Source organism: Cyanistes caeruleus, chromosome 1, assembly GCF_971803275.1.
Source record: "Cyanistes caeruleus chromosome 1, bCyaCae1.hap1.1, whole genome shotgun sequence".
NCBI classification, from domain to species: Eukaryota; Metazoa; Chordata; class Aves; order Passeriformes; family Paridae; genus Cyanistes; species Cyanistes caeruleus.
The window spans coordinates 117331555-117475733 of record NC_141701.1 but is presented as its reverse complement, the minus strand read 5'-3'; the positions used below and the strand labels follow the sequence as shown (position 1 = coordinate 117475733).

At 39.4% G+C, this 144179-nt stretch overlaps 3 protein-coding genes across 19 annotated transcripts; 1 reads left to right on the top strand and 2 right to left on the bottom strand.

Moving 5' to 3' along the window:
• Nucleotides 1-2855: 2855 nt before the first annotated feature.
• On the bottom strand, nucleotides 2856-5164 carry DPH3 (diphthamide biosynthesis 3). The gene is made up of 3 exons (XM_023919192.2): nucleotides 5002-5164; nucleotides 4827-4901; nucleotides 2856-4392 (listed from the first exon to the last, which is right to left on the bottom strand). Exons 1-3 carry the CDS (start codon nucleotides 5107-5109, stop codon nucleotides 4327-4329), a joined length of 249 nt encoding a protein of 82 aa, XP_023774960.1. The 5' UTR covers nucleotides 5110-5164; the 3' UTR covers nucleotides 2856-4326.
• Nucleotides 5116-24086, top strand: OXNAD1 (oxidoreductase NAD binding domain containing 1). 6 transcript variants are annotated; one of them, XM_086852741.1, is made up of 9 exons: nucleotides 5116-5208; nucleotides 10318-10483; nucleotides 10742-10805; nucleotides 14080-14186; nucleotides 17655-17796; nucleotides 20640-20676; nucleotides 20785-20882; nucleotides 22967-23075; nucleotides 23715-24086. In XM_086852741.1, the coding sequence occupies exons 2-9, from the start codon at nucleotides 10350-10352 to the stop codon at nucleotides 23867-23869; spliced, it is 846 nt and encodes a 281-aa protein (XP_086708867.1). In that variant the 5' UTR covers nucleotides 5116-5208; nucleotides 10318-10349; the 3' UTR covers nucleotides 23870-24086. The 6 variants fall into 6 exon arrangements, with proteins under 6 accessions (XP_086708867.1, XP_086708860.1, XP_086708844.1 ...); XM_086852734.1 differs by having other exon boundaries at nucleotides 20782-20882; XM_086852746.1 differs by having other exon boundaries at nucleotides 5153-5217.
• A 4617-nt stretch (nucleotides 24087-28703) lies between these two features.
• Nucleotides 28704-140726, bottom strand: RFTN1 (raftlin, lipid raft linker 1). 12 transcript variants are annotated; one of them, XM_086852609.1, is made up of 13 exons: nucleotides 140550-140726; nucleotides 139704-139797; nucleotides 137364-137537; nucleotides 117069-117123; nucleotides 115004-115159; nucleotides 84271-84457; nucleotides 73726-73834; nucleotides 59883-60306; nucleotides 55472-55675; nucleotides 46958-47073; nucleotides 36299-36402; nucleotides 34851-34932; nucleotides 28704-31117 (listed from the first exon to the last, which is right to left on the bottom strand). In XM_086852609.1, the coding sequence occupies exons 5-13, from the start codon at nucleotides 115146-115148 to the stop codon at nucleotides 30680-30682; spliced, it is 1809 nt and encodes a 602-aa protein (XP_086708735.1). In that variant the 5' UTR covers nucleotides 115149-115159; nucleotides 117069-117123; nucleotides 137364-137537; nucleotides 139704-139797; nucleotides 140550-140726; the 3' UTR covers nucleotides 28704-30679. The 12 variants fall into 12 exon arrangements, with proteins under 12 accessions (XP_086708735.1, XP_086708741.1, XP_086708763.1 ...); XM_086852615.1 differs by lacking the exon at nucleotides 137364-137537; XM_086852637.1 differs by lacking the exons at nucleotides 137364-137537; nucleotides 139704-139797.
• Nucleotides 140727-144179: the final 3453 nt, after the last annotated feature.

Here is a 144179-nt window from a genome sequence, read left to right as displayed (position 1 = left end):
GGATGGGGCAGCTCTGCTCTGACCTTCACACACTACCGTGCCTTCAGAGCGAGCTTCTCTCGGCTGGCTGCGCTCACTGACAGGTCAATGGCATGGCAGTGACCTTCCACATGACAGGAAGCCTGGGCTGGACTGATGAGCTGCCAAGAATTTTGGAGAGGGGTGCAAACTGCTCAAAATGGTGACAGCAAGGGGTGGGAAGGAGTGATGATGGGTCACTTAAGGTTCCACCCTTTCGGTTGTCCCTTTTGACCCACTTCCTCCCTGACCACAGGTGACACTGTGATGGATGTTTTCCCTCTTGGCACAGCTTCCGTCAGTTGCTGCCTCTGTCACTCAACGGGTTTGATCAGTTTCAGGGCTGATGAGCCCAGCATTTTCAGAGGATCCTCCCTGTCTCCTCCATACCATGGCTACTATAAAAAGACATTAAGAAATTATAATTATAAATTATCATGAAGTAGAATCAAAGCAATCCACATGGAATTGCTAGAGGAAAACTCACGGCAAACTTGAATTACTGCACTAAATATCTTGAGAGATCCTATTTGTAAAAACATCTCAAGAAATTTTCAGTGTAACAAATACCCATCCCTACAGTTAGCACGATCTGAGTGTTAAATGGGAAGAGCTGGAGATGGAACATGCAGAAACTGCTTGTCTTTGTGACAATACACAGTAGTCAGTTCACTATCTTAAATGAAATTTTGCCAGTTTATTTGAAATGAATCAGTATCTGCTTCTTGACAGACAGACTTGGTAATCCATGTAATGATCTTTAATTCTGACATTCTACAAGGAATGCCTGTTGGGTTTTTTTTTATGGGTGCTGAGAATCAAAATTACTGTGAGAATCAAAAAAACTGTTACGGAGAGAAGATATGTCAAGGTACTTATAAAGGGTCCTCTAGGACACTAGGACTTCTCTGATGTATGGACAATGAAACAAGTGCAACAACAAAATTAGTGGCCTAATGACCTCAGCTCTTGGAGGCTCTGTGTCACAGACTTCTAGAGCAGCTATTCAAAACCAATCGGGTACACCACTGATACACAGGCACAATGAGCCAAAAGTACATGACCTTCTCAGTGAGCTTCTTTGAAATGCAAACAAGAATCTGATGGATCAGGGAGGCTAAGCCTCTTTAGTTCAATGAAGATCAAATTATCTTCTATTTCTTCCCATAAAATTGTGGCAACAGAGTGTATTGTCTGTTCTCAGTGTTACACAGGAATTCAGAGGTGTTCAACAGTATGACAAATTTCACAGCTTGAGTATCCAAAACTGTCCATAAATTGTTTCACCCTCTCTAGTCTCTACCAAGTATGAATTGCTCCATTAACGTTCACGTGATGCTGTTCTCACCACACTGGACTCCTCTGTGCAGACCCACAGACCTAATCAAACACATAATCAATCAATCTGCTTGTCAGATACAAGCAGCAAACAAGACTTCTTTGTGTCCTACACAATAGCCTTTTGAGAAAAAAAGTGAGCTACTGGTTTGTAAGAGCACGTAATACACAAGTAATGCATGAGGGGATTGAGCCTGTGGTGCTGTGAGGAAACCTTGTGACTGAATTCCTGACAAGGGACATTTCTGATGGGTTACTCACACTGCCCTGACTGGTGTTCTGGAATTACACAGTATGAAAGAATAGTTTAAAAGATGACTTGCAATCAGTGGAGTCAAAAGCTTCTTACAAGTTAACAAAAGACAAAAGTGGGTAACCTTTTGGCTTTAGCATTGCTGAGCTTTCATGAAGGATGAACTCTTGCTGCAGAATTCCTCTCTGGAGAGCAGAAGGGAAAACAACAGAACAGCTCAACAGATTTTAAATGTCTCTCTGAGATCCTCAAAGGACAATAAAAAGTCAGAAACATGACACCCATCCTTGTTTTGCCTCCTTTTTGGAGGTGTCATCAACTAGAGTCTTGAGACCCTTGAGACCCTGCAATGAGAGAAGAGTTCAAAGTAATTTAAGTGGGCAAATGCAGTCACATCCTTTTCTAACAGCCAGCAACATCTTTCTATTGTTATGCTGTAAAAAAACTTCCAGAAAAGCAAACGTGATTTGGACAGGTACCCAATAAAAAAACTCTAGGTCTGCAAACACACTTGGTTAAAGCTTTGCTACATACACTATGTGATCAAGTAATTTTAATGTGTGTGTAAATTGCATTCCATAACTTGGACCCTATTCACACCAGGTAGGAAACTTCAAGCCATGACAGTCCCAACTGATGAAATCAACTAATTAAATCTGCTAAAATTACTTTAAAAAAACATTACCTGTATTTCAGATAAGTGGGAAACACTACTAAGAATCAATTAAACGCTTGTTACCTGCCAAGTAAAATTCAATTAACACTTTTAAAACCATGTAGGAACTTAACCAGATAGAGTACAAATAATCCTCTACACAAATGTCCTAAATCAAGAAAGGGCCTGACCTTCATCCTTCATTATATAACAAAATCTAGTCAATGATTTCTGCAAAATCTATACACTTCTACAGATGTAAAGATTTTTAGATACACATGGCAACTTACTTTGATGCATTACATCAGAGCATACATTCCCTGCTCTTGCATTTGAAAATTGCTACAATTTCTTTTATGTAGAATACTTGTGGAAAAATCATGAAGGCATTTATGCAGTAGTAATTTGAACAGGGGCTTAGGTAGCATTCCTGTAAGTTTGCTTTACAGTGTCTATTGACAGACTGAAACAATTTTCATTAACCAGCCTAAAGAACATCCACTATCATCACCCCAGCAGCAGCAACTCAAGACCTCTGGAAATCATCGTGGCTGGTGCAGAAACAAAGTAATGGCCCATTATAACCACTGATGGAATCTTAAGCATCTTTATTTAAATAGTCAAAATAAGTATTTGCTAAGGCATAGCTAACCAAAGTACCACAACATTTATTTTAAGCACGTATGTCAAAGGAACACGAGTGCCACCTCCTGGTTTAGGCATGGAAACCACACTGGGTTGTGCTTACTGCATTACAAATTTTCAACTAGATGTAGGGCTTTTTTCTCTCCTTTTCTTAAAATAACTAGAACGTTCATCTTCAACATTCACGGAATGCTGTAGGAACAAAAATCACTACATGTAAGAATCCAGTAAAACTTGCTTATCTTTAGTGCCTGTAGCAAAACAGCTATGTAAACTCTTCACAGGTAATTTTCCCCAAATTTAACTTCACAGATGTCAAATCCTATTAAAATACAGGAATGACCACAATTTTAAGTAAATATTCAAGTGCAGTGACTTGTAATTTAAGAAGCAGTCTTGGAATCAATGTGGAGTATGTTCTCATGACTCTTTTCTACCCTAAAAAATGCCTTTATTAATTAAGTGAAGTGCGTCCATCTCCTATCCAGGAAGTGACAGAATCTAATAAAGAAAGGCTGAGAAATTTACTACAAATGGCACAAAGAACTGCAGCCCATTTCATATCTACTGAAACAGTCAAATCACAAAGTTGTTGATAATATAGGGGTAAAATACAACCCACTTTGAGTTCCAGTCCATCTGCACGTTAGTAGCAAGGGTAAAAACAGGTTGACTCCATTTCACACAACACCCTCAAAAGTGTATCATTATTATGGCAGAATCGTTTGATAACAACTACCAAAGTTCTTTCAAAGCAACTTTAGAAGCAATTTAAGAAAAAAATCTGCCCCAACTCAAGTGCTGTCCCCACTGCAGATACACAGACAACTGCACACCTTCCCTGTGCTTACAGGAGTAAAGACAATTTACCAACACTGGGTAAATGTTGGCTCTGGGTCTCTTGTTTTCTCCCCATATTCAGTATGGGCTGGAAGTACACAATGCCACATCCTGGGAGAAGCTGCACTGTATCAATTCTGTATGGCACTGTGTCCTATGGACTCTTAAATCTTGCCTCCCAATATTTCAGCTCTCTGAGCCATTTCACACTCATGTATACCCTCATAAAGCCTGTTTTTCTCCACAGGCTAAGAAGCCACTGCTAGACTAAATGTTCTAATTTCTCAGCTCCACACTCTTCTTTGTATTGACTTGTGGTAAATCAGGATCATAATCCTCAAGCCTTCTGAAATACATACAGCAACTTTTTTTTTTTTTTCAAGTATATCCCTTTGGAACAAAACACATTCATGTGTTTGATGTCCCAGCAAACTCTCATTCATGTTAAGAACACAGACAATTATTGCACTTGTATCCAACAGCAGCAAGCACTTCCAGAAGGAAAACCACAACTCTTTCTGCAGTCACCATCCCCATGTTTTCTCATCCCAAAGCAGCACAGTCCACGATGCATTCATCAGCACTTGACCAATTCCTTGTTTGCCAAAGGTTCTGCCACGACTTCATCCCGCATGAACTGCTCCTAAAGAGAGCAAGCAGGGATTTAGGAGATTTACATTGTTTTTGGATCTCCTATACTCACAAACACCACGACATGCACCCAGGCTGGAGGACAGAGTGGTTATAAGTGGTACGGATCTGCTCCCAAAACATGAAAGCCGTAACTTGCCTACGAGGTGAGAAAAGCTGCCAGGGCTGCTGGAGTCAGCCACAGGAGCTCTTCATTCACATCCCTGATTTCGTCCCGCCTGTCCTACCCCACGCCCACCCAGGTAGGCATCTTTCTAAGCCCAAACACGGCAGCAGGAGACAAGAACAACGAGAGATCAGGCAGCAAATGTAGTCCCAAAGCAGAGACTTTTAAACGTCGCCCCACGCTTCCCGCACGGGGCGGCGAGCCGGGACTCGGAGGGACCCAGCTGGGACCGCGTCCGACTGCCCTTCCTCCGAACCCACCTGGTCGTAAATGACACGCAGGATCAGGGAGCAGCTGGGGCAGGTGGCCACGTCCTCCCCGTTCTCCAGGTCCTCCTGTAAAAGCCCCGGAAGAGCGGTCAGGGCCCCGCCGCCAGCCGGCCCACGGGCCTCACCACGCCGTTCTCCCCCCCAGCCCTGCCCGGCCGCCCCTCACCCGCGTGATGAGGAACCGGTCCCCGCAGGGGCACGGGTAGCTGTAGGTCTCGGTCTCCTCGTCGTACTCGAAGTCCTCGATCTCCACCTCGTCGTGGAACACCGCCATGCCGCCGGGAAGCGGCGGGAGCCGGGACGGGCGGACGGGAAGAGGCGGCGCCTGAGGGGGCACGCGGGCGGGGCTCCCCGTGACGTGATGCGGCGGCGGGTAGGGGAGGTGGGGAGCGGGCCGGGGGAGCCCGGCACCGTGGAACCCCGGGGAGGGTTCGGGTGGGGAGGAGGGAGCGGGGGGGACAGGAGGGTGAGGGGCGGCGGGCTGAGGGTCAGCGCGTTTGAATCGTCCTGGCTCGCCCTTTCCTCACGGCGGGAGCCCCGCACGCCGGTCGGAAGCGGTGGCCGGGCCGCCCTCTGCGGCTGGTGGCGCTGCCGGTTCCAGCCCTGATCTCCTGCCCGGAGATCCCAGGGGCTGCGGGGGAACGGCCGGGCACTGCCGCGACCTTGTTCTTGTCCCTTGCCCCTTCCCTGCCCTTCGGCCTTGTCCCTGCCCCTTGGTCATGTGCTTCCCCTGCCCCTTGGCCGCCTCAGTGCCGCCTCGTCCCAGCTGGGCATAGGCTGCCGGCCCCTCTTCCCCAGCCCACCGCCCTCCTCCCAGCGCTCACCGTGTTCCCCTCAGTCCTGCGAAAAACTTCGTTTTCTGTGACTCGTTTTTCAGGAAGGACCGTTTGTCTAAAGGACTGTTTTACCGAGAGATAGCTTTCGGAAAAAGACTTCCTGTGCTGCTTAAGTACCCTTGCTGCCCCCCTCTGCACTCTCTTGCATTAACCTACCTAGTAATTTGCACTTAAATGTGACGCGGGTGAACTAAAAGTAGTTCTCCCTTCAGCTAGTGATGTGGGATTAGTGCTGTGGGACTGGGGGAAAGAAGAGATGCAGACATATATCTCAAGGGATACTAACCCAGGGCCAGTGGATCAGAGGGGATGGAGAATGGATGGCTCGTTGGCTTTAAGTGAAGAGAGGAAGAAGTCATGAAAAAGTAGTGCTTGTTTCACTCCGTGGGGCAAAGGTTTAAAAAAAATATGCAAATATGTAAAGGGTGGGTGTCAGGAGGGTGGAGCCAGGCTCTTCTTGGGGTGCCAGCCACTAGGACAAAAGGCAGTGGACAGAAATTGATGCACAGGAAGCTCCACCTGAATATGAGGAAGACCTGACTTCTGTGTGAGTGACCAGGCACTGGAACAGATTGCCCAGAGGTACTGGAGTCTGTCTCAATGGAGATACTCCAGGCCCATCTGGATGCAATCTTATGCCATGTGCTCTCAAATGGCTCTGCTTGAGCAGGCAGGCTGGACCATATGACCTACTGTGGTCCCTTCCAACCTCTGTTAAAAAAAAAGGGTACTTGGAGTGGCTATTCCTGCACCAGCTTGGTAAGATGAGAATAAAGGGAGAACATCCCACCTGACAGGAGCCTGGGAAGCTGAAGCACAGCACTTCATGAAGGGCAGGGAATTGCCAAAGAGCTGGATGAGTGAAAAAATCGCAGAGGTGACAGATGGGGGAAAAGCTGTTCACGTTTTGTAAAGGCGTGAGTCACACTTGTATGTGGTAGAGGAGAACAGGGCTCATTAAAAGACATTTTGGAATTCATTGGTTGCAGAGTAAAAATGGCAAATGATTTTTATTGCATTTTTCATGTTTGGAAAGTGATAATAATATAAATGGAGCAAGCTTCTTGAACTACGGTTCAAGAGTTATTTCTAATTTAGGAGACTCAGCCTTATAGTAGTTGTATCAATAGGGTCTTTCAGCCGTGACTATAAAATTAGGCTGACATTTCTTTTGTTTCCAATATTATGTATCGATAGTGAACTTCAGATTGGTTGGAGATTTAGATGTCTATAACCATGATGTGCATGTAGATGTCTTTAACCATGGGAAATATTTCAGATCATAAAGTGATCTCATGAATTTGAGAAACTGATCTTTGAGCACTCTGGGTTTACAGGTAATATGCCACGGTAGAGGAATGAGACTTCATTAGATGTGTATTTTGTTGTCCTAAAATATTTTGAGATTGTTAATACTTCTGTTATCAATAGCATCTACATATTTGAGGTAGGAAGTACTAAAATATTTTGTTTAAACACTTAAGTACGCTTTAAGTACTCTGTGATGCTGTGGAAAAAAATTTGAAGTAATTTTGCTCACTGGGGGTAAAAGACTTATAAATAATTCCATTTTTAAAAGTTGCAAGCTGCTGCTGTGGAATTAAATGCTGAAAAATTATTAAAAATTATGGACTGTTAAAAGCTGCAGGAAGTATTTCTTATGCTTGAAGACGGGCATTTTGAGTAGTGACTGTAAATGTATTCCATTTCTGAGCAGCCTAATATGTGGAAGCTCTGCCTTCATTCACACAAGACTACAAACAGGACAGATTACTAAGTGACCAGCCAATGCAGGTGTTAGTGAAATCCTAGAGAGTATAGGCCTGATTAGTTATCAGCAAGCTGGATCAGTGCCACTTCAAGGGATTCAAAATGAAAAACATTTTGAAAATAAATTACATGCCTTAAAGAATGCACAGAAAAATATTTAAATCAAAGTAAAATATTAATGCTTTAAAGAAGCAATGGACGGTATTATGGAAATAAATATAATTTGATCGGTGATGATATATGATAGAGAGTAATGCTAATCCATTTTAGAAAAAAAATAAAGGCAGATTTACAAGGAATGAGAAGTATCTCTTGGCTCTCTATGAACCTGTTCCTACACTTGAAGAGTAGTTCTGACTAACCTTGAATGTTGTGCATGTCAGTTTATCTTTCTCTGTCATAAGCTGTTTGAGTGTGCAGCTTTGAAGCTTCACACCATATTTCCACTGCAGCGCATATGAGTGTCCTCCACTTTCTTTACTCTTTAGAGATGTATTATGTAGGGTGCTTGGAAGTGTGAGGGATTAATGTACTCTTAAATAAACCTGTGAACAAACAGGCTTAATTAAAGTTTACAAAATTCTCCACCCAGAACCTTTTCTTTACCCCTAGAAAGGGAATGCACAGTGTTTGATTTTTCATATATGAATATTGTTTGAACATTTAAAATGGCAGATAAGTTGGCTGGAATGCACTTCTGAGCATCATCCAGTCAGAATTATTGCTTGGAGCAGGACAGTTGTTCACACTGGATTAAGCCAGTCCCAGGTGTATACCTTTGTAATGAGATTTTTGCTTTCCAGCCCTGCAGTTTCTCAGTTCCCCTTTGAAGGGGACCTCTACTATTCTAACATAGCATCATCCACAAGTTTGCTGATGATAGAATGGCCCAGAGGGGACCTCAAAGATCCCAGTTCAGCCACCATGCTATGAACTGGGACATCTTCTGTCTCATCATCCAAGTTAGTGATAAATATGTTGACCTGTATCAGCCCTAGGGTACTCTTTACTATTCTAGCCAACAAGTGAAGCAACTTAAAGCCATCAAGTCTTCAGTTCTGTCTACCCAGACAAGTTTTCAGCCACTCCAAACATCCATCTGGCCTTGGCTTACTAATGTATGTGTGCTTCAGGGGCTGGTGCCAGGAGACACAGGACACTCAAGGTGTGTTGCATCCTGTCTCCTTAGCTGTGTGACCTTTTATTCTGATAGCTGTTCAGATTTATCAAATGTAATCTGCCCTTGGTAAATCTGAGTCACATCTTCCTGATTACATTCTTAGCTTTCATCCAGCTAAGGGGACAAGCTCTGAGCTTTTTTCCAGATACTGAGATGGTGCTGGCTGGATGTAAGCAGTGCTTTTTGCCTCCCTTAAAAATGAGCACATGTCTTTTCCCAGTCAGGTGGAGACTATTGCCTGAGAAGCATGTCAGCTGTGTCTCTTAGCAACCTTGAGTGTAACCCATCTGGCTCTGTGTGTTTGAGTACATCCAACATCTCTCAGCAGGTGCTGGCCCTGCTCCTACTTATCCCTCTCCTTCCCAGCCACCACTGGTACAAGCAGAGGTCTGGGTGCAGGCTTTGCCTGTAAAGACTGAAGCAAGAGGAATGTTGACTACTTCAGCCTTTTCCATATCATCTCTGACAAGGTCTTCCCCTTGTGAGAGACTGAAACATTGATGGTTAATGGCTCAAGCAGTTGCCCATTTGGAAAAGCTACAGGGGCTTTGCTGAGGCCAGGTTTGCACCCCTGGACTGAAGGGCAGGAGGAGAGGTTTGGGAATCCTCTGATCTGCATAAGAGCAGCCCAGGAACAGGGAAGGTGGGCACCCACCACCAGAGGATGACCACAACACACTGACCTTTGTTTAACAACAAGCTAGGTTTGAGCCAGATAAGGGAAAAGGCCAGTGAGGAGCAGGTGCTGCTGAGGTGGGATAATGCTTTTTATCATGCCAGTGTCCTTCCCTGCACAGCTGGGCCAGCTGTAGATCTCCCCTCCCAGGGGAGCTATCAGGACACTCGTGTTCACACCTGGGCCTGAAGGTGTTCATCCCTTCCTGTGGGGCAGAAGTGGCTCAATTACACTGGCATGAGAGGCAGCTGTCATGGCTTAGGGGATGTCACAACCCATCAAAGACCCCAAAGTGCCCCAGACTTGCTCCCAGACTCATTTCTGGGGCCTTCCACCAGACCACAGCACATGATCAACAGTGTAAAACTCCCCCAGGGGAGGCACCTGGGCGCTCCCTCCTGAATGTATTGAACCCATTGAAATCTGTGTTTCATGGTCTTCCCGAACCCCTGATGGATCAAATCTCCAACCATCACTGACTAAGTGAAATTGCAACAATCCGTTCCTGTCACTGCATCCACTGGTGGTGATACGTTTCCTCTCTACAATCTTCTCATCCTTTCTCTTCTTTTCCTTATATATTTTCTTAAGTGATTATTTTATACTTTGATATTGTTTCATTTCTATAGATAATAACCAAAAGGGCTCCCTCCTTTCCTTTCCTTTGCAACCAAATTGTTCTAAAACAAAGTTGCATTATACATATATGTGTGTGTATATATATAAACATTGGCCATTCAGTGTCATTTCATTTGCCCCAAGGAATCTATTAACAAGAATCTCAGTTACCGTCACCTTTCAGAGTGGCCATTACATCACTTCACTTGATGGATGCAGATTTTCTCATGTTTATGAAACTTTCATGCTTTCAAAATTCCCTCTCATTATACTTTTTATCTGTTGCTAGTTTTAGCTCCAGCTGAGCTTTGGGTTTTCTGATTTAAGGGAAATAAAGGCTGAAAACAAGCCATGTCAAACACTAAATGCTTAATTTAACAAATATTTACAATTTTTTTTCAGGAACCACTGATTCTGAAGACTGCCTGGTCATCATGGCTAATGCTTCCATTTATGTGGGTTGCACTGTTCCTCAGTTACTGAGAGGTGCTCAGAGCAGAATTTTTCCCTCTTGTTCTGCATTGAGGATGTTGAGACACTCTGCTTTTTGTTACTGCACAGGGAACGGGTAGGTTGTCCACTTCCTTGTTTTTTTAAGAGACTGCCATGGTAACACAGTCAAAATCAGACTGACAAATTATTACAGACCTGTAAATGCTTACTTTAACTCCCAATTATGTATTTATATTTAATTCTTATTTAGATTTATGTCATCTGTAGTCTGGATTACACTGGTAAATTGTTATGTTAATAGAAATTCATATCAGTAAGGGACAGTAGCACAGCTGTCAAAATGACAATTATCTTTGTTTGCTATTTCTTGCAGCACAATAAAATCAAAAAGGAAAATGGATCATCTAGAGAGGACAGCAAATAATTTTCGACAGGAGGTTAGTGTTCTGTTCTTTAGGATGCAAGTAATTTTTATTTTTTTTGCTGCAAAGGTAATTATATTGGATAATAGTATTTGATTCTTAGGCTCCATTTTGCCTTCTGGTGGAGTCTGGTTGGCTTCTTTTTCTCCTTATTTTTTATATTTGTTACTGGTATAAAATTAGCATATTTAGTGCTCAGTGGGTGAAATGTAATGAGTTTTAAAATTTTGCAGTGATATAATGCTGTTTACTTTATATTGGGAAAGAAACTTAATAGATTTTTTGGCCAAATATGAATTATAATAAGTAATGAAAGCATGTGGATACCCCTCATCTCTAAACAGACTTCTCATATTTTTATGGATTTCTACAATTCTGGTTCAGATTTGAGATTCAAAAATGTAAAAATGTCCTTTTATAACATAGGAGTAAGGCAAATGTGTAGACATTTTGAAGAGAGAGAGATGATAGCTGTAAAGAAGATCTTCAGTTGTATCTATTTTAATTCACAAATACAAATAAGATAGAGCATTGTTCTCCATTAAATTCAGAAATGCTTATTCTGGATCTCAGTTCTGAGCAGCAAACATTCTTTCTCATAATGTTCAGAGGGGAACACAAGAAGGAATACAAGAGTATTCTTTTATTTCATACAGATATTTCCTTTCTGTAACAAGCTGAAGTAGATGCACACAGATGCAAACACACCACACAACTGTCAGTGTGTGTACATGAAGTCCTTCTCTGCTAAGTTTTTAGTGAACTATAGTGGAGAATAAGTCACATCCTACCAAAAGGAAGCTGTGTGCAGGGAATATGTAGGTAGCCCCCGAAAGAGAAGGTTCAGCACTGTGTGACATGGGCTGTAGCTGGATGAGACAAATGCAGCAGACAGGTTCTGCCTGTCACCAGAGCTGTGAGCCAGCTTTGGGAACCTTGGAGCTGTGCCTCAGGTATCCACATTTAATGCCAGCTCTTCTCTGAGTACACATCAGTGTTGTTTGTTGACATCCAGCTGCTGTGGTGGATCCTGTTTACCCAACAAAATGGATGTAGAGACAGGCACAGACCAATGCATGTTCTCATTTGCTTCTGACATGAAAAAAATGATGTCACTTTTCAGTGTTGCAGTCATGGGGATATTTTTTATAGTTATTGCTTGGTTTGCTTCCTTTCTCTGCTCAATGGCAGTACCTGAAAAATACATGGAAAATGATCCTTATGGGGTGTTAGAAACTCAGGGTGGATGCAGGGAACTGTGAGGCACAAGGAAGAGAAGGAAGCTGCATGAGATAGGTGAAAGAGCAGCGCTCAGTTCTTGATACTGCACATTCTCTGCATATCAGAGGATTATGCTGTTTCTTTTTTTTAATGCTTGATTTATTCTTTGTTGTTTTATTTCCGACCACTTTAAAATCAGTTTATTTTAAATCCTCTGCTTGGTTTTAAATTCCATATAATCAGCAGTTTGCTTCCCTCAGCCAATATTGCCTTATTTGGCCACTTCAGTCCTGTAAAAGATGAAAGAATCATAAATCTGTACTGCATTAGTGTGAATGCTGCATAACATTGCCTGTTGAAGAGTGATAATGTGAAGGGCCAGGGCAAGGAAAAGTGACTAATGCTTTCTTGAAATACAGCTGCAAAATCCAGAGTCCTGTGTCCTCCTCCCTCTCACTGCAGCCTTGCTCTGGCCAGTTGGATACCCTTATGATGGTCCAGAATACTGGCTGTCTTTGATCATCCTGACTCAAATTTAATTTTTGAAATAACTTTGTAACAATTAAGAACTAAATTTCCAGTACTCTTGCAGGTCTCCCAGCCAAATAACAAATTAAGGAGTGTACTGAAGAGTAAAGAAGATCCAAATTTAATGTCCCTTTCCTGCTCCCTCCATTGGAACAACCACTGAAGTCATGTATCTGACATTCCTCTTGTTAATTTTGACTGACTGCATTCCTCATTTAATACTGTCTGCTAAAGTGGAACAGGAATCCATGCTACTTCATTTTAAATTAGCAAATGTCCTGCTGTTTAATGGGGCAAAGGACGTGTTCAGATGTTGCTTCATGAATAAATTAATTTCCTGACATATGTTTTAAATTACAGCATAGTTGCTTAAAGTTTTGGGGTTTTTTTATCTGTTTGATCTTAGACAAATGAGAAATGGTAGAGTTTTGGTGGTATTTTGAGTATTTCCTTGTGTGGTGACATCAGTATTTTTAACAGCAAAATGTGTGTATTGCTCTGTGTAGAAAAATACGCATTTCATTTTGGGCATTGATTTCTTTGTAGAGGAAAAAGGTTAATAATTATAGGTCAGAAAAACCTGAAAAGGAAGGGCAGGGAGGGGATGAAAATCCATGTTGCACTGACGGGCATCAAAGAACCTAAGTTGGCTGCTCATCCCCAATGGATCTTCTTGTAAAGTCTGTGGGGGTTTTTTTGGGTTTTTTTGTTTGTTTTTTAAAACTCCTTAAAAGTAGTATCATCTATGCCTCTGACATCCCCTCCCATGTGGCTGCCAAACAAAATCTGCTCTGTTAACCAGCCATGAGACCTTGTGTCTTGGTTTCCCTGTGGTCATATGGGGGTGTAGGGGGGTAAATGCAGTAACACAAGGCTTGTTAGTTTTCTTTCCTTGATGCATTAACATTAATGCATAATCTTTCAGTAATGCATTTAATTACTTAAATAAATCTAGATCCAGAATTCTCCCTGGGACTTCATCTGCAACTGATTTTTTACAAGTGTCCTTTGTCCTTATATCAGAGATCTTTTTACTTTGTTTTGCTGGAAGATGCAGGAGTTTGTGTCTTGTATAGATACCTAAAGAATCTGATAAGTGATAACTAGCAATCACCTCTTTTTATAGCTATGTTCTCTTCAACTGAAATAAAGTAAGTTTGTTTACAATCTTAGACAAAGTGCCAGATCTAGTAGACTGCAAGTACAAACACTGTTCTCCATTCAATGACTATTTAAGTGCATCACAGAATGGTTTGGGCTTGAAGGGACCTTAAAGATCATGCAGTTCCAAGGCCCTGCCATGGGCAGGGACACCTTTCACTAAACCTGGTTGCTTAGGGCCCCATCCAACCTAGCCTTGAACACTTCCAGGGATAGAATCCATTTCTGTTTCATCACCTCAGTGAAACATATTGGTGCTGTAGGTAATGAAATGCCATGGGTACCGTGGGAAGTGATGGATGTTTCATGCATGGCTTCTTGAGTGCTTTTGCTGCAAATTATACCTACATATCACAATGGCTTCTTTTTCTTTTGTTAGGTAATTACACAAGCAAAAGTGTGTGGAATCACCAATGAATCAGAGACAGTCAAAAGGCTTCGTTTGGCAATTGCAAATAAGGATTTTACTTTCAAAGCAGGACAATGGTAAGATCTTCTGGTATATTTGATGGGGTAATGACTAGGAGAAGTCCACTACAACAAAGTGCTGAAAGGTCTCTGAACCCTGGGCGTTGGAAGAAGTTGTTAATTTATATAATACACTGTTTTCTTATTGGATGCTCTGTCAAAGAGCTGATACTTGGCATCAGTTTTAAATAGTCATTATAAAAAATGCTAATATTACTGTTAAAAGGGCAGAAGTGCATATTCTTTAAATGTTCAGTTTTACTGTTCTGATGTTTTCCTGTGTTTTATTATATTACATTGTTTCTTCAGGAGTACTTTGAAATTCACTACAGTTTATTCTGCAGGCTGTCTTTATTTACTAGTTGTTTTTACAGAGGAGCTGAGACTGCTGGTTTGCAAGTTACTTAGTTGTGGTTTATTTCTTCATCTTAAAGTTTCCACTCTGAAAATTAAACCTCTTAGGTCAGATTAATAGTAATATATTAATATAAATAGCCAAATTTGAAAATAAAAACCTTGAATTATTAAGCTTTTGAAACAATTAGCAGTTTGTTTAAACAATTTTACAGAGTTTTTTTTCCCCAAGGAAGCAGTGGATTTTCATGTTTGTTATCCTTGTTAAAAATACTCTCACTCAGTAACTTTTTTTTTTCTCTTAGAAATTAATTTAAAACTAGGAATAGTTGCTTTTGGCAATGGACGTTTTAATGCTATTAAACTTTTTATTTGCTTTGGTCATCTGAGAGTGGGTTTGCTGAAATCAAAGTATAGCTGCTAGGGTATTAACAACATATGTTACTCATGGAGTGGTAATAAGCTGGCTTTTAAATTTAGAACCAGAACACAAGATGCTGATTAGCAATAATTTGTTCGTGAAGTAATTTGCTGCAGTTTTTGCACATGTGCAGTGACTCATATTAAATTCCTGCTTGCCAGTACTTGCAAAGTACATTTACCCTCCAAAAATGTTTTTGAAATTATCATGCTGAAAACTGAAAGCTTTAATTATAATTACTCTTCTTCATTTTCTTCTTCCTTGAGAGTGTTCTAATGCTATTGTAAGGTACACACCAACTTCTCTGTACTTGTATCTATAAACTGGGGTTGCATTTTTTTGATGAGCAGTACAAAACAACACATTTTCCTGAGCAGAAAAGGCTAACTTGTTGGGATTTGCTATAGTAAGATGTTACAGCCAAAGATTGTCACTAAAATGTTTACATTTCCTGAAAGCATTCTAATTATTGAGTTTTTCAGAAGCAAAAGTGAATTTGTTTTGCAAGCACTTTGGCAGATACTGGTCTTTATCTGACTTCAAATAATAATGAAGAGACTTGTTGCTGTTACACCTTTTAATTTACAAAAACATGCATTGAGGTATATGCATGTTACAAATACTTTGAGGAAGCAGCTTTATGATTTTAGTGTTTCTCATCTCTTACTCCAGCAATGGGTAATTATTACTCATTTCCTAAAGACATGGTTTAGGTGGATTTTAAAAGGAGGGAAGTGAAAAACCACCCTGACATCTCTAGTTCACTTTTTTTTTTTGCTTTTCCTTGTGTTTTTTTTTTTTTGTTTTTTTTTTTTTAATTTTTTTCCCTTCTGCTGCTCTTTTCCCTTAGGCTGTCACATTTCTTCAGGAGCCCACTCACCCTTCCCAACATGGCTGAGACAAGCCATCAGAGCTAGTCCCCTGTAAGATAGTAAACTGTGCCTTGAAATCAATTCTCATAGTTATGTACTTGGGAAAGAAAAATACATCTGCATTAGTATGTAGGAAAGGTAAAAACTATGTTTGATGTAGGTTTTGCAATAATGTTTGTGTGTTGCCCCACCAGGCATGAATAAGGTTTCCCTTACATGCCAAGGAGAACATTTTGACTTGAAGGTAAATTGTGACTTCACAGCATAAATTCTCATTATTTTTCGTTAAGTTCATCTTTAGTAGTAAGGCTGTTCTCCACCAGAGGGAGGTAAAGAGCTTCAGCAGCATGGTGAGATGTTCTTTGGCATGATAAACGCTGCAATTCAAGAGTCGACCTTTCTCAGCTCCCAGAGCCTGACTCAGTAAAGCTGGGCCCCACGGGCAGTGGGGCTGCACAAGCTGAGGACACTGAAAAAAGCCTCCTCAACTTTTTTGGTTGTAAACTGTTCATTTGCAGTCAGGTATCTTCATGCACCATCAAGATATTATAAGCATAAAGTTAAACATTGTGTCACTATTGTATATATCACACTGTATGCATTCTTTGAGAGTAAGATATTTTTTCTTCAAAGGGTGAATTTTGCATAGAGTAAGCAGACAAGATTTTTTTTCTTCAAAAAGTGGTGATCTACTCAAAGTCCTTCTCTCTTTCCTCAAGTATTTGTGGTCTCTGTGAAGAATACAGCCTTACTGTTTAAAGAAAATACCTTTGCAGTAGAAGCCAGTCTGTATTTCTTGTTGCATCCTCACTTAACTAATACTGAGCCAGCCTAACCCAGGCTTGAATTGAATAATGGTTCTTTAGTACGTGACATTGTTTATCAGTGTGGTTGTTTCCTAAGGGGACCAGCACAACTAGTTATAAACATTTGGTTTATTTTGAAATATGTGGAATTTGTTACATGCTGTAGAAAGCAGAAGAATTTAAATATTTATGGAACACAGAGGAGTTCAGGTGATAGATCACAAACCAACTCATAATTTTCTGATAGTTTTCTTGAAACCTCATCAAGGCTTATCAAAACCTTACTTTTATGAGACTGGATTATAGTTCATACATAGTAATGGCTTGCCTTCCATACTCTCTAATGGCTGGTATTGCAGAAGTTTAGCCACATGTTACCTTCTTATTTGTATAAACTCTTGCATGGTTTACTTTAAAGCTGGAAGAAAAAAAGTAGGAATTTATTCCAGTTCAATTTTTGATAACCTAAGAAGTGATATGTGCCACCAGAGGGAGCTGCAGTCCTGCTGCCAGTTGTGGACTTCTTACACGGGAAATTTTACTCGTACTGCTGGTTTCACTTCAGATACTTCATCTACCCAGGAAAAGAAAGTGTTTAATATAAATTAATTTCCCTAAAATTAGAATGCCAATCTTCTTATGTTTGAAAACTGAAGATTTTCCCATCAAAGAGTGGGAATTAAGCTGCTCTATCAGACCATAATTATGTTTTTGTTCTAATATGCAAATAATTTATTTAAAACACTTAGAATTCTAGTCCGCTGTGAGATGTGACATCTAATGCTAAAAGCAGAATGGTTTGAAAAGCTTCTAGTTTAGCAAACATGATGACATGGTTCTAGAAGAAAATAATTCTGAGGAAATGGTGTTACTCAAGGTTAACTCCCTTTTCAGAAAAGTTATGTTACAGAAATGAAGATGTTGTAAATGAAAGATAATTGAAACAAAGTCAGCCACATTACTTTGGCTATTGTTGCTCATGTTTGGGGTTGTTGGCTTCTTTTTTAAACGTTTGTGTCTGATCTATTTTTAGGGTCGATTTCTTTATTCCTGGAGTATCTGTAGTTGGGGGATTCTCAATATGTTCAAGCCCTGGCCTGTTAGAACGAGAAGGAATACTAGAGCTGGCAGTAAAGCACACTGTTCATCCTCCTGCTCACTGGATTCACACTGAGGTAAATTAATTTAACTGTGAAATTTGGCTTGCTGCCATTTCTTAATATTTTTTTTTTTGGAGGTAGAGGGGGTGGTGTGTGTTTTTAGACCACTTTGTGCTATTAACTGCAAAACTCATGTTCCACTTCAAGCATTTTGGATACAATATAAATCTTAAAACCTTTTATTCAGTAAGGGACTGAAACTGAATGTTTAAATGGAAATATGGTTATTGTGATCTTTTGACACCACTTATGCTTACAGTGAACTTAAAGTGATATTGTAGTTAGTATATAAAAGGGTTCTCACTCCTTTGGAATTAATGAATTTAAAAATTTTTAAAAACCTCTTTTCTAATTTTACATCCCTGAGAACAGGGAGTGTTACACATTACAAAGTTACCTCTGATAACCTTCCGTAATTCCTGACTATTTCTGTAAATATAAACTGGGAATCATTGATAAATCACAGATAGATGTAGATTATTAAAGGGAAGTTAAGGAAGATACTTTGATCAGTTTTTTCTGAAATGATAAAACATTTCAGAATATCTATACTATTCTTTCAAATACACAATATTTTTGTAATAAAGACAACACAAGGCTTGGGGTTTTGCTATATTAAAAGTAAAATCTGAAACTTGACCTTGTGGTGTTTTGTTCATCATTTACCCCATTGAGTTTGTCAAATGAGTCACATGTTTCATCAATGATCTGTCCTATAAACTTCTGTTCTTTTCAAAGGCTCTGGAAACTCCTTCAGAACTTTTGATGTTGTAGATCAGTTTTTCTTGCCGAGTTTTCTGGTGGAATTTATAGGATAAATCTTTAGTTAAGGGGTAAGCTACATCAAACCTGATGCCATGGAGAAACCTCCAGGGATACATGGACTCTTCTAGCTAAACTAAAGTGTATGCTTTTTTTAGGAAACAAGCAAAATACCAGCAACCTAGAATTCGAAAATGTTGTATATATGGTGACAAAACTGGTGCTTATGTTTAAAAGTTGCTCCTAAAGGAAGTTGATATCTCAGGTTAAAAATGTTACAGGAATAGTTATCCCTAATTTACTTTATCTGTGGTTTTTAGAGTTATCTTTTGTTAATATTACTGTACATAAAATAGTATTTTTCACCACCATGTACTTTATATAACTTCAGGAAAATATAGCCTTTTCTTTAAAAAATATCCATGTAATGTATTGATTGCTTCACTTCTCTGCCTGAGCTGTGTTTATAAACTAGTCTAAAGGACACTTTCTTGTGGTATTACTGCAGAATTTTACTGTTTTTTCTTGTATACTGACTTACTGTTATCATTGTCATTGCCAAAGCATGGTGTCCTGGTTTAGGGCAAATCTGGGAGAAAACTTCCAAAGGGGTCTGTCTAGAAGGGGGAAGTCACCCTAGGACACATGGAAATATCTGGAAGACTGCTGGTTAAGAGACATTCTTCCCAAATCCCAGGTTAAATCTTGAGGAACTATGGCTGGTTAAGGGGGCCAATGTGAGATTGTTTCTCTCTAAAAATGCTTCTTTCCTCCTTTCCTCAAAGGGTACCATATTCTGTGTCCTCCTTAGGCCACATGAATCTGGAGCACATGTGGATTTGTGCTTCTCTAGACCAGAGTAAAACATGGTGGGAAAGCCTGGCAGAGTACATCACAAGGGAGAGAGAAATCAGTTTCAGATAATGAATGCTCATTGTCCCGCAGCAGACTTGAGAGACAATAGTTCTGCCATAATCAAGAAAAGCAAGAAAGTTGTCATGTTGTGTTTTTAATGATCATGCTTACTATCTTTGGAATCTGTGTGTTCTATGCAGTACCTGCATCCAAGGGTGTCCTTCTTGCTCCTGGTGGAATTGTTACACGTTTAGACCTTAGCTGTCTGTGCAGCCTTCATTAATGGAACTCCCTTTGTTTCAGTTTACTGTTTCCTGCTATGAAAAGAATTCTTTGGAGGAAGTGTTTTCATTCTCCAAGCTAATTTTTCAGCAGTTGTTACAGCTTTTTCTTCACCATTCCCACCTTCCTTGGTTTCCCTATCCTCTTAATTTTATCTTCTAAAACCTATATATGGCCTAAGTGCTCTTATTTGTTCTGTCAGCTTGCAATGATGTGGAAGAACTCACCTGACTTCTCTGTACTGTAGCTTCACCCTTCAGAGCAGGATGCAGTGCTGGTTTACCAAGGAGATATTGACTCAAGTGGATTTTCTTGTCGTAGCTGTTGTTTTCCATGTATCAAAAAAACATGCTTGGGCACATTTCTTTAGGAAATAATTTCTTACATACAAGTGGAGAGTAAGAGAGAAGATTTCCCCCTGATTTTTCTTCTGTATCTCTGAAGTTGCAAATGCAGAAGTGATTCTGCAAGAAATATTCTTGTGGATACTTGCTTCACTTCTGGGTGGTTTTTAATTTTAAGGAATGGGGATGGAAAAACCTGTGTGTGCAACTTGACTCTGACCTTCTGTGACTTCATAGGAAGGCCTTTTTTGGCATGAAGCTGGTTTTGGGTAAAAGTGTGATTTCACATGTTGAGCTTGGGTTTTCACAACCACATATTGCTGTTGGAAAACTGTGAATTGTTCCTGTTTCAATTCTTATGTGGGTAAGAAGGGGGAGTCACCATCCTGCCTTACCATAAAACTGAAACTTTTTGAAGTAGAACTGGATCACTAGAGACACTGGGTTACTTCAGGTATCTGGGAAATGTGTGTATATTTTAAAGTCCGTCTGTTTTTAGTTCAGTGGTCAATTAAAAATCACAGCCCAGCAAACCTTGTGACTGGGATGCAAAAATAATAAGATTTCAACTTTTGCATTTAGTTCTGAAATTAAATATCTTCTTTTCCATCCTAGTGTACTCTTGACTCAGAAGTGGCTCTGCGAGTGGGAGGTGATTTCTTCTTTGATCCTCAGCCTGGTGACTCCCCAGTAAACCTAGTGCTGATAGCAGGGGGTGTTGGAATTAACCCATTGTTTTCTATACTGCTGCATATAGCAGATCTTCATGGATACCAAGAGGGTAAAGGAAATAGACACAAATTGGGAACAGCGAAGCTGTACTACAGTGCAAAAAATACGAGCGAACTCTTATTTAAGGTAAATCAAAAAGTATTTTAAAAATACATGCCTCAGCTATTCAGCTACTAGTGTGCACATCAATGTTACCAAATTCCAAGAGAGTCACTGTACAGAGACAAAAATCTGCCTCAAATCCCATGTTTATTTTGTTAACTACTTATGCCAGTGTACAAATTAAGGCTGTTACTGGACATACCTGCTCCCACTGATTTTGATAAGTCAATTACCCCTAAATTTTACTACATCCCTGAATTTTACTACGATCTTCTAAGAGCATCATAGTATACTAAAGATTATATATATATGTATATACACACACTAATACTTTCTGAAATAAAGAGCTTTGTTGATAATGCATTAGTTACTAACAAGTACTAGTGTATGAATGATTTATAGCTGCTTTTAAAACTGCTTGTGCAGTACTTCATCAACATTTACTCAGCAGTTAAAGATCATTTGTCACACTCAGCCATTAAGGGTTATTAATAATATTTTAGGGTCAAATTAGTGGAGGTTCTGTAAAGAAGCATCCAGAATGATTTATGGGTTTTTTAAGTATTGAAAGCTTTTGATTGTAAGATAAAGATGAAGATGATTCCAGAAACAGTGTATAGGATCCATCACTAGTTTTATTTCTGTACTTCTACCATGTTTCTAGACATAGAGATATTTGCTTTCTTTGAAAAGTCATTTGTTTGTTGCTAGAAGCAGAATAATCTGCTCTTCCTTTTGGCCACCTACTCATCTCCCAGTCTGTTCTAAGCAGGCACAGGTTTTTCCAGTGCCAGTACTGACATTCCCGGCATTCACTTAAGCAGTTTTATGACAGCGGATCTTTTGCACTAAAGCTTCTGGGACAGAAGAGAACACAGTGTCATGCACAGTGCTTAAAATAAATCCCTCCCTTCATTCTTCACATGTCCCTCAGATCCAGAACATGTCTGTCAAAATTCTTCAGTTCTGTGCAGAGGATTGAGGAGATGGAATCTCTAGCAGCCTTTATGCTGTCGCAACAAACATCTGTGCAGGATGTGGACCATCTCCAGGAGGACCAGCTGGGACCTGCTGGGTTATTACTGATGGTTTGGAGGTCACAGGCTGAGGCACTGGAAATACCCTTAGTGGAAATGATAGAAGCAACAGCATATTAGGGGTACAAAGACAGCAAGTCAATAGTAGAGGTGCTGGTGGAACGCTGTACAGCAGCGGCAATATGTGCTGCTCTTCATCCCGTATCTTTTTAAGGATTCAGGAACAGATTTTCTACAAAGTAGAATCCTTCCAGTTTTTTTTTGTTAAGCAAACCAGGACAGACTCAGTGTAGTAACTAGATAACAAGCAAACACTTAACAAAATAAGCGAATTTGCCTAGAAATTATTTGTATTTCAGAATATTTTAAAGAATTTGAGTGTCTATTCCAGCAGTGAAAATCCTCTATAATGCAGAATCTAGACAGTAGCTAAATCTTAATTTCAGAACTAACTACAGCATCTGACTAACACATTCTTTTTTTGCTATGATTTGAACTGAAGCCGCTGGGGGTTTGGTGGTAACTTATCACAGCTGTGACTTAGGGAACTGAAAATGAGTTTATACTATCTACTCTGGTAAAAATAACATTAGCATTACATGGTAGTTGGTTTTACTTGAGAACATGAGACATTAAAAGGTCTAGTGACCTTATCAGATAAATCAAATGAGACTCAAAAAGTTCCTAACTAATGGTAAATACATACTGCAAGTTGTTTTTTTTTAAATGGAAAACCCCTATGGAAATAGAAGGAGGAAATACTGAGAATTCATACAGGGAAGAAATTGGGAAATGACTTAACTGGATCTTCGGTCCAAATCTTACCAGATGGTCATCTGTGTCAGAAAAGGAGAAAAGCACTAACATAGCTGGCAGGGTATTTGCATTCCAAGTGTGGGAATTCTGTGTGTGCGTGCAGGTCAGGCCTGTGGAATCACACTCATCAGGTTCTCGGTGCTGAAATGCAAAGTCTTGATTCCCAGTAATAGTCACAGGCATTCTGGGACTGTGTGCATACATCTGCTTTGATTTAATGGACTGTGGTGTAAGCAAGTGTGTTTAACATTACAGAAAAATATTCTTGGTTTGATGAAGGCGTTTCCTGGAAAGATCACATGTTGTTTCCACGTCACCCAGCAGCGCTCGCAGATCTGTCAAGAACTGCAGCCACACATTACAGGTAAATGTCATGGCACTGTACAGAGATGCTATCTGAAGCCCAAGTTTGATTATATCAAACTTGGATGAAGTTGTGCATAATAACCCAGCATTTTCACATTTAAAGGCACAAAATGAGATGTGAGTTAAATATTTTCTCTGTACTTACTCCACTCTGTGGTAAAGTTTTCTCTTTGCAGTTTTTGTTTTCCTCTGTTAATCCTAAACTTTACATGGATATTTCCCACTGCAGACTTTATTCCAGAAACTATTAAGCAAATGTTGTTTACTTTCCTTGAGGTGGGATTGATGAAGGATAAGCTGATGGCTTGTAAGAGATACTTCAGCATGTTTCCATGTCTGCTGTCTTTGCGTAGAGATACTTATTTTTTTCATGTGAATTTGGGATTTTACTTATCTGTAAGCCGTATTTCTCTTCAGTGACTAATACCCTCTGCATTCCAAGTAAGAGCACTGATCTAAATCCCCAGAAGAACAAATGGTTTTGGAAGCCCTAAATCTCAATACCTATTATCCTGAAACAGGCCAGGTATTTTTAAGAAATGACTGTTTGAAATACCTCTAACCAGACATTATTTTTGAAGCGACTTCATGATTAATATTTTTGTTCTCATTTCCTACTTTTTTTTTTCTTTGTCAGAGGGAAGAATATCTGAAAAGGATCTAGAGAAACACGTATCTAATGATACTTCATGGTACATCTGTGGTCCCCCTCCAATGATAGAATCTATGTCCAAGCTGCTCACTAACATTGGTGTTCCTAGAAACTGTGTTTTCTTTGAGAAATGGTGGTAGTGACACCTGCTGAAGAGAAAAAATATTATTTTTTCCAGTGCATTTTGATAAGCTGAAATGTACAGAAATGGACTATGAATTATTTCGAAGATTTTAATGAAGATGTCCTCAGTACAGAAGGAAAGTGGTCCTATAATTTATCTGTAATACACCTACAATACAGTGCTGCTGCTTTGGGGGAAAGAAAAGTGATTTTATATTAAAGACATTAACTCTTCTGGTTTTTTGGTGGTTTATCTTTTCTTACGGGTAGCAGCATATTTTCACATTCTGAACTTGCTTTGTTAAGTCAGCTTTTAAAAAACCTTCAGTGTCGGATTCAGCACTTTTAAAGAATTAGTTGTGCAGCAATGCCAGGTCTGTTTATAAGGATAATTCAGGCCCAACCTCTCAATCGGCTCCAAATGAGTACACACTTCCCTCCCCAGTTCTATATAATACATTTACTATTTTTATAGAAGAGGAGCTGCTGTGTTGTGACTTCCTTCTCTTGCCATTTCCTCTCAGAAAAGAAAAAAACCCTCACCTTTTATGTGGTTTATATAAGTAAGTCATTTGTGTTGACGAAGATATTTTCTCATAATCCTGTTTAGCCCTGAGTTGAAAGTGTTGAGTGCAGCAGTCTTAGGAATTCCTACTCTGAATCTGTGCTGGTGCTGAGGTTGTTCGCCAAGATTGTGCTTGCATGGGCTGTGTCCTCAAAAGCAGCACTGGCCAGGAACAGCCAAGATGGGGAATCTCCCCAGTCCTGCTTCATAAAGTACAGAGCTTTAGGGGATTCCAGGATGCTTGGAGAAAAGTCTTGGTAAGGTTGGTTTTGCAAGGCGGGAGTGTACCTCTGGGTGTAATGGCCAACACCTGAGTCCTTCCTGAATGAACCTTTTTTGTCCAACTTTTAGAAAAACTCATCATAGACATTTGGAGACCAACAAAATCTATAATGAGTTTGTTCATTATCTGCATAGACAGTTCAAGTCCTTAAGTGGCAGAGATTTCTGTTGTACATTTGAAGACCTCAATCAGAAACAATTATCAAAAATACTGATTAATATTGAATTAGTAAAAATTATAAATAAGGCCTTCCCTTTGTTAGTGGCTCCTTCCCTCGAGTTACATGTTTCAAACATAGTTAACTAGGTAATGCAGCACGTTCCTTGCCATCAGTGTCTCCCTGCTCTGCCTTAACTAGGGGTTGCAGAGACACTGAACCCATCAGCCAATTCCCAGCCTGCTGCAATCACATTGGTGTGAAGCACTTTGTTTTTCAAGCATAACAGCCCTGTGGTTGGCTAAGAAGGCCTCCAGCCCAGCTGTAGCTCTGTCCCAAGAAACCATTTCAACTCCAGAATGCTTCAGTTGTACCCTCTTTATATCAGTCTGGTATGTTGTACAGCTTGGGGGCTACTTACTGCCACATCTATGTGCACCTCATCCTCAAACTGCAGAGGCAGCCCTGCTGGGAAAGGCCAGGCCCTTGCTTTGAGTGAAGCACAAAGCTACTCCTGGGACTGTGTCAGAAACTGATAAATGAAATAATGCCAGCACTTCCTGGGCATCAAAGAGAACATGCTGTACCTGCTGCCATATGAAGCACAAGCAACTGAAGGACAGGCTGTATTTTCCAGCAGGAGGGATGACTCTCATTGACGGACCTTTAAGAGTTGCCTCTTGGGGACAGTACTGATATACTGATGAGGCTTTGCCCCTAAATTTGTACCTTCTGCTGCCTGCAGCCTCACGCACTTAGGTCTGTTCCATGTGTGTGTAGGTCTGTTCTGTGCTTCTGTTCCATGCAGTGCCACTGCCAGCTGCCATGGCTGGCACCCACTGCAGGCCCAGAGGGGATGTCTCATCCAATCCCTCCTCCTCAAATGAGAGGAAGATTCCTTCTGAGTACCCCTATTTCAATGAATGCTTCCTTGTTAGTTCACTCTAGAATGTAAATAGGACAGCGTGCTTGTCACAAAAAATAACACCAAGGGGGTTTTGTGTTTTTAGAGATCGCAGCTGACATGTCAGAGCTTGATGCTCGAAAGAACCAGGGTTTTCCTAGGAATGTGCAATACACTGCTATCAGGAAGTACTGGTGCCCTAAAATAGCCACACACTAGGCTCATCTGTATTTTAAGTGTCATGATAAAAAGATTCTAAAAATCCTTTAAATGTTGTTTTTCTTACAACTTCTAAATAATTTCATGAATTATAAACCGGTACACCCTTTTCTTCCCTTAATGCAGAGGGCTTTCTGCAGCCCAAATTACATGTCTTTCACAAACACTCCTCAGACCTGTACCAAAATGTCCATTTAACAAAAGGCATTTTGAAACCTTTGCTTCTGTTATCATCCTCTTTTCCCTCTAACCTCCTTCTGTCATCCCCTGTTACACTCAACCTGAGTGCTGTGGGGCAAGGACACATCTCTCTAATTGTGTGGGCTCACCCGCTTGAAGAGCAGGACGAAACACATGTACACTGCCCTGACACATGGACAAGAATAATTATTTCATGCCCTCCGCCCCCCAAACAGTGGTAACCTCTGGTACTGTGAGCAAGAAGTCCTTTCTTACCTGGTAATAAATGCCATTTCTTAGCCAAGAAATCCGTAAAGCTGTTGACATACCCTTCCTCCACAGCCTTTTCCTGTTGACACTTAAGAATCTTTTGGAAGTCTCTTTCTAAAGAGTTTTGCGGTCTTTTAGTGAGATGTCAGTTTCACCTTAAAGTCAGCTATTGGATCTGACTCTGCCATAATTGAAGATAAAAATAACATCCCAGAAACATTAACCCATATAAACACATGGTCTACAAATAATTCAATAAACATGATATTGGCCTGCTCTGGCAGGAACAGAGAGCAGCCCCTGCTGTTCAGCTGCTATTGAGTTGGAGAAATATTCTCATCACTTTGGTGCAACTTGTCATCTTAGAAAATGTTTATTCTTCTTACACTTGTGCCATCAGCTAAGGAGCTACTGAAGGAGAAAAAGTAGACTGATGCTTTTTTTTTTTTTTTTTCAATAAAGGATGAGGAGTGCAAGATGTGTCCATCTATACATTTTCATTTAAACTTAAGGAGGTGGTTTATGAGTTACCTGGTGTTGCAGCCTTATTAAACTTTCTCCCTGTGACACATATTATACCAGCTTGCAGTGTGCTCATCTGGTACAATAAGTATCAAATATTCCTATAGTATTTGCATCAATTTGCTGGAAAAAGAGTGGCTGTTCAGTTACCATTACATCATTTTATTTAGTAGGGTGCTTTTGTAAGTGTGTAACAGAAAGCACTTAAAACTGAAAAGCCTTTTTTCCCCTTTCAATGTATAGGCAAGGTACTGATTAGAGCCAGCTGCCACATCCAGCACCACAGGCACCTTCCTGAGGATGGAGGCTTTGGCAAGGATCACTTTTTAAAGCCAAAAGCACATCTCCACTAACAGCCTCAGAGACATATGAACTGTGTCTACAACTACAATTCATAGGTGTGTTCTTTGCTGGCATTCCTCATACTTAGAGAAACATACTTGAGAAATATTTATCAGCAAGAAATTAGTATCTGCTTTTCTTATACTCTTCAGTTCTGGGAAGATGAAATTCCTGCATGAAAGGCTGATCATGCTTCATTTCTGCCCTATAATTGGCTCCCTGAGGCAAATGTAGAGTCACAGCAACTACAAAGAAAAAGCAGGATATCCAAATGCAGAGCTCTTCCTCTGCTCACCTCAGAAATCAAGGCTGACAGAAGAGCCAAATTAAGGAGAAATGGGTATATTGTTTTGTACTTAGCCTCATTTCCATACATATATTAAAGCTACTTTGGGCTATTTCATTTATACTGTTTTCAAGTGCACAGATCCAATAATCAAAGACATAATGCAAACTGAAGGACCAGTCCCATCATTTGTGCACTTAACCCCTCTTAACATAGTTATTTTCATTATGATGCTTCAAAAATTTGGACACGGTACCCATCATAGTTGTATCCCTCTGCCCCTGCTCCCCACTGTTTGTTACAATTTAAAAAACCCTTTTCCATCTTTCATTTAATTCAGCCACTACTCTTTGACATTCCTCATTTGCTTCACCCAGTCTTTTCTTAAACACCTCCAGGGACAGTGACTCCACCTCCACCATTTGCCTCACCACCACCACCCTGGGCAGCCCATTCCAATGCCTCAGCTGGATTTTCTCCTTTGAACTTCTCCTGTGTAAACAGCTGGTGGCTTGTTCAGATGACCACTTGCTGACTGCTGTCTTTCACTTCCCTGGCCACTCTGGTGGTCCTGCTTTTTCAGGCCCAAAATGGCAAAAGCATCCGAGATAAAAGCCAGGTAATAACTGTGGAGCCTTGCTGGTGCACCACAGACCTGCCTTCCCCAGCCCTGATCACATCTGGATCATCTGTCTGGGCGATGATTTAGGCTCTCTGACTCTCCTTGGGACAGGGCACAGCACAAGCACGCACACAACTTCAGATAGCTGAACCAGCTCAGAGTAATTCAACATCACAAGTTGGAACTGATTATGAGATTATAAACCCCAAACCAGCTGTCCTTTTGAAACTGAAAAAAACATTCAAGTTCTCTTCTACTATTCCCAACTGTAACCCAGCTTTTACAGGAACAAAGTTTTAAATCAAGCCTTCATTTACACAAGTGTAACTTCCCCACAGGCCCTTCCATGCCCTGCTGGGAAAGGAAAACCAAGTAGCCAGTTCTGTAGCAGCAGTAGCTACCGCTAATTCAGTAGTAAGGAGCTTCCCCTCATCACCACTTAAGAGAACCGAGTTCCTCCTTTTGGGGATGAATAACTGGCATTTGTGCACACACCACAAATAAGGAATCTCCTCATGACCTTTATTTCTCTTTAGTTTTGTAAGCAGTTGGGATTCAGTTAAACAAGGTCAAATTGCAATCCAATAAACCTTTTCTATTAAAAAGTATTTGGAGACGTCTTACTGCTGCAACACTTTCTACTAGCAAAACGTTCATTAAATATAGTGAATTTTTAAACAAGATTAATACAAAGCTGGTCCTTGAGAAAGAAACCATCAGTAAAAGGATCTTATGCTAATAAAATCTGTGAACAGGAACTTAAAATTGTACAAAGGAGAGACCTTGTATTTAAGCAGAACAACTTCAGCAATGTATTTCTGAGGCTATTGGAACCCCAGTGTAATCTCAAAATACCAAATAAACAGTTGAAAAATAGCATCAGAAACTGAAGTTACTTACAGTCCTGTGGTTAAAGCACTGAATTCAAAATAAACCACTCTTTAATCAATGACAAAACTACCACTGTGCTTCGTGTGTGTGAAATCAAATGGTTTAAACTTGAGTGCCTTCATCCCAACTAAATGAATATTTAAGTGATGTAATTTTTCCCTTCTCTGCAATGTTCTGCCAACTGAGTAATTTTTAGGCATGAAAGATGCTTTCGAACCACTCTAGGTGCACATCTGATACGGAACATAGTCCTTTGTACAGCATTTTGATTTGAAGACTAAGGAAAATTATCAAGCACATTAGTCAAGGGAAAAAAACAGCTAATCACTTACAGAGCTCTACCTCTTGCTTTAAAACAAGAAAAGCAGGGGAATTTACAATGTTTTTCTCACCTTGTTACCAGATTACTTGACCACTTCTAAATAAGAATGAAGGTGGTTAAGAAGAGAGAAACCACTCCTTCCTACATTTGTAAAAATACTGAAGTACTTGGAGAACATTGGCACAGAAACTATATTTACATGTACATTCACTTGTAAATATTTTTATGTAGCTTCAAACATAAAAAATGTTGGTAATTTTACAGAATTCCATTAGGTATCAGTCCCAAAATATCGTTACTTGTATGAAAAAAAACTGTCTGTTAGGGTATTTTCATTTGGGAAGGTCATTTAGTGACATTTGTTGGCCACAGACCCCTGTGTACAATTTCAGTTCTTTACTACAAGGTATTTCATAACAGCGAGGAAGTGGTGCAAAACCACCTGGAAAAGGTCAGGAGATAACATCTAATTCCAATTTTAGTGAGGATAACCAATGACAGAAGTACTTTTTACCTGCCTTTTCGTTTCCTGTTTTTCTGTCTTCTGAAGCCCCCACAGCCACTGATGAACTGTTGATTGGAAAAGACCAAATTGTATTGGAATCATCCACCTCACAAATTCACCACGGGGTTTGTTTACCCACTGTGCCTGAACAGGTACACAATTTTCTTACTGCTTAAAGATCTGTAAGGGTTAATAAAATTCAGAAGAGAGTATCATCAGTGAGTGTGCTCCTGGAGAAAGGTATAGATAACAGCCATCTTATCTAAGCTTTCCAACTTCAGTTTCAACCTCTTGAAGTCCAAATATCATGTTTATGACACTACAAGCCTAGTGACAAAATAACATCTGGCATAATAACTTCCCCAGAAAAGCTACGTGAACAAGAAAGTACTACATAGTAAAATCTGATCGAACGAACGCTTGCCCTGACCCAGGCTCAAAGCTGGCTTGCTAAGGTTGGTCATGGAAAAAAGTATGATTTCTGTTCCTCCCTACTTTTTAAATTAAAGTGTAGCTCTAGGAGAGCATTTCCCACTATGTATAGTGAAAGGAATTTTGCGGTTTCTGTGGGCTGAAAAGCCTGGGCCCTGTAGATATTTAAAACATTAAAGATACCAGAGTGCTAAGGAGCAAAGTAAGTCAAAGAAATGCAAAATAAATGCTGAGTTGAGCAATGGAGTTAGTGGTGGGGATTATCAAAATCTGTTCTTTTGTCTTGGTGAAGTATCAGCCACTCACAGGGTTCCCAAAAAGTAGGTCTTATTCACAGGAGCAGTCCATGTCCAGTGCTGCCCCGTCGCTGCCGCTGCAGCTGTCCAGCCCTGGCGCGCAGCCCCCACCCTCAGCAGCCTCCCCCACGGGGCAGTCGGGCACGCTCTGGCTGAGGCAGACCTGCCCAGCATTGTCACCAGTGTCACAGCTGGCAGGACACGTCTCCACTGCCGCTCCGTCGTGGTGGGCACCTCTGTCGTTGGTGCCGGCTACCTCGTCTCTCAAGTCTATGACATCATCTGGCTGCTGTTCTGGATCAGGCTTGGCTGCTCTTGAGATTTGTGCTTCTAAGTTTCTCGTGTTCTCTGTGACTTCAAATTCTTGCTTTTCCTGTGCCCTTTGCTTCTCCCTAGTACTTAATTTAGCCTTTGTGGAATTCTTCATTTTTCTGCTGTGCATGTCTTCTTTGGAGAACCTCCAGTGAAACTACAAAGAAGGGATCCAAATGTTAAAGACCATTAGAGGCAATCTCACATGGACATTTACTATCCTGAGTAGACATGTTTTGATTAGTTAATTTTAATTCAAAGACTAAAGGGCTTGACCAGAAAGACCCAAGATTAAAAGAAGTTGCCTGAACAAATCAGATGGCCAAGATGATTTCTGTCCACACAGATATCTTTGTTTCACAGAGGAAGGAGAGCTCGATGCTTTCTGCTTCTGCTGTTGCAAGTGCCTGGTGGGTTCCTCTCTACGCTGTGTGGAAGGGAAGGATATGCAAAGCTGCATAAGTGCAGACAGAAGCAATCCTCTGGCATTATTCCAGTGCTTTTCACCAGGTTAACAGCAGAGCTAACACCACGCCCACGACCATACCCAAACAGTAAAACATTCTGAACCATCTGTATGAATGTCTTTTGATGAAAAAGCGAGGCTGCTATTTGCAGATCTCCCACAGGACCTGGCATTTCAGAACTGTTTTAACTACTATTAAAAAAAAAAAAGGGAACTAGCAGTACCTTGAAATACTAACTTGACAGGTATAATGTATATAAAGACTGACAAATATATCACTATTATATCTGCTTCCTTTGTCCAAAAAAAATAAAGTTTCCCAAGGAAAGCCAGACCACAGTCACAGAATGGTTTGAACTGGAAGGACCTTAAAGGTAAACTAGTTCCAAATACCCTGCAGATACAGGCAGAGACTCCTCCTAGAAGACCATGTTGCTCCAAGTTCCATCCAACCTGCCCTTCAACACTGCCAGGGGGTGGGGCACCCACGGCTTCTCTGGGCAACCTCTGCCAGTGTCTCACCACCCTCACAGTAAAGAATTTCTTTCTACCATCTAATCTAAACATGCCCCCCTTCAGTCTGAAGCCATTACTCCTTGCCCTATCACTACATTTCCTGGTGAAAAGTCCCTGTGAGACGTCCCTGCAGGCCGCCTTCAGATACTGGAAGGCTGCTGTGAAGTCTCCTCTATGCAACCTTTTCTTCTCCAAGCTGAACAGCCCCAACTTTCTCAGCTTGTCTTCAGAGGAGAGGTGCTCCAGTCCCCTTACCAACTCCAAGGCCTCTTCTGGACTGCTAAGCCATTCTACACAAGTTTGCTAAGTACCTCTGAATGTGCACAACCATTTTTGCAGCAGTGTCATTCACTGATGGAAGCTCAGGAATGGGTTAGGAGGCAGTATTTGAATGGCATAAATAGGACATTCAGCAAACCCAGCCATGGTCAGAAAAGCCATTTTCTCCAGTGAAATTGGGTCTGTGCTGAGGCTGGCCAAAAGATTTTGTATTCATAAATTTCTTGATCTAGCTATTTATTCCTTAATCAAAAAGCCATTCAAAACTTATTATTAGATTACAAAGCTGGAACTGTGTTCTTTCCTCCTGGTAGCCAGAACTTAATGTAAAAGGAGAAGAGGGGAAAAAAAGAAAGAAATTGGCTTTCACATAACTGTTCTCGGTTTTACTTACAGGAAGCTATCTTTCACTTCAATAACACTGCAATTTAGAGAAAGAGGAATGATAACATCTCAGTCGTTGAGCTCAGCTGTTTAAAATTCAGACACCTGAGCTTTTTCTTTTTTGATTTGCAGAAGTTCTGGGCACCCACTACTCCATTTAATTCAAAGCTCTCTTTGACAGAAGGTTAAGATGGGGGCCCTAAAAGTGATAAGCTGTAGGAGGTTTCATGTGTGTGTGTGTATAAGTGTATTTAGTCAGGTACTTACACCGTTATTTCACCAAAATGCATTCACCCAGTTTCTGCTAAAATAAGCATCAGTTCTGTATAAAGTGAATGAACACAATTACCTCATCCTTGATTGAATATTACACTAATAGAAGTACTTTGCACTGAAGAGAGAAGCTGTACCACTCCTTGCATATTTCCTTTTCTGTTCCTCTGACTACCTTAAACAACAGTTTGTTGATGTGCAAAGATATGACAGAACATTTTCCATGAATGCAATATCCTTTTAATGTTATCATCCAATTTCCCTCCTCTGATGGTTATCTATAAACATTTCAGACATGCCATAGTTTAAGTTAAAAAAACCCCTGAGTGCCTGGGAGGTTATATGTGCAACATATTCAGCAACTTTTAATCAAATGCTTGGGTTGGCATCTTTGATGTGACACAACAACCACTTACAGACCAGTCTTACATCCCTTTACAGAACTGTAATCAAGGATGTATGTCATCCTTCCTTGACCTTTGGTATGAAAATGTGCTGTAGTGATTCTTGCCCTCAAATATGCCTGTATATTTAACACTGCCAATGAGTGAGTCCTTTGTTTTGTCAACCAGACATTGTTAAGTAAGTTTTTATAACCCGGAATGAAAAAAACTTAAACAAAGTTTTCAGTCATCTGGATGGTATGTATGTGTTATTGTAATACAAGAAATCAGCATCATACTTCTTTCTCTATTTGGGGATGAACAGCCACATATGGGTTCTCATCCCTTCCACTAAAACCACACACAGTGGTAGGAAAAGAATGACCAAATACAGGCAATCTTAACACTCATCCCAAGATCCCTTTAATCACCTGAAAGCAAAGAGAGAAAACAAGGAAAAAATGGGCTTTGTAACAAGTTCACACAATATTCTGGACTCCAGCTTTGCTAATGAGAGAGGGTAAATCCTAAATCAGTCACACTCCCAGTAGTTCTCTCCTGCTTCAGTCAGTTCAAACACTCCCCTGGTCTGCACTGTATCAAAAGGACAGCTTTCAAAGAACCAGGCTCCAAAACAGTGAGGGCTTCACAGATGTAAACTATCTGCAATTATCTAAACTGTTGGGTAAAATGCTCCTAGTGCTCAGCTCCGCTCAGCATTTCTGATCTCCTGCTGCAGCTCAGCTCTGCATGGCCTCAAGTGCCCACTCCTGCAGGTGACTTTGGGCTGGCAGCACCCACCAAAGCCCACAGAGCCAGAACAAAAACGAGGCTGCATTAGTCAGCAACCTCATTGTCGTGTGGTTCCAGAGATCTTTTCATCCGGCTTTCCTGATCCCTTGCATATGGAAAGGGCAAGGCAAATTTCACCACTGTAGGAAGGCCATCACTTTCTCAGTTTCCAGTCCCTGTATTTCTCTCTCCAGCTCTATGACATGCCAGGTTTGGGCAGGGGTTCCCGCAGCTATGTGTTTAAAAATGGAAGTGGGAATACATACAGGCATCCACATCCATACACTATTAGCTGTCACTATGTCTTTGGATAATTTAGCTGGATTCTAGAGGCTTTTCTTGGTTAAATTGCAGCAAAATTCATTAATATTCATACAACAGAAACACCAGCCAAAATCAGGCCTACATTGTGCCAGGTTCTACCAAAACAGAGAGACAGAGACAGAGAGAGACAGAGAGCAGTTTAAACAGAAAATACAGGAAATGGGTGAGAGAAAATAGTGTTGGTTCCACATTACAGGTACTGAGAGAATTTTAGGTCTAAATGAAGGTTAGTTTAAATTAAGAAAAATCTGCATTTCTTATGCTGCTGTGAGTTCAACAGAGAATGAAATCTAAGAGCTTTGACATCATTTGAGCATTTTTTGTTTCTTTCATTTGAACAGTTCCATTCCTTGTGTCTCTTTACTGTATCACAGAAACATTGAAGAAGCCATTTTACTTCTATGGGAAATCAATTTCAATATAAAAATACCACCAGCAAAACCCAAAGAAACCAGAAAGTCAAGGTTATTTACCTTAGATTCTTTCTTCTTTGCTTTCTGGGGCAAAGACGGTCTCTGAAGAAATACAATTTGCTTTGTAGATAAATTCCCCTCCCTGAAAAGAAACAAATGCACACTCCTGAGAATGAATTAAATTCACATCCAGCATCATTCAAAGTGAAAATCCATCTCAGTCATTTATTTCTGCAGGTCAAAGAAGAACAAAATGAAGAATGATCCTCACATTGCTTGTCCCTGGTGTCTCTGAGTAGTCTGGTATTTTGGGGGGCAGGGAGAGTGGAATGTTCAGACTGATAGAGCCTGTCATCCTGTGACACAATTTTGCTGAATGTTTTAGCATTAGTGTGTAAATACAGAATAAATTGTTTGGAACAAAAAGGAAGAACCCCAAGAGCACCTGTGTCTCAGCAACACTAGAGCGTTCCTTTCCTCTTGCCCTCCCTCCTGGGGCACTGATCTGGAATGGGGCTGGGTGCTCCTTGTAGGTCAGCATGGCAGGAGGAACAACCACTGGATGGGTGCCCTTCTGCACTGACCTCTGTTACTCAAGGTATTAGTGGGATACAGAAAGCTGGAGAGAAAGAAAATTATATATATATATCTTTAAGAGTCAGGGATTACGAATCATAACTGTGATTTTCGATTCATTCTTATATTTAAACATTTATGCAAAACTTAAATACAGTTTTTCCCTCAACACAGATGGCCTTTTACTTTTTAGGTTTTTACGTGTAGGAGTAGTCTTCATCCAAATCTCATAAAGAACTGGGCATATTTTTACTCTTTTAAGATAGAAAATCGTGACTGATTATATTGGTCTATATATATATACAAACAAATATATTCCTGACCAGTGAAAATTCAGAAAACACCATCTTCATGATTAATAAGGGGTATGATTGTTTTTCACCAGTTATGAAGATTATTTCTAAGTGATTTGCATTTATATTTAAAAACACATAATATAAATAATAACAAGTAGACCAGAGTATTATTATATCTGCACACAAAGCTACTAGAGCAGTGACACACTAATCTCACAGGGTTCTGCTCAGCTAGACTGTATCAGCAGCATTAGACTGACATCTATTTAGATTAAAATTACTTTTCTTCAGCTAGACAACATCTCCCTCCAAACATTATCACACATTTTGTCTTTCCTCTAAAGGATGTTACTGGAAGATCCAGAGCAGGAATTTAACAGTCATGGAGTTCACAGAGAGGCAGAAACAACACCCAGAAAATTCACGCAGAAACCACATTGCCACCTTGCAGTCTTTCTGCCCACCAGACATGTGCTTCCTGCCACATGTGGCTTGTGATGCTCGGAAAACCCCGAGAACAGCTGCAGCAGGCTTTGCAAGGAAATCCACACTGCCTGCACAGGGAATTGCTTGTGCAGACTGCGGTGCTTGTACAGCAATGGCCCTGGCCAAATGGCAGCACCCACCCCTCCCTACCTGTTTGTCTTCACAATGGGAGTAGGAAGCACGCACGTCAGCTGCCAGCCGTACATGGCAAGGGAATTCAGCAGTGGAACGTAATCTGTCTGCACTTCAACTCCCTGGGGAAGGAAAAGCAACAGTTGGCATCATCACTTGGAGTGCGACATTTAGCTTGACACCAAAAAAAAGCCCAAGAAAAAATACATGTGTGGGTTTTCTCAGAGGCAGAAAGGGGTTTTGCACTGAAGTGGGTCGTGTTTTATGTTCAGCTAGGCAGGAAGGAAAACGTTCAAAAACATGAGACAAATGACCGACCGCCCATACATCCCAAACTGTTAAAGCAGTTTGTTTAAAATGGTAAACATCTGTGATCTTGTTCTTACACTGCCTGACTCATCCATCTAGCTTTAGATCATTCCGGATTAATTCATTGTATGTTATCAATTATCTCCTCCGGAGAAAAATTATGTTCAAGTAGTTAATAAATGACAGCATTGCTTTGCTCAGATTCTGCACTTGTCTAAGCTTCAGCACATCCTGAATATCTGCACTGAAATCAGTCGTGCTACTCTGCCATGATGGATCAAAAGGAAAATAGCCAACAACAGCAACAAAAAATACGAGTCTGTTCCTTTTATCGCCCGCAAATACGCATCGCTGCCTTCTTATTTTGAATCAGGAAATCTGTGGGCGAGACGAAAAGCTTTGCCTTTCATTGCAGGAGTCTGGCTCCTGCTGCACATGTACCCAGCAGAGCCTTGCTCATTCCCTTTCAACTAAATGGCAGACCCTGCAATCCACACAGAAAGAACCACTGGTGGTTTCAACAAAGATTATTCCAGTGAGGTGTCTGACTGCCAAGACTGCCAGTAATTTAATGAATAGATGCTACAGCATATTTACTAGTTTTTAATTTTAATAAACACAAAGCAGAAAAATGGTAACTACTAGTCTCTACAAATTTAACTAAATTTGATCGGAATAGCAATTACATTTGCCAAAAATCCCAGGCTCCTACACTGGTTTCATGTGCACGTAAGGAGTTTTAACTGCCAATTCGCAACACTGGGGAAGGCACAATAGTTTTGAAGCTCCAAAAAATCCATTTATTCCACAGTAATGAAATAGTCATTTGATCAGAACTAATCCAAATCCTGCTGTAGTTATTTCAAGGTATTTTAGTGAATTCCAATCTCAGCTGTTCCTTTCTTCTAACAAATGTAATTTAGGTCACTTATATCTTTATAACTGAATGGCTGCCTGACTATACCTATTAAAAACCCAATCATGACTACAAGTGCAAATAGCTGAAGAAGCTGTATCAGTCCTGCTTAAAAGGAAAATGTGTAAAATCTCTACCCCAGAAAGAGCCTGCAAGAGAACACTACTAATGTTACTTCTGTACAGAACCTTGTGGGGGCTTAGAGAGGTAGTGCTACTTTAAAACATCATTCTGTACAAACTGGAATTTCTAAATGGGAGAAGAATGAGACACCCTGTGAGAGGGAGGCAATACCACATAGCCCTTAACTTGTGTCCACTGGAGCTATCAGGACTTATTCTGCAGCTGTGACCATGGTAGATTCAGAGTCTCTTTTGACTCCCATTTCCCTCTTGAAGAAATTTGCACACTCCTCCCAGTTTTTAAAACAGTGTCCAAGGGTAATAAAAAATTCATGATGTATCTAGATGCCTTTAAGATATAATGTCTCAAAAAGACATATGAATAACACACTGAGATTTATGAAATTGGTCAGCAGTGCCTTCAAAAAATAAAGATGAAAATATGTAACATGATGATTAAGAATAAGGTCAGAGCATCCACCATCACAAGCTCTTCATGAGGTGCCACATAAAAGGATCTGTCTAAAACATTCCCTCCATCAAACTGTCTGCAGAGGAAAAACCAGAAGGGGCTCACTCATTTAGAGGAGGGAAGCAGATCAGGAAAGACTGGCACAGCAGAGCTTGTCTGTGCCCTGAGGAACATCTTGCGTTGTAAAGAGGATTTCTATTTTGAATTCATTGCCTTAGGTGGGTGATTAGCAGGGAGAACCTTCTTCTTGCATCAGGATATTCAACAAATGTCAGAAATCAGAGGGAGATTACGGCAATGAGGAAGGACATCAATACCACGCAGAGCTCATTTGGCTGCTGTAGAAGCCAAACTGTTTCAGGGACATGCCATCACTCCTGCCACAACCCCTGTCCCTAAAGGCTCTGAGAAGCAAGACGGGACTGGCTTTGGACCTGTCTGACTTGTCAGGATTAAGCATCATCTGCAGCAGATAATGGTGTATTTCACAACCCAGTGGTGCAGAAAGAAAACAAGCAGGTAAGCACATTCAAAAGGGTGAAGTTACCAGAAAATAAATTTAAGTCAATTAGACCTTAAAAAACGGGTTTTCTTTTTAAATCTGGCAACGTAAAAAAATCAAAAACAACCTGTCTATTTAAAGAGTTCTACACAGTTGATACAAAAAGGTGAGCTCCTGTTTTTCCCATGTGTTGGTACCCAACACCCCAGTGTGCCTGCTGGGCTGTGTGGAGGCAGGAAGTGTGTACATGATGCAGAGGTGTTCCCCCCTCTGAGCTCCTCGGGCCCTTTAACAAACCCCCTCCAACTCCACAACGCTTCACTGGAGTCAGACACTGCACCTCATCTCCAGGTCCTTGGGGAATAGACTATTCCCAACAACTGGCTGAGTTTGAAGATGACAGACAAGAGGAAGGAGTCACTCCAAAATAAACAGGTTAATCCACATGGGCTTCAAACTCCTGACTTGCAAATACAGATAATTGAAGCTTTTTCTAAGACCACATGAAATTATTTCTCCCTCCCCCTCCTGAATCATTGGCTGTAATTCTACCCGATGAGTGGAATTTGTGTGCCAGCAGGAGTCACAGTTATACAGACCTTTAATTGGTGTCATATTAAATGCTTTCCAGAGCAAAAATGCTTCTAAACAAACAATACACTGGGGGATGGGTGCAGAGAAAAAGAGTCATCTTGTACTCATTTTATATTTAATAGAGTAATTATTTTATCTACTATTATTAGAGACAATAGAAATGAAATTTCAAACACACTATTCCCTCAAAAAAAAAGCGCAATGCTCTTTCTAACTAACAAATACTGGATTTGAACACCAGTAGAAGTAGAATAAAACCGTGCCAGAGCTCTCCTGAAAAAGAAATGTTCAAACAATGTGTCTCAAACTGGGAGACATTTTATTCACTGAAAGGGTGGAAAATTTTAATTAACTTGCTTCCCACTCTCCTGTGGATGATAAGTAATCTCTGATCACACCTTGAGTGTCAAGAAGCCAGAGCATATTGAGCTAGGCTTTTCCCTTGACTTGCATCACATGAAAAGGATTTTTTTATTTGTAGTTGTATTGTTTGTTTCCAGCATTTTTTCCTTTCACAGTTACTTCTGCTCATTACAGAAAAAAAAAAAAAAAAGATAAAAAAAATGATAAGAATAATATCTAGGGCAAGCCACACAAACAACTGCATTAACAATTTTTCTTTTCTTTCCCCCCCTACTGCGGCAATTTTAACCACAGCAAGAAAATAAACAAGACAACTACTAAGCTCTTGTGAGACAGAAGTTCTACAGAAATCATTCTTTCCTGGGCTAAGTGAATGTGATTTAGTTACAAGGCAGCTATGGATTGTCACTGTTTAATATTTTTTTCCAACATGGATTAAAGAGTGGTAGATTGAAAATCACATTAAATAAATCTTAATAAAAACCTTTATCAGCAAATCCTAACAGACTGCATACCAAAATCTACTGACAGATGGCAAAGAGGATGGGAAGTAAAAAAAAACAAGTTGCTTTGAAAGTGTAACCTACTGTTTGTTGCAGAAAATGGGCACTGCATTCAGACCCAGCTCCTTAAAAAAAATAGAGGGGAGAGCCCACCAGGGCTGCACTGCGCACCCCCAGCCAAGGCTGGCTGCCAGTCCCCAGCTCTGCCAAAGCCAAAGCTTGTCTGTCCCTGGGCATTGAAGGGAAGAAATGGTAGTGGCAAAGGCAGGACCTGCACCATAGTGGAAAAGAAAGAACATGTAACGAGAGAAATTGAATATCTGGACTGTGCAAGAATGACCCAGTAAAAGCGTGCTGCAAACATTTTATGTTTGCAGTAGCACAACTGACAGGGGGACTAAATTCTAGCTCTAAACTTGTGAATTATTTGCCTTTTTCCTTTTCAGACTTCTTCCAAGATGCAATTTCTGCTGACAGTGTAACAGTATTGAACCATTAAAAACATGTATTGGAAGCAAAAGACAGGTTTCACAAATGCTCCAGCAATAAAGTTGGTCTTTGTTCTTCTAGTATTGAGCTGCTCCTGAATTTCCATGTGTAACACACCACAGCACCTTGCTGGCAGACACCTGCTACACATCTATTAGCTGTGGTGCAGAGGGCTGTGGATGCTCCTTGGCATTCTTGGAAACCACCAGTAGCTCTGGGAAGCAGGTGGGTCACTGACCAATGAGTAGCTGCCAAATGGGGACCTTAGTGGAAAGGTAACAGGAAAGAAAAAAAGATAAATAAATCCACAGGCAGGCTTTTCACTCAATATTCTGGGCATATGTAATTTAGAGTCATTTACAATTACTAATATCTATGTGAATTCCTGCAATGCGAAATGTTTTGGAGAATATAATAAGGCTGTAACACTATATGAGGCAGCATCATGTCAAAAGAGTGTTTCTGCAATTCAGATGTGTCCAGTCACAATTTCAGTACACACACAGGCTGCTGAGTAGCATTCACAGCTGGCTCCACATCTAGGGTAAAATTAAAACAACAGCCAAAAAAACTACCAAAAAAAACCCCTGTGCCCACAATGCCTGCTTCTCTCAGTGACTTCTGTGGATGCAAATCCTATTTTCTAGCTGAAAGATCCTGATACTGCCTGAATCTGGAACACAGAAGTACATTTGCACAGCAACACAATTCTGCATTTATAAAAGTACAGGTCCAGCAAAAGCTGGATAACGTGAAAGTGTTGATACAGAGAGTTGTCCACACAGGAAACATCCTATGAAATGTGTTGAACTCACCACTGCACAGACAATGTACATATGATGGGACAGCTCCACTTAACTGTGCAGAAACACAAGAACAAAATGTGATAGCAATCCATCAGTACACCTTCTTCAGTAACTATGCCATTTTTACCTTCACAATTCCTGCAACGCTTAAAGTGTACCTTAAGGTGAGCACTGATTTCACTATTTGTCCATCAATTCTTTGGAGGGAAGAAAAAACATTAAAAAACACTACCTGAGAAATTAGATACCCCAGTGTGCCCTACACACGCAGCCTAATCATCCCCATGGAGCTTCCCTGACACAATTCCCTCTGGTTATAATTTATTCCCAAACAACATGTGGCTTTTACCAGAAGGCTTTGTGCACCACTCCCCAGTTATACAAGTAGTGATCTATTTCCATGCAAGCACTGCAGCTGAAGCCTAGATCATCCATTGCCAGTGGCTCACACAGCAGGAAGGCGAGTGCTGCCCTGCCCCTCGCCACAGGCAGGCTGTGTGTGCAGCCTGTGGGGTCCCAGCACCCACTCCTACAGCCCTCAACATCCTCACACAGATGCATTATCCAGCGCACTACCCAGCTGGAGTCAGTTACTGGGCAAAAGAAACATGTGCCCAGGGTGGTTTCATAGAAAGCATAAAAGAGGACTGAAATACTTTTTCTCAGCTTGTTTTAAAGCAGGAACTTTAGATCTGGGATGTTCACCTTTCCCTTGAAGATTTTATGAGTGAGCAGAGAACTAATTCTTAGAAAATTGTGACAGCTAGGAAGGATTTTTTAAATCCATACTGTGCTCAGTCTCTTTACTTCAAGTGCCCTTTAGCCATACAGAAGAAGTGTTCACCTTGTTAGATGTTCAATGCCACCAGAGCCACAAGAAATTATCAGGAAGGTTCCAAGTCCATATTGCTAGATTTTTGTTACTACATCAAAACCAATGAAAAGATTACCCTATGGATTTTAACTGATTTTAATCCTATGTCTACTGAGTTCAGCAGACAAATATATATATATGCTGCTTTCATATCTTATATAAAGGAATGAAACAAGACTTATAAAAACTTTTGGAAGATAAGAGGCTCCTGAAGGTTTTGTTCAGCTCTTCTTAAAAAGCAACAAGAATTCAGCAATAGATATTGCTGAAATATTATGCCCAGGCAGCGTATCTGTCCTTTGAGTAGTAAAGAGGGTCACACACATGGCTCCCCTGGGCTTTTCATGCCCATCACCATCAGCTCCTCTGCTGACCCGGTCACGCCTTTCTCCTGTGGCCGGAGACAGCAGAACATGGCTTAACTGACATATGACCTAAATCAGATTTACAGACAAATCAAATCCTCATTTCCAGAGAATTTGTTTCAAGGCTTACATTAAGGCAACTTGCAACCTAGGCTCAGCAGAGATAAATTTTTAAATCTTTTGTTATGTCGCACTTTAAAAGGTTTACCATGTCTACAGTGGAGACTAACCCCATTCAAGTCTGCCAGGGAAATGGCAACACCACAATGCATTTGAGATTTTAATTCCTGTCATAACACCAAAGGTATTGTACAGCAGCAAATACAAAGTGATGAATCAGCAGCTCAAGATTTTCAATGAGAAAATACATGTAAATTAAGGACAGTATTTTCAAAATGAACACAGCTTCAGAGACAGAACAATGCAGCAATATAAGATAAATGTTATAGCACTCTATTTTAAAGACAGTATTAGCTATTTTGTCTTGGGTAATGGGGAAGGGAAGGTGACAGATTTAGAGATGGGGAGAGGGAAATCATGCAGGCTCTGATTAATCAGAACTGTCTACCCACATTTGCCTACACAAGCAGAATTAAAACCATCAAACAAGTTTTAGGGCCAGATCTCAGAGACTTCAGTGGAAATAATATGTCCTGACATTTTTAGAGTTAAAGTGATAAGGATGAGTGCAGTATTTTGTCATAACAAGTCCTGTGGTCATTTGTAGAAGATGCCACAACTCTACTTTGAGAAGAAAGAGTTAAAATTACTCAGAGCTATTACATCCTGTCTGCTGCTTGGCGGGACCACATACTGTGACAGCTGCGAGCTTTACATCCTCTACAAACTGACATTTTACACACATACTGAGTGCATCACACTGTTCAGCTTGTTTTCTCTATTAGCCTTAGCAATTAAAAAGGCAGCACTTTCCCTGCTAAGAGGTGTGCCAACCCCTCTCTTTTGTGTTAATGGTTAAACAGCAACCCTTTACCTTTTCATTTAGAAAGGTTTTCTTTCTAAAGGGCATCGATACATGCTGCATGTCTCCCTTTCTAAGAAAGCTTTCTTTTGTTGTGGCTAGGATTCTTTTGTTTTTCTTCTTCTTAATTAGGATACAGCACAATAAATTTACATTATAAATTTACATTCAGTTCAGACCACATCTGAAAAACACCGAAGCACATCCAGATAACCAAATCTGATACAAATTTTAAATAAGAACCTACTATATACATTCATGTCATACTGCTTATCAGGGCTTCTTCCACTGCCTTAGTAAAAATGGAAATAACAAATAGAAAATGTTAATGTAGATCAGAGCTGAATGTACACCAAAAAAACCCTAATCTTCTACATAATGAGTCATTCCACTGCTCCATAGCTATCTCTGTAACACTCATAACAGCAAGAAGCCTCTACTGGCTCGTGGACATCTTCTGTCACCACTGAACTCTGTCTCCTTCCCCATTTTACAGTCCCTTCCTCTGCCGCTGCATTATCCCATCTTGACGGTAAAAAAGCTGAATTCCCAACGGGTTTAACACTTGATCTTCTGGGTATGACACTGTGCAAGTGCCTACAGATCCCCCAGCTTCTAGTCCTCTCACTGAGTCCATGACTTTACCTACCTACACCTATTATGTCTCAGAAAGCATGAGGCAAGATATATCCTGACAGTTACTCAAACTGCAGGAGGAGAAAACCAAGGTGACCAGCTCTGCTCTTTCTCTAGGCAAGACCTTTGCAAGACTTCCGTAATGCCTCAACATTCTTCCTCCACAAAGTTTTTTCTTCCCCATACTCTTTCACTTTCAGCTTGGTGTGGAACGTTTTTGTAATGCCCACAGAACAGCCATGCTTGATCTCAAAAGAGCAAAACTGCCAGGGAACACTCAGCGTTCAGATTTTTAATTACAGCAAAGAATAATCTGATCACACTGACAAGCTCTGTTTGTGCTATCAGTCAGTTTCTGAAATTGCACATCCCAAATCTTATGTCTGGAAAAGGAGATTCTCCACATTAGCCCTCACAAAGACATGGTGTGTAGCAGTACAGCATCTCCTGACACACCAGATGGCACTGGGAAGTTCATTCCTTAATCTATTGACCAGCTGTGCTCTTCAGCATGGAATTGCTAGAATTGAAAGCAAATGATACTCCACCTACAAAGCCTCTAACACTTCAAAGGGCCCTGATAGAAAATATTATTCTGCTGTGTGCTCGTGTTTTGGTCAGCACTCTGCCAACACAGGATCCCCATTATCCTTGTCATGTAGCTTGACAGAAGCTGTCTTGTGCCCACACAGATTATGCCTAACTTTCTTCCAATATCCTATTGAGATGGAGAACCTTGGATTGGTTGTTTGAGAGCAAATCTGGCTCTGGCCAAAAATCTGTTTATAACTTGGAAAACTGTTTCCAACATGGCTGTTAAGGAAAAGTAATGGTTAAGGAAAAGTAATATATATTAGATCAAGCATGCCCCAAATGTTTTGCATACTTAGCATATCTGGTTTAGTTCCTACTGAAAGGAATCCAGTTTGTGCACTGTGGGACAATTCTGTGAGGTGAAGTAAGGCATATATTAAGGATGGGTCAGAGGGGTCACTTCAAATAGGCACTCCTGATCTGAATTAAAATGTTTGTACTAACACAAGAACCTCTAAACTTCCTGAACCCACAGCCTTGTCCAGAAAGGAGTTACACAGATCTGCTGCATATATAATTACATTAAATACGTCTCTTTTGTTTGCTTTGCACCTGACCTTGACTAGTGCCATTTGGCACTTGGTTCTTATACTGGAAGAGATATCGAATAATTCCTATTTACCACTTTCCCATGTTTTAGGAGCTCTCTACCTATTCCATTCCCTGTAACTCTTCTCTTTTCCAGGCTGAAAGGACACACATGTAAAAGTCTTCCTAATATGGAAGCTGTCTGTGTCACTGACCATGCCCACTATCTTCTCTGAACAATTACTGTGCTAACACAGCCTTCTGAAATAAGGTAAGCTCTACTGTGTACAGCTTACACAGTAGTATGAAGCAGTATATACTTGCTGTTTCACTCTATTCATTTCCTAACAGTTTTAAGCATATGGTTAACATTACTGCTTCTTAACATTTGCCTTCTTCATCAGCCCTGACCTAATGCACTCATGAAACCATCAGTCATTACCCCAAAACCTTGTTCCTGAGTGGCAACACTGCAATTTGACCCTAAAAATGAACAAGAATTTACAGTCAAGTCTGTCATAACTGGAAAAACATTTCATTCAACAAAGGAATAATTTTTCAGACACACATCAGCAACAAGATAATTAACGCAACAACTGCTATTACTGCACTAAACTGTTCTGCAAGTTGTTCGTAGCCATTACTATTTGGCCATTTCTTGCTGCACTACAAAATAATCATCTAATAACAAAACTCTCATTCTTAGTCTCCTGGAATTTTACACACTTACTCTAGCATCTGTCTCATTTTCCTTTAATCTGTTCTTCTGCCATGTGTGTGCCAAAAGGAGGGATTATCTTTCTAAGGATTTTACACCCTTTACAATACATTCCAAGTGAAATGATCAGGTATTGCCTCTGTAGATACACAGCATCTATTTCTAGCAGACATCAGACAGAACAAAAATAAACCTTCTAAGAGTTATACTTCTTTTCCTCCCTCATGTTCTTTTTGCTTCTAGCGACAAGAACTTTTGCTTCAAGTCACAAAGAATTTAAGCCCAGCTTTTCAAATTCAGAAGTATTGTGTGTATCAAATTTGCTGTGGAAGATTGGTACTGACCAATCTGGCCTAAGCACTGTTTCTACTCATCTGCATGGGCACCTGGATCTGCAGAAGACCAAGTTGTGACACATGTGGTTTATCTATAGGGGTTTATCCAGAATATGCAGTTTTTTCAGCATATGAAGGAGCACAGACAGAGCCAAAGCAGTTCTCCATGCTTTCCTGCTGCAGCTAAGCCTGCCTACCTAAAGGGCTGCCTTCTTTAGAACTGCAATGCTAAAATGACTTGTGTGATCATGTTGCCCTGACAACCAATGGAGATCCTCTGTACAGTTCATCTAGCAGACATCTGCAATTTTGAGACAGATAGCCCAGAGTTTCACTGTTTATTGTCACTCACATTTCCTACCCTCCAAAAAAAGCATGAGGTCAAGATCAGAAGTGTGTCGTACAAACCCAGTGTGGTGAACTGGCATTACTGTTAACATTGCATCCCTTCACTTTGGCTGCCTGACTTGTTCTGCTGGAGCACTAATCAGTACATGAGAGTCTGTCTCACAGTCTTGGAGTGTTTTGATTTACAAAGAAAAGCCGAAGAAGAAACACTGTACACATACCTTCAAGACAGTCCACTGCTCTACCACAATTGCATCATACCCCTGTGTGGTTTTACTGTCTTCCACGGCAACATCTTCGAAGAGAAATACTCCATCCATTGTCCCATGTAAAGAATCTGTGAAAACACAGGGCTGCCTGTAAGCTTTATAGAAGACACTCCATGTGTTGTAAGACATCTGAATTTATTAATAACATATTCTTCCAAGGATGTTACTAAAAAGTTCACAGACATTCTCTGATAGTCTAGCTCTATTAAATGAATGAGACTTTTACCTCTAGCACTTTTAAGATCAGTCCTACTCCCTAATAGCAAACCTTGCTGTCCAGTCTGTTAGTCCACCCTTTGCCATCAGAAATCACAGCTTTCCCATTCTGAGCAGTAATTCAGTCCTCAGTTCAGCAGTACTGCTCAACTACTTGAAGCTATAAACACACTAAAGACCATACATTATGTCAATGTGTTATTTTCAAGGTGTTTTGAAGGTATACTGATTTATTTTTATGGTATGTATGATATTGATACTTGTGACTATATCTATTCACTCACACAAGTCAGAGCCCTGCATATGGATCAGCCACTACAGTTACAGTGATCTACATGGACTAAGGATGATCTGGCATATCTGAACAGTGTGAAAGAAAAGATACATTCATAACTATTTAATCAATTTATGAAGGCATTCTGACCATCTGGTTTAGTGCCTCTTTGTTCTCATTTGCATTCCCTACATGTGCAGCCTTTTTTCAGACAACACATACTCTGGAAGTTACTTGAGCAACACTTTCTCCTTTAACTCAGCCACACAGTCCATAAGCAGCAATCACTCCCATATTCCAGAGCTTAGGTTTTGTCAGCTCCATGACAGAACAGAAACAGAATAACTGAAAAAAACCCAAACAAACAAACTTATATTTCTTTGTTAAAATAAGATGATTGATGGAACAATAGAATTATGTTTAGGGAAACTGTAAATAAGCAGGACTGTGCTCTTTGCAAACAGAGAAAACTCTTCTCACATTGTCAAAAAGCGTCTTTTTCAGCCTTTCGAATATGAACAATATATTTACCCTGTATGACTGATTATAAAAGACCTTGCTTATCCCCTCCCCAAATGTTGTATTTTGCATGATAGTTTCCTTACATTTCTAGCAACACTATATTCCTTGAACTGGTATGATACATGTTTTTGAAATGCAGTCACACATGCCAAACTGACAGTTTCTTGAACTGACAGGGGAGTCTTCTGGATAAGCCTGCTTAGGTGCTTCATCAGGGTCATCCTGCTTTCCTGGTGAATGTTACAAGGTCAAGAAATGCCAGCAGGAAGGAATCGCTGCCTCCAAGGGAAAACATACATCAAACTCAGAAACAATTTTCACAAAGGAAGCAGTGAGGAGGATTAAGTGGCTTCTTACCTCTTGCAGACACAATCTCAGTCAACATCTTCCAATGTCATTATATGATCTAAATCAAATTTATTATCTGGAAATAACAAATTTGTTGCAGGCAAAGCCTGCAACAGACCAGACTCCTACATCTGGAGGCTTATGTCTACACAAACACTGCAGCAAGACTGCTGCTGCAGGTGTCAGTGCACAACCCCTCTGCTTCTATTTGCACAGTCCCTTATCCTCTTTTGCTGCTGTTGCAGTAGACTCATTAAGTTGCAAGTCAGGAGATTAAAATACTTCTCTCTAAACTAACACAGCTTTTTTTTTTTTTGGTTCACTTGTGAAGGAAAAAAGTTGTAAACCACTTACTAGGGATTGTCTTTGAGATTCTGTTGGAAGACTAAATGAAGATGAAAAATACTCCATCTACTTTCACACTGTTTTGACAAGCAGGTTTCCTGCAACTCTATTTAAAATAAAGAGAGCCGAAGACTCCTCACAGCTACGCAAGCCAGGATTACACATTGCTCCAAGGTGGATGAGCTGGACTACAAAGCAGTAACTCCTGTCATCCAGACAGATTTCTCATCCAAGTGAGAGAAGAACAGACATTTTTGCTGTGAAATAACAGGCCAGGTCACTAAGAAGCTGGGTTACAGGTTTGAAAACAAAGGGAGAGCAAGCTTGCCATATACCAAAGGGTACAAGATTTAATTACTGGATTTCATTCAAAAACAGCACTTTGTTAGACCTGACACTACAAAGGGGGAACCAACTCAATTTCTGTGAAATATCGCATTCCAACACTCAAACCCATATCCAAATCTATTTCAGGATAATAATGTACAAACAGCCCTTTAATTTTCCAAAGAAGGGATGACAGGACAGCACCTAAGACTGAAAGTAGATCCCTACTAGACACAGACATCCAGATCTCGCCAGGACAGCTTTATACAGCACCCTGCTCTTGTATTGTGAATTCCCTTAATGAAATTCTGTGTCACACTGTTGGCAAAACTGCAGCTTGAGCTCTCCCCCGCCCCGTGTTTGCCAGCTAATTAATAAGTGATCAAAACACAATCAGCAGGCGTGTGTTTACACTCACTCGTAAATCATCCTTTATGTTTCATTCTGCTGCACATTCCACTCATGCAATTCACAGCTTCCACATATGTGAATATGATGGCACATATGAAATGTTTTAGAAACCAATAGCTGAGCTCAGGAGACCCTACAGGCAAAAGAAACTTCACTTGGCAGTGCTGAGTTTATGGTTGGACTTATGATCCTAAAGGTCTTTTCAAATCTAAATGATTCTAAGATTTTGCTTCCTTGTTGGAAGTACAATGATTACTGTTGAAGGCTACATCCATCAATCACACAATCCACTGATTTTTTAATGGGTTTTTTTTTTTTTTTGCTAGTAAAGAAACCCATGGAAAATGAGAAAACTGGAAGGGGAAAATGATGACAGAAAGACAGCTGCAAATGTAAATAACAGTGTCTGTCCAACAGAGTGATGCTAGTGAAAAACTACAGAAACTGGTTGATGGCAATCACTGAGATTTCCCTCTCAACCAGAACCAACCTCATCTCTCTACCTGTCGTGCCACAGTGTTTTACATATTCATGCCATGAATGCACACCTGCCAGTTCTCACATCTCACACCCTGGCTGCACATTTTATCTTTTACATGTCATGTACTACACTTCCAGAGAAAAAGGGAGGCACAGGAAAGAATAATTAGATTTTTAATTCCTTTGCATGTGAAGCATTTGGGATGCTGAGAATAATGGGGGAAAGGAGAATGCAGCAGAGAAAAAGCTAGCAGGGTCATGTGTTGAAGAAAAGGCACTTATAACCCATGCTATGATGTCAGGATCAGCAGGAATTCCAGGGAAACTTACACAGAGGTGAGGAAGGGCAAGGAAATGGCCAGATGCACTGCGTCTGCCTGCAGTACTTTTATCACACAGAGCTCTAGATGTAAGGGGCAATTTAAGTCAACAGTCACATGTTCTAGAGCTGGCCCGCTAGGTGAGATGCACCTGATCCAACAGTTTCATAGAATCATACGGTAATTGAGCTGGATGGGGACCTCAGGAGGTCTCCAGTCCAAACACATGCTCAAAGCAGATTCAATACAACTGCAGAGACAACCACTCATGGCTTTATCCAGCTGCATCCTCAAAATCTCCAAGAATGGAGATAGCATAACTTCCTGGGCAGCCTCTTCCAGAGAGTGATTGTTTTCATGATGAGAAAGTGGTTGTTTTTTTTTATATCCAAAAAGGACCTCTCTTTTTTCAATTTATATATATTTTTTTCCAATCCTCCTACCAAACACCAATCAAGGGCCTGGATCCACCTTTTTGATTGTCTTCTCAAAGGCACTGCAAGGCACTGCTAGGTCCCCCAAAGCTATCCTGTCTCAAGTGATGGTTCATCTTCAGCTTGCTGCCTACTAAAATTCCCCTGGCCCTCTCAACAGAGCTGCTACCCAGCCAGGCTGCACCCAGCATGGATTAGTGAAAAGGCCTCTCCCATCTCAGAGGCAGGACACTTATCCTCATGAAATTTCATGAAACAGCTCCTGCTGGTTTGTTTTTTCAGCCTGCCCAGGTTCCTCTGGACAGTAGCCCAGTTCTGAGGCACATCAGCTGTCTCCTGAGTATGGGATCATCCACAAATTTGACAAAGGCAAGCCTTGTTGCCTCCTGTGCATCACTGATAAAATTATTAAACACAACAATGTTGTTGTGCTAACAAAAAGGCCCCGGGACAGATCTCTGTGGTACTCCACTTTTTACTCCAGGTAAACTGTGACCTGTTAACTACGGCTCTCTGAGTCTAGCCACATAACCAGATTTTTAGCCATCAAGGCTGCATGGTCCTAGCTTGGATACAAAAATATTGTGGGAGTCACTGCCAAACTCCCTCGATGAATTCACCCAAAATGACATCTACTGCTTTCTCTTCACCCACAAATCGTTACCTTATCACAGAGGACAATCAGTTTCAACTACGTTTTACTCTTGTTAAACTCATGCTGAATGTCCCCAATTACTGTCCTCTCCTTCATGTGTCCACGAGTTCCCAGCGGACCTACAGAAATGAAATGAGGCTGACCACACTGTAGGTCCCTGGTTTGTACTTCTGGCCTTTTCTTTTAAAGATAGGTGCAACCTTTGCCTGTGTCTGTGAAGACTAAGGCAAAGGAAGCATGAAGTATCTCAGTCTTGTCTAGATGCATCTGATCTCTTTTGCATATCCTCATGTAGGATGAGGTGGATCACAACACAAATCCTACTGACACTATCGGTCCAGGCCTAGATTTCCATTGATTATACTGCCACTTTAAGGTGACAACTCATACACAGATTCCTGCAGGGCAGATTTTACAGATACATTTATACAGCTAGATGTTACCTAACCTGTCTACAAAGATCAGTCATCTAAAGCTTTAGATGGTAAGTTGGTCTTTCCAGTTTTCACTGTTTCCTATGTAAAGTATTTCCTGATTCTGATGCAGTTGTATTCTCTTCTGGTAATCTCTTGTTTAACAAGATTCAGCTCCTGGAACATAGCCTGAGCTTGAAAGTTCCTTAGAAATGCTAAATATTCATCCATTTACAATAGGGCAGTAAGAAGTGCTAATAAAACAAAACATTTTGACATTACTGTTTTCAGTATCATTTCCCAATCTCTATTCATGAACTTCACTCTTACTTAAAGAACAGGCTCCAAAAGTAGAGGTTACAATCAATGTCCTTCCTCTGAAAATGTTCCATTACCACTGCATCTTTTATTAAGGTTTCCTACTGTGCACAAAAAGCTATTTTCACTGGGTTGTATAAATATTTGATGTAGTTCGATTGACAAAAACGTATTTTGATGTTCTTGCTTCTGATTTACAGGAGGTATGTGGGAAAAGATTACTTATTTTACCATGACAGCTGTCTTAGCAGGCGACAATTTTCCCCCTGTTGTCTTTGAACAACAAATTCTCCTTATCTAGGAAAACTAACCTTCAGGCTGCTGTTGCTCTCAACAAGGAAAACTAGCTCTCGATGGCTTTATGGGGCACGTGACCTGAATGTCTGCCTTTGCTTCGTATTATCATTCCTGCCCCCTTCTGCATCTTTTCACCTTCAGTACACACAGAGAAAATAATTCCATACGGATGATAAAAATCCCAGTACTTCAGAGGCTAAGGTGACAATAATCAGCCAAAGGCATCGCTGGCTCGTCTCTCTCAGAGGCAGATGACAGAGACTATCAATTGGACTCTCTTAAAATCCTGACTTTCTTCTTCCAAGCAACTCACATTTTGTTTCATTTGCGTTGTGTTTAAGTACTGTCAATGTTTTCTCACTGGCTGGCTGGCTTTTTCTAGGTTTGAAAGGCAGAAAATTCACAGACAGAATGGTACAACAAACACAAAAATGCTAGGCACTTAAAGAGCTGCAGTTCAACTGAAGATGAACAGGCTTGTGATTATTCTGTTAAGGCATCAAAATATAACCTTGAAGAGGTTTGACTCTTCTGCCTCCTCACAGTGCTGATTGGAGACTTGCTGTTACAGGGAAGAAAGAGACCCCACCTGTTACTTCCTTTCCATTTGGTATTAATCTGTAGCTTGCTGTTACTGTCTCCATTCTCACTAGAAGAGGTCAAGGGTGGATTCCTATAATCACTTTAGATCACGAGGCAGGATCAGTTTACACCTGGGACTACAGGAAGAATTATCAATTCCATGAGCTGGATGAGAAACACCAGCAGGTAACTGAAGAGCAAATTTAAATAAATAACTGCTACCTGCCAACATGAGAACATTCAAGGACCAAGCAGACTGCTGTTTCTAACTTACCAGCAAAATCTGAATACATTTAATATATGGTATTACTCTACATGGTTTATAAACTGAGATCAGCAATTGTGTTGTATTTCTGTTTATAATTATCTGGTACAATAAGCAAAAAGAAACAATTGTTACCAGTGAACTTTAAAACTCTTTTAAAGACTAATTATTAAGCTGTTAGCAGAAGGAAGAAACAGATTTATGACTACTGACAATCTGGAAATCTTCACTTCATTGGGTATTCCAAGGACAAGGGGGAAAAGAAGATAATAACCCTGCTTTTATGTCTAATAAGCAAAATAATGAATTCATACTTTAAGCCAAAAAGAAAACCAGCCCTCAGAACAAAGAAATGTGATATAGCCAATTAAAGAAAATATGCTGATACTACCTTAATTTGGAAGAGGATTAATCAGTGAGTAAGCCCAGATATGAAGAGCTGGACAGGCTGCCATAGAAGTCCAGAAAAAATTAAAAGGCTGAGAAGCCCTCAGACCCCTACTTCTTCTCTCATCCCTACCCTGTGTTGTTTGATACTGACTGGTATGAGTAAAAAAGCTGTTCCATTTCTCTGCAGCACAGAAAAAATTTAGGATTTAAATGATAAAACATTTAACTGCAAGTAATAGCAACTCACATATATTCTTAGTAAATGTTCTTCTAATAGCATAATACACTTTTAGAAACCTTGTTTCAGCTTTTTGATTTCTAAAATTTGTTCCTTACAATGTTTGTAGCCATAAAACGTCAATAACAATGTTTATTAATTGTTCTTCTTCCATCACTCATCTAACTTACTCCTGAATCTCTCCACTTTTACATAATTTGTTGTCTTGTTTGAGTTGAAACTTTATTGCCAGCATTCAAGCCTGCTTTATCTACATCCACAGGCAGTTATCCAGCACTCCTCACTCTGGTATCCAAGTACATGAACCTCCCACAGGGCTCTGCTATGTAAATGAACTCGAAAAGTTTGAATAATGGAAAAACGCTGTGTTTAAAACATTTTAGAGTGAACTGACAAGCAGATTTTATTTCAAAACAGAGTCTGATAACTGAGCCTGATAGAGCCAATTAGCTTTGCCTCTGTGCAATTTATATACATAAAGTAAATGACCATTTATTTTTAAGCAACTTAACTAGCAATTACAAGGCTTTCCAGGAAGCTGTGTGAAAGCATTCCATCAGCTGAACTTTAGACCTTCCTTTTTTTTTTTTTTTGGTACTTGTTTGTAAAATGAAAAATTAGGATTGCCTGTTAATTTCCTGATTGACTTTTACCAGAACTGAGTCATATTCCTTTGTTTTAGCCTGGGTTCTAGAATTTAGACCAACAGTAAGAAGATGCTCTGGAAGCAGCTCCCCTATAGTTTTGAGGCATAAACCAACTAATTTTAGTAGGAATGTGCAATCACGTTCCTTACCACATTCCTTTAGAAAAAAGCAAATCAAACCAAAGTTAGGTGAAAGATTCAGCCATAAGCACTTTAACCATGAAGTATGCAAAATTTTCCAATTAAATTAATCTGGCTGCAACTTCAACATTTTTATGTTCAAGTACTTCTCTTCAACTGTTCTCATGGCTCCTAGGTTATGTCTCTTGGATCTGTGCACCCAAGTCCTTCTCTGTACACCAGGCTTGCCATGATGGCCATGAGTGTGGTACTGACTGGCTACAATACTATGCTGGACCCAGTACCACTTTTCCACAACATGCAAATCTAGGATTTTTAATCTTATTAAATTAAAACCAACATTTATCCATAACTCATAGCTAAGATGAAACAAACATAAAGACAATTTTGTATAACTGTGCCATCCAGGTGAAAAGGGTCTCTGCAAGAACTGGAATTAACTTCTTGTTGGCCAGATAAATCTCAAGTCCTTGCACTGACCTGCAATTAAAGCCACATGCAGGATGACAGCAAAGTCAACCTTCTATTTATGTCATCTGTTTCGCAATCTTATTAGTTTAATTCATTTTACTTGGTACTGCTTATTAACTCCATATATTTCTGCAATTACAAAATAATCTCTAGTATGTTTATGAAATATAATACATGATCTGTTTTCCTTATTCAAATGCCAAAATATTTTCTGTACTTCCACTCCATTTCACTGGAAGAGGCTGATCTATTACAAATCTGCCTCAAGTCTATATTAAAGTACCTCCCAAATATCTTCTCTTCAAAGATAATGACCTCTATTAAAGGGGAGAGGAAAATAATCACAGCATAATGCTTTCTCTAATTTCCATACCATTTACCATTCCAAGGCTGAAGATGGCGTTTACCAATGAGCCTCCTTTCCTGAAGTGATCTGTCATGTGCTCCAGCCAATTTGCTTCTAAGCTGTTGACAGTCTGCCCATTCCTGGAGATCCTCATAGGGATAGTCACTGTATAATACTGGCTGCATTTCTGTGGGGTTTTGGGCTTGTTGAAGAGAGCGAAGATCTCTGCTTCTACCAAAGAGTAAAAAAATGGAATAATTCAACAACCTTATAATAAAATTTCAGTTAAAACAATGCATAACCCACTGTTTGCCCTTGCCTAATTACACTGTGCAACTGCAAAAAATTCTTTGGGATGTGGTTATCTCCTTAATATGTTTCTGCAGTCCAACACAGACTCTCTCAAGACCCAATACAGTATTTTGTTTGCTTTTACAGTATTTCTTACACACACTGTTGATAATAAAACATTTAAAGACAGTAATACCTGAGTACTAATGCAACATTCTTTTATGGGAATCACCAGTTCAAACACTAAATCTTACTGCAAATTTAGAAGGAATTGCATTCTGCAGATCATGTCTATTAAAGTATTAAATAACTTGGTTTTGATGACACAAAAGTGTGGAACAAGCCAATGGCAGTCTCATCTCAAGAATGAATGCACTGAATCACTCATGTAGAGACTCTGATAGCTGCTTTGTTGATTTACTCTGGATCTGAGCAAAGGTGAGACATTAACACAACAGCAAATGAATTTTAAAAATGGCATTGTGAAGGGTCTTAAAAATTAGAACATCTTCTAGACTCTTTCCCATGTCTCCTCCAGTATATTTTAGGAGTAGTTACTACAGGCAAAAAAGTCATTGCAGACAGCAAAGCTGAGCTTTCACAGCCCTAAACTGGAATTAACTTTAAAAACAGATATCCTTATCAGAAGAGTATAGCCATAATTAAAATAACCAATTAAAATATTTTGGACACTATCATTTTACTTATTAATGGACACGTAAATCAACAGTAGAATTTCTATTGACTTCCAAATGCCAAAAATTCTCCCCAAATATATTAATATGAAAGGTAAAGACATGACATTAAATTTCTTCACTCAATAAGCTATTCTTGTTTCCAAGCTATTAGGTTCTAACCTCAAGCAAAAGTAAAGAAAGAGATGGCAAGAGAAATGTTAAGATTGCTCTCTAACAAACATCACTGAGTAAGAAGCAGTGTGTAAACTGAAAAAGATACCAGAAGGGAGATGCTCAGAAACAGGCTGGCAGCACTTGAAGAGAAGAGCTGGAAGCTCATAACCAACATGAGAAGAGACCCAATGATCTCAGTCAGACATGAACTATATTTTAAGTAGAGTAGAAAGGAATAAACATTAATGTGAATCCTCTTGCTGTTTACCATTTGTTTAGAAAGAATGAAATTATGATAATCCTAGCTCAGAAGAGCACAGGTAGAATGCCTCTCTCATAATTTTGATTCTGACCCCCAGAAGAGTCTTTTGCTGGAAAAGGAGATCTTTCTGGTATGTACTAAGTCACTGATATGAGAAGCTGGACATGACCCAGCAATGTGTGTTCACAGCCCTGAGATCCAATCCTATCCTGGGCTGCATCCAAAGCAGCGTGGGCAGCAGGGCAAGGGAGGGATTCTGCCCCTCTGCTCTGCTCTGCTCTGGTGAGATCCCACTTGCAGTACTGCATCCTGCTCTCGGCTCCCAGCACAGGAAAGACCAGAGGAGGCCACAAAGATGGTTAGAGGAATGAACCACCTTTCATATGAGGACAGGCTGAGAAAATTTGGGCTGTTCAGCCTCGAAAGACCTCAGAGCAACCTTCCAAGGGAGCCTATAAGAGAGCTGAAGAGAGACTTTTTACCGGGCATATAATGATAGGGCATAGGGTGAAGGCTTCAGACTGAAAGAGGGTAGGGTTAGCTTAGATATTAGGGAGCAATTCTTCACGGTAAGGGTGATGAGGCCCCAGGACAGATTGCTCAGGAGAGTTGTGACTGCTCCCTCCCTGGACAACCTGGTCTAGTGGAAGGTGTTGTCTAACCCAAGTCACTACTGGCAAGTTTTCACCAGTGACCCCAAATCCTCAAGCATGGCCAAAGACACCCTTCAATTTGGTTCTAAGTTAACACAGAACTTTTGGACATACTATTGGAATATCTGTGCCTTGTTCACAGGCAAATATTTTTCAACATTGCGCTGAAAAGCCTTTTAAAAACGGGGGAAGTGAATGAGCACTACAAAACATTCAGGAATCAAGTGAAGAAGCATAAAAATAATACTTGAATAGTATAAAACCTAAAATAAAGAGCGTATTTAAGACCCCACAAATAGTAAGGAATATGATTTTTTTTCCCTGAAGTTTTACACAGAGGAGAAGCAGTTCAAGAGTGGTAACTTCCTATGGAATATGTAGAAAAAAAAAACAACCACCTGATGCTTTCAATCTTCACACTCCCAAGGAAGGATGGAGAACTGGTGCCAAAAATTGAAATACATTTTCCATGGGAGGAAAAGGGAGTGCTGTAATAACAAAAATTCATTCAAGAGTAATAAAGAAATCAGCAGTGTTGTACAGGATTTGGAAAAATTCTACTTTAGATGAGCTACCACATAAAACTGCCTTCTCAGACCTTCAGTCTTGGAAAGTATTTGCATAGCTCAGCAATTTAAAAAATGCATGAAAAATAAAGCAAAAAAGCACTCAAAGAAAGATAACTGAGGAAACTAAATACATTTTTAAAACAAAGCCTCTTTTCTGGCAAATAAGCAGCAATCCTGAGGTGTTACAGACAAAAATGGGGAAGACGGGAGGTGATCAGCTTCACATTATGCAGAAATATTAAGGACATGGTTACTTGCAGCAAAAGAATTTCAATGTTCAGTAAGGAGAGGAATAGCATCAAGGAGATGATTAAACATGCTAAGTTAACTCTTTCAAAGATAGCGTATAAAAAAGAGAACTGATCTGGTTAGACTTGCAGATAACTGATTTTTAACAAAAAAACTAAGATACGTTTAATGTGTAAAATTATAGTTTTGGGACAACCCACCTCTAAGGCTGTAGACAAGAGACTGTTCAAACAACAGCTATGCTTTGACCCAATCTGGGTGCCCCCTTGCCCAACAAAAGCTGAAGAAAGTATGTTGGAAGGTTACTCTGCGGTCCAAATTGGATCCGAAAGCTAATTACACCAAACTGCAATGGAAACCAAGACAATAATCCAAGGAGTACAATGCAAAGTCATTCTGGGTCCTACATAAGAAATTCCCAAAGGGGTAGGATTGTTTGGCTGAATCTATGTAAAGTCTTAGAGAATAGTGACAAATTAAAGTCAAAGACAGTACCAGCTTTAGAAATTCCACCCACATTCCCCCTCCATAGATTTGTAACCTGTAAGGAAATTAAGGAAAGCAGTAAGAGAAATAAGTGTAAACATGGATTTCTTGGATTTAAACAAATATAGAAATGTATTTTGAGGCTTAAACTGGAAATGGAGCAAGAATATTTTTCCTTTCAGTTTTCTAAATTGCTCTGGTCTACGTCCTACTTTGAACTACAGTTCTTACTTACAGAAGTAACCTTTGAGTAACAAACACCTTAAGGAGGGTATTTTAGACCTCAGCTGAGACTTGTGGTCTTTGATGGCATAAAATGACATTTAAAAAGTGCAAAGCCCACCCGAGGAAGAATATGTCAAAGAAATGAAACTAGTATATGAGTAGAAATCTTAAAAAAAAAAAGGGTAACTGGAAGGCAAATTATTATGAGCCCCATTACCAAATTTTTATTATGAATTAGCAAACATGAGTCATTAACAAAAATAACTGCTGTTTTCCAGTAATTACAGTTCTGACTGGTGCACTGACTCCCACACTGACTGTAGGATACTAGGAGACTTCAGAGTCCAGATCACATATATTCATGCTGTTCCTGAGGTGGTTTAATTCCAGCTATCTGTTCACCTGCTACAAAGGGGCTGTGATATGTCTTTGTGAATTATTCCTTTTATGGCTGCAAAAGCTTGTCAGGCAGATTAACAGGGCTTTTTATTCAAACAGACAAAAAGGACACAAAGATCAAGAGCTCTGAGGGTATGGCAACAAATACAGAAATGAACCAATTCAGCTGAACAGCAGACAAAAATAAGTCTTCACAATCAGGCATACATATGGGCCATAACAAAGCTGCACCTGCTTATATCATCTCTTCCTTTGCCACCTGACTCCTGCTCAGTTGCAGTGAACTGTGTAACCATGCTGGAAATCAGGTTAAGTGGCTCATTTGGGGCATCTTTTCTTCACTATCTCAGTGGTAATGTCCCCCCTGCATCCCCACCCCCCAAAGGAGCTGGGAATGTAATTGAGGCCATTTTAACTTAGCTTTTATGTACAAAAGGTCACTACAGTACTTACTGCCAGTAAGTGGTTTTAAGCATCGTGCTGGCGTTTCATTCTCTGGAAGTCCATTCGTCTTGTCTGCTGCTTCTCTCACACTTGAGTTCTCATGTTGAGGCTGTTCTTCACTTCCCTTCACAGACTTGGAATTCAGCTCCTCAGTAGCCTGTCCTTCACCTCTACAGCTCTCTCTGGATGTGGCACATTGGTCAGCACTTTGCTCACTCTGTGTTGGAGTACTGCATCCATCAGTGCTGTCTATTTTCTCACCATCCGGTGAAGCATGATCCTCGGGGTAATTTGATACATTTTTATTATCTCTTGATTGAACAGAGTTGTTACTGGCAGGTGTCAGGGAGGCGCTGACAAGGCAGCTCTTTCTGGAATGGTACTGAGGTATAATTCCAACAAATTTCAAGCCTTGACTTGCAGCATCTTGAATCTACAAGTTGAAGAAGATTAGATTTTTAACTGTCAAGCTGTCTTAGCTAAATAGAAACACAGAAAATAACACCCTTCAAGGCAGCAAGCATGTAATTTTGCTACTTTTGTCCACTACCACTAGAAATTGTCATGTTGCATTTATATAAAAAGGTACATTCTAAAGAGGCAGAATGAAAAGTTACCCAAACCATCTGATATAATGTGAAAATGGGGGAGGGAAGGAAAAAGGAGAAAATGTCTACATATTTCTTCACAAAAGATAAAGCTTATCTATAATAAAATACCAGAAGTGTTATTTCTTACAAAAATATTTTTGTATTGATCTTGAGAAATCAGAGACTTATAATGTCTTCTGCTGAATTAGGTGTGTGATTATGACATTTATGCAAAGAAAAGCTTATTAATTTAATAACAACAGTTGTTGTTTGTCCTATTTTACATTGAGACACAAATGGCAAACTTTCACTTAATGAGCATGAAAGCGAAGCTATTTTAATACACCACTTTGGGGAAGATACAGAGCTCAGAATAGAAAAAGATACTGAGACATGAGCTAAGAAGAAGAAAAGGGAAATTAAAAGGGTCCATCATTAATCCTTTACACTTCAGGTAAAGGAGGAAAATTAAGGAATCAGATCACAAAAGATCCTAAGAAAAAATGCAATGGGCTAGTAGTAATGACAATTAGATGAAGCCAGCATTAGTTAACGAAGGTTTGAGATGAAGCAGAAAGAGAAATCTCTTTCAGGCAGACTCGGCACTGTGGAGTCATCAGCCTCACACTCCTCAAAACCAGGGGAAGTGCAAGTGTGAGACAGACTTCTGTGAAAACATATGAGTGTCTACTGCTTCATTTATCAAAATCATTCACCAAAATGAAAAGGCTTCCATTTAATGTATACTCTTCACACAATGTAAAGTCAAAATACAAATAAATCTTTCAAAAATAAATGCCTTGAGAATGGAGAAATAATTTCACTTTGTCTGCATAACACAGAATTACACAGAGTTAGCGTCTAAATTCTTTGCCTATGCTCAAGATAGCATGAACTTAGGAAAAACAGTTCAGTGGGACTTTTTTCAGTAGCAAGTAAAAAGGAAGAATCTTGTACCTTTTCCAAGTTTAACAGGAAGCTCATTTCTGCATCTTCTCTACACACTGTTTTTTAATGAATCATTTACTTCCTGGTAACATATTACTGCTCTAAATGCACAAACCTACAGATGATGCCTGATCAACAAGAACTTCCTCTTTCAAACCGCTATTATATTTTCCAGGTTAAATTAACTCTTCATTTCATGATCACAGGAATTTAAACAGAGGCCTCCAGGAAACAAGGCAATGGTCTTCACAGGTGTTTAGCCTGGGAAACATGGGATGCTGACTTAAGTAAAGCTCATTGCTGAACAGACAATAAAAATACCATTAGCAGTATCCTGGCCAAAAGGGTATCTGTCTACAAAGAAAGTTAGCTTTTACTTTGCTCAGGAAGGCTTAAGTCAGTATCAATGACAGATGCATTGATAATGTGCTCAATGGCCCAGACTCTCCATTGTAACTTGATTAATACTTTTTTATATAGTTAGTGCTACAGTTACAAATTCATTTAATCTCTTCTCACTCATGTACAGACACAACACTACATTTGTTTAGTAGGTTGCAGGGCAGCTAATTATAGAAATCTAACTAGTACGCAACTGTTAGAGAGTTTGAGGACAGTACATATGTGGTAATATTACTGGTCCTGGTCAATAAAGACTGCTTGTCAATCTACATCAGACTCCCACGCTGTGATAAGGAGCAGAGAGAACAGCTTTCACAGATACTGTAGCAATGTTTTACAGTCTTGGCTTACTCAAAAAAATTGTGTTTGTTCTAAGGAGTACCTGAAGCTGAGGTGGTTTTTTTGAGGCTCTTGTTCTCAGAACAGAAATGTGAGGAATTGAAAACCAAACTACAGTCTTACCTGTATTGGCCAAACAGTTTAGCAGGAAGGCTGGAAAAAAGAATTTGTATTTTCTTTCCCAACAAAGTTAATACTGTACACTACAGAACGCAAAATCTTATTTAAACATATATTTCAAATTTTCCCAATTTCACCAAGCATCTCATTATTCTCAATGAAGCAAATGTAGCAGGAAATACCATATCAAAAGTGTGATGCAAACTGCAGAACAGGAAAGTGATGTATCAGGAGTCACAGACAAAGTCTCTCAACTTTTCAGAAAACCATGAAGAAGCTAGCTTTCATCAGAAAGTGTAAAGGCTGAACATAGTCAAACTACAATGGCAATTTGTTTTTCAGGATCCTGCTGAGAGCTTAAATGCTATAAAATTTTAGTTGCCTTCACATCCAGACTGAATCATGCCATCCAGCAGAATCATATTTTCTGTTTCCTGTATTTCAAAGATTGAATATACGATTTATATTTTTTTAAAAAGGCAAAACAAACAAACTCCCAAAAACCAAACTCACACCTCAGTAACTGGAGAGGTTGTGCCCAGGAGATACACAGGACAGAAGGCTTCTGCAAGCCACCTGCAGGTTTTGGACCCTCTTGCAGCATCCTGTGCTGGTACACACAGACAGTTATGTCTGTCACAGCCTTCTGGGAAAATATCTCAGCAGATGCAGTGCTGGGAATCAGTAAGAAGGCTAAGTATGGGAGAAAGAAGGGGTAAAGCTGAAGTGAATGGGAAGAACATGATGCTACTTGGACAGGGTCACCCAAGACATATTCCAGATCAGATAAATAACACAATTACTTGTCTTCATGTGCCAGTATAGAGTACTAACAAAGGTCTGTGTCACACTGCATTGTATGACTAAATGAAAGGAAAAAAACCATGAAAACAACTATATCTCTACCACTTTTCACATCAGAAAAAAATCTAGATTTAACATGCCCTTACTCTAGGTGATCAATACTAACTTCAACTGTTTTATGACCATTTTTATACTTCACATATACTATATACTTGCCCTTTACATCTTGGGAAATTTTGAAAAGGGAAATTCCAACAAAATTAAAAAAAAAATTCTTTGCTTCTTTCCCCAGATGGGAATAGAGACATTTTCATTGCCTCATAAAGTGTGGCTTGGATGATATTAACCACAAATACAAGACCAGATCTCCATCACAAAAGAAGTTATTGTTCAACCACAGAAGCAGAACTTAACTCATTTATTTCAATCTGGATTAACCCCCAAGTGGGTACATCCAAATTTATTTGCAACTGGCTTGCAACAAATTGGATTTATGGCAGTTTAAAAATAGAATCTGCTTAAAGAAGGGGTGAAATTTCATGTGTACAGAGGGCCAAGGCAGTTAAAGAATTTAATGTCATCCCTATAATTTGCTTGATTAGAAACCTGGCATTTTCCCTGAGGGGGAAAAAAAAAATGACAGATTTAGCCTTCACTGTCTGTGAAATAAATATCAAATCTCCCACAAACTTCAGAAGGAATACGAACAAGCACCGTGTCCAACCCTGATGTCACTACCTTAATTGAATTTTAGCTGGGGCACTTGTGTTAACATTCTTAACATTTGGGAAGTGTTATTGTTTATTTCAGAACTGCCTGACCGCTATTTTTATACTGCATTTGGAAGAAAAGGAGTCATCAGCAGCACAAAGCAGTGTCACTAAACATTACACTGACATAGCAAATTTATGTCCCATCTTTTTAAATATTTCTGTTTCTCTTGAAGGCTCCCTATCCTCATTAGAAAATGGCTCACAGTCTAAATTAAAGATGTGTAAAACCATGCCTGGCAACAGCATGGCTGAATGATGAAATCCTCTTTTCTGGAAAGTATTTGTTTTACTCTGTAAAACTCTAACTCTCACAGTCATGTGAGAATCCACGTTCAAAAGCTCATTTTCAACAGTCACACACAGGTTCTCTTTTCAAATCTATTTTGAATAGAGACATTTGGCAAGTCCATTGTACAACCCACATAATGTTTATGATTCTGTGTTTCTTGTTCCATTGTCAGCTCCATTATAATCTCCCATTGACTGCAAGCATGATGGTACTCTTATAAATATGGAAACTCAAGGATATAGATCCCATGCTGAACAGAATCCTACACTTTTGTCAGCTTCAGCAATTGCTTATAAGGAGATCCTGATCACATCCCCATGGGATGGCAGACAGAAAATCAAACACTTCCAGCAGGCTCAGGGTAATATTCCACCAAAATAAATAAAAATGTGAAACAACACACACCAATTTAATAATGAGGATTTCTCCCAGATAAGAATTTAAAACAAATTATTTAGTAAGTGTTAGGAATTTCTCTTAACCCTTTAATGCTAAGAGCTGGACATTTCTGAGATGTGTCCAGAGAAAAAGCAGTTTTACTGTCATCAAGGCACTTGAGTTTATAGCAGTCCTAAATGGTCTCAAGGCTTACACTTTCTGTTGACCTGGAAAAAGAAACACCCTCAAAACTTAAGCACTAGGACTGAACATTTAATTAACAGGTTTGCTAGATGGTTCATTATATAACAAGGTACTGAAAGAATTTCCTAGAAACCCAGAAACAATGTATAAAGAGCACACATATCAAAACTGCTCTTAGAGAAAGGACATTTTCAAGGAACAAGCAACTGATTTTCTGATGGTCAGATGCATTTAGTTAGCTCTGCTGTGAACTTTGGGAAAGACTGCTACTTAATCCTACTGACGGCCAAACATATGGCCTTGGAAACAATAGCTGGTTAATTTTGCTCAGAGCTGTCTATTTAAACCAAGTATGAACTGTCTCAATCATTAAAAGAAAGGCTTGTTTGTCCATTTATTTAGTTGTTGTTTTTAAAAGAACTTTAAAAGAAACTTTTAAACTTTTAAAAGAACATTAGGTGTCAGAGTGCACACCAGAAAGCAGATCAGTGCATTTCTCTACCTTCCTCTTAGGATTCAAGCAAATCTCCTTTGAAAACAGACAGCACCAAGGATTTTCATGCAAAAACCACGATCTTGTGGTTTGAGGAGAATGCTATGTACTGCATGCCAGGAGCTGGAACTGGAAAAGTATGCTCAAGACTACAGTCTTCCAACTCTGTCCTCCTTCATTAATATTTAGTAGAACATGTTTCATCATAAATACTGCACATCCCCCTCCTAGTTTGCTCATTTATGGAAACAGATGTTTAAAATTAAGACATGCTTTCAGTATGCCTCTTATATTTTCCATAGGTCTCACATGCTCCTTCCTTAGAAGACAGGAATAGTCATCAAGAGTTTACTGCTTATTTTAAAACCAAATAAACTTAGCTAATGTTCATTCTAAAGGAGGATTTAGTTCTTTCTATATGAACTCAAAACTTTTGAAACTTTGGTATTTTTGCATTTCTAATGACACATTACAAAAAAAGAGATAATTCTGCTAATCAAATAGCAAAGCATCAACTGCTCATGGTTTTTCTATCCTATTACTCTGGACTGTTTCACTGCTTGCAGATTTTGAAACCTTTCTCACTAGAATGCTCCTTTGTTTAAGCCTGTACTTCCCATGCATTTTTAACCTTTCCAGTTTACATTAACCAAATTTTGAGTCTGAGATAGATAGTTCATGTTCATATACAAAGAAGCAAACATAAATATAGATTTTAGAAAGTGAAATCCCAGTCTGCATTCAAGTTTTCAAATTATCAAGTATTTTCTGTCAATTACATCAAAATAGGCCACAAAGGATAAAACACTGGAGGGATGCCTTGGAATATGCTGCCATAATCCCAAACCATTGCTTTGCCATTTTTAGATCTCCCTGCATTTGTGGTGGAGGCATAGGAACTAGAACAAGAACAAGGGAGAGAACAAGGCACCGAACAGGGCAAGAAAGCAGCTCTGCAGTTTTACAACATGTTCCTTGGTAGCAGCCTCTACAGAAGGGAACTGAAGGCTACAAACAGCACAGGCAGAAATGCAGTGAAGCAAGGAGCTACTGCAACTTCCTGCTGTGGTGAATGAAACAGAAGGTTGGATCCTAAAGCAGAGCTGCAGGAGATATTAAATTACAGTAAGCTATACGTCTCCTGCTACTTGAGCCAAGAAAGGGGTGAGATTAACAACTTGAAACTCCTCTCCAAGTCACATCGTATTCACTCCTGAGAACAACATAATCATGCTAAACATGCAGTGTAACATGGTGCAAGTATATGTGCTCCTTTTGGCATATTTCATTAGATGACAGGTCTGGAAACCAGTCTCATCCTCTGTGGTCCTGGGTGTGTTGATTCTTCTCAAATCATCTCCTTTTAGCACCTGTTCCTCCACTGAAGGCAAAAAGTGAACACTGCTGTCCACACACTACACAGATTCAGTGAGTGTGGTATTTGTCCAAAAGGCACATGTATATACCTGCATACTCCCAACTCTTCTCCTAACTCTGAAAAAAAGTCTTTAAATGATTCACATCATTTAAATGTGAATCAAATAAAATCAAATTTAAATTAAATCATTTAAGATTTAATCATTTAAATCAAATAAATCATTTAAGATTTATTCCCTACAATTTGTTTTAGACTTAGAAACAACTGCAAGAGAGCAGCCAGCTACGCTCACTCAACCCAAGTATCAGAAATTCACTTTAAAAATAAGTCTGTAAAAATTCTGTCCCAAGCTCTTGCTCTAGAGAACTGGCATTTTCAAAATGCCAACCATTTTATGTGCAGGAATACTCCTACACTAATTGGTGAACATAAGCAAGGGGAAAATAAAGATTTACAGAGGCGTTTAGTTGATTGTTGTATCTAAGAACTATTTTAGTAACTAGCAATAATGTGATTCTATGTGAATGATTTTAGTCCATCTCTGTTCTAGGCAGTGAAAGCAGACAAATAAAAAGGTTCAGGACAATAGGGGTATTTTAAAAAGTAGGAATTCAGACTCGAAGTTACAGGCTTTACATTTAATTTGCAGGGAATACTACATTTATTTTTGTATCATCTGAAGAGTGTTTCTTTAAAATCACATTGTTTCATCAAGCCATCTGTTACTCGTAGCCAAGATTACGATTTGAACAATTTGCTGGTAATTTATTTTAGCACAGTAGAAAACATTATCATATTTATTGTTATTTTAAAAAGTTTTTTTTTTCCCACCAGACAGAATTAGGATCATTAAGAATAACAACTACATACTTTATAATATCTATTTTTATCTTGGGCGAGGGGTTGGTGGGGGCAAAGGATTATAAAAGCACTACCAGGCTCCTGGGAGAGTCCTGAAAATAGTTTTGCAATGTCCATGGAAGATATGTATCAACACCACTCTTACAGGGATTAGTCAAAAGAACACAAGTTGAAAGAAGTTTAAGCAGGAACAGATGTTTCCCTTCACACCAGGCTGTTTAAAATAGAGTATATGCTATTTTTTACCATCTCTTGTTATATATACACTTAGAAAATGTTAACAAAATGCACTTTAATAAATATTATCACAGCAGATTACAAACAGCTGAACTATTGATGTTGAGTTTCAAGTTCTGCTTCATGACCGTATCTACTGCTAACATCCAAATACTTAAAAAATAAAATAGGGGCTCTGTTTGCACTGAAAACATGCAGAAAACAAAGCTGACAACTAAGTGCTCAGCAATGGTTTTCATTACAACGCACTAAAGAAATAATGTTATATTGTTCTCCTGCAAATACTCTGGAGAGTGAAGGTTTTGTGGTAGGATTTTTTGGGTTTGTTTTAAGGATGGAAATGATTTTAGAAGAGATCGAGATCACATCTAGGTAAATAATCCTAGGTAATAAACAAGACTCTAGAAGGGTCAGTTTTTAGCCACAAAGATAAATCTGAACTGCTTATTTATTTGAAGAACAAACCTCTGGGCAGTGTTACAGACTCATTTTTTTCCCCTTTTCTCTTTTACTGCCACCTGCTCTGACTGTACACCCTGTAGGAAACTTCTGAACAGACCAGCTAAAACATACATGAAATAAAGAGTAATGCTTAGGATTACAATAACCATCTAAGGACCTCTGGTACCAACAAAGCAAACACAGACTTCACAGAAGAGATCCCTGTAAGACATCAGCATCCAAGACAAGAAATCCACCAACACACCAGTGGTTCCTAAGAACACATAAGCTGCATCTCTTTGTTCCTTCTAAAAAAGAAATCTCAGTATAAAGATTAAACGATGAAGAATAAGTAACAAAAAAGACAAGAATATGACAAATGCTGCAACAGCTATATGAACCCCAGCATTTTTTTTATTCCTCTTATTATAAGTAAAATCATTATAATATCAGTAATTCTCACATTCATTATTTTCTAGGAATTTGCAGACTTTTGTTTTCTCATTTCCTTGTCAGGCTGTTAACAAAAAAAAAAAAAAATCAAACTACATATTATTATGGAGACATTGATATGTTTCTCATCTTCCACATCCTCTTGCCATTTCCTAATTAGATACTGAAGAGAATTTAAAAACTCAAAAGCTGAGAGTTCAAAATCTTTTCATACTGCTTTCACACAAAATATGGGTATGTGAAGCCCTTTGTTTTGATCACACAAAACAAATGTTCATTCAGACATGAGTAAATATGTAGAAAATAAGTGAATCACTCCCTTGACTACAAACATCTATGGAAAAGATTCTAAAAGCTCTTGAAAATTTCTATAAGTATTTAGTCATTATTTTAGAGGAGAAACAGAAATCGTCCTAAATACTTCAAGCCTGCTTCTATCTTGTAACTTAAAAGAAGCTGGAGAATTAACCAGTCTTTTAAGAGCAACACTAACACCAAAATTTTTCACCAATTGGAACCATAACACAGATAACTCTCCAGACAGCAATGCACGTGAACTAAGATAGCATTAATTCTGAAAACTCCAAAACAGCTACAGATCAATGGAAGGGAAAAAAAATCAAGAGAGCATGAAAAGAAAGATCTCAGTATTGTAATTCGGTCACCAAAGCAGAGACACATGCAGTGAGAGTGACCTGTAGTTTTTCAGGGGGGGTAGCAGTTCCTTATCCACCCACTAAGCCAGTCTCCTGCCTGAGGCTCCCTCCAGCGGAGAGGGCAGGTAATGGGGCTGAGGCATCAAACCGCTCTAACAAATGTCTTGCCTCTCAGAAGAATTCAGAATTCAGAATGCAACTACAATTTAGCAATGCATATTAATTTCCAGTGCATAAACCAACACTTGAAACATACTAATACCTAATGCCAATTTTATTCCTGGTAACATTTACTTTCCCATAAAACTGTCAAGAGGGACCAAATACAGTAGATCATTTCAGCAGTGCAGGATGAAAGTTCTTCACACAAGTGTTAGTACAGTACAGCCTTTCTTTCAAAACAGTGCAATTCTCTGCTCACCTTGTCTTTGTACCAGAGAGAACTGGGTGTCATTCTTTCAGAGGCCAACTCTACATCGACTACAGAGGTGGCAGCATCCCTGCAATGTATTCTGTTGGCAGATTCCTCCTTGGGGTCCCACTCACATCTGAGATACCATCACATCCATGGCCCAGCAATGCTATTACAGGCAATAAAGTGAATGTCAAGAAACTTACTGGCAAAGTCACTGCATCTGCAGGAGTCAAGATTATTTGTAGGGTGCTTTGGACTTGAAGTCCAAAGAAGTTGTTCCGAGGATCAATTAAGGGAGTGACATGCTACTGGCAGCTTTGGAGCCAGTGGTAATGATTTGTATTCACTGAACTTGACCAAGACACAAGAGAAGGAACAACAATGAGCAGATTTGACACATACTGTTTCATCCAGCAGATTTCATGGCACAATAAGTATTACAAAAGTGTTTTACAATGGCAGCCCTGCTATAAGTGGAATTGGTCCACTTCTAAAAACGCAGAACCAATTACCCATCTGTACTGCCTTAGGTTTGCTGGAAGAAATTAGACTCATTTCTAAAGCAAGTAAGGATAGACCAGAGAAATCCATGTCTAGGCAAAAACACGAAAGGAAGATGCCTGCATTTGGATTTCAGTTAAGCTGCACCATTTTTAAACCATGCTCTTCTGTGCCTATCATGCCTCCTACTTCCACAGGGACAAGAAACATGAATCCTACAATGAATGGTGTCACACTGAAAAAAAGATACAAGAATTCCCTCTGATGGTGCATTATTAAGGAGATATACACAGGATGTGCTTCCTAAATTTTAAGAAGTCAAAACGACAGAGACATAGTACAGAAAGAATCCTCCATTTCCTAATTTGTCACCAACAAAGCAAAGATGTGAACATAGGAGTAAAACCTTCTGCTGTTACAGTTCTAGACATGTACCTCAGACTGATACAGAAAACAGAGGTCATGAGAAATATATTTGGCATTCATATATGACTGTGTGTCCAAAATAAATCTTCACTTGGGATGTCAGCCTAGCTCCTCCTTCCCTTACATGTCTCCATAGACTCCAGAGAACACTCTCAGATGAAAAAATAACAGGATACGCAGAAACAAAAAGCAACTAAGGAAGTAATTAAACGCTACCCTATTTGACATGAGACACAAGTCTAAATATTACAAAATATGGTATCTTAGAAGTAACATCTCTACTTTCAACAATTTCAGAATGATCTGAGCCCCAGTGATCAAAAGTTCAAAAGTTAGCTTTGCTTATTAAAAAGCAGATGAGCAAATCTTTAATCTCTGTTTAGCCTGAGAGCTAAAGACAGAAGTGTTAATACCAGCAAGGCAGTACAATATATACACAACAGTTTTGTTACATCTTTTATTGCCTACAAATTATGTATCAAAGATAGCATGGGACTGTTTGAGCTCTTTAGGACAGGTTAAGTTGCTCTAGATCCACATGGATATCAAAGAACAAGCACAGTATGGTGATGTCAACATGCTTTTAAAGTACAGGAAGAGTGTATTTTATGCAACATCGTGTCCCCAATATTTAAATGTTCCCCGCCTTGCCATAGTCAGAACCTGTGGTAGAAAAGCAGCAGAATGGAGAACTGCGACAAAGTCCAGCAGCACAGAAAGATCTCAGCAACGGAACAGGGATTTGACCAGGGAGCCTTCTTTGGCATTTCCTGTATGTTTTATAGAGAACATTGCACTGAGGCACTTTGTTTCGGTGAGCAAGAAGCATTCCCCAGGTGAAAAAACCTCCTTGTTCCACATTTATATAGAGTTATAGCAGAAGAAGAAAAAAGCGTAAATACACATATTACCTATGCTGTATGCCATTGCAAAATTGTATTGTGTTTGCAGAAGGAAGCAGTTAATATTCAACATTATGTACAATTTCAATGCAACAAAAAGTCAGTCGAGAAAAGTTATTAAAATTGCATTCTTGTTCAAACTCAAGGTAAGTCACACTTGCTCAGCAGTTGCACAATAAAATTAATTTTCTCAGTGTATAGGAATGTTTTTTAGAAAGCTCAGGGGGAAGATTTAGACTTCTGTTTTGAAAATATGGCTATTCTATTTGGTTTGAGGTTGCAAATACAGTAATTTGCAATACAGTAAGATGGCAAACCTGAGCTAAAAGGCTCTGTCAATAAAAGCCTATGAAAAGATAAAGGAATTCCCTATTCAATTAAAACATTATATTAACTTCAATTGTATTCTACTGATTCAGAAGAATCATAAGGCTGCTCATTTTTTTAAAGAAAGGAACTACCTTCTCTAACAGCTTTTTGTTATTACACTGTTTGAAAAATATCTTTTATTTTTCCATCTATTTTGTTTGTAAACATCTGGTTTATATGTCTTTAAAAGCAATGGATATTTTTGTTGCTCAGACAAATTAGTTAATATGACAATTAATTCCCACTCCCAAACAAATCTTGTTTCTTGAGTTAGATTTACATAAAAGTGTTGAGACTTTCACAATGTGTATAATCAGATACTGTGACACAGCATGCACTTGACAGCAACAGCTTCAAAGAACTTCAAATTTCTCTACATCAAATAACATCTGAGGATGAGTGACATATTCAACCTACAGAGAAACAGTAAATATACATTCTAGCTATTAAAATTTAAATTATTATCTTTCAAAAAGAGATCTTCATAACCCCATAATCAAATGGCTTCTATCAACAGAAACATTTACATGTCTAGAAAAGCATTCTAAAGAGTCTCAGAATTGGATATTTATGGAAATAAGATGACTCCTGGATTGTCATTTTGTTTTCATGTTATCCATACTCTTTCTGAAGTTACAAATGCAAAGAAATTTTCTATTTGAATGATGCACAATTTTGGTACCAGTTGTGACAGTTATGCCTATATTTCTACTCTGACTCAAAGAACTGAAGAACAAAATCTAACATGTTGAAACTGGTACACAATAACTACACCAGTTTTTGCTAAGTGTGAATATATTGAAATAATCCAAGATAATATCTGAATAGTAGTGTAACAACACAATTCAACCTGAAACAAAATTTGGGCTCAAATTTTTGACTATTAATGTGTTAAGAAAACTTCAGTTTGTTCTGATACAAAATCTATATATCTTTAAGTATCAGCCAGTTACAGCTGGATTATTTTTAATCCAGTTCTTACAATTCACAGTAAAAATGAAAGATTTAAGAGGAGTTAGTCTGTCAAGCTGAGTACCCATCAAGCTCATAAAGCCTGTGCTGTAGATAATTTTAAAATTTTCTTAACTATTATCACTGCAAATGAACTAAAGCTAGGCAAGTATGCCTACTCACACCCTGTGGCTAAATAAATACACTAGTCAGTGCTAGTTTATATAACATGCATCAGGACACAACAGATGCTGCAGAATTTGAAACAAGCACAATCTGAATCTGTTTTCACTAAAATGGATATAACCTGCTAATTTCCGGTCTGGCAGAATATTATAGTGTCAAAAATAATTTTAAAAATATTTTTAAAAATAACAGATAAAGCATTGCAGTGTTCTTTTCAAATTCTCCAATATATATTGAATACTTAATTGAAAGCAACACTCTTCTGTCCACAAAAGTATTTAGATTGCCAGGACCAACTCTATCAAACACCATGTGATACTGAAATGAAATTTAAATAATCTGGGGGCTTCCCTGGAGGTAAAAGGCCTTTTAGGTAAAGTACTATCCAATAGGATATATCTGGACACTAAAATGGAAAATGTATATATTGTTTCAACATAAAATGTTGTACATTATAGGACCATCTTCTACATTGATATCATCTGTGGGAGGTCATTCCCCTGTGACACTACAAATAATTTCTAATAATATCAGGATCAAACTTGTTTCTCTCAAGAAGTGTAACTGCTGTTCAGATACTTAAAATTACAAAACACCATATTCTAGTGCAGTATTTCAGCTGGTCCAAGTGACACATATCCCTACTGCCAAGCTGACAGAACTAGAAACAGTAATTATAGTGCAAATAAAAGCATACTGTATTTTGGGGTTTGCCACACCTTTTCTTTTTACTCACTTTCTTAATAAAATCAGGGATCTCCTTTTTCTCTGAAAGCTGGTTTAAAGAGGAGCAGCATTCTACCTCCAAGACATATCCTTCACTATTGACGTCACCTTTTGAAGACCTAAAGAGGCAGACAGAAAAGAAGATCAATTTCTGTTGTAACAACTGATACCCAGAAATCCCTTTTATAGGTATTTATCCTGGAGAGCTGAACTTCAGACAAAACTTTGGTTCCATTACATTCCCCCCACTGAGCTCAATACAGTTCTGACAAGTGGCAGTTACCATATCTGACCCACATGCTAGGGGAGCAGATCACACCAATGACTGCAGATGGTGGGATGCTTTAGGGAATTCCAGATTTCTTTTTCTGTCCAAGAAACACTTTGACAGCCTGGCATCTAGGGCCAACATCAAGGAGATGCACAGGTCATGTAACTCAGGATATACAAAAAGAAGGTTCCAGTGCAACGGTCTGACAGATGCTCTGTGCCCCACAGGGCAGCCTTAACAAGATGCATTTCAGACAGCAATTAAAAGAAACACCTTCTCTTTATCTAGAACCATTCCATCTAAAATCAGGGGCTAATCAAAATAGTTTACCCTTCAGTCTTACCTTATTTTTTAAGAAATGTAAAGCTTTGCCTTAAGTCCCTTGTCTTTCAGAAGGGACTAACTCCTAAAATAATTCAAAGCAAACAGCATCTGCCATATGCATTTGCTGAACAAATGAGCACTGTGAAAATAAGGTATTGGTCAAAATATGCCAAGAGAATGTTTGGAAGTTATACTGAATAATCTTCAGAAACAATCTGCAAGCAGAGCTACTGAAGGCAGTTTTCAGCTCCTCCAGACTCCCATGAAAGGAAACTGATACACCTGATCAGTAGAGGATATTTAGACAATCACTCACACTTTCTCAGTTTTTCAAAAGAGCACATAGATGAACATTAAAAATAAAAACTAGACTGTCATTCTTAGGATTAGTAACAAAGCAATTATCTAACACTTCACAGAAAATCGAACAATCTAGTTCCAGGTGAAGAACTACTCCTGGCCAGCAATTGTTTGATGCCTGGGTACCTAGAGGACAGGAAGAAAAGTACAGCAGTTTGAACTGAGAGTGCTGAGGAAGTAGCAAAACAGCAAAACAGGGGCTCAACAGGCTTGCCATGCTTGCAAAAGCAAGCCTGTGCAAAAGGCCTGTTCTGGGGATGGGGAGTGTGTGACACACAGAACACGCTTCAGCTACAGATGGTCCCAGGGGCTTTCCCGAGACATTTACAGTTCCCTGGAGCCATGTGATGCGTGGGCTGCTGACTGCAAACTGGCAGTGTTTCCTAGGCAATACTGCAGACATTTGCTGTATTTGATCCTCCCACCTTCACACAGGCTACACTCCCACGTCACTTCTCTTATCTCACTTATACCTGAATAGGTGGTAGCAGACTGTGCGTTGTTTGGTAATGTTGAAGTCCTTCCCCTATTTGATTTTCCCCCCTTTTCTAGGTTCTTATAACCTGTGGTTCTGTACTCCATTCGGGACCAAAATTTTAACAAAGCATTGATGTTCACGAAAATTCTCCAAACATCTTTATAGAATTTACACAAGTCATTATTGGGGGACTAACAGTATTCCAGCACTTCTCCTCTGCAACGCGCACATATAAATTAATTTAAGCAGCAAGAACAACTTTGTCAAGAAAATAAAAAAATCTTTTTGAGAGGGACAACACATGTACTGCAGACAACTATTTTTGCCATTCTAAAGTCCTAGATAAAAAAATCTATTATGTGCAGATTTTCTGCCACAGATGAACTCAAGAACATAAAAATGAACCTCAGAAAACCTCCCTGCTAGTCTACTTACAATCAGACCTACTTTTTTTTTTTTTTCAAATCTGAATGTGACTAACAGGAAAAGTAGTCCTGATGTTATCTAGCTGTGTTGCAGACAGAAATAGTATGAGCTAGGGCTCTCTAAAGCTCAAGCAATCAATAAACTGTTAAAACTGCCACTCAGTATTGCAAAGTTAAGTTCATACAACATCAAGTGGAGCAAAATACAACTATCCAGTGCTTTGGCTGTTGTATAACTACAAACCAGAAGTGTGTTACCAGCAACAGGCAGCAAGGATCCAGGCCCTTTTTCAGACAACCAATCCCATTTTAAGGGGTCAAGTCCAAAACTCCACAAATGCAAGGAACAAACATCTCCATGATTTCCGTTCTTGGATAGAAGCTCCCTTTCAGCCCAGCTGAGGAAGCCGCACCCTCCCAGATACTGTAAAAGTTAAGATATCAAATCCTGGAAATTAAGTATGTGTCATGCCATTTCTGTGCCCACCCATTTGGCAAAGCCTGTTCATAACTCTAGCACTGCTATGACCCAAATGAAAACTCACTATTCTAATTACTTTGAAAGAATGAGAAAGACAGTATTTTAACATTTAGATCTCCTGGCTACATGAAAAAATAACCCTTTTCAACCTATATTGGTAAAGTTTATAGACAGGTATAAGGAAGAGAAAAGCAGGCCTTGAACCACTCTCTCCTAATTCGTCTCCTCCCTCTGAACAGCTCCCTGAGCTCTGATTTTGTGCTATTTTTTGAGGGCTTCCTTCCAACCTCTTTGAAAGGAGCAAGAATTATCTGAGATACAGATTATATCCATAAAAATACAGTGATTTTTACTACAGCTGCTTAAAATGTCCTGTTTAACTCCTTTAAGAGGGACTTACTTTAAAATACACTTGCTGCTTGGAAATATTTAATTGGAGACAATTAATTCCTTCTCCAACAGTTTGGGGGCTACCTCTGCACTAGGGCTCATGAAAGAAATGGCATCAAATACGACTCCACTCTGTTAAGAACATTATTTTAAAGAACACACGTAACAGATCCTACTAAAGGTCATAAAATCCTTAGTTAAAATCTTCCAATAGAAGGATTCTATATTTCCAATAAGTATTTTTCCATGCTCTCAAGCAAATCATGTCTATATAGGTTAAAAGCAAGTCTTTGTCTATACTGGTAGTTTCCACCTTTTTAGGCAGACTTTAGAAGCTTGTTATTCTGTCAAAAACAAAGAAACAGAACAGCAGCCATAGCTTTTCATGTCAAAATAATAAATACCTGTGGATGTCACAGACCATAAAAATCATTTTCTGGGCAAGGAATGGTTTCCAGTCTCTATGCAATAACCAGAGCATTTCATACATGTATCACAAAGTATTTAATAAGTATCACAAAAATCTCATTAAACTTTGAATATTATTAATATAGCCATAGAGAAGTAGATAATTTTAGGTACAGGTAAATTCTCTATTAACAGAAATTAATATAGTTTTAGTTTTATTAATTTAATGGGACTACTTTTAGGACCACTTTCATTAGAAACTATGAAATAAGATCCCCACAAAATGTACATTTATCAAGATCCCAGAAGCAAGAGAAAATCCAAAGAGCACAGTTCTGTGCACTTGAATTCCTCTCCTCTCTTCTGAAAAAGGCCTGATATAAATCGTGAGAAATAACCCAATAATCCATAGCCTGGAGTCTTTTACCAGTTTTATAGCACAGGATGCTACTGGGAGTCCAACATATAAAATATTTTAAAATCAAAGCAATGGTTTTGTGTAAAGTTGATTTTAATTTTCCCATCATAAAACATTTCTCAACAAAAAGCATAAGAGAAACAGAAGTGCTATGATCAGTTTAGTCAAAAAATGTGTAAGTTCCAGCAGTTCTAAAGATCTTTCTCTTCTTATGGATGCACAATCAGCAAGTTCTTCCTTTTTCTGCTCTAAGTTGGAAATTTGAATCTTCCTCCCTTCATTCCTACAAACATTTGGGGGTTTTGTATTACCTTTATTCCTCTAATTAAAAAAAAAATAAAATAAAAATCACTAGGTTAATTATAAAAGGTCCAGCTCTGAAAGAAGCACACTTAGATACAGTAATGCTGTACCCTTCTTGGAAGCCAGGACAAACTGGAGAAGCTGCTACATCCAGACTCACTATAACACCCTGTACTCACTGGAACGCATTTTGGGATACCAGAGAGGGAATACAAGGGACAGCATGAACAACACTAGCACTTTCCCTGCAGTGAGGACAGGCAGTCTCCTGCCTCCTGCCCCAGGAGAGGCCAACCACTGGTTGGCCATGGAGATTGACAGAAAACTTCATTGCAGCTTAAACATCCTGGGCTTTCATTTGTTTTTCTTTGTTATACATTGTTTGTTTATCATTAATGATTTTCCTGAAGAAGGATTCTTCTGCTACTGTAGGTACTCTGAGTGCTCACCATGGACAACCTTAATCATAGGATGACAAAGAGTTGAGGTGGAGTTTCAGTCTACCTGATGCTGAGCAGAGGGACAGCATTCCCAGGCCTGGTGGGGTGGGGGTAGAGAGTACCCTCAAATTTTACCAATATGGAAAGGGCTCAGGACCAGTGACTTCCTGAAAAGTGTCATCCTGAATCCTAAACAGGGCTTCTAGTGCCACTAACAAGAAAATTCTACATAGAATAAATAAGATTTTAACTTATTATTGGAAGTTCACTGGCCAAAAATATGTTACAATGGTTGTTTCACTAGGTTGCCATTTCCTGCACAGCTGTTTGGTGTTAAGCACTATTTCATGGCAGAAAAAACCATAACCAGCTGTGGAGAACCAGTAACTTTTACAGTTACTATTAAAGCTGACAACTTGGTGTCCATTACAAACTGGATTTCCAATCCTTTTCAGATACAAGAAGGAACTGAGAGAGCCAACATTTGGACCTAATCTGCCTGAAGTTCCCTATGCCATGAGCTCAGCAAGCCAAAACACACTTGTAAATTGCACAGACACTCTAAAATTACTATTTCATTAAGATGATGCTAAGAATGTAAGCAGTTTTGATATTTTCCACTACAGGGATAGCTCCACCATTCAAATACAACTGTACATTCAAAACAAACTGGTCTACATTACAAGAATAATAAAACCACACCAAAGTGATTAACATGAGCAGCTGGTATCTCTACAATTTCAGGTTAAAAATCCAGAAAACTAAACTAGAGTATCTGAAAACCAAGAACACAACAACCAAAACTTTATAGGTTTTACAATGCCCAGACAAAAACCACACCATTTTTTATAAAAATTAAAACAGATAAATTGCATCCTAAGAGCCTGAAGTCTAACCCATGTGACACTGTTTTAATGTTATTACCTAAATATTTTCTTTACTATAGGAAACCTTATCACTGGAATATCTATTATTAGTTACTAAAATTTATAAGCTTTTTAAAATGATAGTATATAGATTCTTGAGAAAAGTTTGAGCATGTATTGATACACAGGCATCTCTAATGTGCCGTGTTTATAATTTTCAGAATACAGATGAAAGAACATTTATTTCGGGTCACTGTTAAAAGCTACTGTGAGGAAATATGTATTTCTTTGAACTTGTAACAAATAGCAAGCCTTCAAAACTCAAACCATTGTCCTTTGAGCTAAAGGAAGATATCTGTTGACTCTTGGGCATGGAATAAATATTATCTTTTCATTAAGCTGAAATCAGCCTGCTGAGAGCAACAACACACACTGTATTTGCACACAAACCTGTTTGATCCTAATGCTCATGAAGATAAATTCAGACATTTCTCATCTTCAAGCTTAAATCCTACATGAAAACCAAATAGACACACACACACACATTTATATTCAAAATATAAAAAATATTGTATCAATGCAAAGTACCTACTTTCACCAAAGTGAAAACACCAAAGTTAAATATCAGCAAAATCAGGAAACTGTAAAAATCTTGATTTACTATGAAACTTTTGAACTCAGTCTGCCATATTCCTTTGCAGATGAACAGAGTTCTTGTTATCCAACTGATGATAGTTTGCATTTTGTCAAGACTAACAGATACAGGAATTACAGAATTAGGATCATCTCATCAAGTGAATCCCTACAACACCTGACAACTCATTATTTTGCAGAAAGGGAAAACAGCTGCAAAGCTGTTTGAGGTTTAGAACACTTAGCAAATCTAAAAAAAAGTATGGTTCAATTCTATTACTTAGTCTACTTCTGCAGAGCAACATTTCCCTGCTGGTTGCTTTACTGACTGAAGGCAAAAGCTATAGATGGTATGTCCTAAGACATAGATGGCACAATGGAGAGAAATTGTTTAAAATACCATTTTATCCCCTCCTTCTCTATCATGATGAAATGAAGCACCTGCAAACATGTCAAAACTATTATAAGCAGACAGTTTAGGAGCCCAGATCCTGTATCTTTCCCAGTAAAAGAAAATAGAGGTTGCTTTCCAGTGCTGAGTACTTATAAAGGGACACCAAAACTTTTTAACTGACACTGAATTTTGAAACTTTAAGGTACCAGAAAGGGGTATCACACTACAGGTTGCTGGAAACAAGTTAAAGCTGCTTTGTGCTATGGTTTTGTTATAATTTTGTTTAGAGGCTGACTTAGCAATTTCTCTGTAGGGAACAGATAACCTGCAACAGACACAAGCTGTCCAAAATAAGAACGCACCCAAGACACCTGCACAGAGATTGTTAAAGCAAAAAAATAGTGAGTGGGGAAATAAAAGGCCAAGGAGAAAAATGTTATTGCACACACAAAAGAGCTACTGAATTCTGTTCCTCGAGGGAATGTAAGCAACAGATGTGTTACTCTCCTTATCCTGGTTAGCCAGAACCTCCCAAATACATGGACCTTCCCCCATCCCTTCCATCAGCAGAGACCCACTGTCACACATTAATGCTTTTCAGGTACCAGCTTCTATTCCCTTTCCTGACATTCTAAGTGTAAATCAGTGTGAATCTACTCTTCTCGAGTGTGAATGAGAACAGCAGGCCACACCTATGCTTCACTCTTGGGGCCTTCCTTAAATTCAGAAGAAAAAAAAAAACTGTAAAAACCTGGGCTTGTAGAATTTTCTTCACACAACTGATACAAGATTCTTCAAGATTTCTTTTTCAAGAAACCCATGTATCTCAGAACTCAGCACAGACAATAGAACAGACAACTGCTTTTTAGTTAAGTCCACTCAAATTTAGAGGGGGAAAGAAAGTATTCATGAGCATTGAATTTATTACTCTTTTATCCGACTCTATTCTATGTGACTTTCAAAGCATTTTCCTATCAACTGCTTAGTGTACAGCATGCCATTAGATGCTACAGAAATATTAAATTTATTATATTAAATGTAATGAGAGCAATTGCTGTTTAGCACCTTGGTAGCCTACCTTCATGCCCAGTGCCTCTAAAGAATTAAACACTCCTATATTATTTCACTTACTTTAATTGAACGTGGTGATGCCTTTTGCACTGCACACAATTGCACTGTTGATTTTTTAGAAAATCTCTGTCTCTTTTCCCTAACACTTCCAGTGGATAATCCTTGGTTTTCAATATGCACAGTTTCCATATATGAGAGGGATGGGTTTTTTTCAAACATCCTACAGTAGGAATGACTCCTATTCTATATTTACCAGAATTATTACATAAGCAAGATAACAAAGCCAGATACACCAATTCAGATTAAACAGAAAGATGACTTTAAAAGTCACCTTAATGTACAATGCCATTACAAATTCACAGGAATATTTTGAAACTTCAGGACAATAACAAAATAGGATAAAAGTAACACTAGCAGGTACTGTTTCCACGAATTCTAATGCACAATATGCCTCAGCACTACCTCTTCCATTTTATTATTGAACAAATTCAGGCACTGCAAATCTCATTGACAGCAGCAGCATGGTGTTCCTGCTACCCATCATCTGCTGCAGCAGGTATAACCCCTTCCTACCTTTGGAGAAGCAGAGCTATAAAATTAAGTCCTCAGAGCACAAGTAGACAGTATTAATTTTAAACCATAAAACTGACACAGAAAAGTGCACCACTGATTAAAGACTAATTCAAGCATTCAGTTCTGTCTCTGTGTCGATGGAACCGGCATTACTGTAGGCACTAATGAAACAATTTCATTTCTGTTCCATTCAGGGAACAAAAAAAAGGAAGGTGGAAAACACACTCGGTTATCTGCCAAACAATGGACAGATGAAGTGCAGAACCACCTGTGGTGAAACACCTGCAGTGAGAAAAGAGCTGCAGCCTCAGGTGGTCTACAGGAAGTGTCCAGGAAACCCAAGCGTGGGCCCCACACCAAGGTACAGGATTTTTTATGACTCTTGTCTCCCCATGAACCAAAGGGATGGATGTGTACCCCACAGCACAAACACCATTACTAGTGATCCAACAACTGTGGTTGGACTACTTTTACTCCTAAAATCTTATGACAGAATAAACAATCATCTGATCTTAGCCTAAGCAGACCTAACTTCTACCCATGATTTAACTGTTATATACAGAGACTTCCTTGAGATGACAAGACACCTGACAGTCCTCAGGGGAAAAATATAATTTAATCATTTTCAGCAGTGTAATGAGAAAGGCTAATTTAAAAAAATTAACAGTATGTCTTTTTTTTTTTTTTTTTTAATACTGTTACATATTTTTAGTCCCCAGCTGTCTGGAATGATATAAACTTGCAGTTCAGATACAAGTGGTCTCTGTGCAGGCCATCATCATCTGAAATCTGTGCAACACCCATCTCTCTTCATTGCAATTGCACTGCAAATATTTGTTGCACCCACACACTATGGCAGAAGCTGCTTCCATACTCTCAGCCAAAATCAGGAACGTTTAGGCTACATGAAACATCAAACTGATGTCATTTCCCTTTCTGGTACTTGTTTTTTTCCTGCTTCACCACATCTCTTCCGCTTCCCTAGGCAATCAGAAATGACAGATAAGAGAATGTGGAGAAACGGACTGTGAATGTAAAAGGAAATATAATTGTTTCAAGACTCTCTACTGTCTTCAATTTTGTACAGTCATTTACAGCTGTCTAAAGTGTGTGACACTGGAACCCAAGTGAGTAAGCAGGCAATTAAGTTTTTGTACTCTTCCACAATCGCTCTGCACAGATGTAAACTACTTGATACAGTGTGAGAGCAGTGACACACTGAGCACTCTGGCTTGATGACCACATCACACCACTGAGAAGGAAGCTGCTCTTCCCTGACAGGCCTTCAGAGCTCAGACATGGAAGCTGTTGAACCCTCAGACCCCTAACCAACAGAAGTCCTCAAGTGCTTACTTACAAACTCATACATGTAAATACTTTCATTGCTTGCAGCAAGGTATTGTGTAGGCAGGGAAGACAAGGTGCCCAAAATCACGCAAGCTCAGCCCAATATCACTCAACAAGTCCACTGTTCAGCCAAATATTCCATGTTTTAACCATAAAACTGGAAGTCATTTAAACAATAATATCAGAGAAGCCAGCATGAAGTCTGTATTAATAAAACTAAAGTCAAGTCAAAGTAAATTAAGAGTTATTTTAGAAGCTCAAAATTGCCTGTGATACCTAATCCCTCCATATATTAACCAACAAAATGCAGAACTTTTTCCGTAGGTCAGAGGGTGAATTTCAACTCTGTCCATAACCTCTATGAACTGGCTATCAGGCTGCAGCAAATTGAATGGTGAATGGTTTGCTTTTTAAATAGAGGTATAAACCAGCTACATCCTTTCCTTCAAGCATCAGCACAAAGAGAAGGACGAGGATTGGCAGATGGAGGTTTAATTATCTGCTAGCCCTCAGAATTGGTCATTGTAAGAAGGGCTGGACTGAGGAATGCAGCGAACGTAGGAAACTGTAGAGAATGGCTGCAACAACAGAGGTAGCTGCAGAGATGGGGGTGCTCAGATAATATTAAATTAGGTTTTAAATTATTAACCAAAAATCATGTTTACAAATAGCCACATTTTAAATTTCTTCAGGGCTATTTAACAGCACATCCTACTGATTTTTTTTTTTAGAAATCACATTGAATCATGAAAGAACAGAATTCCTGTTTCTTTATTCATCTTCAGACTTTGATTATGTAAAATATTCTTAATAGATTTTAAGAAATGAGCAAAGCAGGAAAGTAATCTTTTTATTTATGGAGTTTGCAGTGAGTAAAAATTTGAAAGAACTTGTATTGTTTAGAGGAAAGAAGGGCCTAAAGTCTACACATAAATTTAAGAAGTATGCATTAGTACTACAGTTCTCAAATTAATTACATTAATTACATTAACTGTAACCGTCTAAACACAAAACACGCTTTTCTAAACAAACAATTCTTCTGTCATAATTTAATCTAATAAATTCTTAAAGGATACTAACAAGACCATCCTCACAAACTGTCATGCATAGGGCTTGTTTGTTTGCCTCTCATGACAACACATCCCAAAATACAGAGCATATTTCAACTTGTTATTCTCTAAGTCGCCTGCCAAACTGCAGACAAATTGTAAACATGAAGAACATGTTAAGCCTATTCAAGCCCACAAAAAAAAAAGGGAAAAAAAAAATCAAGTCTTGCACAGTAAACTCTGCTATAATTTCCTGATGTAGGTCAAAACCCAGCAGGAAATCACATTGTCTATTTTTATCCCAGTTCACTGGAAGTGCTTTACCTTTCTGTTTTCTTGATAAGCACAGCCCTGAAGATTTGTTCCTGGGGAGTTTTCTCTTTTTCATCAGTTGGTTGCACAAAAGGGTGGACAGCAGCCAAGACAAAGCCCTGCTGGTACAATTCTTGCAGCTGAGCTGGAAGATCACACAAGGAGGAGAGCTTGATTGCAGATGATCCTGGCAGCTCAGCTGGAAACAAAAAGGAATTGGTCAATAATCTGACACTGGACTATCATGTATTTTAAAATCCAGGCTCTTCAGAGTCAACTAAGCTTCACACTGATCTACAATATTAACATCAAAACTGACCTTTCCCGAGACCCATTTTATATTTCATATTTTAAGCAGGCTGCCTTGGCGAAGGACTTGGACTTGTATGACACAAGAGACTTGCACAATTAAACTAGAAGTCAGAAAAATTAAAATGCCAAATTCAAATACACAGTCTGGCAGAGATAAGGTGAAGAATTTAATAAAATCAAGGCACTTGGTCAAAAGATATTCTAGGCTTTAGTAGTTGTCATAGTAATGCAAGTAGAGAAGAGAGAGACTTCAGTCAAAAACACAAAACAAGAGAAAAGAGACAGTCAATGAAGGGAGAGCATGTCAAATTCAGAAGCTATAAAAAGAAGCATCCATCTACACAAAATCAGACTAAAAGATCACTGATGCAAAATGCTGATGAGACTGAGTATCTGCCAATATGTCTGAAGAGAATACTGTAGGTATATTGATAATAGGAACGCTGAGTGATGCATTCCTATAGCAATGAGAAACCTTTTAGCATAAACACTAAATCTTATACCTCAGGGTTTAAGCAAACCTATACATATTAGAGATGAGGATGAGACATAGTATATGAAAATAATCCTTCCCCAATCTGCTTACTGCAAGGTTTTATGCCATCCTGTCAAGTATGCTGACTCCTGTCAGACACTTGACATACACATGGATATTTCAGTCAGTATAGCAATTGCCCTTATTTCTTTGGAGCCTTGTGGGATTCAAAAGAAAATCACATAAATCACCTAAAACAAACTTTAATTCTCTTTTTCTGTACATCAGTAATTCCTCATACACTTTTCACATTTTATGGGAAATGACATGTCTCTTTCCTGACCTTTGCCTCCTCATTTCCATCTCGCCTGGAGGATATTTATTATTTCATCTAAATCACACCAGGGCATACAGGGTGGTGAGGTGCTGGATGTTATTCCCTCCCACTGAAACCAAAAAGAAGGGGATGCTGCAAGAAACACAACAGAGGTTCCCAACACCTTGAAAGCCTTTGCTAAAAAAAAAAAAAAAAAAAAAAAAAAAAGAAGGACTGGAGAATAGTTTGTATGAAAGAAGCCAGCAATGCAAAATAAGGTTTCATTGTACTGCTTTCTCCATCAAACCGTATGGCTACCCTTTATGAATAATTTAAGGAGTTATCAAAAAACTAATAAATATTCAAACCAGATAATTCTAAGGAATAATTTAAATAATAATAGAATGGATGTGCTTGGTATGTTTTTTCCCTCATATAAGACCACGTTCCAGAAGGGAATAATGGAACTTTTTGACCAGGAGTTTAAGACGTAGAATTTTTTATTATTTTTACAAATAAAATGAGATCCAAGCAACATGCACATTGACAGACAATAGGGCTCTACCTTCTACAACAGCATACAAATCACTTCAGCATCATAAAAAGACATTGCACAATGAATAATGCATAATAAATAATAACCCAAACAGTTACCTACTGGAGCCTACTGGGGATCAAAATAGGGAAACCCAGATTTTAGAACTCCATTTTCCCTCTTGTGGCTCAGAGACTCCAAATATTTTTGACTACACTGCAACTAATTAATTAATAATAAATTAAAAATTAATAAAATTAATAAAATTAATAATAAATGAGGGGTTTACTTGGATACAGTGGAATCACTAAACACTACTCAGTACTGTTAATTCTGGTCATGGCACTCCAATTTTTAACCATCACCTATGAAAACTGGTGCTCGCCTGCCAGCATGGTATGTAGAATCAGGATTCTTCTGAGGATAGCTTGACTAAGATTAGTAAAAAGTCTAGTCATTAACACGGGAGATTGACTGCTTCCTCCCAAAAGCTAAACATGAGGAGAAAGTGTGGAAATGCATGTAATTGGAGCCTTGGGATGTAACTTGATTAAAAAAGAAACGTAATAGAAAATAGAGATGGGTGGGATTATCCAGCTAGTTCATCCTACTACCTAGAGGCAGGATCAGTTCTAGTTTAGTTATTTCTCAGTTTTTCTCATTTATTTTTAAAAACCTTTAGTAATGGAAATTCCACAAGCCCCCTAAGTAATTTTTCAGCATTTCTCTATTCATCCTACTCAAAATCCTTTCCTAGCACATGGCCTAAATTTCCCTTTCTTAAATTCAAGATTGCTACTTCCCCACTAGAGTATTTCTTTTTTGCAACAGCATTTTATAACTCCTAACACCATTCATGCTTTAGTCTTACTTCCTTTACACTGTATAAACTCAGTCCTTTCAATGTTCCTATTCTCATGTCTTCGGTATTTCTAAGTAACTTTTGATGTTCTCTCCTGATTCTCTTCAACTGGTCCACATTTTTTTTCAAGTATAGTACCTAATTTTGACCACAGTGATCCAGCACAAGCCTCACCACTGCTCTGTAGAATGGAAAACTCTAACACTAACTATGTCAGTTTATATCATCCAGGGAGAAAAAAAAAACAAAGTAAATTCTTCTCCCCATAACTAACAGTGGCAAATTTCCCTGTTCTTCATGAATTTTGGCATTTTTCCTTTCAGTTTTCAAGGGAGCTTTTCTGGTTTCTGACTTTCAGAGTATGAACAGCACTTCTCAAACTGGGAAACTGTAATAAACATACTCAGCAGTCAATTGCTCTAATAGTTAATGAAAATGATGCATTTTAACAGACTCTGACCAGAACAATTTTAAGCCTTACAGCTAATACATATTTTTGGTTTGATGCTGAGCTATTGCTAATTTCTCCTCAGACTAGAGATCCTTCACAGGAGAAAGACAATTCCTGTTACAAAACCAATGCCAACAAAGTCTGCAAGTTTTCTGGATCTACAGACCTGTGACGTGCATTCTTGTTTCTTTCCAACTCATTTGAGTTGTGCAGATTCCTCCCCAGAAATCCCTGATAAACATCATCCTCTGGATATTTCATAACTCATTTTTTCCAGTATCTTTCTGAGCATTAAGTTGGGCTAACAACCTCACAGTTCTCTTTAAATGTGGGTTAAAAAAGGACATCACATCTAAAATATAGTAAAATGCTTGGTTTAGTTGTTGAAGAGAATTCTATCTATATAACTTTGAAAGCAAAAGGAAGACCAAAATTGTGCACAAGAGGGACTTGTGTAAAGTGAAAGAGTAAATGAAAAACCAAATAAAAACTTGTATAAGAAGTGCTTATAAGCCTTTATTTTGCCAAAAGATAATGATAAAGCCTTTTATGAGCCTCTTTTTTGCACTTGAACTGCAGTTGGCTCTATGCCTTAGATTGTGGTCCATATTTCCACATGTATTGTTTTATTTCTCAATGTGACCTCAAAAGATTCCTCTGTTTATCATCTAGATGAGTGTGTAAAAAACGTGTAAAAGAATGAAGCCACATTTTTTAATTTGGTGAAGGCTGAAGGTAGAAACAGTAGTGCTTGCTGATTTTGGACTGGATCACCAGAGAAATTAGTTTGTTGCCTGACTGATAACTTAAGCTGAAAACACTTCCAGCAGTGCTCAGATACATATAGAAAACTCCATCTTTACAAACTCATTAAAAATAAAGTTTATGTTATACTGATATCTCTAAGGTGACTTTCCTGGGTCTAGAGACTATGTGCATCCTTTGCTGCTAATGGAAAAACCTGACCATGTATTCCCACTTACCCTCATCTTACCACAAAGAAATCAGTAAGAGGAGTGAATTTCCATAAAAATCTACAGGTTGTCATGTATATTTGAAAGTGGTCATTTCTGTAGCTCCAAAAAGCAGTTTACGGGAAAAAGAGAAAGGAGGCACAGTCTACCACCAGAATCCCGAGGGACTGAGAGCAGGCTGAGAAACAAGACTGGGAAGACAGATATTGAAAAGGACTCGCTCTTCCTGTGTTAAGGAGCTAGTCTTTTCCTCCCAGTGGATTATCCAGGGCTTCTACCACAGAGAACAAACAGCCATTTACTGACTTCAAACTGAATCACCTCATGTGACCCCTGACAACTGTGCTATGGTCCACACTAATGAGAGAGATGCCTCCTGATCAAATATTAAGAAAGAAGAGTTACAGCAACCGTCTATGAAAAATAGTCTGATTTTTGTATATTAAAACAATACATTTGAGTACCTTTGAGATGCTGTAAACCAACACTCTAAAGTAAGAAAGGTATACTATGCCTTATAAAATAATCCCTAGTATCACCTATTAGCCCATGCTTAATGACACCTGTCATCAAGTAGAATACATCTTTATATAATATATATACTCAACAGAATTAGATGACTTCAACTCTCTTCTATTTGATAAACAGCAACTTCCTCTTCCTGACACATTTAAGACAAAGACAAAATGAACTTTATTATTTTTTAATTTCCTATTATGTGAATGATAGCTATGCCCCAGAAAAGCTGAAATGTTAAATGCCAAAATGGCATTTATTTAATTTCTCTTTACTGAAATGGTCAAATCAGAGGTCAAATTTGGGTCTTAGTTTCTCAGCACCTGTCCTTAATACTTGATTTAAAAGAGCAAGCGCACAGTTCTACTTTAAATTTCTATTATCCTGTGTATCTACTACCCTGTAAGATTAGCTTATTTTGCTTACTCCAACAAAATAAATTAAGTCTTGGGATTTTTTGGTCTTCATTTTTCAACATGTTTTTCTGATTAAGCTTTTATGCTCTTATTCCAGTCACAGCTGCGAAAGGCGGATGGAGCCCTTAATGACAATTCACATTACAGATAAAAATGTTCCACAAAAATAATGGGGACTCCTTTTAACTATTCCTTGTTACATTTTAAAGTTTTCATGTTCATCTGCATTTTAAATGTTCCTCAATTTATTATGGAACATTAAACAAGCCCTTTTCATAGAATCACAGAATAGTTTGGGTTGGAAGGGATTTGAAAGATCATCTAGTTCCAGCCCCTCTGCCTTTGTATTAAAATAACCAAAGATCAAATTTGTGTGCACATAGATTGTACACATTCTCTGTCCATACCAGGTAGAGAGGAAAACACTTTGCCCAAGGTGTGACAGGCACATCATGGGCTCTGAAACAAAGGCAGATTGGCAAACTCAACCGACTCACACTATTAAGTGATGTAGCAACTCAGTTACCTGGTAGCCACATCCATATTACTCCTATTTCATAAAATCACAAAATGGTTTGGGTTGAAGGCTCTTTAAAAATCATGTGGTCTAATTCCCACAGCAAGGCCCATGGACCTCTTCAACAAGCTGAGGTTGCTCAGAGTCCCATCCAACCTGACCTTGAATGCTTCCAGGGATGGGGCATCTAGGACCTCTCTGGGAATCCTATTCCAGTGTTTCACCATCCTAATTGTAACCAAATGCCTTCCTTAAGTACAATCTAAATTATCTTTTTAGCTAAAAACCATCACTCTCCTCCAACTGTAACACATCCTACTAAAAAGTTTGTCTCCATCTTTCTTTCAAGCCTCCTTTAAGTACTGAAAGACTGCAATAAACTCTCTCTGGGGCTTTCTCTTCTCCAGGCTGAAAAAGCTCAAATGTCTCAGTCTTTCCTCATACCAGAGGTACTCCAGCCTTGTGATCAGCTTTCTGGACCTCATCTGAACATGCTCCAACAGGTCCATGTCTTTCCTATGCTGGGGCCTCAGAGCTGGATACAGTATTGCAGCTCAGGTCTCACCAGAGTAGAGGAGAGGGGCAGAACCCCGTCCCTCGATCTGCTGGCCACTCTGCTTTGGCTGTCTTGAATGCACACTACTTGGTCATATCCACCAGCATCCCAGGTCTTTCTCAGCAAGCTGCTCTTGATGCCTTCAGTCCCAGCTTGCCCTGGTATTTGGGCTGACACTGACTCAGGTGTAGGACTTTGCACTTGGCCTCCTTTAACCTCATGAGGTTCACACAGGTGACTCACTGAGCATGTCCAAGGTCCCCCTGAATGGCACCCCGTCCCTCAGGTGTGTCACCTGCACCACTCACCTGTTGTCACCTGCAAACTTGCAATCCATGTCATATGATCAGGCCTAACACATATTAATAGGCTCAGACCCTTCAAGAAATACAGGTCCAACTGTTTTTATTTTCAAAGTGCAGGGTGAGACTGTTTCCCAACCCATGGCCATTGCTATGTACCATCCTGCTTGAGGCACCCACAGCCAGTGAACTATGGACCCGCTCTTGCTCCTCTTGTACCTCCTTCGTCCAGCATCACAAATCTTGCAGGCCCTTCCACAAAACTACAGATGCTTCAGGTCACTCACAGAAAGAGCGATATCCTCCATCTCCTGCCCAGGTGAGCGTAAGGTCTGTGGAGCACGGCTCAGAAGAGTGAGGTTAGAAGAGTGAGGTTTGTGACAGAAGGGCCACAGGGCCAACCTCAGTGCAGCTCTCCCTCCCCCACTGAGGCCTCAAAGCCACATAGTTACCCCTGAGCAGGGCTGATCCTGTCAGCAAACATAAAAAAGCAAACATTCAGGCAAACTACACACTGTCACTCCTACTCACTACCACCATGCACCTCCCTACTCTGCACGATTTTTTTGCTGCTGTCCTTCCAAAGCACCCAAATCTCCTTCCTGCACTACACAGAGCAACATGTAGGAGACCACTCAAGCACAGAAAATCTCCCATGTTTTCACAAAGGACACTTTGCAAGCACATTTATGACTGTTTGTAACAGCCCTGACCATTTTGTGATTTCCTGATGGAAGGCAGAACTGCATTGACAGAAGGTGCACATTCACAACAACCAGGATACACAAACCAACAACCAGTGCTACTAGTTTGGGTAAGCTGAACAGTGTCTGCTAAATGAAGGACCATCCTGTCAGGCCACCTTTTCATTTGCCAAAGCCCTTGGGTTTCTCTGTGCAGGCCCTGAGGACTGAATGGTACTGCCCCTCCCAGAGAGCTAGGGAATCAAAGTGAAGGAAGGTGCAGGGTAACAACCTACTGTGAAGTGTTGGCTTTTCTCTTATAATTTCCAGGACAGACTGGAAAAAATCCTCTCTCTGTACTATAAATTAGAAAGTTTTTACTTATTCAGCAGTTAGTCTGGAACAACTGAAGGAATCCTGATCATCATCCTTTCCAGCTATTCAGGCTTGCTTAGGCAAATTTGTTACTCTAGAGAGAAGGCAGCAAACTGTTACTTCAAAACACTTACAGAGTCATCCAGAGAGGTTATTTCCATTCAGTGTCAGTATCACACACACAAAAATATTAAGCCATCTATTGCAAAATTTTCATTCTTCATCAGAAACACAAAAGAGCTCTCTTTCATGCAGCACAAATTGTTTGTGGGCACTCTCACTTAACTATAATTATTCTTTCCTCATTCAACCCACGAATAGTTTCTTGTTACTGATGACAACACAAAGCTATCAGAGTACTTCTATTGAAAATAAAGACAAATCTACCAATAATGTAACCTAAATAATATAAAGCAGTAAAGACATTTGTAGCAAGTTTTGTGATGAGCTCCCAATAATTTTTTTCTGAACTAAAACCTATCAAACAGTAAAAGCGGTATAACTAACCTAGAAGAAAATATATGGTACTGGTGACACTACCACATGATTTGAATTACCTGAAACACACTAATGCTAGAATTCAATGAACTAATAGCTCAAGCTTTTGGAGTAACAACAACACAAGCTGTACTCCAGTCTATTTTCCTTTTGAACAGAGCTTGAGCTTCCATGAGGTTCATATACAGGTTTCTTAATTTCAAGGAGAAGATAGATGATCTTGGTGCACTACTCTTTAGACTGTCAACAGAGGTAAGATACTGGATGTTAATATAACAGTGGATTTTTCATTTATGCTAAATGACATTCTCAGTGTCTCTTTCAGTCTTCAAGACAAATACAATAAATGTCCCCATAAAAGAAAGGAAGGATGAAAATGCAAGAGCAATCAGTACTTCATAAATGAAGGTGTCTGTTCAATAAGCTCCTAGTGTTTACTTTTAGTGAAAATGTAATAATGGAAGTTAAAGATATTCAAAAGCTGTATCCACTGTATCTTAAAGTGGTAGAGGGGAGAAAATCCATACAAGACTGTGAAACTGCATATATACCTTTCAAAAGCACGTAAATACACAGAAATGTACATATACATGTATGCAGGTGCACACAGATCTACACTAACACTCTTTTCTTTCCTTAAGGAAACAGCAGATACGTGCATTAGTCAAACTGACAAAATACTAAGATAACTCACAGGTGCAATGAGACTACATGAACTTGTCTGCTCAACTGTGTTGTCAAATCTCATTGCATCTGTGAGTTATCTGCTTTTTGCCCAGTCGAAGTTTCATTTTTGTGTCTTGCAAGTGTAAGATAAGTATCTTAGGAACTGGGTACATCTGCCACAATGCTGTGGTTATGCATGGGATGGCTTAATTTCTGGTGTTTCAGAAAAAAAAAGAAATACCCAGGCTATCACCTCCACCAAGTTAAAAAAAAAATCACTAAACAGAAGTTTAGTAACCTAAGTAAATTAATAAGCACTTCTTAAATGACTCATAGTTTATACCCATTAGCTTGTGGGTAGAATTATGCAAAATGGGCAAACAGAAGACCACCTACTAGAGGTTAAAAGGCTAATGACTGTGCAAAAAGTAAAATTGAAGGTGAAAAGGAGAAGGACTCCTCATTTAAACTTGCACAGAAATAAACATAGGAAATCCTATCCCTTCTGCACTTGAATAGCTCTTCAAAATGCTATTTTTTAAATTTGTAACTCCCTCCTGCTTGGTTCTAGCTCCTAAATTGATCCAGACCAAGCACAGAGACAACAAAGACAAGTCATTTACATTTCACAGAAACAAGAAAACTCCAATTATGTCCAACCAAACACAGGAAGTGTTCAAAGTTACATATTATCCATAACGACATTATCTGTACAAGTTCCTAAAGATTGAGTACTACATTGAACTACAGAGGAGGAAAAGGGTTCATTCTAAACTACAAGAAGGACCAGCATGCTGATTCACATGTATTTCCATTTCCCCCATGTTGTGGTTTTAAAGCAGTAACTAAAAAATCACTAGAAAACTTACTTATTTCTTGCTGTGAGATATGGATTAGAACAAGAGCATAACAGGCTTAAAATTTAAAAGGAAAAAAGAAAGTTTATTAACAAAGCTACAAGAATAAGAAAACCAGAATAAAACTTCCAGAAAACCAGAATAAAACTTCCAGAAAACCCTTTTCTCCCCTACTACTCAACCCTTTCCTTGTTCATGTGACAGCATAGAGACAAAAAAACTTTGGTGTTTTAAACAGTCCCGATTCTTGCTAGAGTCTTCTCATCAGTCTTTGTAGAGAAACAGAAGTCTTTTTCTGCTAATCTATGGAATTTTCTCACAAGAAAACTAATTTTCTTCATAGCTTCCTACTTCTCTGATGCCAGCTGCCCAGAAATCTGCCATCAGTTGTCTCCTCCCATTTCACATCACTCTGAAGTGTGTTATGGGTCAAATGAGTCTAGGGATGTCATTTTTAAGGATGAGTTATTCAAAGGCAAAAGTTCTCTTTATCTGTCTCTGTGAGCCCCCCTGGAATCAGAAGTTTTCTCTTTGCCTCTACAAAGCTACAAATCTCCAACTATTACTTCTCCCCCCTCTGTTCCAGCACCTCACTGCATCACAACTACTTCACTTCTTGCTCAAAATCCACACTTCCAATACTCCATTCCTCCCAATATACTCTGTCATGAATTAAAGGAGTTTTTTCAGAACACTATTGTCCATCTTTATAGCTTTAACAGAAAAATATTCCAGCATATTAAAGCATCTCCTTATTCTCTACCTTTTCTGAAGTTTAATTCCTTTCTTCACTGTGTCTGATAGTTTACAAAGTCTCTTTACATGTTGATTACTCTCTATCTTTCTCTCTCTGAAAAAAGGATTAATCTGCAAGTCTCATCTGAATAATGAAAAGGTTAAAATCTTGCCCAGGCTTTGTAGCTGGTTCTGTGATCTCTGCCGGAGCAGCAGCTGGAGCTGTCTGCAATGGAAGATTCTTCATGGCTGCTCTGGAGAGTGTGGTCACTGTCTCAGCTCGCTGCAGGTCAAGAGCTTTTTTTCTCTCTCTACTCAACAGTCTCTGGTGAATTCAGTCACATCAAAAGCTGCAGCCAAGCCAGGGACCGGCCTGGCCCGGCCAGAGCCCGGGGCAAGCCCCGCAGGCCCCATCTCCCGGCCCGGAGCCGCTGGGCCCAGCCCAGCCCCTGCCCCACGGGGCGCATGGCCTGGGCAGGGGAAGGGGAAGCCAGATAAAGCTCAGTTACCTTTCACAGCCAGGAAACAAAGAGACAAAGAAATTCCCAGGCTTAGGTCTTAAGGTGGTGTTCACAGGTTGATCTCACTTTTCAATGGTCAAAACTGCCGTCAACTCTTAGAAATGGCCAGAGAAAAAAATCTCATCAGCCTCCAGCAGTTTTAACTTTTTTAGGTGCATTCTTAAATGCCAATCACACCCCACAACCTCCCAAAGTACTCTCTAAAGCCTTTAGAAATGAAGTGAATCTGTTGATGGCAATACTTCAGCTGCCAAAGTCTGAACAGCTGAATGCTGTTCTCTTTAACAGCTTAAGAAGCAGTGAAACAGGACTTCCCATCACTTCTCCCTGCAGTACAGCAAGTCATGTCTTTCACAGCAAGTAGCCAGTTATCAAACACTTTAAAAGGAGGGAAAGGGTAGCTACTCAACAAGCAAAAAATAGTACAACTCACTGAAGAGATCTTCTGATTTCTTAGAAGTTGGTGGGATTGTAAAATTTGGAAGGCTGATGCATCTTTTTTGCTTTGACCCCCTTTCGAACTATAATGTGCTTGCTATTTTTCTTTGCAGCAATAATAATGAATACTGGCAAGTTTCACAGCTAACTCTGCAGCACTACAGAATCTTTTCATTCCCTCCCATACATTTTAAAATATATTTTGTCTTTTCCCCCTGTCATAACCCCTTCTTTTCCTTCTCCTCCTCTCTGTTTTATGCTTCACTTCAAAGTTCTTTCCATATTTCTGGCAAATTTTTATTTCATATTGTAGAATTGCAGAATATGATAAACTAACACTGGTTTCTTTGCAAATTTTATAAAAAGCAAACTAGCATTGCAATGAGAAAAAAGAACTGTAAAAAGTACAGATAATACCCTCAGGTGAGTACAAAAATTGTCTATTAATTATGAAGTATTTATTCATTTTATGGTATACTTTGCGGGATGAGAAAATTCTCTGAAATGGAATTTTTAGCATTTCTTAGCTTTCCAAATCACTATATCCTATTGTCAATAAAATGCTGCATGTGCTGATTCTTTAAGGAGGTCAAAAGCAGAAAGGTACATATATCCATTTAAGTATTTCCATCAAAACCAACTGAGAACAACCTTGAGATTACTGTTTCCAATTTTAATCTGCAGAGATGAACGAAGTAGCTTGCATTCATTACATGGGATTTCTTTCCATACTCACAAGATAGTTATAAACTACAAATCTGACTGGAGCCTAGTTTCCAAACTGAAAAATGACAAGAGGATTTCAAACATTTAAGGAATAAGGGAGGAGAAAGAAGTCAACAAAGTAGTAACTGTGGCTGAATACATTTGCTGTGATCTCACACACATTTTTCATGATACACTGATAACTGCGATTAATATCAATGCCTTTGCACAGCCAAACAAAAAGATAAATCTATAATCAAAGTATTACCATCAAGGTTTTCTTTTTCTCCCCAGTTCACAAGGTAATTGCTCCATATAATAAATATATGCCAGAGAAATAGTTGGAATCTAGAAAGAACATTTTAAGAATTTGAATTTTATAAATTCAGCCTTCAGCACAAAGATTTAAATTTACCAACACATCCAGTAACCTCAGGAAGAAAGGTTAGGATTTATCAAGATAGCTCTTATTCCCCAAGCCAACCCATGCAATAGAGAACTGATAGTCTCCAGGGAAACCAAAATCCTCTTGGCAGGTCATGCCTGTATATATTTTATACATAACACTTTGCATTATATGTACGGAAAAGGACAGATAGCTTTGGAAATGCTTGAAGGCTTTATTCAAATGTTACCTGCTGGTTTCTGTTTGTCATTTTATATCGCCAGTGTTTAACATGCATTCTCCCCTTCTGTTCCAATAGATGTTTTAAAAATCTTTGTAAATTTGTAAAATCTTCTTTAGGATGATACTGCGTGCCAAGTTTGTTTAATTTTTTTTAAAAGCTAGAAGGGTATTTTTCCCAATCCTGTATCTAAAGTCTATACATTATCCTGTTTCAGATGTTCTCATTTCATGACTGTATCACCCAATGATATTCCTTTTCTTCAAAAGGCAGTCGTAGATACTAAGCACTTAATATTTTAAATTAGATTAAGTCAAGTACCAAAGTGACTTTTATCTGTTTTTTTCCTAGTTTGAAATATTATATATTTTAGGTAAAGAGAAGACACTTCCAAATAATACATGTTTTTCATATAGTGTAACTTCTCACTGTTCTTTTGGTCTCCATTAAATCAAAATCACATATTTAGAAAATGCTGTGAATTTTCATAAATATCTGTTAAATTGTTTTCAGCTTTACTGGCAAAACTAAATAAATGTTAAAGCAGTGAAAAATGTAACACAGGTTGCAAGCAAGCAGTGTTACTTTTGTTACTTGACTGTATACTCTCCACTAGATTTTGGCCCCAGGTTTTGTCATTTTTTAAAAGAAAGCTGGGTAAGAGAATGCTACATGATTAAATTCAGTATAAACAGGAGATATTCAGGGGCAGGTAAATTAAATTCAGAGGAAAGGGCTTACAATGCATTTGGATGTTTTAAAAGCACATTACCCTGCAGTAATTCTAAGATGAACACTGCTGTGGACAACTATACAAGACTCAGAACACAACAGCTGTTAGATTGCAAATGGAGTCAAAACTGAGCTATTTAACTCCATCGAAATTTCAAGGAAAAAACCAAATTTTAAAAAGGAATAAAAGCAAATTTGATCTGGCTTAGTTTCCAACTGCTAGGCCTGCTTGGGGAACTGCAGTGAAAAACCAAATGCAAAACATTCTACAGCATTTACTATTCCTCTTAGCTCTCTTGCCCCACATATCTATTTTTTGTTAATAGTTGATTATTAATTTTGATAATGAGAATATATTCCCACCACTGCTAATTGTAAGAATAGCTCTGTCAGGGTATGTGAGTTTCATGTGAAGAGTCTGTGTCTACAAAAGCAAGATCAAGATTTTACTGTCCCGGCAGACCTCATGTCACCCTCCTAAGACTTGCCCTCAATGACACTGGTGATCTGTACTTGCACATCTCAGCTACCCACAGCATCAAAGGGAGCCATCCAGCTGGAAGTGAAGCTATTCTGGTGTTTGCAACAAAATTTGCAGGTCCAAATCCTCACTGTTCACAGGAAAGCCATGACAGACTTAACATGCAAAGATTTGCATGGGAACATACAAAAATACAAGGTGGCAGTAATCCCTATCAAGCAAATTCCCCAATGGTTCCTGATTAATTTGGCATGTGGAAGAGCCATGTATCACCCCATTTATGATTTTTAGAATGACCTGATAAACTAATTTCAGCAGATACAAAGCTAGAATCACCAAATAGATCGGTCATTTTGCAATGAATTAGGCAACTGTTAAATGAGATAAAAGCTTCCAGCTATCCAAAGAAGACCTACTTTCCTGTCTATGTTTTTGGATTTGCTGACTCTGTTGGTACACAATGGTGGTCAAAGACCTAATTAACATCAGTACAAGATAAAGTATTTCTTGCTGACATTTTGCTACCTGTGCTATCATACAAATTCCTACTCAAGTTTTACTCTATTAGCTAATGAAGAGCGATTCCCACTCTAATGAAGCTTTTGTTCTTCAACCTTGCTGCCACGGCCTCAATTTTTCCTTCGTGGGTTTTTTTTTGTTGTTGTTGTTTGTTTTGGGCTTTTTGTTGGTTTCTTTTCTTCCCACCCCTTGGATTCCTCAACCTGATGAGAAACAGCGATTATGTGGCTACACTGGAGCAATGCACTGGCTCACTGGCCAGCAAGCTGTCAGTGCACATCTTGGTTCTCCTTGCCTTTCCCTGATTAACAGAGGTCTCAGTCTTCTGCCCAACTGCCAGTTTCCACAAAACTAGGAGCAGCCTAAATTTCTCACAAATTGCTTTGAAATTGTGTGGTTATAACTATTTGGAGGAATGAGACAGACAGACTGTGAGCCGTTTTTAACTCTCGTTTCCCTAGGAAACCAGTTCAGAAACAAAACAGAAAATCCATCACACTACCACCTACAAACTGTCTGAAAAAAAAAATTCCTTCAAAAATAAAGACCTCGAAAGAAAATTCTGCAAAAGGTATTATGGAATATTGCCTTCTATAACACATCTAACAGTGTATTTAACAGTGATGAGGCTTTCACAGAATATTGAAAACTACTAGCAAGCAAGAGTTCACCACTGGCACCTAAAAGCAGTATGTCACTGCCAAACACACCACATCACTTCAACTTGGCAAGAATGCTTGACAGAAAGCCAAAGAGTAGTGGAAAAGGCTGTTAGAAGTTAACAAAGCACTTCCCAAAAGTACTGTTTTGTTTTTTTAGGCAAGTCTGCTAGGGCATGGGTGATGGATTTACTAAAGAAAAAAGTTTTTCTTGGCAAAAAAAGTCCTGCTTTTTCTGCTTAGAGCAAATTTTCCTGTCACTGTGCAGAATTTGAACTCCTACTCCCTCGTTTCAGAAAAATGTGGCTAGTTTCTGTTTTCAAGTGAAGAATTCCCACACAGTGATACTGATAGCATGGAAATCCATTGTTTAATATGGGTCATGGGAAAATGGCCACAAATTCGAACATCATTACAATGGAACAACCAGAGGAAATTTTTTTTTTTTTAGTTTATTTTTTTAAGTTTGCAATAAAATGGTTGTTGTTGCAATTTTATTTACAAATAGTAGCAGAGTATTACTCCAAGAGTTTATGAGAAGGCCTTGTTTTACCCTTACTTCTCAGAGTACTTCTGTCAGAGAAAGTGCAACTACAACATTATTGGAAACTAAAAGGAAAGATGCAGAAAAACCGTATCTTCAAAGCTGTTAAGGAACAAATTAATGAAGTAAATATAATCTAATACCAAAGTAGTAAGTATATGCAATAAAGATGTAACAGAGATCCTGTCCAACAGGGACAGAATACTTTCATGGTATGAAGGTGATAATTAAAATGCATTACGCAGACAATCTTAAGATCTAAGACTTCCCTTACACCCTGGATAGGATCCCTTTTGGGCCAGTGACATCAAAAATTAATTTCTTAAATGTACATTCTTACTGATTAAATAATAGAATACAGAGGCAAATGAACAGGTCACTTTTGTGGTTCTCTTTACAAGGAATAGAAGATAACCTTTACAGGTGGCCAGTGTGTGTAACAATGCATATTCACAGCGAGCACACAACAGAACTGAAGGCTGTTGTTCCTGTCAGCTCCTCCTCGCACAGACAATACCTCAGAAGCAAACCTGGGGAAAAGTGTAAAGCACAGTGCCTCTATGCCCTGGCTGATACTGTTTTCTTGCTGCTCTCATTATCCCCTGATAATGAAACCCAAAGTGAGGTCACAGGCATCTGCATGTCTCTAACTTCTAATCACATGACAGCCCACATCCAAGATACTTTCACTTCTCCCCAGTCGTAAGTGGATTCTGCAAAACAGAGAGAACTATTTCTAACTTCTCTTATGTCAAAAAAAGCCAGACCTGCTATTGGCTAATAATGAAATATCACTGAAAAAGTAGTCTGAGTTTCCACCAATGTTTTTGGAAAAGTACCCTGAAAGTATCTGTTGATGAGAAGACCAATTTTTCACAAAAATTTACTATACTATAATAAAAAAAACCCCACCAAACTAAACAAACAACAATGACAACAAGTAGTGCAAGAGTGCAGCTTGAAAACAAAGTGTTACAATTATAAAGTGTTGCATTCACTGAACATGTGGTGAAGAACAATTAAAATAATCCCACAAAATATGTCCAATTTTATCTATTTGATCACTTGAAAGGCTTCATCAAGGCATTCAACCCAGCTGGAAAAATAGGGTAGAAGGACTGCATAGAAAGACAGATGCTGCATCTGAACTGAGAATTCGTAAGTAAATAAACAACAAAAACAAAACAAAACAAAAAAAACCACAATTCTGACACAGTTCCAAACTTTATGAGACAATAACTTAACAAAAGACCACTTATTCTGTCACTCTCTTTTTGTTCTTTTGTTTTGTGATTTGAGATAGAAGGAGATGCTAATTTTTTTTGCTTACTAGAAATCTGTATAATAACTGCTAGTGAATTAACCCATGCAATTTCGGACTGTTTGTCAATTCTTTTATCAGTTGTTATTAAGAAACACAGGAAACAATTGCTTAAATAGCAGAACATCACAAAGGGCTTAGCAAATGAGGAGCTACAGCAGTAGACTGCTGTTTATTTATACGTCACTAGTAACCACGTCCTGGCATATCTCTAACTTTCTCAAAAATTCCACCTGTTTATTTGTAAACCTCATACCTCATTCTCTTTCAGATTTAAGGCCTTTTATCAATTCATTTGGAAACGTGTGGCACCTTTAGGACTTCTCACATCCTTGATGTCTTTAATTTTTTATGTGCCACATCGTACGCAAAAGCCTCTATATTCTCAGACTGAGGTAACTCTTTCAACTGACGAGTGTTTAACAGGGACAGATAATATTTTTGCAGTTCTTAACTCACCTGATGACTGTCAAGTTTGTCTTTAGTGTGCTGATCAAGAGCTGCAGCTCACAGCAAAGGCTTAATGAGATTCTCTTCCCCTTGAAAGGACTGTTTCTTTCAAGAAGAATCTGTAGCTAATCACTGCAAGTCTCAGGTTGCAAGGATGATTATTTAGGGAGAGACAGAAGCTGCAAGTTCTGTACAATTCAACTAAAGAGAGCTCCACTTATATGAAATGAGCAGGTTTTGCAAAAACCGGTTGGCTGGGAAGGCATAAACTTGCAGTTCCTGTGCAAGGCCTTATCATAGTCCATGGGTTTCCACATACCAGGAAGAGCCACACCAGTTCACTACAGCAGCTGCTGAGCAAGCATCGGACTCAGCTGAAACCTCTCACATGCCACCTCCTATCTTAGAGTGTGTCACAAGTATCAAGTCATTTGCAAAACCATTACTGCACACAAACCAAGAGTCTGCTGGGTGTGCAAGCTATATCACAGAAAGCGGGCTGCAATTTCACGTAGTAATTGTGTCACTTTAAGGTCTAGGATATTACACACTTGTATGACTGCAATAAAATAAAACCAAGTCAATGAGACTGTTTAAAACACAGGACAAAAATATGCAACACATGCCAGAGTTTTGCCAAGATAGCTGAATGAGTGCCAAAGGAGCTAGCTGGGGAACTGGAAGCAAGACTAGTACAGTGTTTGGTAAATGCTAATAAGTTCTTGTCCTCTACAGAAGCAGTGAACATATTTTCAGGCTGCCTCATCGCTTAAAGAGAAGGCCACAATCTGGAGGCCTGGATCAATCTTTATCAGCTTTGTAATATGTTATGGCTGCAAGATAGTAATGATCAAATGGTATTTCACCAAGTGACTACATTGAAGAGCTCTGACACTGCTGCAGACTAGCCATGAACCAGCAAGCACCCCGAATGCAGTACTAAACTGAAACCTATGTTGAAAAGAAGCATTATACCAGGCCCAATGTCTGATGTTTGCTCAGCAGTATATTTACATCTTCTACACACTTACTAGGCTACCTGTCACCTGTGCACATACACACAGGCACTGAAAAACAAAACAGTAACAAAGGTCTGAAGCAGATAAAGCACCTTCACAGGCATAAGATCGATGCCTCTCTACATACCAAGTCAAGGTTAAGAATATGCAGGTGAGACATTCACACACAAAACCCATGTAAATGCTGTAAGGACACTAACCAGAAGAACAGTTAAGATTAAGACAACCATTAAGGTTTGCAAAATATATTATTTGACTAAGTACAATATTCACAACCTTAATTAAAATTGCAGTCACAATTATGCTTGTTGCTAAAGCAACAATTTACAGAATGGGGCAAATAAAGTGAGAAATTGTGCAGTTTCCTTAATAGATTTAAACTACCTAAATGTTCTCAGGTTATTCTTTAAACAAAATTTAAATTGAATGTTGATCTTTTCTAGAAATGACAGCATTTTAAGGTTTAAAGTAAGCTTTCCCATGTTCAATAAAGAAATAAGTCTAACACACTCAGAGGACGTTTTTCATGTCACTCAGATTCAAAAAATGGAAAAAAAAAAAAAAAAAGTCATGAAAGACCCAAAGGGATCTGAATCCAGAAATTTAAGTTGTCTTCTTCAGTAAAAGACCACATGCCTGCCCATGCATGATACGATGAGTTTTATTTAAGCAGAACTTGATAGCAAATCTTGTCAGAATGACAGCCACAGTCCCTGCCGGGCTTCATTGAAACAGCACAACAAAAAGGCATCCCTCTGGCATTGGAAAGCTCCCAAAACACTGAAAATTCATGCAAGGCCATGTCTTCTTTTCCTGATAAACATGTCAAATGCTATCTGTCCCTCTATTTCCAGTCACTCATGACCCTCAAATTCTTTTAGTTTATGTGTTCAGCTACTCCCATCCTTTCATATTCTTTCCCTGTTTCATCTGCTCCATTTTCTCCTGATGCCCACTCCTTTCTGAAGATCTATTCCTCTCTTTCCACCATGTGCAAGTGCTCACACCAAGTGAGCAGGGCATAGTAAGTGTCCAGACACAGTGAGGTACTGCTGTGAAATCCCCTCCCTGTCCAAACACAGGAGAACACAGCAAAGGCATTACACACAATGTTTGGAGCCTCCGCGTCCACGATCTACAACTGGTCCAGGCCAGGGTGGTTCTTCCTCTTTGGAAGACATCGATGGCAGAGGCCTCAGGTCAGAACCCTTTCCTACTGCACTCATGAAAAGCCAACTGGTCCCATACCCCCCTGAGGGGAACAGCAGCACCAACACAGTCCGGCTCCTGAAGCTCTTCTCAGGTCTCTGTGTGATTTGCTGCAGAGATACCCAGAGCATGGGTATGAGCTCTTTTTGTACCAGGGGAGGTTCTATTCAATGGAAGGATGTTGGAAGATTTGCTTTTATTCCCCCCATTTCAACATGCAGCCCACAGACAGCATGCATACCTCTCAGGTTCTCTCCATGACTGGAGGTGCAATGCCAGGCACCAAAGCTGGGCTAAATTTTGTTCCAGTTAATTCTCTGGTCATGCCGGTCCCTGGGGGAATGTTTCTGGTGTAGGCCATTATCAGCACCCCATTACCCTTTTTCCTTGTCTTTGTCCCTGCTCCTTGAGTTCCAGATCCCACTTTCCCTCCATGTTTTCCTTATCACTTTACTCATAACTTTGGGCCATGTTCATCTTGTCTGACAATAAAGTTAGCCAATATGTTACTTGAACTCTCCTCCTGCCCCACTGCTGTTTAGCTGCAGTTGTGCCTTCCACTCCACTTCTTCAGTGGAGAAGCCTAAAGTGCCTGTGTTGTCTGGGGCACAGCAGCAGGAATGCTATGGCAGGGAGCCTGGGCTAGAGATGTTACAGCTCATCACAAGGCTGACAGATATCTTGATTGCCGGGGTGGTTTGTTGGTTGGTTTTGTTTTTTTTTTGTGGAATAGAGTGTGGAGGCAGTTTCTAGGATTGAAGGATTCTGGCTATGAAGACCCTTTGGAGCTTCATACGATCTGACGTGTCAGCTGAGTGTTGACAGCCTATCAAGCAGCTGACAGGGCACGGTCCTCTGAACAGGATGCTTCAGCCAAAAGCCTAGGAACAGGACTGGCAGGCTATTTCCTCTGTAAGCTAAAAGAAAAGCAGGGAAGGAACAGATGCTTCCCAGGGAGAAATACATATTTGCTTGTTGAGAGTAAGGGGCAATTGATCTCCAGACTGCAGGACTTGATCAGACTGTACTACTCCCCTTCCTTCTCCTTTATCTCCTCCCTCCAAGCCAGGGGAGCAGAAGGACAGACTTTATCACCGTTCTTTTTGTCAGTTCTCCCTCCTTTGTCACTTCTCATAAGAGCAGGGCACAAGTTTGACTCTTACCCCTCCCTTTTCCCACATGGTGTGATGCTGCTGCTACTTTTCAGCCATGTTTTTGGTTAGCAAAAAACTCAGTCTGAAGTCTGTTGTAACTCCTAAGGGCCGCTGAATCAGCAGCCAAAGGCATCCGCCAACACAGAGAAAAAGTCAACACAGGCATTGAAAGTCAGGCAAGAGACAAAGTAACTATGCCCATATAAACGGGATAAACAGCCAAATGCTACCAGGAAAAGACTGGTTCTCCTCACTTTTAGACACTGAGCTCTGCAGAGCCTCACTGCAAGAGTGGTGTTTGGAACAGTGTTTGCAGGATGTCACTGCAAAGCTGCCCTCCCTCCCCAAACTGCCCAGCCACTGACCAAGAGATACTGCAATCATGGGACTCCACAGGGCAACAGTCACAACAGTGAACACAGATTTGGACTCCCAAAATTTCATCCAGTGATGGCAAAGTCACAGCAGCAGCTCGTACAACAGCAAATCCTGACCTACCACACCATCCTCAGTGTGGAGAGGCAAGCACTAGCCCTACCAGTCCAATTCTGTGTCCCACACCCGTGATACCCTCCCCAGTGACTGTAGGGCAGAGCACACAGAACAGCAACAACTCATAAAACACAGTCCATGTCTTTATCCTCAGACTACAGTCAGGAGGAAGCAGGAGGCAGTCAGCTCATCTGGAGTGTGCTCACAGAGTAGCTGCCACAGCTCCCAGTGGTGAAAAGAAGTCAAGAGAAGTCATCAGGCATGTATGAAAAATGCAGGAACAGAAAACAAACCCAGAACAGATGTAGGACAGAAATCAGGCATGTTTCTGAATGTGAAACCTCTTTCCAAGTGTCACTTGGGCAGAGCAATGACAAGTACAGTTGTAAGTGTGAGACAGATGCTGGGATGAAACAGCACGTCCTGGAGTGGCCCCTAGAAGGGCTCACAAACCAGCCATGAGCATTTTTCAGATACCTTTCCTGCAGGCTGCTCTGAAACACATTCATTGGGACGTACAGCATACAGCAGAACACATGACTCATCCAAAGTAAAACCCTCAAACACATTTAACGGGGAGTGTAAACTCCCCAGAAGCTCCAGCCTGGCCCAAAGACACTAATATAGGCTATGCAAAACAGCTGAATGTTGACACCATTCCGATCACAATAGAGACTTTTTATTCTTCACATTGGAACATGAGGAATATAAATGCAAACGTTTTAAAAAGTCCTCCACAATCAATGTACATCTATTAGTTGCTTTCAGAATCTCAAGCTCAAAAGCAGTTGACATCAGAAGTTCCTTTTTTTCTCTCAAAGGGGCTACGCTCCACTCAGGATGAACCAATTCTAAACCTTTCGTTTGCATGAGATCTTAGCCAAACAACAATAATTTATTTTGTAAATATGTTAAGAACTCCATTACAGTACTGCACAAATTTTGTATATTTTCTTTTATCTGGATGATGGAATTTGTAGCAACAAGTCCTAAAATGACTCAGCAGATTACTACAGAGAAAACTCCTAATCACTTATTTCCTATAATAAAACCATGAGGTATTTACCACTTGAAGTTACAAGTTTGAAGTTACTGTGTGATCCCCTGCTCTGGTTGAACGTAGGGAGAGTTTTGCTTCTGAGAAAACAAGATTGGGCCCCTGGGGCTTTAGTAATTTCACCATTCCATCTGAAATGCCTGTCTGCCAGCTTTGTGAACTGCCAAGTTCGGCTCCCTGGCTCTTGAACAGTATCAGGAGGATGAAAACCACATGAAGATTGGAAAAATGTGCAATGCCAGAGGCCAAAGAAAAGACGTGGCCAGTCAGAAAGACCATGTGCAGTTTCTGAGCTGCTGACAGAAAGAAAAGGTTTCTTGGAAGTTGAGAGCTCTTTTTAGACAGTTTATGTACTGTTCCATGATGTGAGTGAATTACAGTAATCATGTAAACATGATGCATGGAATGTATCTCTTCAAAGAGCTGAGTAACTACATTAAGAAGAACCTTGAGCTAACACAGGAGATAAAATTAATGACTGGACAGAAAGAATGGAGTATTATAGGACCCCAATCTTCATTCTAAGAATGGGTGCAGATCAGAAAGTTAGCACTCACATGACTACTGTGGCACACATTTTTTGACCAAGTGAAACATGTACAAATAAAACATCCTGCAGATGTTCCTTTCCTCCCTAGTCCATTTCTCTTTTGCACACACCCATTGTCTAAATACACAAGCAGAACCAACACAGAAAGAGTGGCTGTGACATCACTAGATGTACTTGGGATTCCAAAAAAACATCTAAAATAAAACCATGTTTCCAAGCATAAGCTGAAAACAGAGTTCCAAAACACATCATACGTACATTCTTTAACATATATGAGATGTTCTAACATACATATCATTTGTATCTAAGGTTTCATCCTGTCTATAATATATTATTCCAACACAAAATAGCAGTGTCACAGTACAGCTGGATCTTGAGGAGACAGGAAATGCCAGACAACTTTAAGCTTTTTTATATTTGAAATTATGTGAATGATACAGCTTTTCTGCAGGTATGTAACTGCTAAGATTTGGGCTAGAATAGCTAATTCATACTACTGACCACCTTCTTGCTTTGAAGGCCATGATCTAGCCACCAGCACAATAGATTGTTCAGGACTTATTCCCAGTTCTGTTAGTAATCACAGGACTTTGGATAAAGCACTTTGTGCTTTCTGTTATGATATAATTAAGTGTAGAAATAAAGTGAAACTTAAGTGATTGAAAGCTCATATCCCCAGGAATTACCCCTCTTAATGATGTATGAGTATAAAATACAATACATACATGTGTCTGTGTATTGCATACCTCATTGATGTACAGATACAGAATGAATATATATATATATACACACACACACATATATATATATGTATGCTAGAAGTGAGTGCATGCAGTCTATCACAACAGGGATCTAGATACAATAATTAGGGAAAGCAGAGCTTCCATTTAGAAACTAAAACACATCTCACAGTCATGCATCCTTATTTAAAAAACAGTAAAGTTCAAATCTAATGACTCTTTCCAGCAATTACATTTATGATGTAATTTATGGCATTTATTAAACTTCCAACATATGGAATGCTCCTTTTATGTCAAATTGCAAGTTTCCCAAGACACACAAGTGAGTTTTATAAACTGCTACAGCAGGAACATTTAATTTTGCTGTGACTTACAAGTGGCAAGTTCTGAACAGTTACTGGAGATTATCTCAGCTGGCTGGAGCAAACCAAAGTTTGTGGATTTGATCCCTGCATGGGCCATTCACTTAAAGAGTTTGCCTCAATGACCCATGGGGGTCCCCTCCAACTCAGAATACTCTGTGCTTCTGTATTGCTATAGACTGGAATTCACTTGAAGCAGAAAACAGAGCCAAAAAATTTAGTTTCTTCATATTTTCATTAATAGAAAGGACAGAAGCTCAGATCCAGAAAAACCCTTATGCTGATTCTTTATATCACATACATATAATCAAAATAAGTTGAATGAGATATGCACGTGGACAAAGCTTTAACAAAAGGGAAGCATTAGCAGAATCTGGGCTACAAAGAAGTAATCCATTGGCCTCTCCTGCTCATCTTTCTGCTCTGAACCTGCTACACATTAATCTGTTCTGAAGCACTGTTTTAGTCAGTTATAAACGATTTATACACAGTCTGGTTCAAGTTATCACATCTCATAAATAACCTAACAATATTTTGCAGTGCTAATTTTATTTCATCACTCTTGAGGACGAAATGGTGGTAACAGACCTGGTCAACTTGAAATACAAAACTCAAATGCTAATTTAATTTATGTTCTTCTGCTTACAGAAATGAAAACAAAATTAAATAACTTTGCCAATGGGGAAATATTTGCTTTTACTAGTGTTAAATCAAATAACACCTGCAAATGGAGAGATGCAGGTTTTGTTCTTTTTTCAGTCACATAGCCACTTGCAAGGAGTTGCTGATTTTTTATGTTTGGGTTTTGCTTTTTTTTTTTCCCCCAAGTGAATGGTGAAGTGAAACAGAAAGCAAAAGCCAGGCACAAATAACTGCTCAATATAATATAAAAATTACTGATAGGAAGAGAAGGTAAGCATTGAAATCAACAAGTACTATATTCTACAGCAGGAAAGACTCTCCTGACAAAAAATGTTTACATACTTTACAGGAAAATGTTTCTCTGTCCTCTACTTGCACAATTTCCAGTGCATGACACTTCCAAATCTGAATCAGGCTTCTTTCCTTCTCCGAGGGGAAAACTGAGGGCCCTTCTATTAATTTAAAACAAAATTGAAATTTTATCTCAAAAAAAAAGGTTTCAGTATGGATATATTCTTAACTATTGATTCTGATATAATAATACCCTCTATAAAGTTCCACTAACACTTTGTGTCTTGTATTAGGGAAAAAAATCTATAAAAAATCAAAAGCTCAGCCATAGCAGTTTTAGTAATACTGTAGTAAGCGGTTTTTAAGCAGTATAACTGTTTCAAAAACATGATGGTAAAGTGTCCATATGCTTGTCAGAACTTGAAAGATGAAAACACTTTCAAATTTTATATATATATATATAATTTATTTATATATATATATATATATATATATACACACACACACCCCAAAATGCTTCACATAAGAAGGTTTTATGTATGTAGTAAATTTATTACACTGGGAATACTGTACATGTTCCTTAGACTACAACATTTACAACATTCAAGCAAAAAATAGGGTGGGAATGTTAGAATGTAATTAATAGCCTTACTTTTAAATAATTTTCTTCATGTTTTGCTTTGCTTTGTTTTTGTTTTTTTTACTAAAGAGACAAATTCTTGACAATCAGGATAAAAACCATATGCTCATGTATTCACACCATAACTTAAAAACTTCTTTGGGACATGTGAAGTATTGCTATTTTTCATTCCATCAAAACATCTGGATTTTAGTGGTTTTACAGTACAAATGGCTTGTTCAGAGTTTAGCCTTTACCCATTTAAAAAAAATTTATACCCCATTCCATTCTCATCACATGGCTAGCATATGTTTCATGCCAACTTTATTCAAGGCCAAAACCTATCATAACTCATCAGGCCAATGAATTACTACAGGAATGTAAAGCAAAGCAGGAAAAAAAAAATCCAATCAAGTGAGTCAAAAAAATTCCCCTAAATACAAAAAATTCCACATTATTCTGAGAAGTGAAGAGATAAATTACTATCAGATTCCTGTTTTTTTCTCAGGAGGTCATCATAATCAAAGAGGTGAAAAAAAAAGAAATAGAGGATGAATAAGTTAGCTTAGTTTCTGTATGATCTGTCAAAGCAAGTACAGTTTTCCAAAATAAGCAGATCAGATAAGAGCAAGGAAGGAATGCAGATTATTGAAATATTTCTCTTTCCAACAAAATACCAAAACAAAACAAACCAGCTTACCCCATAGAGGCACTGTTGAAAACATGGTTTCTTAAGCCTATTCCATTTCCCAGAACATTTCCTCCTGAGATTTGCTCACCATTTGCCTCTTATTTCCAATAAAACTTGGAAATAGCAGAAGTATAAGATCATCGTTCTTCATCTCCTTTTATTTATAAGGAGAGGGACACAAATTAGAAACTATTTTTGACTTTTGGGCAGGTGATACAATCTTTTGATGTTTGGGTTTGTTTTTTTCAGTGAAGGCCTGAAGTATTATAGAGTAGACCCTAATTTGTCTCTTCCATCTTTGTGGCAAAAGGTTTGCTGTAACTGTATTCCATTTTCCTGGGTTTTTTATTGTTATAAAATTCAATCACTGCTACTTAACATTAGTACTGTCTCTAAGGCAGCGAGAAGACAACTTCCTCTGCACTTCTGACATTTTGCTAAACCAGCAATGAGCCACCCAATTCACAAATACAGCAATGTCTTCTTCACAAATAAACATGTGAGATTATTTTATCAATTTAATTTGGGTGAAAACTGATGCGGTTTCACCTGAGGCAAAAAAGCAGCCCATAAGCTTTGGACAGTACAGACTACCAAAGAACAGAACACAGAATGACACTGTCAAGGGACAACATGGAAGACAGACTAGGATTTCTTGTAAAAGGCCACCTTGACAGAAACAAGAAAGATCAGGCTCATAAAGCAGATTTTAAAAAGACAGCAACTCAAAACAAATATGCCCACCTCAAGCCTGAAATGCCTGAGCAAAGTGCCCCTTACTCCTCAAGTGCCACACCTACACTAGAGATAATCCTTTGCTGATCACAATTTTCACACTCTTTCAAAAAGTAAAGGACAGTGGCAAATCTAAGCACTTTAATTCCAGAGAATCCTGTGGATTATCAGTGTTGTGGCACACAATGGTAACTGACGGCTCTTCATGGCCTGTTTTCCTTGAAAGCTTTAAAAGTCTTTCCCTAGACACTTCACTTTCAAGTAAATCAATTTCTAACACTGGGAAACATAAAAAAGAAGCTTACATTTCCAACCTTAATTCTGTCTTTTGCAACTATGCATTATTTACACAGCAGTCAAGTGATCAAACACTGTCTTCCACTGGACATCTGCAATGGTGCAAAGCAAGGCAAAAGTTCAGAAAATAATAAAAAAATATAATGAAGGAACATATTTCCTTATGTTCTTTTAGCTGTGTATGTCAAAAGGTAAACAGTAACCAAAGACAGCAAGCAAGCAAAGTTTCTAGCTAATGCTCCAGAAAAAAAGATCATAATGAGAGTATTTTATCCCTGTTTTCAAGACAGTGATGCTAAGGGAATGAGCATTGCCAGAAGGTCAAGGGAGGTGATCCTGCCCCTCTGCTCAGCCCTCTTGAGGCTACATTTAGAGTGCTCTGTTCAGTTCTGGGCTCCTCACTACAAGACGCACAAGCAGCTTCTGGAACAGGTCCAGCAGACAGCTACAAAATTGGTCAAGGGTCTGAGGAATCTTTCTTACAACAAAAGCCTGAGGGAGCTGGGCCTGTTCAGCCTCAAGAAGAGGCAACCAAGAGTACAGCTCATTCATCTGTATAAAATATCTAAGGGGTCACTGTGAAGAGCATGGAACCAGGCTCTTCTTTGTGGTGCCAACCACTAGGACAAGAGGGAAGGGGCAGAAGCTGATGTACAAGAAGTTCCACCTGAATATGAGGAACAACTTATTTACTGCACAAGTGACTGCACACTGGAACAGATTGCTCAGAGAGGTTGTCTCTCCCTCACTGCAGATATTCAAAAACGATCTAGATGCAATCCTGTGCCCTGTGCTCTAGGATGACCCTGTTTGAGCAGGGAGGTTGGACCAGATGACCCATTGGGGTCCCTTCCAACCTCACTCAGCAATTCTGTGAGTTCATAATAGCATGAGCTGTTTTAAAGAAGGTCCTATTTCTCTTCCTGACAACATGCTCCCTCCACTTCTACCAACTCCAACATTCCTCAAACCCTTACACAAGACACAAATACAGCAGAGGATAACCAAACAAAAAAACTGCTTAACCTGCCAGATATATGAGTTAAATCAACTCACAGAGCTGACAGAAGGCATGAGAGGGGAGCAGGATTTCCCCACATACAGCTGCAAAAACTTACATCTGCTTAGCTGCCAGACAAAGTGTACTTTAAATATATGCCACATTCTGGAACTGATCTCTCATTATCTGGGTATCAAATTTGCAAATACATGCAGTTCTAAACTGCAAATATGACCAGCATCCATTTTTATGTCTGAAGTCAACATGAGCTGCTTTTGGAACACATGAGGAAATACTAAGGACTTGGAAAACTTCTGGCAGTAACCTGTGACTTAGCTCCTACCTGCAACATGGAGATAATCATATCCCTCTCACCATTAGGATTAAATACTTGTGAGAGATATAGTTATCAGAGCAATCACTGCTATAGAAAACCTACAGAGAAAAATGACTACCTGTCTGCACTGCCAAGCTCACTAGCCTTGTAAATGAGGCCTAGCATAAGAATAAACTAAAGTACCCTGTAGCCACTCATAATTTAACATGGCTTATTCTAAAAGCCCAGTGAAGGAGAAAACCTGTGGAAAAAATTATGTCAGGATATACATAAACGCTGGAAGGGCTAAAGTAGATTCACAGAACACAGACTCCACAATCCAAATGTTCTTTTTATACCTCTAGTAGCACTTCATTCTTAGAAGCCTTGGAATCCACAGAGATATAGGTGAAACACTCACTGTTAACTCTGTTTATCTGCAGAGGTTATTTCTCAACAAAAACATAAATGAACCAGTGATAATGAAAAAAGCCTGGAATGTCATAACAGCACACAGTGCGACACAAGCCTTCACACAGCCAACGACTAGGATAGGGAGGGAACTGCCAATCCTGAGAGCACATAGTCATAGGTGATAACTAAGGGAAAGAGCAGGAACAACAGCTCCATCCCCCCACATCTGCCTATCTGCTGACATCTTCAGAGACTGGAGTGATGGGGATACAACATGCCAAGGCAGAACTCAGCGGAGCTGGAGAGCTTATGCTATTTGGCAAGCCCAAGAATCTGATAGAAGTGCTTCTACTAACAGTCTCTGCCTCCTAAAACTGCAATATTACACTCTATGATGAGTAAGAAAAATGTATACAAGTATGCTTTACAACAAACCTGTGCATTTAATTAGACTTGGAAAGCCTGGGTTTAATTTTTCTCTTTACCAGACATCCTCTGTGTCTGAGGCAAGCCACGTTGCTACCACAAGTACCGATCCTTCCTCCACAGAGTGGCAAAGATGAGACTTCATGAGAGAAGAGGAGAATGTACATGCTAAAGTTTGAGAGACACTCAGACAGAACAGTGATGAACATTCCAGAAAAGCCCAGAGAAGTGTGTCCTCAATATTAATTCATTTTCACTAATGACACAACTTGCAATACATCTCAGTAAAAGCTGTCAAACTATCAAAGGACATAAATAGTTCACTTTGAAATAAAAACACATAAATGTCGAAACAACTGCAATACATAAACATGAAAAAAATTCCTCTACCATTTGCTTGGTGCTCTTGATAACAGCAGTGCATCCCAATTAGTGTATCAAAAAACATACGAGAACACAAATACAGAAGACAGGCACTCAAAAACTGCAAAGCCAAAATTTCTCAATTCTCACAACTGCCTACAAGAGCACAGTCCTGTCCAATCACCTGTTCCAAACCTCCACCTTTTTCAAACTCAAGTCTACCTGCAGCAGGTTTTAAGACCCAGCAAGTTCCCACCCCTCTGGGCTGACACACTGAGCTGCACAAGGTGTCTCATCAAGCAACACACCAGCAGCTCTTTGTCTCACACCATGAGAGACGCATGGCTCCAGCTTCTCCTTTGACCTGACTTGCAAAACAAGAGAAGTCGCAGCACACTGCAGGGCAAGAGCACAGAGGCTCTACCTGGCATCCTGCCAGCCAGCTCTAGCAGATTTTGGTACTGTGGTGTTTTATATATAGAAAGAAGCAGGTCCCAGCCTTCTGCTCAAGCTTCAGATTTCCAAATGGTGTGAGGAGTAATTGCTTGTAGAGCAGGCTAATTCTGAAGTGAAAGAGGGCACAGGCAATGGTGTGAGCAATACTGGCAGAGATGCCTGACGTCAATCAGCAAGGAAAAAAATGGAGTATCTAAGGATTGTCTCAAGAGTTAAAACAAGACTATTTCAGACTGAAGGAGGAAAAAAAAACCAAGGCAAAAATTGCATGAGACTGGATCTTCACCCCTTTGATTTTTTAGATTTTTAGTGTCTCCCACTATCCTGTTTCCACCTACATGTGTGCACCTGCAAGTATGTATAACCGCATAAGGGTTATTTATGGCATGTTACCGAAACTGAAGACACTAACTCTAGCCTTTCAAAATACTCCTCACACAGCTCAGAGAGCACAAGAGGAGCAAGGAAAATAAGAAGTCAAGTATATAACCTTGCAGACCAGAATTGCTCTACCATATGAAAATTGGATAAAATACAACTTAAAGAAACAAATGTCCATATCAGAGCAAAAAAACAAACAAAAAAAAAATCCAAGAATGCAAAACAAATAAAAGAGGAAGGGTAAACCTTCAGAACCTAAAATCTGATAACCACTAACTAGGTGTAAGGCTAAAAACTAACACAAAATTCTCACTAAGATCTCTTCCATTCTCTTATAATAGAAGTATTATGACTGAAGAGAAGGGTTTTACTTAAATAAATTGAGAATGTTTTAAGAACTTAAGTACTATTCAAAAAACATTATGAATCAATTAACACACTTACTTTAATAGAAAAAAAAAATTTAAAGAAAAAATATTTTGTACTTACTATCGTTTAGTGTCGTGAAGTCCAAGAATCGATATTCATAGCAAACATCTATTTTGGTTTCTACCTGGGGCCTCTTCAAAGTTGAATATATATTACCAGGTCGTTTTTCATCATGCTTCTCTAATTTGTTCAATCCACAACCCATTTCAGCAGTTCCTGTTACAAAGAGGTAGGGAAAAGGGAAAATGCATAAACATGATTAACTCTGTGTTTTTGCTTTCTGGTTTCATGCCCCACACTAGTACATTAGGGTGATTTTTAATTTTTAAATACAAGTTGCCTACAAACTACTTAAAACCGTGTAATTAAATAAATGCTCAGATAGTAACTGAAGTATATACTACTAATATCTATCTTCAGGCATACTATAATTTTATTGGAAAACTGACAGTTAAATGTATGTATTTTGCATCTTTCAAATGTATTCAACGGTACATTCTGGAAGATATGTATTCCATTATAAAAAGCAGCTGAAAACACAATATAGCTTGCTAATATTAAGGTTGTCAACTTAGTAACAATTTCTATATATGCAGTTACTAAGAGAACACCTAGTATTAACTTTTACACAGATCTCTGTAATATTCAAATTAATATCTACCCTTGTAATTCAATGGAAAAAGCAAGTTCTCTCTGCAGAGAACTACCTGCATTTCCAAAACAACCTCACTTCCTCACACCTCATTTTTTTAGGAAATAACGGCACTTAACAAATCTGTCCTCAAAACAGAACAGACACATGGCCACAGAACTGCATTAGATAAATGTAGTTCTCTTCAATAAGCTTCCAGCCTACAACATTTTAAAGGATTGCTCTTGACAACCATTCCTGCTACGCATTAAATGTTTCTCAATACCCCGAACATTATAGCTCATCTGAGTATGAAAGAATAGAAGAATTACTTGGTGAAAATATCCAGATGATCCAAACCCCACAATTCCTCTCAACAACGCTGGTGGGGCTCAGGCAAATTATTCCAACCATCAGCAAGTACAAAAAACACAAGTATGAAGACACACCATGTAGGCACCTGAGACTTTTCATCACAATCCACCCAACATCCTGCCTCTGCCTACACAGAGAAACTTATGCTCCGAGGACAGGGAGGGAAATACAGAATAAACACCAGCAACAAAGAGTGGCTCCCACAGGCCACCTCAGACACTTCAAGGCATGGGATCCATTCTCTGTAAACACACTGCATGGAGCATCAGGAAGGTCAGCATCACAGCCTCCCTTCAAGCTCTGACACACAGCAGAGAGCACCTGAAAAAGTTCAGCCACATATCTGGGCTGCCTTTACCTTGACAGTTTATAAACCTAAAGTAGAGAATGAAAACCTTGTTCAAGTTCACCATCTCCAAAGAGCTGCTTGTAAGCTTACACCTCAGCTCCAGCCCCAAGAGCTTACAAAGTTAGCAAAATATATACACCCCAATGTACTTGGAAACCATTTGCAGAAAATTATCTACATTTTTATTTATATTTAATTTTTTTAATTTATTTTATTTTATTTATCCCATGCTTTAACTTTTATAAATTTTGTCCCTCCCTCATACTTCCTTGTGAAATCATTCTTATTAATAGTTACCAAATCCCTTGCTGAATTTTGCTATGATAAATGCGTTCAAGTCCTATTCTGCCATTTCCTAGACAGGATCTCTGCTCCTTTCATCACCCCACTCACTCTCATTTGCATCACTGTTCTCATTTCCCTACATGAACACAGGTGGCCATATGCTCAAAATGAGTTCTTAACAAGGCTTATGAAAATAACATTCATGCCTCCCTGTCTCTACTGCAAATAATACACCTACTGCACCTAAAACCATCATTCACAGCTGAATCATCACATTCACAGTTTACTGTCAACTTCCTAGCAGACAAAGAACATGTTTCTTCTTATTTTTATCTGAAACAACTAACTGAGAAGTTTCCAACTCATCCCTCATAACTTTGCTCTATTCCTTTGTGCTCCTACTGCTCAGTAATAGACTCCAGGATTCTCCAGCATCTTTGGAAGAAGGAACTGGAAGTCTTTCTGGGCTAAACAATGCCACCCACCTTCTTATCATGTGCAAAGTCCATAAATGCACACCAACATCTTCCTGCAAAGCCCCTAATAAATAGATGAAAATAGGACTGAACAACACATCAAACTGGAAAAAAGTAACACAGTAAATATCTGATCACACAGAACCTGGAAGCAGAAAAAAACATTTGCTATAAAAACCACCAGCATCGAGAAAAAAGGATGATGTGTCATTTGTATTCCTGAAGTTTCAACATTTGGTGGACTCATCCAGCAGAAAACAACCTTCCCTCATTATTTTGAAAGAAAGGTAAAAGCTACTTTAAGAATTTCTGTCAATGAAATCAAGGTTTGCAGGCTCTTTTTTTTAAATTTGGAATTTAAGGTTAAAAATTCTCATGATCTTTTTATGTTCCCAAAGTGATATTTTCCACTTTTTTTTTTTTTTTTTTTTGGTAATGACAACTATTACCATTATAAGATTACTCTTTCATATATACAGTAGTTTCTTCTTTTGCCTGTGCAAAATTATTTGCTTCAGTCTAAAAGTTATTTAATATATTAACATGTATTGCATATTAATGAGCCTAACAATATACTAGGTATTTTTCCATGAACTGTAATGGAACATCAAGCAGTATACTTGTGCCAGTGATTAATTAAGGTAGCAGTAAGTGTTACCAAGTTCACCAAATTTCTTGTTTCAGCGATGGCCCAGTAATTCTTACCCATCATAAGTTCACAGCATTTTGTAAGGAAAAAAATTCCATTTCAGAGGTCATTCCACTGCAGTGCCTGCAACCTTTAGTTGTACAAATAGTCTGAAATCCACAGAACTCTTAGACAGTGATGGCTGCAGAAGGAGGCCTTGGGGACTCTGCATTTCACATCGCAGAGAGTTCTGCATTCTTTCCCAAACTGGGGCGAAAGTGCTAAAAAATAAAAGCCTGTGCTTCCAGCAGCAGCCACGGACACTCTGCTGTGCCCCCCCTCCAGCAAACATTTTCTCAGCCCTTTGGCAAACAATTCCTTCACCCCCACTACCCATGCGAGCAATGACATCTGCAAAAAAAGACAACCCACAAGTCATTCAGCATGAGCTACCTGCCCACTTGGGAATGGATGGAAAACACGCTTTTTTTTTGTTATTAATTCCCTGAGTGACTGCTTCCTAGATGACTGATTTTCACCTTTGTGCTGTTTAGCTAAAACTTCAAACAGTATCCTTGAGGATAAAGGCTTCCTCACATTTTAAGTATAGGCAATTATGTTACTTAAAGCATGCATATGGAAAATGATGATGAAAAGAGATGCTTTCACTTGAAAAAAATGAGGGATCAGGGGAAAAAAAATAATTTTCACAAAATCACAATCTTCTCCACTATAATTAGAATGCAAGTGCTACAGCAGCAGAAAACAAATCTTAAAAAATAAAGTTCCTACTTTAACAGAGGACTCTAAGTATGAACATAATTCCACAGAGGTAAAGTTTTCTCAAATATACTGATGATGTGTGTATGACAAGTCATCACTCAATCACCAAATTCTGCTCAAAGTTATCCCACAAATATCCTTCTGGGACAGCTTGCTTTATAACCTTTCAAAGGCTTTTAACATCAGTTAATACCACCTTTCTTTCATTTGCAGCAAAGTTAGTGCTATTCAGAATCTTTCCACCACCATCTAAAAGTATCTCCTTGCTTTTCACTTAAAAATCTACTTGTCAACAAGACATTATTCACCTTCTTAATTTTCTACATTGCAGTTATCAGAGAGTACTGTAAGAAATGTTCATCACTGATGCATTCAAAGTAATCTAAACGCACTTCAATGCACATTTTCAGAAGGTGCATTACTTTGCTTTAAGACATCCTTAAGGTGACCATATGACAGAGATTTATCCTGGCTTTCTATACCTGCATGTGAATTTCACTTTTATTCATATAAAACCAAAATATTACCCCTAATACTCACTTTTTAGTAAATTGAAAAACAATCCTTCAAAGACACTGCCAAATTTTCTAATTATTTTTGCTCTGCAGTAGGTTCTAAGACAAACACTTTCTTTTTCATTTATGCAGAAATTAATTATCAACTCAGAAGTACTATACATAAAAAAAAAAAAACTTGAAAAAGTAACATTTAATGAAGAACATTAACCACTAAAATTATAATTTAGCTACAGGCTTTTACAATTACACATGCCAGAAAAATTAATTCTGTCCACAAACTCACTTAGATTGCAAATTCATTTTACATGTGCTCTATGATCTTGCTGATCTCAAACTGTTCATGTGTTCAGCCACGTGATAAAACCAGAACTGAAACCCAAATCTCACAACAGATTGGGTTTTTTCAGCCTGCATCTTCATTTTAATTACGTAAAGCATCAAGAATAGAAGGTATGCTGAGCTGCAGAACAACAGCAAAGCCTAGTCAATTAATTCCTCAGTTTCTCTTGCGAAGGACAGCAAAGGCCTTCACTGGTTAGGAAAGGAGCAGCTTGTTTCTGCAAACTGAATACAGAGTTTAACCCAGGATTCATCCATCCCAAACAAGCACCCAACCCACAAGCTGCAGAATAAACCTCTTGCTGCCACCTCCTGCTCCCCAGTATTGTCCAGCACTGTATACTTCAGGAGCAAAGGAGTTCTGGGGAGCATCTGGAAGTACAGGCCAGAAATGCATCCCAGCATGTCAAATGACCTGCCCCTGAATGCCCCTTCTCAATACAAGTTTTATTGAAACCAGTACCATCCTCTGCCATGAAAAAAAGCCAAAAAGATTACAATAAATTCTAGTCAACAAGGAAAAAAAAAAGCCAGCAGTATTTCTACTTTTATCACCACTATGATCCATGAAAATGAATGTATCTTGAATGTATCAGCAATTTTTACAGCTCTTTTCAGAGATATGTCAAGTTCTGAACTGATGATCTCTGAACCTCAGCTTTGCTAAAATACCCTCTTGCAGCTTGAATTTGCTTTCTCACATTGCTAGTGTGTGTTCAAAACAGATGAAATACAAGTTGTTCAGAATTAGCAAAGAAAAAGGATAAAATAATACCATGTAGCTAACAACTTCTTTTCTTGTTAACAGTGCTTCAGGCCCCAGGATTCCTTTTCAGAAGGAAAAGAGCACAAAGAAAAGAAGAAAAAACAATAAAACCCTTCCTTCTATCTGATTTTCTTTTGGGGGTATATTGGGGAACAAATGAGGCTAATTTTCTGATTTATTGATCCATCCTTTCATGAAACTCTATAACAATCTATCTCCAAGGAATAATAAAGAAAATTACACTGAAATGTAACAGAGCCACATGGCTAATGGAAGCTTGAATAGATTACCAGAATAAGTAATTTAAGGGATGCTTATCAACTAAGTACATATTGGCTAAATAGTTTATTTCAACTAATCAATGCATAATGTCAATGACTACTTAGAGGGATGATTTGAAAATAATTCCAAAACAATTCTTTTAAATACTTATAATCTTAGAGTCAGCTGCTAAGTATATAGCATTAGACTGAATATTCTAGCAAATGTGTAAGTGAAATACACTACCAGCTGAAATAGGAACAAGGTAATTTTAGTACTTACAATGGCATCCAAGGAAAAAGTGCTGTATGGAAAATTAATGCTTGTCAGCTTGTTTTTAAGCAAAATTAGTGAGACCAAGCTTGCATTAACATATTTAAAGCATTTATGGGCCAGGACTAGTGAACGTATTTTGTAAGCTTTATCGTGAATTAATTTATTTTTTAAAATACATACCCTAGGTTACTGCTAACCTTTTCACAAAATATAGAATATAGTATTCTTACTGATGAATGCAGCAGCTGGAAAACAAGATAACTGCAATGTATTAATAGGTGTTCTCTCTTGATTTTGGTTAAGACCTTTCATCTTCATTCTTCCTTCCATGGGTAATACTTGGGTACCTCACAGGGATGCTGGAAGGCATTTACAAATAATTACAGGACTTCACATTTGTTGTGTAGTAATGAGACATGCTTATTTTCTTAAAACCTCACTCCTGCAATCCTGACCTTTCCATTTTCAAAATAATAAGCACTTCATTCTCAGTTCACTTGCTGGCATGTGGTCACTTAATGCTTGCATCTTTCCCCGTCTATAGAGTGTTTAGTCCCCCACTCAGCTCTAAACAAACCCTGAGAGCGCTTGCAAATTATAGTCAAGCCCCTTTCCTAGCTTAGTTAAAGCAATGAAGCAGAGGAGGAATAACAAGGCAAAAAAACCCAGCATAACCAAAGCAGAGAATTAAAAGCACCAGACCTGACAAACTGGGTGTACAGGTAAACAAAGGAAGCAGAATAGGATGCCAGGATGACCCTTTGTCAGTTCCCAGAAAAAAGCCATGCTCCTGACTTCTCATTTTTCCCATCCTGACTTACCACTGCACAATTTTTTTTTTTTTGTGAGATTACACCATCTAAGAGGGAAATTCCTTACTAAGAGATACCCACATAGTCTTTTTTTCAATAGTATTACCGAACAGGAAGATATGTAAGCATATATTTAATAAATACTGGAACAATTTTTATTTGTGTGGAGGGATCTGTGCTTAAGTAACTAATGTTTACCAAAAAATTTGAAACATTCTGAAAAATTTACAGATACGAGGAACAATTAACATAAATCAGTCCCATCCACTGTCAGATATTACAGCTGACCAGTTTTTTTTTCACCACATACTTATAAATTTGACCAGTGCTGTCAGGATTTTAGACTTGAGGCTGATAACTAAATCTCAGCTTACAGGAAGGTTGGTGAAAGAATAATCCCAGATTTATCCTTTATGATTGATTTGATTTAAATTAAACTACAGAGCAACCCAAGTAAATCTGCAATTACAGTTTTCAATTTCAAAAAGCAAATCTTAAAAACTAAGGAATTCATTAGTGAGATGAACAGGAATGAGCAATCAGAGGATGTAAGCACAGGGGAGGTCTGGAACATGTTTAAACTACAATATGAGTATCTGCAGAACTTGGAACCCAAGGAAGTGACAGGAGAATTCATAAGAAGGTTTCCAGACACAGTGAGATGAATTACCTAATAAAGAAGGAAATGTATAATAAGCAGAGAGCTTAAGGGACAGGAACAAAGTTCTGCAGAGGAACAGCCTCAGATCAAGAAACATCAGCATAAAATGAAATGTGCCAGAAGCCAAGGCAAGCTGGAGAAGCCAAAGATACCACAACTCAACAGAAGCAGAACACAAATCAGGACTAATCTGGATTCATACCAAGAATTCTGGAGGACCTGACATGACGACCTACAGCCCAAATTTCTAGAATTAAAAATCAAACTATTTCATTGGGTTTGGTACTGTCTCCCAGGGAAACAAGAAAATGTACTGACTACACAAAAAAACAGTGCAAAACATAATTTGGCTCATTAAGACAATTGCTAGTCTAGCTTCCAGAGTTTCTAAGCTTAAGGAAGAAAGCAAAGTAATACATGGATAACTACAAGTAATACATGAATACCATTTCAATAAAGTTAGAACAGACTATCCTGACAGGTCTTGTAAACACAAGTCACAAAGAAAGCACAGCACTAGAATGCAGCATGTCAAATAACACACCACCATGATAACATGATTGCAACAAATTCTTATTAGGTACTACTGCTCTCATTTCAGTGTTCACACCACCAGTTTGGGCTCAACTCTGCTGCCCTGCAGAACAGACTTTGCTCTGTGCTGTCCCTGGACCTGCAAGTCACCAGGCCACCTCTGTGGGCTCCCTGCCACCAGCCACACTTAAACCACCTCTAGGGAAACAGCACTGGTTTGTGTGGGTGGGTGTCTGTGGGCACGTGAGCAACAGGGTGGGAGGAAGAGGAGCAAACAAGATCAGAGAGAACTGGTGGAGAATTGAGGAAGAATTGCGCTAGTGGTAGGGAGTGATGTGAGGAACAGTAGGTTGGTGGGAGACCCTTACTTCCCACATCCCCCCTGTAACACTCATCCAAAATATTTAATACTCGGTAATACCATGATGATGTCTTTCAGTAAAGCAAAAACTTCAGATCATACCACATCTTTCTACATAATACTTTTAGGCAGTGTATTTTTTGGTCAAGATAACAAAGTGTTAATGTCACTGAACAATGCACAGGCAAAATTTTGCCAAAATACCATGTGCAAATGTGAATGCTAAAAAAGACTTGGAGAATTACTATCAAGAACATAAGAAATCACAGCAGCTTAGAAAATAAAGAAAATGAAGACTGAATTAACCTGACAAAAGCATGCACAAGAATGTTAGATATGAACCCAACTTTCTTTTAAAGTTAACCCCACACCACTCTAAACCCACAGAAAACAGGCATGAGAAACAGATGCATATTGCAATGTATGCACAGCTGTTTAATGACAGTGAGTAAAACCACAGTAAAACACAAAATTACACACTTGATAGTCCTATGTTTACTGCCTTTTGCTAGTTTGCCTTAGAGTAGAACCCCAGCCACCTGATGAAGGCAAAAAGTAAAGTAGATCTCTAGTGCCAGGTCTGAAGCTGTGGGATCTCACATGAAGCTAGGTATAGAACAATAGTTATGTGAATATTTTTTACTTACTTCAAAGAGAGACTTGATCAACTTTGATTTTTATTCTTCACAAGTCTGTGACCCCAGCTTCTCTACCACAGAGTCTAAGGCAAATTCATTATACCCAATATGGTATTTGTGTTTCCTAGTACCACAGCGCAGAACTCCCTTAGGTATTTAATCACAGCTGTATATACTCATTTCATGCTTCCTTCTCAGACTGGGGAATGCCAACATTCAAGAGGTGGAAAGCCCCTTGTCTAATGTAACTTGCTTGAGGTTAAACTAGATTCCTACAATAACCATTCTGAGACTTTTCTTTTTCCCTAGAAAAAAAACAGAAATTAAATACATGTATGTGACCACTAGTATTGCATTAAAGAAGGTTATTGCCACTAACTTGCTGTTCAATATCAGGACCTGAAATGGATTGGATTCATTAAAAAAAAGCAAACATAAAAGCAGATGAATATAAAGATCTCCCCTTGTAAGCTAGAGGTCAGCCACATCTTGATAAGGTTATTCTCCTACAACATAAATAAATAAATAAATATTTTTAAAGGTAATGAAAATTGAAGCAGTATACAATCAGATCACAGCTTCCAAACTTAGGCTGAAAACATTAAAAAACATTAAGTCAGGTATAGTTATATTTTTATTATTTTAAATGCAGCAGTATCTTTATCACACCCTTACCAAGACTCCAGCACCACTCCCTGTCCTGCCACACAGCAGCCTCTCATTCAGCTCGGTCTCTGGTCCGAGCCGAGAGCGCTCTGGAGGGAAGCACGCTCAGGCGTAATGGAGAACAAATGTCTCCCATTAATTATTACACTAAGCCGAAAGTACCAAAGAAGAACAGTAAAGTCCATCCAACTAAAACAACAAAATTCCCCTTTTCCAGAAATACACGGGCTGTAAGAAGAGGCTGTTGTGATAAGAATTCAGATAAACCTGAGAGAAGAGAGACGTACTTCACACCCAGACGTACAAATGCTGAACCACTGTCACCCTGCCTCTTTATCTTGAAAGCAAACCGTGCTGAAACAATATCAAGAACTTGAAAAAGCAGTAGAATTAGAAAACAGCGACTGTAAAATCCCAGACCCCAGCCAGCCACACGATGGCACGGCACCGCCGCCTCCAGGTGCCCGGCATGTGAGGAGCGGCGCCGGGCTGGGCGGGCAGGCGGGCGCCCGCCCGGCTCCCCTCAGAGCTCCCTCCTCTCCCGGCTCTGCCTCACCGCGGCGGGGGCTGGACGCGGACAACCATCCCAATGGCTGGAAGCGACTGCCGGCGATGCCGCCTCCGGTCCGCCCCGGCCGCGAGCAGCCCGGCGGAGCCCGGCAGTCTCCGCACCCATGGGCTGACAGGACGGCACCGCCCGCCAGCTCCAGCGCCCTCCCGGGCGGGCTCCGCTCCGGCCCCTCGGCAGGACCGCAGCGAGCAGACCCCTCCGGAGCGCTGCACAGCTCGGAACCCGCCCGGGGAGCGGGCGGAAGGCAGTGTCCCCCCGCCCCGGGCTCCAGCAGCCCCTCCGAACCCGGGTACGCCGAACAGCCCGCGCCCCGCTCCGAACTTCGGGAGCCGGAGGTCCAGGACGAGTCGGAGCCCAGGAGTGGCTTTCCCCGTTCAGGCGCGCCGACCCTGCCCAGGAGCAACCCCCTCCCGCCCCCTCACCAAGTTTGCCCGCCGAGCCGGTGGGGTGCGCGGCAGTACCTGGGGCAGGCAGCGGGCGAAGCGCAGCCCGGTGGTGCTGAAGGATGCCCGGCGGGCGGAGACGGCCGGCCCCGCTGACAGCGTTTCCTCCTCCTACTCCGGCTGTCGCCCGTGCCCGCCCGCCGCGCTCCGGGGCCGCTCCCCCCTCGGCTCCGCGACAGGGAGGTGCCGGGGCAGCGCCGCGCCGCCACACGGCTCCGCCGCCCGGCACAAAGTTTGTGCGACGCAGCCCGGGGCAGCGGCTCCGCTCTCGCTCGGCCCGGCCGGGGGCCGCGGCCACTTCCTCTTCCTCCGAGCGGCGGCGAGAGCCCCGCGCCCAGCCCCAGCCGCGCAGCGATGGGGCAGCCGCGCTTCCCGCCCGCTCCAGCGGCACAGCCCAAAGGCGGATTGCTCCGCCCGCCGGCCAGGGCGGAAAGTCCCCCACGCACTGCCCGCCTCAGCCCCTACCCCGGCCCCGCTCCCCTGTACTCCCCCCATCATCGATGATGGTACAAACTGGGAGGAGTGGCCGATACCTCGGAGACGTGTGCGGCCTTTCAGAGGAACCTCATGGGTTGGGGAGTTGGGCAAAGAAGAGCCATCTCAAATTCAACAGTGGCAAATGCAGGGTCCTGCACCTGGGGAGAAATAACCCCATGCACCAATACAGGCTGGGAGCCAATCTACTGAAAAGCAGCTCTGCAGAGAAGAACCTGGGGGTCCTGGAGGACAAGTTGTCCATGAGCCAGCAAAGAAGCCAATGGAATCCTGGGATGCATCAGGAAGAGCATTGCCAGAATGTCAAGGGAGGTGATCCTGCCCCTCTGCTCAGCCCTCTTGAGGCTACATTTAGAGTGCTCTGTTCAGTTCTGGGCTCCTTTATACAAGACGCACAAGCAGCTTCTGGAACAGGTCCAGCAGACAGCTACAAAATTGGTCAAGGGTCTGAGGAATCTTTCTTACAACAAAAGCCTGAGGGAGCTGGGCCTGTTCAGCCTCAAGAAGAGGCAACCAAGAGTACAGCTCATTCATCTGTATAAAATATCTAAGGGGTCACTGTGAAGAGCATGGAACCAGGCTCTTCTTTGTGGTGCCAACCACTAGGACAAGAGGGAAGGGGCAGAAGCTGATGTACAAGAAGTTCCACCTGAATATGAGGAACAACTTACTGCACGAGTGACTGCACACTGGAACAGATTGCTCAGAGAGGTTGTCTCTCCCTCACTGCAGATACTCAAAAACCATCGAGACACAATCCTGTGCCCTAGGATGACCCTGTCTGAGCAGGGAGGTTGGACCAGACAACCTGTTGTCCCTTCGAACCTGCTCCAGCTCAAGTGAGTTCAGGCTCTCTCAGCCTCTCCTTGTAGGATATATACTCTATCCCTGGCCTTGTTGGCCCTCCACTAAGCTTGTCCCAGCTTCTTGTCAACAACTTTCTTGGCACTGGATTCTGAGAGGGGAATGACATACCTGGACACAGTATGTGTTCTACAAGAGCCCTAGTGAGTGCCAAATAGCTGTGGATAGTCACTTTTTCCAAGCTATGGCATGCTATTGTTATCTTTGTTGGCTGTGGTCATGCTGTCTACTAGCATGCCCACAGCCTTTGCAACAGAGCTGCTACCCAGACAGGCAATCCCAAATCTAAATCTCTGCAAGGTGCCCTCCCTTCCCAGAGGCTGAATGTTGACCCTTGTTAAATTTCAAAAAGTTTATGCTGGCTTGTTCTTGAGCCTGCCCAGTTCCTTTCTGGATAGCAGCCCGGCCCTGAAGCTGCTTGATGGCACGTCAGTATGCAGCCATGTGCAAATATGGCAACAGTGGATCCTGTCATCTCCTCCACATCCTTGAAAAACATGTTAAAATACAAGAGGATCCCACTTGCTTCTGTCCTCCAGGCAAAGTGCAACTCACTAAACTGCAACTGTCTGACTCCAAGTACGCAATGAGCTTTTTACCCACCTAGCTGTCTACCAACCTAGACTAGAGAGTCCTAAACACATAAAAAAGTAGCACAAGAACCAGTGCCTAACACCTTACTAAAGTTGCCGTAGCATCAACTACCATCCCTATGCCTGCAAATGCCTACATTTTATCAAAGTTGGCAAACATTTGGTAAGGCTTGATGGCAAAGAGAGCAGCTGCTCTCAAGGCATCAGTCAGATCTTCCCAGCACCCTCAGACAGCCCAGAACCTCATCCCAGCCAGATTTGTCCAGGTCAAGTTCTCTAAAGAATCCCTCTCTCGATCCTCATCCATTGCTGGTAGCTATTTGCTTGCTCCAATCTTGCCCCAAGTGCATGGTTCAGGCCATTGAGGCAAAGGCAGCTCTGAGTACATCAGCCTTACCTGTGCTCACATTCAACAGCTCTTCATGTTCCTTGTCCAGCCCCTTACTGTTAACAGAGCTTTTTGAGAACAACATGAGATTCCACAAGCCTTTGTGTGTCTACACCCATCCCTGCACGCTTTGATATTTCTGTATCTCCTTCACTATAACCTGTTCATGCTTCCACCATGATATTCTTGCCATGAAGTTCAGCCAGATGTTCCCCACTTAGTGTAGCTCGTATCCCAATGCATTAACATGGTTTCCTACTTAGATGTCATTCTTGTATTGGGAAAAGGCTCCATTAAAAATCTGCCTGGTTTCCTAGGCTCCCTTCACTTTTCAAAGCTGCCTCGCATTTACCAGTTCCTCAAATAAGCCAAAATTTTCTCTCTTAAATCCAGAGTCTCAATATCCTCACTCCCTTCAGGATCTTGTACTCCATTCTGTGATCATGACTATAGCCAGAGTTGCCATTCTCACGTTCCTAGACAATTTTTCATTTTTAGTGGACATCCATTAGTGCAACACCTCTGGTTCAGGATATCTACAAAAAGAGCTTCTTGAAATTTGCAGGATCACTTGCATCCTACCATGTTACTCATCCAACTGGTAAGAAGCTTCACTCCTCTCCGAGAATCAGGATCTGTGACCCATAGATGTCACAGAGTTGCTTTTTAATCAACTCTCATCAAGAGTTGCTGGTCTGTAATCCACCACAGTCACCCTCTGTAGTCACTCTTTCGATCCTTAGTGTTCTCAGCCAGTCTGATTGTCAGTCCAAGAGCTCCATACACTCCAGCTGCTCTTCTTACAGAGGGGGCAACCCTCCACCCTCATCTTCCCTGTCTCTCCAGAAAAACATGTATCCATCCCAAATGTAATGCTTATGAACCAAATCTGGGACTTTGTGCACCACTTTCATTGTACTTCCCCTTGTTAGGCCAGAAACCTGTTCAGCATCTCCTAAAACACCCTTGACTAGCACATAAACTGCTTGAAGTCCTTGTGCCCAGCAGGCATAAATACATTTGCTACACCTGGCCCACTTAAGAATCTCTCCCTACTGTGTAGGTGCATAAACGAAAATTAAATTATGTAAAAATATATAAAGCAAGCTGTACATTGGCACATTAATTCCTTCCTGAGTGCAGAATATTTTTCTATTAAATGCTGGTACAGTGATGGATGACATCTATTTGAAAGTACTCCCCCCACTTTTCCCTCAAGTGCCATCAGGGAACAAAAAAATTTCTTCAGTGGCTTCAAGTCCTCTTAACATGCAACTATCACCATTAGAATGTAGTCAGTAGCCAAAATTGTAGCATCAACACATTGGAAATGAAGAAATCAAGTTACTTTACTGGCACTAAACTATGAAACAAACCCGAGCAGTGCATTTTGTCTGGGAACTTTATTCATCTCCTTTTTATATTTCCTTCTGTATTTTGGTTTTATCCTCTTCATTTCTTTTAATTATACACACAGGTTTTCCTCTTTCCTTGTCCTCCATCATTTTTCCTCTACTCATTAGTTTCTCTGGCTTTCCAACCATGTGAGAAATCAGCATGCAGTCACATCAGGGTGCCATGTAATTGAGCTGTTTTTCTAATACTACTGTTAAAGCATATGGGGAAGGATTGCTAAGTGTGTAAGGAGAAGTGATAGTGCAGCTTTCCCTGTATTGTAAACACATCGGGTCAGAGATGGCTCCAGAAGGAACATCCAAAGCGCCAGACCTTGCCAACACCATAGAAATTGCAGATCTACACCTTAGGGATCAAACTGAAAGAATGTCTGACAACATTAAAGACCTTTGCTGGTGCAGACTCTTGTTGGATATATAAAGGAAAGCAGAAAAACAACATTCCTCAATGTCTGTGGATTGTTATGAAGTCCTGTACAGATGAAAAGTGTTTCAAATTAGTGTTTACAACAGGTCACAAAGCACAAACCTAGGCACTACCAACCATTTTTCCACTGCCCACTTCATGGTCATGTATCAGACGTGACTGCAAACTTACAGCCATCTCATATGAGATGATTTGATGGAACCTGGAATTCCTCTACTCAAGCATTACATACATGACCCATTAGGACAGTCCTGCACTTTTCAGTAGAGAAAAATTGGAATTGAAAGCTGTTCCATAAGAGTTTTGGTGCTAACATGTTTTCCTGTGGCTACAAAAGTATACTGGAGAAGCAGCAGATTGAGTACCTGAATAGGATACCTCTATTATCACCTATTTAGGTGTCCCAATATTGAAATTATGTAATTCATGCAAGATGAAACATAGCATAAAATCTAAAATGGTGATGTCCATCTAAACTATTCTTTTTAGATTACCATTGTGAGAATTTCAAAATTCAGTTCTGGCTTGCTATTGTTCATATATTTTTTTAAAGTATGTACTTTAGACATATTTTGGTGGCATTTGCCTCTTTAAGAGCTATTTTGTAAAGACTTGTTAAGATACAATCTAGAACTCAATCTGTAATAGACATTTCATCTGCATTCCAAAAACAAACAACATTCTTTCCGTGAGAAATCTGATCAACTTGAAAAAAATCCTACACAAGTGCCCTAGACATTTCAGAGTTGTGGTGAAAATTATATATAAACACACACACATCTCCCTGAAGAACAATAAACTACAGCAAAACAGTAGAGACTTGGTAATTAAGTATAAAATACTACTCTAACAACCACTTAACAATAAACAACTGAAAGACCTTACTCCTTTAATCAACAGTAAGATGCTGCCCCTAGACACTCCATTAGGGAATATTAGTTTGCCCTGGAGTCAAAAAGAGCTTTAAAATGTTTTATTTCTGTGTCTAGTCAGTGTAATCTCTGGTAAATCCACACATTTATAGCAGTGCAGAGCTCTACAAGCTCCTGTACCACAAGCAGAAGTGATCACATTTTCTATTTGCACTTTGTAGTCCTGGGTGCAGCTGAGTAAGGCAAGTTCAGCATAGGTGTAAATTGCTACTGGTGGGGTATTGAAGAATTCTGCTTGGTCAAGTATCTGTGTTTATTTTGGCCTAGGCAGAGATTACATATCTTTAAAAGCTGCATGAAATCACATGCACAGCATTTCTGTCTTGTGCAAGGTGTTTCTAGTTATGCCACTAGGAAACCACTTACTTCACTATTCCAAGCACTAGTTGATCAACTAATTGGGAAAGATCCACACTGGTGTAAGTCAGTTGTTTGTTTGTTTGTTCTTTGCATGTCAGTGCAATGCCACTTGGTGTTATTTTTACTACAAACTTAGACTTCAGTATTCAAGGTAACCACATCCCATTTTTGTAGTTTTCACACTTGTGTGAAAAAGACTTAAAGCTCATTTAGAATAAAAATTGTCTCCTCTGCCAAAAAGCAACAGACACCTGCTACATCACATTGAACAGGATTTGGTAAAACTTAAGTTACTTCTGACTGACTTCTGTTAATGAGAAGGAGATACCAAAATATCAGTAAAGAAAATTTGTTTTATTTGTCTTATACTATGTTAAAGCATGGTTAAGATCTATTGATTTTTTTTTATTAACAAGACAAAATATGAGAGAAAATGCAAAATCAGAAAACCTAGGCTCCATTTGAGGTAGACAAGTCATTTAGCTTATTTTCCTCATTTATTGTTACTGTTTGTTTCAGATTACCACTGCAAACTGCTATGAAACATCTTAATTACTCAATGATCAGACTTTTTTTCTTATTTGCTGATAAACCACATTTTTGAGTTCTAGTTTGTATTTGGGTCCTGTAGTAGAAAGTACCTCTGTCTTACCAATGCTAAATATATCATCCCCTTGTCCTCATTTCCATTTCCTCCTCAGTTGGTACAAATTGGCATGATTGGTAGGGAAAACCATTCTTTTAGTGTTGCACAATTCCACAGTGCCAAGGCAAGATGCCACCTGGTAGCTCCAGGAAAGGATCTGTAACTGTCTGGCCCATGTCTGGTTCCAATTGTTTTTTTCCAGGACTCTTGCACTTGCAAGATCTTGAATGTCTTGTAGCTTTCAACATTTGAGTCTTCAACAGATTGAAGCACTCCAGACATGGAAGTGATGATAGGCTTGAGTGGAAATTTAAAATTTCAGTTTTTGATGAACTCTTTTCTTACAGCAAAGAAGTAATATCATCGGGTGTTATTCAGAACTGAGCCATAGTTTCTCAGAAATACCAGGAAAACTGCTTCCCAATCTGGAGAAGTCAGACAGACTAGAAGGCTCTGGAGAAGTCAGAACTACACTTCTGCTGAAGAATAAGACCAGTCCCCAGCTGCTAGTGGTGATGGTGGTATAATAACCCTTTCTGTCCCAGCAGCAGTACACAATCTGACCCTTGCTCAGAAGCAGCAGGTACTTTTGCCTTTCTAGGGTTCCAGAGCAGGAAGGCAGCCTACAACTCAGACTGGCTCACAATTTTACCCAATTAATTATTGAAAATAGCTCACATTTTATTTTCCAAGGTAACTAACTTGAGCATGAGTCCTATCACTATAGCATTTTAATGGCACAAGGCACTTTTTTATTTTTTTTTGTTTTAATTATTATTAAAGTGCTTCTATTGTTTATTTGAAAGCAACTACTAGGGAGCTGCAGAGGCTAGATTTAATCAATAATCAGTCTTTTGCTTGGAAGCTCTGTGTTCTATAGTCTTGAAACATAAAATGCATTTATGAACATAAATTTCTGAAGACTATACATAGTTATATAACATTGTGTGGATGCAATTTTTCATATGATCATTACTGACAAGATACGCCTCTGTATGAGCAAGAGGAAAATTGTGGCTACATTTAAGAATTTCTGACAATTTAATTCATCCCTATTTATTTTGCCTTTCTTGAATGTTTTAGTACACATCTGACAGATCTAACACAGATTTTACATTCTCATCTCATTAATAATTTTGGTTAAATCCAAACTGTAGAAGAACCTTCAGAAACAGTAAAGATATGCCCTCAAAGAGCTGCATATAGAAGACCATTGTCCAGAGTGAGAGAGAGATTTATTGTTCTATCAAGTTGGCACTAAAGCCACTCCTGCTCAATGCGATGAGAACAGTGGCCAAATTTTCCTTGTCAGAAGGGCCACTCTAACGAGCATGAGAAGCTATGACCTGTTCAGATTACAGAACACAAGCTGTTTCTCTTGCATACAAAAAACCTGCACATGAAAGCCCTCTATAAAACGTCAGTTAGTTATAAGCCAGAGCAGAAGGCTAAGACTTATGCTAACAAGAAACACTGAACTACTGAAGGAGCTGGAGTATGTGCCTTCTCCTTTCTCTGGATATCCAGATTAAGCCCTACTTAGTACCATCAATAAGGAATTAGATACATACTCATACATATTTCCATTACTAAACATTCCAGCAGTTCAACAGAGCACTATGAACAAATCACTGCATTTTTCCCTTCCTCCATTGCATTAAGCTAAATCACTTATAAAGGAAAGTAATTTTTAGACTTTCCCAAGTTGTAAATTTCCACCTACCAGATACCTGGTGCCCAACTGTACTAATGAGGTCAGCTGAGATTCTCATTTGAGAGATTTCATTAATATGAAAAAGGCCTAGACAACCAAGCTCTTTAAATAATGCAAAAATTCATGCCATTTCTACTAAGTGTTAAATAGTCTGTTACCTTCCTATAAGATGGATAGGTAAGCTACACCCCAGAAAAGTAGTATTCTAGTAATTTCATAGAATCATAGAATTTCCTGACTTGGAAGGAACCCACTAGGGTCATCAAAGTCCAACTCCTTGCCCTGCACAGGACAGGCCCAAGAATCACACCACGTGCCCGACAGTAAACTTCTTGTCCAAACTTCTTCAACTCAGACAAAGCTTTGTGCTGTGACCACTTCTCTGGAGAGTGTTTCAGTGCCAAATCACCCTCTGAGTGAAGAACCTTTTCCAACCTAAACTTCCCCAGAGTCAGCCTCACTCAGGTCCTGTCACTGTCATCAGAGAGAAGAGATCAGTGCCTGTATTTCTACTTCCCTGTCTGAAGAAGTTGTAGATGCATATATGCAGCAGCCCAGCTGTTCCAGAGGCACAAACAGTGACTAGACAAGGCAAAAGACAAGAATGGTTCACTATCTTACAGTTCTGAACACTTGATTCTAGCCTGATTGGTAACAACTCATGGGAAGAATTTGCTGCATTACCATCTGAATAAACTACACAGACATAGTCGTAGGAAATTCAATACTTAATGAAACAATCTGAAAAATGAAAAGTGGTTTATAATTAATTAATCCCTTCTGCAAACTTAGGATCTCACAGAAGCTGCACATGAACTGCATATTCTGAGTGCATTGTTTTATACACCAGAAGTATCACTGGCCTCAACTACCCTAAGTTTTCTTTAAACGTCTCAGACCAAAATTTATTTAAACAATCCACCCTCCAAAGTAAAATCTTTCCAGATCTCTCTCTGTGTAACAGGTATCAGGTATAACTCTTTGTATCAGATATAGCTAATAAGATAAAGTTTGACAAGACAGAATATGAACAAGGACCATGATCTAACCTAGACTCCTAAGATGCAGTATAAGTAATAGGTACCAAACAGCACTTTCTATTCTAGATGCAACTAGAAGTAACAGTGCAGGACAGAAAAGCCTGCTCCAAAGAGACTCAATTATCAAGAGAAAAGCATAAGCAGAGTATCTATGGATTACTTTCAGATTTTGAAGACTGGAAAATCATACCGATCTAGGTAGTGCCATTGGGAAAGTGATTTCAGCCTGCAGAACTTTATGACATCAAAGACAAAAAGCCAGTAGTGATGAGAACCTGCTTGAGCACATGATGAATTAACAAAGTGAGTAGCATTCAAACAAGACAAATGTGGACTCTATACATGAGCATTTACATACAGACACAAAACAAACCTGTGCACTTGTACTAATATATTTTCTGCACTGTTTTCTGGTTTTTGTTTTCTGGAATGGTAAGGTGAAAAACTGTGTTGCAAGTCTTTAGATACCTTACTTTGCCGTGCAATGCACTTGGGAACAGTGAAAAACAAAACTATTAAGTTCCATCCTTGACCTTACAGTTATAAGTGTATGTGCATATCTATATATATATATACATATATCTCTAAAGTATACCCGAAACACTTCGTAGCATTTGTCACTAGTCACAGCAATGCATTTTCCCCACCAGCTCCACCTTCTCTTTGTTGCTAGGTATGTATTGCAGCACAAAGGTTGAAAAAGCAGTTAATAAGGTTTCTAAAATGTAATATCAAAAAATCAAATTAGCAAATTTCAGTTTCCTAACACATAAAAGAAATGAAAGTTTTACACTCCATGTTACTTAATTCAGACAAAAGTAAAATAAATTTTGCTTTTGTATGAGGAGAGATTCTGTCTCTTTCCCACACAGCCTTGCCAGTGGCACTTGGCCATGGCATGTAGGCCATTCCCCTACCTGTCTCAGTCTTATCCCAAGATAGAATTCCCTTTCCAATTAAGTTTGAGATATCTGCTTTCCAATTGAAAAGCATTCTTTCCAAAGTAACTAACAGTACAATAATATAATTCTGTTTCATCCTAAGCTTGTACATATGTGGGGGAACAGACACAGAAACATGAATTTCATGGTTCTGAAGCTGCATGTTACAAACCAAGCAGGCTGGTCTGAGGTAATACATCACCTCCTACCAAAACACACTCTTGCCACTTAGCATGAGACCACTCTAGTAGTTTGTAACAAGATCTGTCACCAAAACTCAAAGCTTCAGGACACAATTGGAGTCAACATTAGCACAAATGTCCTTTACATTTGGTACAAAAATCTAATTCAGGTAATACTTCATCAGATACACTAGAGCCTTCCTGACTGAACTTCTCCTGTAGCCTAAGGAGCTGCTTCTAATTCTGCAGAGAGGATATTTCTGGGTGCTTAGGCAGCATGTACACAGAACTTGAAACTATCATATTTACAACAAAGTGTAGTTCTGGAGACCTGCAGGTATAAATACATAATATTACTAACTACTGCCTTCTATTATAGGCAGTTCCACCACAGGATTGGGGGTTTCTATGTAGAATTTAAGCTCTTTTCAGAACACTGAGAATGGAAAAAAAAATCTGTTAAAAAATCCTAATGCTCTATGAAAGAAGTTAGCTTCACCTTTTGTTTTGTTGGTTTTTTTTTTAAGTAATAGGCTTGGTTACAATTTAATGGATTGTCATTTAGGTTAAAACATTACTAAGCCTTAAAGGCAAAGATGAAAACATATTGGACTCATGCAGCAAATATAATTATTTTTGTTTATAACTGCATTTTATTACATTGTGGCTAAACACTCTAGCACAGCCTACCTTGCTACTCTCTTCAATATATACCAAAAGGAAGAATAAAAGATGAAAACCTCACACACAAGAAGCTGAGCAATTTTCTCAATTTTTCAGTTCTCTCATTTTCTCAATATCCTTTTCTTTTTTGCTTTTTTACTCTTCCATTTTCAGACAGGTTTCCAATAATGACATACAATACTGAACTAGACAAACCTTGATCTGGACACATACAGTAGTTCTTAACTAAGACTACTTAAGAGTCTCTATCAAATGTAAGAAGTCAGCAAAATAATATTTTATTATTTTTTCACTTCTTTAGCATTATTTCTGTAATAACATAAGTAAATATGTAATTGAAACCTAAATCTTTATTTCTTATTCTGTTCACTGTTGGCTTCATAATACTCTATCATAGAGTGAAAATTTATATTTTATATTGGAAAATGTCATCCAAGAAAGTAAACATTTCACAGATCTCACAGTTCCCATGGGGAAGCAGACATAGCAACTGAAAATTAAGTTATCCACAATTTCTGCTGGATAACCACTTCCCCTCCTCCAACCAACTTAGAGGGATCTGGTCCTAGGCAACACTGAAAACAGCAGGTAACACCAAGCACCAGTAGTAAGGGTAAAACACATATCTGAGTCCTCACCCACTGGCAATTACTGTGTTCCATTTACAAGAACAGAGAGATTAAGAATTAGTATCCAGTTTAAAGAAGTTCTCCATGTTCTTACTCATTTCAACACCACCTCTGTAAAAAAGGTAACAAAGAAGGTAGATAAATAAGCAGATTCAAAATATACTGAGTTTAGGTATCTCTACAGGATTTTCTTTTTGTTGTTTTGTATTTATCAAATTCTTGGGATTATAGAATAAACTAGACTTACCTGAAAGCAGAAAGAAAAATCAAAACCTATTCTGACTTATAATCATTTAAAATACTGTTGAGTTCATTTAAGGATTTGATTTATAAGCACCGTACAATAAAGAGAGGAAGTGAAAAGAGTTATGAATAAACTGATGGATTTTTTCAGCTAAGGAATACATCAATGTTTCAAATTTCCCTGACCTGCTTCCCTACAGAATGCCCAGCTCTATCCTGATGATATACTTGGATCCAGTGTCAAACCTGTTCACAAACCCTCCCTTTCTTACAAATGCACTACTCAAGATAGTTTTTAGCAATCTACAAAACCTTCTCATTGCATTTCTTACGGGTAAATTTTTTAACAAAAAAATAATTAGCTCACAATAAGAATCTCTACATTCTGCAATGGACAGCTTTTATTGTATAAAAGGACAAACCTTAGTGCTCCCCAAGAGAAAGGTTTTATAAATTACAGTATTTGGCAGGTTTCTGTTAGCTTAATACCCCACCTGCTGGCTGAAGACTAAATGACATGGTGACACTTCTCAGAGAAGTCACAAGCCTATTATTCTGCCACCAGTAGGTAGCTGTATGCTGTCATGGCAACTGGTTCCATTCTGCGTACAAGATGGACTGCACAGCTGGGTCCACCACAGTGTGAAGATTAACAGGTAGAAATAGAACTGCAATGGTTATAAACCAGACATGAGCCAGACTGATCACACGGAAGTATTACAATGCACAATGTGAATAAGAACACAAAAACAGTGAACTCCTCACGTTATCTTTAGCCTGTAAGAACTCCTGCACCTTTATCTGCACCCAGCTCAGTCACCATATTGATCTATGTCATTTTCAGGCATAGTTTCTCAAAAAATGGATCAAATAGTCTAGGACCAAAGACCAAAGTCAAGGCTTGAAATGTAAAAATATTTCAGTCTCGTTTGAGAATGCTCTTTGAAAGAGCAGTTTAAAAGCTTATTTCAAATAATAAGTACAGTCTACTGCTCAGTTTTTTAACCAAACCTCACTTGTCTGGAGGAGCCCTTGGTTGCAGCTAGTGCTGGCCTTACTTCAAGGCCTGCCTATGCATTTGAGAAAGAATGAGTAAGAGCCCTTTAAAAACTGGATGTGCTTCAATTCCCCACCAACCTTAAGGAAATGGAGTCAGTAGATACTTGCTCAGCTATGCTGAGACATGAAATGTTTCTTGCAGTGGCCCTGAATTTACACAGGAACACAGATGATGTTCTTTCCCTGGACACAGGAGGATTTGCTAAAGTGTCAGTTCCACGATTATTTTTTCTTTCAATCTACTGACTCACCAGCTCAAGGCTCCTGAACTTCTTATAGGTATTTCTTCATGGAATCAACTGCCTAAAAGGCTGTTTTTAAAAGCTGAAGAGATACCATCAAGTAACATAAAGCATGGGAAGTAAAAAAATCCATTTCCAGGCTTCCTTCAACCCAGCAGTCACATTTGGTACTGTCTCAGTGTAAAAAGCAGGCTTTGGTGTGAGCTGTCACACAGCACAGCAGCTGCCCATTTTCTAGAGCCTGGCATTCTGAGGCGCTGTGCCCCCTTCTGAGTTCAGGGAACCACAGCAGAACAAAGCTCATCAGCCCAGACTTCACAATCTACTAATGGGCAACACAGTACTAAAATAACATTTTGGAAACTTCACCACTACTCATCATTTTTATCTTACTTTGAAAAAAAACTACATTTAAAACCTGTTAACACAATCACACTTTTAAGTAATGAAACTACCACAGACCCCATAAAAAACGGGCTAATTTCAGAGTCTTTCTCCTAAGTCAGGGAATAACCAATACAACAGTGAGATAAGCACAACTGTCAATTAAGATTTTATGAATACTGTAACAACCAGACCACACACTTACTTCACTGTCAAAAACACACGGAATGCAGCATTTACAGGAAGCATCTTACTGACAAAGATCTGTGTGTAGTTAGTCTTTCTTCTCAATGGCTAGCATGAGGATGTTTTGGTTTTGTGCCGAACAGTGTGCTGGTAATACAGAGATGTTATTGCTGAGCAGTGCTTACACTGAGCCAAGGCCTTTTCTGCTTCTTGTGCTGCCATGCTAGCCATGAGACTGAGCATGCATGGGGAACTAGGAGACACAGCAGGGACATGTGATCCCAGCTCACCAAAGGGATGTTCCAGACCACAGGACATCATGCTGAATCTATAAATTAAGGGGAAGGAGAAGCAGGGAACATTTGGAATGATGGCATTTGTCTTCCCCAGTCACTGTTACAAGTGATGGGCCCCTGTTGGCCTGGAAAAAGCTGAACACCTGCCTGCTCATGAGAAGTGAATTAACTCCTTGTTCTGCTTTGCCTCTGTATGAGGCTTTTGCTTTTTCTATTATAAAGGCCTTTATCTCAACCCACAAGTTTTCTAGCTACCATTCTAATAATTATCTCCCTGATCCCACTGGAGAGCAAGCAGCTGTGTGGTACTTGGTTGCTAGCTGGGGTTAAACCACAATTCATTGTTGCAACACTTTTCCCTAGGAGAGATTCAGTAAATAGATTGCTTAATCATGTATAAAGATTTCCATTCTAGTGAAAACCAGGAGTACCAAGCAAGCAACTTCAGCTAATGATCCTAACATTTAGTGCTGCATTGGTAATTTTCATCTGCACAAGTAAAACATCTAATAGAAAGGAAAATATCTACTTTGGGGGAGGTCCTGTGTCCCCCAATATTCTAGGCAAATCAAACCTGCACAATTGCTCAAAATAAATGTAATAAACAGTGTTAAGGGAAATCTTATTCACACTATAAGCTTTTTGTCTATATGCTGCAAGCACATACCTTGATCAGTGTTTTCCGTGCAATTGCTCTTTGACATCTCATAGCTACAGCCAAAGTCTGTTATGTAGACCTGGATGTGAGAGCCCTCTGATGGCTGTAATGAAAACATCACCTGCAGCAGACTTGAAACCTACCTGAAGATCACTTGTGAGCTGCTCAGTTCCATGAGGCACAGCAAGCTGGTTCCCCCCCCCCACCCCAATTAGTAAGAGGCTACCTTCAGATTTCCATCAGTTGTTCTTGGGGTACCCAGCCCCCTGACTTTAGTAAACTTCAGTACAGCTTTTGAGAGCTCTCCCCTGCATTCTCCTGGCCAAACCAGCTTCTCATGGCTTGCTCATTTGCTAGGTAAAAATCTTCAAGGCCATGGCCAGAGAGTACTGGCAAATGGAGTTTCATCCAGATTGTTACTAATGGGGCTCTAATGACCAGTCCTGTTTAGTGTCTTTATCAATGATTTGGACAAGAACAAGTGTACACTTCCTGGGTTGTGGAACACACAAATTTGGGCAGGAGTGTTGATCTGCAGGTCGGCAGAAAGGAGGGTCTGTAGAGAGATCTGGACAGGCTGGATTGAAGAGCCAATTTTATGAAACTCATATAAGGCCAAGTGCTAGGTCCTGCACTTGTGTCACAACAACTGCATGAAACACCACAGGCTTGGTGAAGAGTGTCTGGAAAACTGCAGTGGCAGAAAAGGAGCATCTGGGCAACCCACAGTGCTGGTCACCTCTACCTCAAGCTGCCACCGGGGTTCAGAGACACAGTGCCCAGAGCTGCAGGGACATTGCACTGAGCAAGACATGCCGATGGGCAAGCTGGGTGAGAAGAGATCATCTTGGTTACCTGTAAGGACATCAGGTGGCACCACAGGGAGCTGTGATCTGTGCAGCTGAGCCCCATTAACAACCACAGTCCCTTCATAAGAGTATCCCACATCACTACCACCATCTACTGCACTTGATTGAATTTCTTCACTTTGACATTCAGGGCACTGGGCAATAATCACGTTGTATCAACACCCTGTGGGAAATAGAAAAATAGAAATGCCTGGACACTGAAGGGTTTGATTTACAGATGTGTGCATACGTGATCTATCAGTTTATTGGCTGAAACACACGCAGTACAGCAGAATTAAGCAAAGGTTATAATGATTAGGTTATGGTGATAGCTTATTAAGTAGAAACAATGTTAACTGTCATTTAACAATGTTAAATGTTCTTTCATGTTAACTGTTTATTGGACCAAAATGTATATATTGCTGTGTGAAGAAACATGTAACTAACTTGAGCTGTATCTGACCAGTTGCTTCTCTCCAAATCTCACGCCTTCACAGCTGATACCTTATCTGGCTTGAGCAATAAATCATCATAAATACCATGGTAGTCTCATCCTTTGTTTTTCACCTCAACACACTCACCACAGGCCTTCATATTGCTTTGTTCTAATTAAACAGTCAGATTCCCCTAGTCCACAGCAGTTCCAAAACAGCCGCTAGACCCCAGGCAAAACAGGGCTGCCAAAACATGAGCCTGCAGTGTCCCCAGGTGGCCAACTGCATCCTGGCTTCTATCACAAAATATGGACAGCCAGATCCAGGAAGCAACTGTCTCCTTGTACTGCACTGTATGACCACATCTTGAATACTGTATTCTTTTGGACTCCTCAATGGAGGAAAAATGAAGCACCACAGCATGTCCAGAGCAGAGCAACGAAGCTGGGGAGGAGTCTGAAGCATAATTCTGATGAAAAACAGCTGAGGGATCTGGGGGTGTTCAGCCTTGCTAAAAAGAGGCTCCGAGAAGACCTTGTCACTCAATTCAGGAGGCTGGAAGTTCACCTCTCAAGAAAGAAGTTCGAGGACAAGAAGGAATGGGCCTCAGATTTTGCCAGGGGTTCTTCACAAGAAACAGCTGTCAAGTGTTGGAGCAGGCCACCAAAAAAAGTGGTAGTCACTATTCCTAGAGGTATTGAGAAAACGTGGCACTTGGGGAGACTGTTGTTGAACTCAGCAGTGTTAGTTGAACAGAATGAACTCAATCTCAAAGATTCTTTCCAACCTGGATGATTTGGATTTATTGTACGGCCTCTGATCAATTCATATCCTATTCTCTGCCTCACTGTCCTCCTAAAAGCTAGAAATTGAAATGTGTGTGCCCAGAACACATTTCTCTACGATTACTCCACCATATGTATGTATGATCCCCTTTACGTCTTACAAAAGACATCATTTATCTTTTTATGATATATAGGAGCCACTAATCCCATTTTAATAATTTAACTGCTTCCTTACACTCAGGGATAATAAAATCAGCTTATGCTAAGAACTGGATGGCTACACAACTCGGCAGTACATGACCCTATCAACTGACACAGGCCAAAACACTGGGTTGTTTTTCCCCTTTCCCCCCATAGGAGGCAATTCTGCCACTCTGGTGAAACCCTGCCTGGAGTACTGGAGCCACCTGGAGTACTGAGCACAGGAAAGACATGGACCTGTTGGAGCAGGTCCAGAGAAAGAGCCATAATGATGATCAAAGGGCTGGAGAACCTCTCCTAGCAGGCAGAACATGCTAGGATTGCTCACCCCAGAAAGAGTGCTCCAGGGAGACATTATTGGGGCCTTCCAATACTAAAGGGAACATGGAATAAAAACAGACATTTTAGTAGGGGCAAGATGTAATAGGAAGAGTAATGGTTTTAAACTAAGACAGCAGATTTATACTGGACAAAAGTAAAGAAAGAAGAAATTTTATTCCATAAGCCTGTGAGACAAGAACAGAAGTGGTGATGTCCCACCCTTTGGGAATATTTATGGTCAGAGTGGAAAGGGCTTCGAATTACTTGATCTAGTTGAATATATCCCTAGTCATTGCAAGGGGGTTCACTAGATGCACTTTACAGGTCACTTCCAACCCAAGCCATTCTATGAAATAAACCACAAATTAATTACAGTTGTTAGCACAAATTCTTTCTAAAAAAAGACGACAACCTCCTAAATTGTTCTAGGAAGACTTTATAAGAAGTTTAAAAGTTCCTTGTACATTCATTCATAAAGGAACAAACCAAATAATGGGGGAAAAGATTTGGTTAAGTTTGTTCTAGACAAAAAATGTACCACACAGCAAAACATTATTCTTCTAAATTTAAGACAGCCTAAAGAGGTTAAATCCAGCGTGATCCTGAATGGGGATGGGGAAATCAGACTCCTCGACAGAATCATAGAACAGTTTGGGTTGGAAAGGATCTTTCAAGGTATCTAGTATAAACACCAAGCAGTTCAAACAGTACCCAGAAATCTGAACACCTACTTACAGGGAAAGGTGAACAGAAGCTTAAAGGGCATGATACACACACCCTGAGAAGAGGTACTGCTGACACACCAGTACTGTCTTTTTAAGTAGTACTACTAATATCCCACTACATCAGCAATATATTAGCTACAGCATGCATCTTTATTTGAGTACATATTTAGAAATTTTGAGATAATTAAAATGAGAATAACTATACAATAATTGCTTTTGGACTAGCAGCATATTCTACAGCAACATGCTTATAAATATAAATCCTGTCTTCACTTCTGTACTTCCTACAGTCTCATAACCTTGAAGTAAAGGAACAGAAAACCCTTTTTTCATATTTGTCTTGAGCACCCACTACACACAAGTTCACACTACTCAGGAAAAAGAAGTCCAAATACCCAAAACAAAAAAACAGGTTTTCTTGGAAACAAAAAAAACAAACAGACCAACCCATTACAGTTATTCACCAAAGTTAAAGCTTGAATAGTCCCTGGGACAATACAAAGGCCTCTTTGAACTCATCTGGGGCCTTTTCCTTTAAAAGTTATTACAGTATTAGCTTGTCTCCCAAGGTTCAGCCCAAATTTTACAGCAGAAACAATAAGGTTGGAAGTAAGAATCCATCTGGGTTGTAAAGCTACCTTAAGGATTTTTGAGATGCATATTCTATCTGAAGAAATCTCAGTTTTCCTAATGGCTTGGGATCACCTTTTTTTTTAACTTTCTTAGCAACACTGAAAGTGGCAGACATAAAAAGCTCTTAAATTATATATCTCTTCTAAAATATTGGTCTAGAAAGTCATTCCTGCAAGGAATACAGAACCATTACAGGACTTCAAAAATCTCTTTCAGTAAAGTATACAAAAAAAGCCCTGTGAAAACCCTTTTGCTTCTTTGTAGCAATAAAGGACCACATCACCTTCAGATTAAGATAGCTTAGCAACTTCGTTTAGCACACAAATACCTAGAAGGAAAAAAAATATTTCCATTTTGACAGGGAATTAGTGTCTGTGCCAGACAATCATTCTAATGGAGATCCAAGAATACCATCTGTCTGGCTGTCTCATTCCAAGAATAATTCTGTCAGGTGGCAAAATGTGTAAAAAGATATGAAAAGGCTATCAAACAGCAAACTGGGATATTTCAGGCAAGAACCATAAAACAAACCAAATGC

Bases quoted from the DNA above. Each gene is read 5' to 3' on its own strand.
- OXNAD1 (XM_086852718.1), top strand. From the start codon at position 10,350: ATGGCTAATGCTTCCATTTATGTGGGTTGCACTGTTCCTCAGTTACTG. The intron at 10,806-14,079 runs GTTAGTGTTCTG...TTCTTTTGTTAG, and splicing joins CAAATAATTTTCGACAGGAG to GTAATTACACAAGCAAAAGT. The intron at 17,797-20,639 runs GTAAATTAATTT...TTTCCATCCTAG, and splicing joins CTCACTGGATTCACACTGAG to TGTACTCTTGACTCAGAAGT.
- DPH3 (XM_023919192.2), bottom strand. From the start codon at position 5,109: ATGGCGGTGTTCCACGACGAGGTGGAGATCGAGGACTTCGAGTACGAC. The intron at 4,902-5,001 runs GTGAGGGGCGGC...GGGCTTTTACAG, and splicing joins ACCGGTTCCTCATCACGCGG to GAGGACCTGGAGAACGGGGA. The intron at 4,393-4,826 runs GTGGGTTCGGAG...TGCTCTCTTTAG, and splicing joins TGCGTGTCATTTACGACCAG to GAGCAGTTCATGCGGGATGA.
- RFTN1 (XM_086852562.1), bottom strand. From the start codon at position 120,960: ATGGAAGGAAGAATGAAGATGAAAGGTCTTAACCAAAATCAAGAGAGA. The intron at 115,160-120,860 runs GTAAGAATACTA...TCTTTGTAACAG, and splicing joins TCCAGCTGCTGCATTCATCA to GAACTGCTGAAATGGGTTGT. The intron at 34,933-36,298 runs GTAGGGAGGGGT...GTTTCTTTTCAG, and splicing joins CCCATTGTGAAGACAAACAG to GGAGGGGAATTTATCTACAA.